This window comes from Rattus norvegicus, chromosome 7, assembly GCF_036323735.1.
Source record: "Rattus norvegicus strain BN/NHsdMcwi chromosome 7, GRCr8, whole genome shotgun sequence".
Lineage (NCBI taxonomy): Eukaryota > Metazoa > Chordata > Mammalia > Rodentia > Muridae > Rattus > Rattus norvegicus.
In genome coordinates, this window is record NC_086025.1 from 30,218,649 (window position 1) to 30,362,827 (window position 144,179).

The 144,179-nt window shown below is 44.2% G+C and overlaps 2 protein-coding genes and 1 pseudogene across 13 annotated transcripts; 2 read left to right on the forward strand and 1 right to left on the reverse strand.

Annotated features, from left to right (window-relative positions):
* The first annotated feature begins 20,128 nt into the window (after positions 1 to 20,128).
* On the forward strand, positions 20,129 to 20,457 carry LOC103692824 (NADH dehydrogenase [ubiquinone] 1 beta subcomplex subunit 2, mitochondrial pseudogene; annotated as a pseudogene).
* A 12,036-nt stretch (positions 20,458 to 32,493) lies between these two features.
* Usp44 (ubiquitin specific peptidase 44) lies at positions 32,494 to 82,537 on the forward strand. Of its 10 annotated transcripts, XM_063263444.1 has the most exons (10): positions 32,522 to 32,638; positions 39,515 to 39,607; positions 44,222 to 44,282; positions 63,539 to 63,612; positions 65,106 to 66,558; positions 69,748 to 69,943; positions 71,749 to 71,857; positions 76,943 to 77,148; positions 78,055 to 78,265; positions 78,618 to 82,537. In XM_063263444.1, the coding sequence occupies exons 4-9, from the start codon at positions 63,584 to 63,586 to the stop codon at positions 78,255 to 78,257; spliced, it is 2,196 nt and encodes a 731-aa protein (XP_063119514.1). In that variant the 5' UTR covers positions 32,522 to 32,638; positions 39,515 to 39,607; positions 44,222 to 44,282; positions 63,539 to 63,583; the 3' UTR covers positions 78,258 to 78,265; positions 78,618 to 82,537. The 10 variants fall into 10 exon arrangements, 9 of the variants coding, with proteins under 9 accessions (XP_038934982.1, XP_038934989.1, XP_063119515.1 ...); XM_039079063.2 differs by lacking the exon at positions 78,618 to 82,537 and having other exon boundaries at positions 32,523 to 32,638; positions 65,049 to 66,558; positions 78,055 to 78,315; XM_039079055.2 differs by lacking the exon at positions 78,618 to 82,537 and having other exon boundaries at positions 32,523 to 32,638; positions 78,055 to 78,315.
* On the reverse strand, positions 80,785 to 108,829 carry Metap2 (methionyl aminopeptidase 2). Of its 3 annotated transcripts, none has more exons than NM_022539.2 (11): positions 108,524 to 108,800; positions 106,569 to 106,676; positions 100,153 to 100,218; positions 99,649 to 99,751; positions 91,845 to 92,006; positions 90,464 to 90,645; positions 89,354 to 89,448; positions 85,290 to 85,386; positions 82,951 to 83,054; positions 82,361 to 82,476; positions 80,785 to 81,812 (listed from the first exon to the last, which is right to left on the reverse strand). In NM_022539.2, the coding sequence occupies exons 1-11, from the start codon at positions 108,672 to 108,674 to the stop codon at positions 81,560 to 81,562; spliced, it is 1,437 nt and encodes a 478-aa protein (NP_071984.2). In that variant the 5' UTR covers positions 108,675 to 108,800; the 3' UTR covers positions 80,785 to 81,559. The 3 variants fall into 3 exon arrangements, with proteins under 3 accessions (NP_071984.2, XP_038935781.1, XP_038935782.1); XM_039079853.2 differs by having other exon boundaries at positions 81,127 to 81,812; positions 106,569 to 106,673; positions 108,524 to 108,829; XM_039079854.2 differs by lacking the exon at positions 106,569 to 106,676 and having other exon boundaries at positions 81,127 to 81,812; positions 108,524 to 108,815.
* Positions 108,830 to 144,179: the final 35,350 nt, after the last annotated feature.

The following is a 144,179-nucleotide window of genomic DNA, read 5'->3' on the forward strand; positions in this document are numbered from 1 at the left end:
GGTGCCAGCTATCGGAAGGCGGGCGAGAGTGCGAAGGCTGCATGGAGTTGGTTTTGTGCTAAATTGAGTCATCAAGTCATAATTATATCATCTTCTCCATTCAGCTCTGCAACACAGAACCAAGAAGACAGGGGCGCTTAATGGAGCCATTCCTAAGAACAAGATTAGAGCTCCGAGCCACCTGCAAATGTATGGCTTGTTAATGCAGCAGCACTAGATGCTGGCGCTGCGCCCTACCTTGAGACTGCCCGGTTTCCCACATTAATTTATGAACACTAGGAAGTTGACTATGGGCTCAAAGTGCCCCCACGTGCACTTTCTCCCAGGCGAAGCGAAACCACCTGGTTTTGGGTCTAGCCTTTTTCACAAATCTGCTACAGTACAAACACCTCACAGGACATATGTGGCCCTGTAGTATTCTCAGTGTAAAGGGTTTCCCAGATAAAAAGCAAACACTTTAAGGTTGAGACCTCATTAGCATCTGCAAAGGGCTGTGAAAAGCCTCTCATCTCTTACTCCTGCCAAGAAAATTTTGTTTTGCTGAACATTGGCACTGTTCCTGTGTTGTCATGGTGGGTATTATTGTCACAGCTGTCTCAGGCGGCTCTGCCTTGAATATCTTTAGAAAATAGCACACTAATAAGGGACATGACATCCGCCACACCAAAAGAACTTTCTCAAAGGCAACAGCAGCAGCTACTACAGCAAATTTCCAAATAGGTAGGCCAAGAATCTCTCTTCATCTTTAGAATTATAGAGCCAAAGCTGGAATTAGGTAAATAAATAAGTAATCAAGAAGTAAACATTCATATATATATATATGTATATATATATATATATCAGAGGTAAGTACATTAAACGGTGAACACAGGTGCCTTCAACTAAAAAGAGAAAAAAATGACAGGATATTTTGAAGTTTTTTTAAAAATGATTTCTTTTTTAATTGTTTTTTTTCTTTTATTGGCTATTTTTTTATTTACATTTCAAATATTATCCCTTCCTGGTTTCCCCTCCAGAAACCCAGTATCTTCCCCTGCTTCTATGAGGATGCTCCCTGAGCCACCCAGTCACCCACTCACTCTCTCCCACCTCCCTGCCTTGACATTCTTCTACAGTGGGGCATCCAGTCTTGACAGGACCAAGGGCTTCTCCTCCAACTCATGCCCATCAAGGCCATCCTCTGCTACATAAGCGGCTGGAGCCATATGTCCATCGTTGTGAACTCTTGGGATGGTGGTTTAGTGCCCAGTAGTGCACATCTTTAATCCCAGCACCAGGGAGGCATAAAACAGTCTGTGAGTTCAAGGCCATCTTGCTCTACAAAGCAAGTTCCAATTTAGCCATGGATTCATCATTCATCGTGAAACCCTGTCTTTAAAAAAGGGTGGGGGGGGTTGGGGATTTAGCTCAGTGGTACAGCGCTTGCCTAGGAAGCGCAAGGCCCTGGGTTCGGTCCCCAGCTCCGGAAAAAAAGAACCAAAAAAAAAAAAAGGGTGGGAGGTTGGGGGAGGGGACTGGAGAGATGGCTCAGTGGTTAAGAGTACTGACTGCTCTTCCAGAGGACCCTAGTTCAATTCCCAGCAACCACATGGAGTTCAAAACTCCAGTTCCAGGGAATTGGAAATCTGGCACACATACATACAGATAAAACACCAATGCACACAAAATAAAAACAAGTAATGAAATAAAAATAAGTAAATACATAAATAAATAACAAAAAATGTCTACTGATCCTGGGTGGGGGAGTTTTCTATACAAAGCTCTCTTCTAAATTGACAAAACTTGTCCCCACTATGCTGTAGCCTGTGTGAAAGGCTACATGTCCTTTGGTTCTTCTACTGGTCAGAACTTAGTGGCTTAGCCACCTACATGGGGATGATTGCTACTACCTAACCAGGTCCATTAACTTCCAGACAAAACCTTGACTGGTCCAAGGATACATAACCCAAGGATACATTGATACATAGATGCATGGATACATGGATACATAGATACATAGATACATGGATACATTAATACATAGATACATAGATGCATGGATAAATGGATACATGGATACATAGATGCATGTTTAAATTGATGTATATTTAAATAGATGGTTATTTAAATGCATGCATGTTTAAATATATGCATATATGTATACATACACATATGCACCTACACATAAGCATGCATGTAAATGTATACACACATATATGCATACTACACATATAAGTACATCCATATATACATATACATATATACATATGCACATATACATACACACACATAAATCTCCTCCAAAGAGTCCCTTTTCCTTATACCAAGCTATCCTACTCTGCTCCTGGGGTAATCCTAAATTATTTTAAGCAATTCTTGTCTATTACAGAGCATTCATCTGTGACAACTGAAGTGGGGAGGAGGGATTCTAGCAGGCAGTTGAAGATGCTGCGGACCATCCCACACTGCACAAGCAGCTGCAACAGAAAGGGACCAGCAACATCAAAGTTGAAGCCCTATGCAAAGCAAGGCCTCTTAGGTTTTCTCACACATACCCTCCTTTGACCTCAGAAACTTCCACACAACCACAAGTGTATAGCCATAGAAAACTGGCACACAAATCAAACATTTGCACCTAGAACGAATTATAAATCATTATAAATTTATTTTTAGAGCAATTCTTTGGTATTCATAATTTTACCACTCGTTAAAGAGTGAAAAAAGCAAATTTACATCCTAATGAAACTGCTGTGCTTTGTTGTTTTTATGGAAAGAATTATATCTTAGCTTATTATCTGCTACGGCAGGCAGGACAGAGAGCACCTGAATTGCTTTCAGAATTGACTGAAAGTTGTAGGTAATTTAATTTTTTTCCTTTGTGGTTATGGTGTAAGTGTGGGTTTGTGTGTCACGGCAAGAGAGTGTGTGAAAGTCAGAAGACAGCTCTAAGGAGTTGGTTCTCTCCCTCCACCTTCCGCAACTTCTAAGGATCCACCTTGGACAGCCATGCTTCACAGCAAGGATTTTTACCTGCTAGCTTAGAAGAGGAATTTTTAAAATTCAAACATTCAAACACCATAAGATCCAGTTTATACTAATTTGATACTTGCATGATGAGGAAGGATGGTATAAAAACACCAAATCTTGGGGCTGGAGAGATGGCTCAGCGGTTACGAGCATTGGCTGCTCTTCCAAGAGGTCCTGAGTGCAGTTTCCAGCAACCACATGGTAGCTCACAACCATCTGTAACGGGATCAGATGCCCTCTTCTGGTGTCCGAAGACAGCTACAGTGCACTCATATACATAATATAAATAAATCTTAAAAACAAAACAAACTACCCAATCTTCATTCTATTATGTTCCCGAGAGCAGAAAACTCTACGAAGAGTCAAACCACTGTAAAATATCACAAGGACTTCAATTGTGACTTGGTATTTATTTGCTACTGTTGGACAAATGTCTTCAATGTTCCAGGGTTGACTGAAATTTAGGTTGTATTAATATAATCCTATCTTTGGAAAGAAAACTTTACTGATGGGGGAGGAGTGCTTTCTCAATGGCATTCTCTTCTTGTCTTGTGCCACACTAGGGCACGGCCTAACCAGTCTTCGTGCATCCTGCATCTGTGTGGTAAGCCAGTGTGAGGGATGCACACAGCTGTCTTTGATGACAATGGACCAGTCTTCCTTTTAATGTCACTTTGAGTTGTGTGTTTCAAGAATCGCATCGAGATTTACTCTAATTGGTAGCCACTGTGCCAGAGACGGTATTCAGAACTGAGAATAAAACTGGAAAAATAGAACCAATGTACGGTTTTCATTCTGAAGGAGCATCCTTCGATAAATAATTATGGTATAAGCTCTGTGTGTGTGAGTGTGTGTGTGTGTGTGTGTGAGTGTGTGTGTGTGTGAGTGTGTGTGAGTGTATGTGTGAGTGAGTGTGTGTGTGAGTGTGTGTGTGTGAGAGTATGTGTGAGTGTGTGTATGTGTGTGTACGTGTGTGAGTGTGTGTGAGTGTATGTGTGAGTAGTGTGTATGTATGTGTGTGTGAGTGTGTGTGTGAGTGTGTGAGTGTATGTGTGAGTGTGTGTGTGAGTGTGTGTGTGTGTGAGAGTATGTGTGAGTGTGTGTATGTGTGTGTGTGTGAGTGTGTGTGAGTGTATGTGTGAGTAGTGTGTATGTATGTGTGTGTGAGTGTGTGTGTGAGTGTGTGAGTGTATGTGTGAGTGTGTGTGTGAGTGTGTGTGTGAGTGTGTGAGTGTATGTGTGAGTGTGTGTATGTGTGTGTACATGTGTGAGTGTGTGTGTGAGTGTATGTGTGAGTGAGTGTGTATGTATGAGTGTGTGAGTGTGTGTGAGTATGTGTGTGAGTGAGTGTGTGTGAGTGTGTGTGTATGTGTGAGTGTGTGTATGTGTGTGTACGTGTGTGAGTGTGTGTGTGAGTGTATGTGTGAGTGTGTATGTATGTGTGTGTGTGAGTGTATGTGTGAGTGAGTGTGTGTGAGTGTGTGTGTGAGTGTGTGTGTGAGTGTGTGAGTGTATGTGTGAGTGAGTGTGTGTGTGAGTGTGTGAGTGTATGTGTGAGTGTGTGTATGTGTGTGTGTGAGTGTGTGTGTGTGTGAGTGTATGTGTGAGTGAGTGTGTATGTATGTGTGTGTGAGTGTGTGTGAGTGTGTGTGCATGTGCATGTGAGAGAGAGAGAGAGAGAGAGAGAGAGAGAGAGAGAGAGAGAGAGGAGCCAGATGTGGTGGTGCACACCTTTAATACCAGCACTGAGGAGGAGCCAGGGGTAGGCAGTTTTCTGTGAGCTCAGGGTCAATTTAGTCCACAGAGGAAGTTCTGGCTATGGGGGCTGTATACTGAGACCTGAGATGACACAATAGTTTAAAAACACTTGTAGCTCTTGCAGAAGACCCAACTTCAATTCCTAGCACCCATATGGTAGCTCACAGCCATCTACAACTCCTTCCAGAGGATCTGATACACTCCTCTAACTTCTATCTTCTGAGTTCCCCATATCCCGGAAAATAAGTCTATTTCCTGTATCTGGTTCCTTAAGGCAGAAAAATCAAGAAACTCATTCCCCGGTACTCGGTGTGTATCCTTATGCACAGGTGTTTAATTTTATTTGATTATTTGAATTTAAGTGTTGATCTAAAGGATCGTTTTAACTAGATCGGTAATGTGTTGGTTTGTTTTTGGGGGGTTATTATTGTTGGGTTTTGAGGTATTGCTGTTGTTTTTCCAATGCTGGGGAATCAAAGCCAAGGCCTCCCACAAGTAAAACAATTAGTCTGACACCGAGCTACTCACATTCTCATCAGCATATTGATGGATCCATAGATACATAGATGAATATACTCATATATACACATTTAAATCGATGGATATTTAAATAGATGCTTATTTAAATATACATGTTTAAATACATGCATACGTACATATATACACATATGCACATAACACATATGCTCATATGTACGTGTATACATGCATATATATTGTGGAATGCACAATTCCATTAGCATTCTGTCCTATTTTCTAGCCGACTCCCGCTCTGTCCAGGATACGATTGAGCGTGAGCGTGTGCCATACTCTCAAATGAAGTTTTGAATGGTTTCATAAAGAGAACGGACACAATTTAAACTGAGAATCCCAATTCCCAACAAGAAGACAAAACCCAGGCATAAAGGGGAAAAGGAAAGAGGAAGGAGGAGACTTCTGAAGCCTGGGCAGGCAGTCGGAGAGAATAATGTCTGTTCTCTTCATGACTGAAACACTGAACCTGCACCTGAGAATCAGAGGCAAACTAAAAACAGATCCACTGATGGCCTGCCAAACCACCGATCGTCTGCTCGTAGACTCATCTCCACGGTTCACACACACCCATAGAGCATAGCTTCTGCTCACTGGATTCGTCCACCACATTACCCTCAGTATGCCTTGAAGTCAAGGTGGCCCCTCTCAGTAGGCCCTCTTAAGGGGCCCTGTTGGCCAGATTTCCTTAACTCCAGTTATTTCCCTGTGACCTGTCTTTCCAGTATTTCTGAGATACATCTTGAACTAAATCCTCCCAGGAGCGAGGGGTTTGGGGATGCTTTTTGTTTGGTTGGGTTTAGGGATTGGGGCTTGGGGTGTGTGCTATTGTTGTTTTCTTTTGAAAGATTTAAATGGAAAATTTTGTCATACAGGGTCCTACCTCTACCTGTCTGGATAATGGAAACTGTGCCTGGTTCTGACATTCATAGCTTCTAAAAATTTAGTCCTAAAGTTTTAACAGTTGGCACATTTCCAAGCTGAAAGCTATTTTTAGGGTTAGCTAGATGTCTCTGCAGGTAAAGACATTTACTATCAAGAGTAATGACACTCATTCAATCTCTAGGCCAACATAGTAGGTCCTCTGTCCTCCCTACACCATGGCACATGTCCCCATACATACATATATATATATATATATATATATATATATATATATATATATATATATACACATATACATATATATACATACATACGTATGTATACAAACATGCACACACAAATGAGTTTAATTATAGTTTTTAAAACTTATCAAAACAAAAGCTATTTTTAAAGTTGTTAAAGGCACTTTAAGAATTAGGTTCCCATCAGATGGTGGCAGCACATGTCTTTAATCCCTGCATTCTGGAAGGAGAGGCGGGCAGATCTCTGAGTTCGAGGCCAGCCTGGGGTACAAAGTGAATTCCAGGAAAGTCAGGGCTACACAGAGGAAACCCTGTACTGAAAACAAAACAAAAGAAACAAAAGAGTTGGGCTAGTGAATGACTCACTGGTTAACGTGATTGCCTAAAAACAGTGAGGACCAGGGCTCAGATCCTTACAACCCACATAAATGCTGGACAGGGATGGTGGCCGGCCTATAATTCCAGCCTCAGAAGCAGAGAGGAGGGATAACCTGAGCAAACTGGATGATGAAACTAGTCATATCAGTGAGTTCTGGGATTGACTGAGAGACCCGGCCTCAGTGGAAAAGGTTGGGCTTCCAAATGCACAGGCATTCACAAGCATGCAAGTATGTACACACATGCACGCACGCACGTGCACACACACACACACACACACACACACACACAAATGAATTTTAAAAACAGTCTAGGGATGTAGCTCGGTTGGTTGAGTGTGTGTGTGGAATGCACAAATCCCAACGTTTGATTCCCCAGCACCACAGAAACTGCCTGGTGTCAGGTGCCTGATAATCCCAGCGCCTGAGAGGTGGAGGAGGCAGGAGAGTCCAAAGTCAAAGGTCATCCTTGGGAAGCTGGAAGCCAAGGTGGGATGTTGGGTTACATGAGACCCTTTCTCAAAAAGGGAAAAAGGAAGACCGTTATTCCAATGACTTGGATCATGATTTATATAAATATAATTTAAGTGAACTTAAGCAAAGGAGCAAATCCCTTGCCTATCTGGAGTTCCCGTTCAGGGGCCGGATCAACATTAGAACTTTCCATTTTCTCCATGTCTCCACTCTTTCCGTGTGTTAGTTTTCTCTTGAAACAAAATGGACTCAGGTGCCGGAGAGATGGCTCTGTGGTTAAGAAGACTTGTTGCAGGGGTTGGGGATTTAGCTCAGTGGTAGAGCACTTGCCTAGCAAGCGCAAGGCCCTGGGTTCGGTCCCCAGCTCCGAAAAAAAAAAAAAGAAAAAGACTTGTTGCTTTTATAGATGACGTGAGCTCAGTTCCCAGCTCCCAAATCAGGAGACTCACAATTCATTATAACTCCAACTCCCTTTTGGTCTCCTATGGCACTGCACTCACGTGCACAATAAAATAATTTTTTGAAAGGGGGGCAGGTCTAGGGAGACAGCTCAGTGGTTTTGAGCACTTTCCTTCTTGCAGAGGACCTGGGTTCAAGTCACAATCCACACACACATGCAACTCCCAACCATCTGTAACTTCAGTTCCAGGACATCAGATATTCTCTTCTTACCCCGTTGCACACGTGTGGTACATACGCATGTGTATAGGCAAAGCACTTGTAAGATTAAATTACTAAATCTAATAAAATTTTTTAAAGAGTAGCTTTAAAAAACAATGGACTTTGTGTAACTGGGGGAGAATAGCAACTGTTGTTGCTCCATGTGGTGCCTGATTGTGGCAGCTTCTGCAGAAGGACTCCTACACGATCACAATGTATCAGGTTAGTCTTTGATGAATCCTGTTGGTACCAATGAACCACACTTGAACCAGCCTGTGTCTAAACAAGGAAGTTCCCCACCTGTCCATGCTTGGCTCATATGCTATTACCATTATGGAGTAATTGGTGCCTGGAAATTGGAGCCATGGAAACTTGGAATAGGGGGTGTAAAAGGGGGTGTCGGCAAAGACAACAGAAGGCACCCCCCCGTGATAGTGAAGTAGATAAATAGGTCATTCACAGCGCCCTCAGAAGTATTGAGGCGTGCATTGAAGGAACCTATGACAATCAGTACTCTTCCAACTTAAGAGAACTGAGAAGGGAGGGGAAACAGTGACAGTTTGCCCTGGAACCAGTGACCTTGCATCATGGGAATTCATGTTTTAGTGAGTCTTACAGCTCGCCTGTCCCAGAGGTCAACTCTTCTATTTTTGTGGTTACCTCAGATAGCATGCTTGGCCGCGAGACATTCCGACTACATCTTCTGTAAGACAGGATGGTTGGTCCCTAATATGGCATGAAGCTCTCTCTAAACCACTTTGAAAATCCTGGGAAGGCCGAGGTTACAGCATATGCTCCAGTGAGCCTGTTAGGATTACTCATGGTGACTCTAGGTTATGTTTGGAACTCTTTCTGTAGCGAATAAACAGATGGCCAGCAGTAGCTAAAATTGAAAGTAGTTTGAAAAATGCCGAGGATAAATTCCTTTAATTCTCTCTCTACTTAGGGATCCTTCAGAAATGACTAGGCAATGTGCATTGGGAAGCTTGTTCCTTCTGGAACAAATTAAGCTCAGGGAGAACAGATGAGCTCTCAGGAATCCAAAGCAACGTGAAAACAGAATTACTCGTTCTATATCCCCAACACAGAATTCTTGAGGCATAATTAATTGAGGATGATTGCCTCAGAAATAGTCTAAGCCAAACTCTACCAATAAAGTATTTTTTATTAGCTTCCTAATACCTCATGTTATTCACAGGAAACCCACAGGAATAGGCATGCTGTGTCTTAGGAAAGGTCCCATTTAGGAGTATGCTTGAGACAGAAACAGCAAGGTGGTGGGAAAATCAAGCGCCGGGATTCTGAGTCACAGAAACTATGCCAGTAGGATTTCCCGAAGGCCAGTGCAGCTGTGGGGATGCAGCTGTGAGCGGAAGGGAATGCTGGAGGAGATGGGGCTGGGGGTAGCCACATCACCCAGCTGAGCGCAGTATGAGCAAACAGGGAGACAAGCATAAGGATTCAGGGGGAAGCCGTGGAGTTACAGAGCTAAGGATGAGGAAAAGGATAAGAACAAAAGCAATTTCAGCCAAACCAGTCCAACTAGCTCCAGAAATGAGTTTGACCAACATAAGGCTACATATACAGGAAGATACTGAATAGCAGCAGAACAAAGCAGACCCCACTCGTAGCAACATAGTTTCTGTTTTGTGGAAACAATCTTGTCTAATACACTTTACAGATGGGGTTGGGGTTGGGGGTGCATCCCAGAGAGCATGTATCAATTATGCCTCTTGTTCGTTAACAAATGACTCCAGAATGCACTGGCTTATATAAGTGGTTCCCTCACAGGTCTGTAATCGGGCAAGACTTGGCAAGGATGACTTTGACACCACTCCACATGGCAGCGGCTGGGATGATGCAGTCCTGACTTAAGGTTTTTCTTTCCAAAATGGCCTTACCCATCCAGGCAAGTTGGGGCTAGTGTCAGTTGGAAGATTAGCTAGGGCCACTAGCCAAGGATTTAGATCTTCTACACATGGCCTCTACATGTGGCTAGGCTGGGCTTGTGGAGAGGCCATGTGGAGGACAACTGTTCACAGCGTGGCAGTCCAGAGGTAGACATGTTACATCGCATCTGGTTTCCCCCCAGGGTGCTAATGGGGCTTACGCCTGGAACCAAAACACTGGCACGTCTTCTGCTTTCTATTGGTTAAAGTAGGTCCCAAGGCCACCAGGTTTGACAGAAAGACCGAGACAGAGAAATACAGAGACAGACACACAGAGTAACAGAGAGACATCCTGTTGACCACAGAGAAGGAGTGATACATTAACTCCCTGCTACAATGGAGCGGGGTAGATTTTATTCTGTTGTGACTTTGAAATATAGAGGGAAAGGGAAACAAAACATAAAATAAGCAAAACTAGAAAAAAATAATGACCCTATGGCTAAAGGGAAGATCATTTTCAAATTTTGGCTACACAAGGGAACCTAAGAATCTTGTAGACCAGGCAAAGGAGAGCAGTAATAGCAACAAGAAAAGACACAAAAACACAAAAATGTTTTTTAAAACTAAAATTAGATAGCCCAGAGAAGGGAGTGAGAGAAAATGAACTCAAAAGGATCCTCAGAGCCTGCACTGTTTATGAACCTGGGCCACCAATGCCATACTTCGAAAATAGGAAGAAAAGAAAAATGTCTGTTGAAGTTTGCCATGTAAGGGGTAGGCTGAAAGAATTTGCTGGTATACAGAGAGAAAGCGAAAAATAGAAATATTGTTCTAAAAAGACGTCAGAGAAGCTGTAGACAAATACATACGTAATGCATGCAATACATACATAAACAAACAAATAAAATGTTAGTAAATTAAATAAATAAGTCTAATCTAGAGGAAAGTGTCCCCTGCTGGGGCAGAAAAGGAGGTCTCCTTGGTCCCCCTTCCTGGGGAACTGCTGCGTCCCCAGGAATGCTCTACAATGCCAGAGGTCTGTGCTTGCACCACTGGGCATCCTTTATGTCTCTGACCTTGTCAGTGTCCGTCCCATCCTCTGAGGGTGAGGGGTATGTCATGATCTGCCCATCTCAGAGCCTGGACCTTGCTTTCCACAGAATGTATGCAACAACGAACTCTCCTAAATCTCCTCGTCCATGACAGCTGGATGCAGAGCAGGAAATTACATAACTGTACGGGTATTTGGTTCTGTGCCAGATGCTATTATCATATTAGGAGATAGCATGATCAAGAAAATATAATATACTAAAAAGTCCACGTGTATGTCTGTCTGTAGTAGGTTTGTTATATATATATATGTGTGTGTGTGTGTGTGTGTGTGTGTGTGTATATATATATATATATATGTATATATATATATATAAATCTCAGTTATAATCTCAGTTTTATAGTCTGTGAAAGACCTCTTTAGGTCAATACAATACTGCAGTGACACAAAGCCAGCAGGATATCTAGTGTAAAGCTCAGTATTTAGCATTTCTATTAGAACCCTTTATCCTGGTTAGCAGGCACTTTCCATCAACATTGCATAGACACACACACACACACACACACACACACACACACACACACACATCAATGTAAGCAGTGTGAGTAAAATCAGCTCACATGATTGTTTTTTCTAGTATGGAAGCGAGGTTCTCATTTAGTGTTAAGATCTACCAGCCAGGCACGGTGGCGCAGCTGGAAATGGCAGTGTAAGCCTTTAGTCTCAGCACTCGGAGCAAAGACGGGGATCTACGTGAGTTCAAGGCCAGGTCTACGAGTTAGTTCCGGGACAGCCAGGGCTACACAGAGAAACCGTGTCACAAACAAAAACAAACAAAGATTTTTGATGGCATTCCATTTGCCAAGGGAATAGATTAAACTGCCAAGCCTGAGTTTTCCCTCTATAAACCAGGAAACAAAGTTCCTTAAATTACCGAGTAACCTTGAGTGAGACCTTAGGGAAGCAAATGGAAAATAGCATTCCTTTATGTTCTAAAAAGTGACTTAATGCCTATACTGTAAAGACACAACCTCAAAATCCCAACTTTTCAAAGCCGGCTTGATGGGATCTGGGTGCTTTATAAATATCAGGGAAGGGACTGAAAATACACATAAGCAATTCTAAAACCCAAGAGACCAAACCCAAGAATAAGGTGGGTGAGTCGGCACCACCCAGATTCCTCTTCAGTGAAGGACTTCCTTCCCCCAGCTGTTCAGAGAGCTGCCCTTGGTTCCACTCAGTCATCCTTAGCTATCACACAATCCCTTTCAGGATTACTTCAGAACTAGTCAGCAGCCTTGCCCAAGGTCACACTCTTCCCGGGTGACGCCTATCCCATGATGCAATGGCTATATTGTGGGAATGGACGTCAGCCAAGGCCAATTTAGGACAACATGTTGAGCTCTAGTACTGTGAGAATGAACGCCCTGTGGGCTTCATGGAGACTGTAGCTGGAGTGCATCACTGCTGAATTTATCCCTCGGTTTCCTTTCCCATCTTTCTACAGATTTTGATCCCAAGGCACTCCATCATAAACACCCCGCATACTAAGCTCTGTCTACGAGCGCACCACCAGTACCAGGTCAATGACAACTCAGTACATCATTCTATTTTGTTTCTTTGAGACAGAGTTCCTCTATGTAGCCCACACTGGCCATGAATTAGGAGAAAGTTCTGATCCCCTTAATTTAGCTTCTGAGTGCTGGGTTTATAGGTATGGGTCACCACAGCTTCTCGGTCATCATTACTCACAACAAATATATCACACCATTAATAATTTGCCACTAACTATAAGACACTGACTGTCCAACAAGTTACATTGTTCCTAATCTTAACCTGTATATCTGTCTGTAGATTAACAGGAAAAAAAGCCATGGCATACTTTTTTTTTCTTTTCTTTTTTTTTGGAGCTGGGGACGGAACCCAGAGCCTTGCACTTGCTAGGCAAGCACTCTACCACTGAGCTAAATCCCCAATCCTGCATACTTTTTTAAAATATGGTTTCTGCCTGGCGTAGTGGCTCACGCCTTCAGCCCTAGTACTCAGGAGGCAAAGGCAGGCAGATCTCTGTGAGTTCAAAGCCAGCCTGGTCTACAGAGTAAGGTTCAAGACAGCCAGGGATATTATACAAAGAAACCCTGTCTCAAAACAAACTAATTAAGTAATAAACGGGTCTTTAAAAATGGTGGTGTTTCGGGGTTGGGGATTTAGCTCAGTGGTAGAGCGCTTGCCTAGTTTTTTGAGCTGGGAGTTAAAGAATGAGAGGATTGACCTAAGGGGAGTGGGCATCATATCGAGTGTGATCAGATTGCATTTGTATGGAATTCCAAAATAATTAATAAAAACATTATGTTGGGGGGAGGGGAAAATTCCGTACAGGCCCGTCGCAAACTTCATTTGCTATTAGTTTCTTGGTCAAGGACAGTGCTGCATAAGGCACCATGATAGCAGCAAGGGCATTCTATGGTCCAGAGATGGTCATTTAGGCTGAAGCACTGCACACAAAGAAAACCCATAATCAGAGTGTCTATTCCAATACAAGCAAATGGCCTTTCATATGGATGAAGTCCAGTATAATCACCCTGACCCCATGTGCTAGGCTGGTCGCCCTGAATCGGTTCTTATTCAGGACTCTGTGTTGTTCTCGGCCAATAGCAGACTGAGCGCTAGGCAGTGTCTATAGCAGGTCTGCCTTGGTGAATGGAAGTCCCACTACTGAACCTGGCCATAACCGCCTATGCTGCCTTGGCCTCCGTGTTCACGAAAACTCTAGCATGTGACATGAGTAGCTGGAGAATGGGGCTGGTTGACGGGTGCCTGATCGTCCTGTCCAGGGGATTATTAAAATCCTCTTCTGCTGAGGTCACCCTAACATTCGGGTGTGCCAGTCACCTTCACATTCTTCCTGCATTCCATGACGTTTTGTCCAAAGAAGCCTTTTCCTGGACCACCGTATCACAATTCTTTTTCCAACTGTGCTCCTTCCCTGACTACCTAGGAAAAGCACTGGCCACAGCCCGTGAGTTAACATGCAATCAAATGTCAGACATTTCCCATGCTAAGCAAAACCAACAATCTGGCCTACAGTTTGACATCCTATCCACTGGGAAGATGTCCCTCCATTGCTGCCCCTTAGGGCTATGCTAGCAGGAGGTTACAGTGTTGAACTGCCCATGTTTGGACGATGTCTGTCCATCCATTATATAGAAGTATCTGTCAAGGAAACCCAGCTGCTTCTTTCTCTGTTGCCTAATCCCAGAGGATTCATATGAGACTATGGGTGGTCAAAGGTGAAAAATGGCAGCTGATCCATTTTAACAACTGAGTACTATGTTACTGTATTTTTCTACCATAATATACTTTTCTGTTGTAATAGATTTTTAGCTTATCTGAATTTAAAAAAAAAAAACACACTCTTGAACACACACACACACACACACACACACACACACACACCCCTAAGAGATTTCTACAAAAACTAGACAACAGAAATTTTATTTGTTTCTGCATTGTTTGTGCTTCTGAGTGAGACAGGCTCTGACTGTGTAATCTGGAACTCATGGTTTAGACCAGGCTGGCCTCAAACTCATCAAAATTCACCTGCCTCTGCCTTCTGAGTGCTGGGATTAAAGTTGTACACCACCATACCCAGAGACAGCAGAAATTTTAAAATAAAAGTTCTAGGATCCAATTCATGACTCAGTCAGTAAAGCTCTTTTCATGCAAGTGTGAGTACCTGAGTTCAGATCTCCAACAACCATAAAAAAGGCCAGGGGGGAGAGAGAGAGAGAGAGAGAGAGAGAGAGAGAGAGAGAGAGAGAGAATATGAATCTCCAGAGATCAATGGCCAGCCATTCTAGACAATTAGTGAGCAAGAGATCCTCTCTCAAAAACTCAGGCAAGGGGGCTGGAGAGATAGCTCAGCAGTCAAGGCTGCTCTTCCAGTCACGAGTTCAATCCCCAGTAACGACATGGTGGCTCACCACTATCTATAATGTGATCTAAATGCCCGCAGATGTACATGCAGGTACAGCACTCATATTCATTAAATAATAAATAAATAAATAAATCTCTAAAAACAAAACAACAACTAAGGTTGCTAAGGATAAAGACACCTTACATTGACCTTTGGCCTCCACACCTGTACACATATACACAAACATGAACACACACAGACTCTAAGCACATACATACATACACAAAGAAGTAGAAATGAATTAATTTAAAACAAAAATATGGGGCTGGAGAGATGGCTCAGTGGTTAAGAGCACTGACTGCTCTTCCAGAGGTCTTGAGTTCAAATCCCAGCAACCACATGGTGGCTCACAACCATCTGTAACGAGATCCGATGCCCTCTTCTGGTGTGTCTGAAGACAGTGACAGTGTACCGTCATATATAAAATGAATAAATAAAATCTTTAAAAAATAAAAATAAAACAAAAATATGTCTCTTATTAGCTGCGGCAAGTGCGTCTCATTTCCCTAAAACAAAGATATTTGGAGAAGCAGACGTGTGGTGGTGTGTGCCGGTAACCCTAGCATGTGGACAACTGAGGCAGTAGACCAGCCTGACTTAGCAGGCAGCAGGACTCCGCCTCTGTTAACAGAGAGATTAGGGGGGAGGCAATGGTATCAAAGGACCATTCTGACACCTGTTACAGATTTTTCTTGACCGTTCAGAAAAGAAGCCACGTTAGCCGGTTTTATACCAACTTGACACGAGCTAGAGACATTTGGGGAGAAATAAACTCAATTGAGAAAATGCACCCCAAAAGTCTGACAGAGAAGCAAGTTTTTAGTACATTTTCTTGATTAATGTTTGATATTCTGAGGTACCAGCATGGGTGGTGCTGGCCCTGGTCTGGTGTCCTGAGTGCTGTAGGATGGGCCTACTGAGCAATCCCTGGAGCACAAGCCAGTAAGCAGCACCCCTCCCTGGCCTCTGCATCAGCTCCCGCCTCTAGGTTCCTGCCCTGTGTGAGTTCCTGCCCTGACTACCTTCAGTGATGGATTGTGATGTGACACTTGTGTGAGTTCAATAAACTGTTTCCTCCACAACTTGATTTTGTTCGTGGTGTTTTATCACAGCAATAGAAACCCTAACAAGGGTTTGGGGATTTAGCTCAGTGGTAGAACACTTGCCCAGCAAGCACAAGGCCCTGGGTTCAGTCCCCAGGTCCGAAAAAAAGAAAAAAGAAAAAAAAGAAAAAAGAAACCCTAACAAAAGCTAATATAACCCAGATTACAAAATAGATTATAGAATATAATTATATAACAGAAGATAATATAATTCAGATTATAAAACAGATAATATGATTCAATAATATGATTCAGATTATAAGACAAAAGCTAATACAATTTGAGGTGTGTGTGTGTGTGTGTGTGTGTGTGTGTGTGTGTGTGTGTGTGTTGTCAGCTTGTACAACAAGCACTAACACCTGAACTTAGTAAAGGAACAATTTTCTCTCTTCAGCCTTGAGGTGGCCTAGTCATTATTATCAGCAAATAAGTTCTGGACGTTCAACTACTGGGATAGAATCCAACTTATTTAAAATTATTCTGTGGGACTGGAGAGATGGCTCAGTGGTTAAGAGCACTGGCTGCTCTTCCAAGAGGACCTGGGTTCAATTCCCAGCAACCGCATGGCAGCTCACAACTGTCTGTAACTTCTGTTCCAGAGGATCCGACACCCTTATACAGGCATGCATGCAGTCAAAACACCAATGTACATAAAATAAAATTAAATAAATTACAAAAAGAAATTAAATTAAATTATTCTGTTAGCTGCCAGTACTAGGTAAACGTCACAATTTACCTAGTAAATCACTTACCTGGTTAGTAAATTTTACTATTTTTTTTAATCACATGAGATGGTCCAATCTTATAAATAACTGTTTAAGAGCCAGGCATGGTGGTACATGCCTATAAACACTCAGGAAGCTGACGGCATTGTGAGTTTAAGGCCAGCTTGGGCTCATGAAATTTTTTTATCTTAGAAAAAAAAAGGTGTACTTTAAATCCAACGGAAGTCCTATTCTCTTTAAAATTAGTTGACAAGTTGCAGGTTAGTTTTGGTTAAGCCTTCCTACAGCTTCCGGAAGTCTGTTCTTATTACTTCCGTTTAAGAACATGTCCTTCCTAACTGTACCAGACAAGTAGTCTTTTTTTTTTTTTTAAGATTTACTTTATTTATATGAGTACACTGTCTCTGTCTTCAGACACACCAGAAGAGGGCATCGGATCCCATTACAGATGGTTGTGAGCCACCATGTGGCTGCTGGGAATTGAACTCAGGACCTCTGGAAGAGCAGTCAGTGCTCTTAACCACTGAGCCATCTCACCAGCCCCAGACAAGCTGTACTTTAGTCTGAGGGACCTAAGAACTTCAGCTTTCAGCTTTCAGCTTAGCACAGTTGTGCCAACAGCTCGTTCCACGGATCTCCTTTTTATTTCCTACTTTCCATTATTAAATTTCCGGTCTTGCATATGTGTCTCCAGATGGTTTTGCTTTTCTTTGTCCATTGCCTGGTTGGATCTTTGGACTGGTCCTTCACCCAGTTTACTAAGAGGCGGGATCTCTTGATGAACCTGACACCCACTGCTTTGTGGAGGTTTGGTCTGTGGCTGTTTACTGCAATGCTAAATTCTATACCTTAAGGTCTAGGCCTACGAGCAACTTCTCATGTTTACAAGCCACACCTCAGATATCCCTCCTCTTTTTCCAAGTTGTGTTCCTCAATTTAAAACTTTGGTTAAATGAAATTGGCTACGGCCAATGGCTGGAGGGATTGGAGGTGGGTGGGTTTGGTTGTGGTGGGAGAGACCAGAAGGAGGAGGAATGGAGAGAGAGAGAGGAGGAAGCCGCCATGAGGGGAGAGGAAACATGAGCACCTGAGTTCGATTCCCATGACCCACATGGTGAAAGGAGAGAACTGACCCATATATGTCCTCAAACCTGCTCTAACCAAGTGCAATAACAGAAGCATACCTACACACACGCTCGCTCGCGCACGTGCACACACACACACACACACACACAAATAAATTAATATGAAAAGCATAGGGGTTGGGGATTTAGCTCAGTGGTAGAGCGCTTGCCTAGCAAGCGCAAGGCCCTGGGTTCGGTCCCCAGCTCCGAAAAAAAGAAAAGAAAAAAAAAAGAAAAAGCATAATGTATTCTACAATTTATCCCTCTATTGTTCAACTAGTGAGCACTTTTTTTTGTTTCCATTTGAGGACTATCATAAAGAATTCTCTTACGAACACTGTTAAATATGTACTAGGAGCTGGAGAGATGGCTCAGTGGTTAAGAGCACATACTACTCTTCCAGAGGTCCTGAGTTCAAGATGTCCTGCATCTCCAGTAAGTGGCTCACAAGCACCTTTAACTCCTGCTCTGGGTAATTACACATTCTGGCTTGTGCGAGCCCTTGCACTCATGTACATAAGTGTACATTCACACACTCACACACTCACACACACACATGCATACACACATATATATGCACACGTGTGCACACACATGGGGCAATGGACCATGCCAGGAAACTTGGTAAGGTTGAGAGGGTTGGAACCCCTGAAAGCTCAGAGAGGAGGGTAGGAGCTTCACCTGCTTCCGACCAGGTCCCTGTCACGTGACCACACTCCCTACCTAGGAACATAACCTATGGTCACGTAGATCAGAATAGAGCTCTCCATGCTAATAAGGTATCTAGACGGACCCTGAGGGTTTAGCTAATAAGATTCCCTTTCCCAGACATTCCTCCCTGCAAACGGTGTTTAATCTCGGGTCCACCCTGAGGAGGCGGTATGCACCCATTTTCCACAATGAACAATCAAAGCACAGTTTGGAACCAAAAACTGTCTCTCTCATCGAGAACCGCCATGTGGAGCATGAAGAAGGCCTTCATCTACAGATCTTTACTGTCTAAATCTCCCACAGACCCTCTGTGCTCCCAAACAATTGGCACTAAACTGAGGACAGTCAATGATGAGCTAAACCGCAGTTTTCCCCCACCCACCCCCCTCCCACACACCCTCCTGGGGCTCATCCTCAGCCTGTGGGCCTCCTCCGTTCTCTGGCTGTTCAGGAATCTGAGAGCCCCTTGCCCGGGCTCCTCGTTGCAGGCCAGTGGACCCCTGACCCTCCGTTCCTGGCCCCCTGCTCAGTTTCCAGCAGTGACTGGGTGCTTCGGAGTCAAGGAACCCCGGCTTCAGCCTCCCACATCTTAGGCTACATTGTCCCACCACGGTTCCCTGGAGCTCAATTGGGGAAGCAGTCTCTACGTTTAAACTGCCCAGAGGCGTTCCCCCGACCCCAGCGTCGGAACCACGCTCACACACATACACAATTTAGACAAATAAAAGTAAATTGATTGCCTCTGGCTGAAACATTTTTAAACCAACCAAAATAATCTAAGCAAACAGTATATTGCTAGTGTGGAATCCGTGTGGCCTGGGGAGGTGCTTATCTTTAACTTGAGAATAAAAAATTCTATCCAACATGGTTGTTGCTTTTTTCACTGCCCACAGACGTGCACAGGAGACACTGGCCTCTATTTTCGGCAACCCCTGATTCTGGGGCTTTCTTGGGTTTACAAAGCTGGTGGTTTCAAGAGGATTCAAATCTATGTAGCCTAATTAGAAACGAGGTGGTGTACCCTTCGTCCCATGTTTTATCATCCACACACACTCCTGCAGTCATGAACTTGCACCTTTTATTCTAGAGAGCGGAAAATGTTATCCTTTGGAGGTCCTTCCTCTGGACCAGCACGTGATTGTGGTATTTACCAACCCTTCCATTCTTTCCGGGGCTCTTAGGTCTTCTTGTAGTGTTTTCTGAGAAAATATGGTCGGTAAGTTTCTCTTTTATGCCCCAGGATGTCTGTGTCTTGTGTTATGGATCATTTCTTACCATTGAGGTATTGTCCCACACTAGCTGCAAAATAAATAAATAAATAAATAAATAAATAAATAAATAAATAAATAGTAAGTTCTGGCTTTTGCAATTTTGAGTTATCAATCTTCGTGAGGCTGATTTTTGTCTGTGGTATGGGTTTGGATTCAATCGTTTCCCCGATAGAAGATACAGTTTTTCTGGCTTCATTTATTAAATAGAGAAGAAATGCTTTAGCTATTTTTTCCCCTTTTCCTTAATGCAAGTATCGGAATCCTCTGGACCTTGATTCGATTATTTCCAGTCCATAAAGAAAGAAAATAGGACGCATCAGGGGTGGGGACTGTTCTCCCTCTAGGATGTCTGCACTGACCTGCCTGGCACCTTTCGGTCGCGGGTCGTGTAGGAGGCCGCCTGCTCCCGGGCTGCCACGCGCGGGCAGCTAGAGACCATGGAGTCCGCCATGCTGGCGGTGGTGTACACATTCAGCCCCGGTACAAGGAGTTTCCCCAGCTTACCCGGTGCCAGGGGGATCCAGGGCGAGTTCTTAATCTTGCTCTTGCATTCTGGATTCTTTGGAGATTTTGGCATGACTCGGATGCTGTGCCGGGTCCCTTTTCATATCCAGATCCGTCACAGTGGACAGATGAAGAATCGGGGATCCCTCCTGATGATGACTGAAACTCTAAACTCCTCTCTGCACAAGAGCAAGGTGAGACAGTTCAAGAAATCACAGACCTCATTAAAGGTAAATTAAAGTGGCTTGCCAAAAATAAAATTTAAGAAGAAAGAAGGAAAGAAAGAAAGAAAGAAAGAAAGAAAGAGAGGAAGAAAGGAAGAAAGAAAATAGGAGCTGGCAAGATTGCTCAGTGGTTAAGGACACTGACTACTCTTCCACAAGTCCTGAGTTCAAATCCCAGCAACCACACAGTGGCTCACAACCATCTGTAATGGAATCTGATGCCCTCTTCTGGTGTAGTCTGAACACAGCTACAGTGTACTCATATACATAAAATAATTCCTTTAAAAGTGAGAAAATGTTATATATGCAAATATGCAAAAAATAATGGGGACCTACATGACTGCATATATCAGCAGGCTCACTTACACAGGGTTCTCTTAGGAGGGTCACCTGAGTCCAGAGGTCCTAAACTATAATGGGCGACATAGAAAACCTGATAAAAATTATGCTGATCTTCACCACTCTAACAAATTCAATAAGTATTTGGGAAGCATGTTATTTTATAACGTGTATTTCATGCCTTAAAGTTACGCTTCCTCAGGGGCTGGAGAGCTGGCTCAGCAGTTAAGAGCACTGACTGCTCTTCCAGAGGTCCTGAGTTCTAATTCCCAGCAACCACATGGTGGCTCACAACCCTCTGGAATGAGATCTGATGCCCTCTGCTGGTGTACTTGTATACATAAAATAAATAAATACTTTTTTTTTTAAAGTTACGATTCCTTTTTTTCTTTTAAGATTTATTTATTTTTATGTATACACTATAGTTGTCTTCAGACACACCAGAAGAGGGCATCAAGTCCCATTACAGATGGTTGTGAGCCACCATGTGGTTGCTGGGAATTGAACTCAGGACCTCTGGAAGAGCAGTCAGTGCTCTTAACCTCTGAGTCATCTCTCCAGCCCAAAGTTATGCTTTCTTAATTCTATAGCTGTTTGGTTGTTTTCATGGTTTTCCTTTGTTGTTGCTGGTTTTTGTTTGTTTGTTTGTTTTCATTTTTTAATAAATTTAGCTTTGAGCTTTGTGTTCCCAAGGCCTTTGGCAGAGTGGGGGCTGCAGGTGAACCTTGGGATTCCACCCCACTCTAGCGGCATCTTCCCACTAGACTTTCTTCTGCAGCTCCTCTGTGCTGGCTATCTCATTTGAAGAATTCAACACCAAGCCCACATGTATCTGGTTTATAGTTCTTCCACTCTGCGAACAGACTCCATGAGGAGGCAGCCTGATCTTCAGCCTTTGCTGCGTCTCCTCTGATAGTCTAGCCCCGCCTTCTTCAGGCTCAGCAACCCTAAGATTTTGTCTTCCTTCCTTGATGTCTTGCTTTCATATCCCTCACCATCCTTGCTCCTCTGAAGGAATTGGTTGATAGTTTGAATCGTAAAACCGTCCAGCTGCAGTTAAATTATCATGTTTCGTATCCGTTGGGTTTGCTCTTGGAAACTTTGCCTTGCTAAGTAGCCCCTCACAGCTAGCTATAATAATATAAAATAAAATGTTTATTACTACTGACATGGATTTCCTTAAAATAACTAAATGCTTCTATATTTCTCTTAAATAGGCAAAAACTAATTTTATTTAGCCAGATGTGGTGTCACGTGCTTTTCATCCCAACACTTGGCAGGCAGAGATAGGTAGGTCCCCAAGTTCAAGACCAGCCTGGTCTACAAAAGTGAGTTTCAGGACAGTTGGGGCTGAGAGTGAGACCTTGTCTCAAAACACAAACCAACCATCCAAACAGTAGCTGGGTAACTTACAGAAGGGAACGGACGTCATGTACGTTGCTTGTTATTTATTTACAGACAACACCAAGCACATTAACAAACACAAAGACATTCTTGAGAAGAAATAGTTGCACATACAACCAATTATACTCAAGAGCTTTATGCTTTTATTCTGAAGCGCGAAGGTAGAAGTAGCTACTTCGTTTTAAGTGGAGTTAACAAAAATTCTATTCCATCATTTGTTCATAGCTCCTTGTATGTATATGGGACAGCATCTTCCCTTGAGAAACTTTCCCTGGTATTCCCCCACTCATAATTGCAAAGTCTTTTTAAATTGAATTCCTTAGAGGATTTTTATTTTCTCTTTAAAGAGTTACAGCTAGTGATCCCCCAACATAAATCATACCTCCTTTCTCTGTTTCCCAGGTAGTACTTGTGAGCCCCGCCCACCAGCAGTCAGGGTACTCAAGAGCCCTGGTTCAAGGCAGTTCCACCCCAATGCCTGCTCCTCCTGTGTTCCCGGTGGCTGCCAATCACCTCTTTGAAAAGCACCATGCCTTGCTGAGTGTGCATTTTTTCCATTAAAATGTGACCCTGCTTCCAGGCTGGTATCCGTGCTCTGAATTCAACTGACCCTTTGGCAAAATTCACACCCACATATTTTGGACATTCTTCTCGCCTAAAACTGCACCCAGGGCGTCTGTTCTGTTCAAAGGATTAATGAGGGGAAAAAAAATGTGCGCGCAAGTCAGAAATCAGTCTAGCCACCACAACCCCGACGCTGGGGCAAACCACCCAACAGATGAGCAGAGTGCCAGCCAAAGTAGGTCATGAGAGCTGTTTTAGGAGGGAAACCAAAGCGGGGAGGTGGACAGAAGCAAACCTTGGAAGCATCTTCTTTCTTTTGTATTTCTTCTCCATTTGATAACTTCCTATGGTTTCCAATACAGTGTGGGACGTAATGGGGTCAGAAGTGTTTGTTTTTGTTTACTTTGTGATGCTGCCGATTGAGCCCGGAGCCTGGAATCCCAGCACTCAGTGGGTAGAGGGAAGAGATGAAGCAAAGTCGGACGTCAGTTTGGTCCAATGGCGGCTTCCGCTTCAGGCTGGGGCTGCAGACGGAGACTCTGTTTAAGTAAAACAAGAAACTGGAATAAATAGGAGGAAACTGAGACTTAAGGCTCTACATAAATCTTCAGTTTTCATTTGGAGAGAGAGTGAGAGTTGAAACAATAATTGAAAATGCCTCACCTATGCCAGCCGGGGTGGCACAGGCCTTTAATCCCAGCACTCGGGAGGCAGAGGCAGGTGGATCTCTGAGTTAGAGGCCAGCCTGGTCTACAGAGCGAGTTTCTGGACAGCCAGGGCTACAAAGAGAAACGCTGTCTTGGAAAAACACACACACACACACACACACACACACACACACACACACACACACAAAGGAAGCAAGGAAGGAAAGAGGGAGGACGTAGGGGAAGGGAAGAGGGGAGGGGAAGGAAAATGTCTTATGTAGCTCTGCTCAAGGACATGCGTATATAGAGTCCCTGCTTCATCAGTAAATATATGTCTCTATGCCTCGGCTGTTTTCCAAGGCTGTTTGTCAGCCAGGCTAGAAGGAGCCAACACCTTCAAACTGCTATAGTAGGACCTTTGACCAGCGCAGTGAGAGCCCTGGCCGTCCCTGTAACTGTGGCTGTGACGAGTTCCTTCTCAGTATTGAATGCTTGGAGCAACCGCTGTGATTGCCTCTGAGTAAACTTTTTCCTTTTTTTAAGATTTATTTATTTATTATATATAAGTACACTGTAGCTGTCCTCAGACACACCAGAAGAGGGCATCAGATTCCACTGCAGATAGTTGTGAGCCATCATGTGGTTGCTGGGAATTGAACTCAGGACCTCTGGAAGAGCATTCAGTGCCCTTAACCATTGAATCATCTCTCCAGCCCCTTAGTATCCTTTCTGTCTGCTCATCCCCTGCCTTTAGACAGGTAAGAAAAAAGCCTACAAACTAAAAGTTACTGGGGATGTAGTTCAGTTGAAGGGTATTTGTTTAATGTGTGTGAATCCCTACATCCTCACCTGGCACTAGGAAACAAAAATTATTATTATTAGTAGTAGTAGTATTGTTATCATTATCATTATTATTACAACGACGACGATGATAATGGTAGTGGTGGTGGTGGCGGTGACAAGGTTGGGCGTGTTGACACACAACTGTAACACCAGCACTTCAAAAATAAAGGGAGGGAAATCAAGGCCAACCTCCACCACACCAGATAAGTGAGTGTGAGGCCACCCTAAGCTCCATGACCCCATATCAAAAGAAAAGGGGAAGAGGGCAAAGGTGACGGCAAAACTGTATCATTCTGAGTTCCCACACCCTTATCCTGAGAATAAACTACTGAAATCCTGACAGAACTTTATAAGAAGGAATTTTCAACTATGTGTCACTGCATCACTGCTGCAAAGGCAGAGTGACAGTAAGGCTCTAAAAGAGCAAACATTAATCCTGTGAAGTGGCTTTCTGCTTGTGACCCAGCAGGACTCTGGTGCTACTAGTCTATTGTGACTCTAATCTCAGAGGGGGGGGGGGAGGAAACAGGTGCCCACATCAAATCCTCTTCAAGGATTGTCTCTTCCTTAGGACTCAGAATCTAGCGGCAAACGTTTCGAGCAGTTTTCAGGGCAACTGGAATAAACAGCTCTAAATGCTTGCTCTTCGTGAGCAGGCAGACTTGCCGCTGGTAGATCCTGTACGCCCCCTTGTGGCCAAATGCTCTAACGAAGTAAATTTCACAGAAAAAGTTCCAAGATAAAAAACCCAGTTCATGAAATCCCAGCATTCAAAAGGTAGAACAGGATCGAGATCAAGGACTTTGTCAACTACATAAAACTCCAGGCCAGCTTGGGGTCCGCAAGACTCTATCTCAGTGTTTCAATATAAGACAGACACTGCATTCTCCCAAGACCATTTGCTCGTGTGTGTGTGTGTGTGTGTGTGTGTGTGTGTGTGTGATTTTTCTTTTAAAAATATTCATTTGTTTGTTTACTGGGGGGTGGGGCATATCCATACCATGGAGCAAGTCAGTCAATATAATTTGTGGGAGCTGGTTCACTTCCGCCAGGTAGACCCTGAGAATCGAACTCAGGTCATCAGGTTTGGAGGCAAGCACCTTTACCGGCCGAGCCATCTCCTCCATCAGCTTTCCCTGCCTTTTTTTTTTTCTTTTTTTTGGAGCTGGGGACCGAACCCAGGGCCTTGCGCTTGCTAGGCAAGCGCTCTCCACTGAGCTAAATCCCCAACCCCATTTCCCTGCCTTTTTGATGAGTAATTAGAAATCACCTTGACATCCAAAACAATAGTCTCAGCTCATCTTCAGGTAAGTTTACCTACAACCGTAATCAACAACGTCTTTCGTACTGGACGACCAGGCAGCCCTCCATTTCAGATTCGTAGTTACGGGAATCTAAACTAATCCAGCTTTTATACTCCTAAGAGGCTAATTCCCAGATGGATTTCTTCCACCAGCAGCTGGCCTTGAAGTATTTTGTGAAGTTGTCATCTTTCATTAAGCCATTCACACCCGCTAACCCCTGAACTGCACCCGAATGCCAGCCTCGTAACCAGTTCCATTATGAGTACCACATGAGCTGTTATTCCCCAGCAACTGTAAGCCCTTCACTGAACAAGGCCTTGGGTTCTTGACTGTCAAAGCCACAGCTGGGAGCTCAGTTCTCAGGGGGTGTTTTGGTACAGCTGGAAAGACAAGAAATATAGTGCTCACCCAAGACCACAAACGACTGTCGGCACGCACACGCTGGGAAATTCCCATCTAACGTGTCCCCTGGCTTGTTTTCTGCATTTCATTCTTAGTAGCACTGAGAATTGAACCTACTATTTCATATATACTTAAGAACGATATCTTTAGTTCCTTTGCTGTTATCTTTCTTCTTTTTCTTTCTCCCCCCCCCCCGAAGGTATATTTTGTTTGAAGATTTTTCTTTTGTTTTGAGGGTGTTTGTTTTTGTTGTTTTTGAGGGAAGGTTTTACCCATACATATCCCAGACTGGCCTCGAACTCTCAACCCCCCTACTTTGGTCTTCCTGGTCTTGGAATTCCAGGCATGTACCATCATGCCCCACTGCTATCTATTATTTCTGTAAAAGGCAAGGTTTCCCAATATTGCCCAGGCTCTCTCCAAGTTTCTGGGATAAAATGGTTCCGTCTCGTGTGTAGCTGAGGTCGTAGGTATCATTGTGCTTGCCTGTTTCCAGATAACTTTCAACCCACGATTTAAACCTCCCGAGTTTATATTATATCTTAAAAATAATTCTCTTTAGGGGGCTGGAAAGATGGATCATTGATTAAGAGCACTGGCTGCTTTTCCAGAGGTCCTAAATTTAATTCCCAGTAACCACATGGTGGCTCGTAACCATCTGTAATGAGATCTGATGGCCTCTTCTGTCATGCAGAAACACATGCAATAGAGCAGACATATACATAAATAAATATATCACTTCTTAAAGGAAATAATTCTGGCAGAAGGCAGCACTCCTTCAATCCTAGCACTTGGGAGGCACAGGCAGGCAGATCTCTGAGTTAGAGGCCAGCCTGGTCTACAAAGAGTTCTAGGACAGCCAGGGCTGCACAGAGAAACCTTGTCTCATAAACAAGACAAAACAAAAATCTCTTTGAAGATTTTGATCACCTAGCATCTTCCAGAGATTGAGAGAATAGTGTTCCTTAAGAGAAACATTCTGCTTATTAACCTATTACCACTTTAAACTGTAGGTACAGCACGAGTTCTGACAGAGCAGAGTTTCTACCGGAAGGTCACCCCCAACTACAGACGCTTGGTCACTGTAAAGGAAGCCGAGATCCACAGAGGTGGGATCTCCGTGTTAAACTTGGTAGCAAGGCAGAAGAGGCATTTTGGGGAAACAGGCGCAGGGATACAAGAATAAATGCCAGGGGCTAGAGAGATGGCTCAGCGGTTAAGAGCACTGACTTCGCTTCCACAGGTCCCAAGTTCAAGTCACCAGCACCCACATTAGGCGGCTCAAAACTTCTGACCCCAACTCCAGGGGATCTGATGCATCCGGCCTCCTCAAGTCAACATACCCACATGCAAGCACACACATAACTAAAAATAATAATAGAAAGTAGCCTTAAAAAACAAAAAAAAGGACTGACCACCAGGCTATGAAAGAAAGGCAGGCAGAATATTACACAACACACCTGAACCAAATGTCCCGAATGTCCCGGCCTGCTTGCTCCCAGCTAGTTACTGCTGGGTCTTAAGACCTCTGAAAGAGAGGCTAGTAGATCATCCTTCCTACCCCAAAAGTGAGAAGAAGGTCCCTCTTAAGAGGGAGAGTAATCAGGATCAAATCCAGAAAACACGATCCAGTCCTAGGCAGCAAGACGGTCCCTGTGCAGAGACCACATACGGACCTCACGGTTGCTTCTGCTACTACTATTGCTGCTGTGGATTTGGGAAAGCTAAAAGCATAGAACGGGAGCAGCAGAGTCAATGGGGTCAGAGAGACTGAATCTTCTCATGCTATCCCTTTGTTACCAGCATACGCACATGCAAGCACACTGCCTTACATACAGAAGGTGCTAAAGAAACAAACTTTGAAAATGAGTTAAAAACAAAGGTCAGTGTTTCTGAGAGTACTGTTGTATGTGCTCAGCCCAGGGAGTGGCACTATTAGAAGGCATGGCCCTATTAAAGTGGATGTGGCCCTGTTGGAGCCCCTGTGTCAGTGCGGGTGTGGGCTTTAAGACCCTCATCCTAGCTGCCTGGAAGTCAGTATTATTCTAGCAGCCTTCAGATGAAGATGTAGAACTCTCAGCTCCTCCTGCACCATGCCTGCCTGGACGCTGCCACGTTCCCGTCTTGATGATGATGGACTGAACCTCTGAACCTGGAAGCCAGCCCCCCAATTAAATGTTGTCTTTATAAGACTTGCCTTGGTCATGGTGTCTGTTCACAGCAGTAAAACCCTAACTGAGACAACCATGTTTGGCTTTTTTTCTTCCTGTCCCCAAATGTCTACGCTAGGTGACCTCTCTTCTCCTGAATTTTCCAAGGACTAGGGTCCCACTTGTGACTCCAAAATCTTTACTGGTGATTATAACCACTGTTGGACAGTTTCCCTGAATAGCCCAGGAGTATGCAGACTTACTGTATCCCAAACAGAATTTATTAATGTGTTCTTCCAGATGGGATCTTTCAGAATTTATAAGTTCTTATATCAGTTACAAGGGGAAAACAAAAAAACAAGACAAACAAGCAAACAACCGAGGGCATGCATACAACCCCAGCCTGTAAGAGGAGAGAAGTTCTGAAGTATTACATTGGAGGAAGCCTAGTAGGACCAGCAAGATGGCTCAGCAAGAAAGGGCACAAGTCTGATGACCTGAGTTTGATGACCAGCACCCACATAGAAAAAGGAGGACTCCTGCACACTGTCCTTTAACCCCCAGGTTCCTACCATGGCACAAGTGCATACACACACACACACACACACACACACACACACACAGAGAGAGAGAGAGAGACACACACACACACACAGACACATGCAGACACACACAGAGACAGAGACAGAGACAGAGAGACAGATACACACAGACATACACATAGAGAGAAACACAGAGAGACAGAAAGAGACAAAGACATACAGAGAGAGAGAGAATAACTCAGGGATGGAATAGAACGAAAGAGTGAGGGTGTTAACTCTTTAGGGTATGGTACTCGCTAAGATGAGAAAACAGGGAAAGAGGGAAATGTTTGTGGGGAAAGAGAGACGAGAAATAGTCAGCTCTGGGTGCATTGGTTTGAGCCTTGAGGTACTGGTGAAGCTATGAAACGTTCTCCACAGTTTCATAGGCTCAGAAAAGCAATGCATTCCGAGGTGGTTTGAATATGCTTGCCCATGGGAAGTGGCACTATTAGGAGGTGTAGCCTTACTGGAGGAAATGTGTCCCTCTGTAGGCAGGCTTTGAGATCTCCTAGTGCTCAATCTCTTCCAGTGTGGAAGAGAGCCTCCTCCTGGCTGCCTGCTGAAACTTGGGCAACGACAAGAAGAACAAAGAGAAAACTGACTGAAGCTGACGAGTTAGATTTGAAGTCAATGTACCGATGCTAACGGAAGCAGGCAAGCAGGTATACGAGTTCTCTCAAGGACACAGAGAGCGAAGAGGAACAGACTGAGCAGAGGACAGAAATGCAGGAAGAAACTAAGAACTTTAACCCCCATCGTTCTTGATCACTTTCCTTTCAGCCACACACAGCGGCTGGTGCACCAAGGCGTGGTGACACGCCAGGTGGTGCATGCCTTTGATCCCAGCACTCAGGAGACAGAGGCAGGCAGATCTCTGAGTTCAAGGCCAGCCTGAGCTACAGAGCGAGTTCCAAGACAGCCAGGGGTATGCAGAGAAACCTTATCTTGAAATGAAAAATAAAAAATAAAAAAACAGAAACAAGAACAATAGTTACTCCTCTTCTTTCTGTATCTGTGATTCAACAGGTTACTCCCTCCCTAGAAAAGTTCGAGACATTTCTGCGATATCTGACGCCTGTGGCTGTCCACCATTACACCAGTTTCATGTGCTACTTAGCACCACATGGTTAGGTGAAACTGAGCAAGGGCCTTTTCTTACCTTAATTACTTTATACAGTTACCTACGGCCAGTGGTGACTACACTGGCTGTCGCAATAGGACACTCAGAGGCTAATTCTCCCTCAGTGCTCCTCTTCCCAGATAACGAGCCCACTCTCGGGCTCATGTTCTTGGAGAACCTGCAGAATTCACCAAGTTCTATGTTTGATAATTTATTAAAACCAAAACCTGGGGGCTGGAGAGATGGCTCAGCAGTTAAGAGCACTGGCTGCTCTTCCAGAGGTCCTGGGTTCAAATCCCAGCAACCACATGGTGGTTCACAGCCATCTGTAATGAGATCCGATGCCCTCTTCTGGTGTGTCTGAAGACAGCTACAGTGTACTTACATATAATAAATCTTATAAAAAACAAACAAACAAACAAAACCGACTCTCTAACTTCCTGTGAGAATTAAAAGATATGTTTAGCCTCAGTTTAGAACTTTAAATGTAACTAGTGTCCGTCTCCCACCCCCACCCCACCCCCCACCCCTACCTTTCTCTCGTTTGGTCGGTTGGTTTGGTTCCCTTGTCCGTTATCTTCCCTTTGCTATGGTTTCTTTGTGCAATGCCGAGAACATTCACCTCCAACACTTGTTTTAGCTAAGAGGAGTCCTTTAGAACCTCAAATCATTCACATTGTTTATTACTGGAAACAAACCTCTGTCTGTCTGTCTGTCTTTCTTTCTTTCTTTCTTTTTTTCTTTCTTTTCAATCTAGTGGATTTGTCTGTACATAGACTACTCTCTGTGCCTTCTCTAGAGAAATGTTAGTTCCAGAAGATTTTATTTTATTTTAGTGTATGTGTGCGTGTGTGCGTGCGTGCGTGAGTGTGTGTGTGTGTGTGTGTGTGTGTGTGTGTGTGTACCCATGTGCTATTGCACTTGTATGGATACTTTGTAGGGCCAGGTTTCTCCTTTTACCTTAACATGGGTTCCGGGACTTGAACTCAGGTTTACCTGCGGACCCATCTGGCTGGCCTGGGTCTCCAGTTTCTTGGGATCACTTTAGCAGTGGGGAATTCTGCTTCAACCGAAGCTTCATCTCCAAAAGCTTTGCTTCATCTCCCTCCTCTGTCCCTGCCTTAGCTTGGAAGCTGACTGTTTCCAAATGAACCCCATAGCCCCAGGTCACTAAACAGTTGGTCTTATTTATCTGTTCTCTCCCTTTCTCCTTTTCCTCCCTCCAATGATTACCCCACCCCCCCACCCCCGCGTAGTTAAACCCATCTGTAACTCCGCGGTTTTCCACCCCTTCACTTCGTTCCCAGAAATAACGTCTCTGTTCCCCAACTTGTTCATAACATAATTACCCGTTTATTCTATTCTAAGTCATGCCGCGTGCCTGGTCTTCATTTTCACGTAACCAGCTTCTGAGTCTGGATCAAATCTTGCACCCCGGACCGTCTCTCAGAAGCCTTTCTGTCTCCCGGATGGCTCACCCTCTAACCCTGCCTCGGCTCATCAGCCCGAGGCTTTTTTACTGACAGGTGAATGAATGCGTTTACACATGCGCAGGAGATTCTCTCTACATTTCCTTACATTGGTTTGTCTGGGGACTAAACCTGGGGCTTTGCAGGCTGTTGTCTCATTACAGCGGTCTACAGGGTGACGGCTTCTTATCCCAGACTCTTCTAGGAACTACCAGGAAGGTCCAGTAGAGGTCGCTGTACTCTCATGTGCAATAGACCTATTGTAGCTCCGTTACCTCTGGAAAGACTCTAAACTTTCCAGACGAAACAGCAGGTTGAAGGACGGCTCCACCTTCCCGATACCACAACACACGGGGCTCCTGGAACTTCCAACGCAGAAGGCAGAGATTGAGAAAATTATGGGAAACTGACAGGGAATCAGTTTATTTCCTGTTGGGAAATCACACTACTAATGCCATGAAGAAGGTGTTAGGTAATTTGTGTACGGAGCAAGAGAAGCAATGGCTACACCCTCTCACCTCAGGTTCCGTTAGACTTGACAGGCGTGAGAAAAGAATTCTCATGAATACAGGATTCCAGGATGACAGATCTGGTGGCGTCCCTAATTTATAGAGAGGGTCCGCCAGTTTCTAAAAGTATTTTTTGGTTTGGGCTAAGACAGAAGGATCAAAGTGTTTAAGAGATGAGGAGAGATTCAAAACAACCGGAGGAATTTTTTTTCTTTAACTGTTTCCTGACATCAAAGAAAAACTCCGGAAGAAGTCTGATTCAGAAGCGCCTCCAAAACCTTCACTGAGGGGAGGCATCTCGGTCAGCTGGAAGCCAATCAGAGAACTGGTGGCTAAGCCCGGGTTTTCAGAGAGAACTGAATGGCGTGACTGAAGGCTAGGAAGGCCCCGGCATTCACTACCAAGCTAAAAGGAACCAAATAAATGATAAGTGTCAGTAGTGGAGGAAGAACGCAGGCCGAAAACAAAAGGAAGGCAAAGGAGGTTGGCCCCAGTCCCCCCAGGCACTGGGGAACAAACAGGGATCCATGACAGAGAAGAGGGGGTAGAACCCCCCGGTGTGATGCACATCTGTTTGAAGCGGGGTGAGCAGATCCTGGAGATGCGAGCATCCCTTCCCCAGGCCAGCCCTGCCCTCCCCTCCCCCACAGCTCTGTGTGAGCTCACAATACTCACCCTTCTGGTGCCAGTGGCTTCATAGGGCCTCCAACAGACCAAAATGGAAAGCTTTGGATGAAGAGAGCCTGCCGTGGTGAGAAGTCAGAGGATTCAGAAAGGCTGGTATGAGGACAGGTAAGCCTGGAAGGGAAGGGCCTGCTTCCGTTCTCCTCAGCATTGACGTTTCAGGCTGCAATATGCACTTCGGACTTCTTTTTTTTTAAGTTTGGAATTTAAGTTTTTTTTTTTTTAAACAAGAGTCTTTGGGTCTGGCATACAGCAATTCCTGACCTTTCCTGAACCAATCAAAAATAAGTCATTTAAAAATACCTAGCCAGAGTTCCATCTACATGAAGAAGGTGTTTGGTATTTGCGTATTTGTATTTTGTAACAAGACGGGCAATGCCTACACCCTCTCACCTTAGGTTCCATTGGAATCGGCGTGCGTGCGTGAGGAAGAGTTCCAGTTTACACTAGGTTTGAAAAAGCAAGTTGGGGGCTGGAGAGATGGCTCAGTGGTTAAGAGTGCTGACTGCTCTCCCAGAGATCCTGAGTTCAAATCCCAGCAACCACGTGGTGGCTCACAACCATCTGTGATGAGATCTGATGCCCTCTTCTGGTGTGTCTGAGGACAGCGACAGTGTACATATATAAATATGATAAATAAGTGAGTCTTTTTAAAAAAGAAAAAGCAAATTGGAGGGGCTGGAGAGAGAGTTCAGCAACTGAGTTTACCGCATTTCCCTGCACCCATGTTGGGCAGCTTAGAACTCCCGCTCCAGGAGATCCAACACTCTCTCTGCTCCCCAAAGTAACCTGCACACAAGAGGCAGACACACATGAACGAAAATTGTTTTAAATCACCCAAAAGGCAACCTGGAATTCTTTTTTTTTAATGTTTTTTTTTAAAGATTTATTTATTTATTTTATGTATGTGAGTACACTGTAGCAGAATTCAGACACACCAAAAGACAGCATTGGATTCCGTGAATGGGGGGTTGGGGATTTGGCTCAGTGGTAGAGCGCTTGCCTAGCAAGCGCAAGGCCCTGGGTTCAGTCCCCAACTCCGGAAAAAAAAAAAAAGAAAGAAAAGAAAAGAAAAGGATTCCGTGAATGGTAATGAGCCACCACGTGGTTGCTGGGAATCGAACTCAGGACCTCTGGAAGAGCAGTCAGTGCTCTTAACCGCTGAGCCATCTCTCCAGCCCCAGCAACCTGGAATTCTTACAGAGAAAGTATTTTAAGGGAACTGGCAGCGCCATCCAGCCTTTAGAGAAGTTTACTATCCACATAGTCACCGAAGTAACTAGCAGGTTTTTTAAATCTAAGGATGCCTAAGTGACACTCGCTTGTAATCACAGCATTTAGGAATCCGAGGCAGGATTTCTTTCGAGGTTAGCCTGGGCAAGTTCCAAGATCATCCTGGGTATGCTGCAAAACTCTGTCTCTGAAAGAGCAGCAGGCGCCATGGACTTCAAAGTCTTCAGAGAGGAAAAAGAGCTCAGCTGGTATTTTCAAGCTGATAGGATCCACTGGGCATGTAAATAAGAAGAAGAAAAAAATCTTGTTTTCAAGAGACTGGTTCTACCTCCCAAAATAGCTCTGTGGCTTCTCGATTGACGTCTTGCCCCATGTGAACCACAGACACCCGATGCCACAGACCTGGCATTCAGCAAATGACAGCAAAAAGCGAGGATTTAAAGTCAGGGATAGCACTTAGTTGAGGAAGTGTTTGTTTAACTCATGCTAAGCCCTGGGTTTGAGCTCCAGCACTCCATCAACAAGGCTTGCAGGGTGGAGGATGGGGGACCGAAAGTTCAGGGTGAGCTGTGTGTGTGTGTTTCAGTTTTTATAATGCTTACCTGCCTTGCACACGGCCCCGGGTTCCGTCCCCAGCACTACACAAACCAGGTATGGTGCCACACCCCACTGCAACCCTAGCACCCGTAGGTGGAGGCAGGAGGATCAGGAGTTGGTCTCGTTTAACAATATTACAAGTTTGAGGCCAACCTGTGCTACCTGAGAGCTCGTCTCAAAAAACAATTCAAGGTTATCCCTTGGCTACATAGCTATTTTAAGGGTCAGCCTGGGATACGTGCAAAAGATAAAATAAGAAAATATAGTCAGATTCCTTGGTGGTAAGTTATTCTCCTCGGATGAAATGAGCCAATGCAAGCCAGACTAGCGTGTACAAAGGCAGGTTTGTTGGGAAGCTGCTCTGTCTTAGTTAGGATCTTATCTGTGAGCAGACAATATGATCAACATGAGTTTTATAAAGGACAGCATTTAATTGGGGCTGGCTTACAGGTTCAGAGGTTCAGTCCATTATCATCAAGGCGGGAGCATGGCAGCATCACAGCATCCAGGCAGGCATGGTGCAGGAGGAGCTGAATTCTACATCTTCACCCGAAGGAACCCAGGAACAGTCTGAGCATCCTGAGGCAGCTAGGAGGAGGGTCTCCAAGCCCAACCCCACAGTGACACACTTCCTCCAACAAGGCCACACCTTCTAATAGTGCCACTCCCTGGGTCAAGCATATGCAAACCATCACATACTCTTAGGCAGGTTCACTGGTCCCAAGAACGAGGCGAGGGAAGTTACCATGAGGTGGAGGCAGGGGAGGGGGAAGAGAAAGAGAAAAAGCATGCACACACCAGGAAAGAGAAAATACAGAGAGAGGGACAGAGAGGGGGAGAGAAAAATGTATAGGGAATTGCATCTGAAGCCCAGCCTCTGGGCTGGAAAGGTCAGCATAAGTGGAATGCCAACCTCAAAACAGGTAGGGCCTGAGGGATGCTGAGAGAACCTGGAGCCCAGGTCCACTTTGGTGTTAAATATGCACCTCAGCTGCTTGTCCCAAGCCTAAAACCCAACACTTGGAAACTTTCATTTCTGTCTGATGCCTGGATAGTCGCTTTCTAGTTGAGTAATTTGAAGAGCTATTGAATCTCTGTTTCCTCATTTGTAAAATTAGAATGTCTTACCTTGTGGGGATTAAGAAATAACAGTTACTCTACAAATGGAGTGTGTGTACACACATGTACTGGTGGATAAAATGTCCCAGCTTCCCTCATACAAGACAGTAAGACAAAAATAATCTACTGTATGAAAAATATCTCAAAATATTGCACAGAGACCATAAATGACTGCCTACTAAGACCATATCAAGAGCTCACCAGTGGCCACACACAACAGAAATGGACGAAGCCCTGCTCCAGATGTGCTGACAATGGTATTAATTATAAGATGCTGCCCAAAGATTAATTTCCATTCACCATTAGGAAATGTTCTCCACAGTGAACTAAAACAGGACTGATTCAGGAAACTGTGTTCCTGTTGTGCCAGGTAAAATGAGTTAGCAAGAGAAAGAAGACAGGCGGGAAGGGCCCAAGGTGTCCATAGCAGCCGACCATGGCTGGATAAGTCTCTTAAGAAGCCTGAAAGTTGTTCACCAAAGGATTACAGAAGGAAACGATACTTTAGAAAACATTCCACTTCCAGGTTAGAGAGATAGATCAAAGGTCCAGAGCTCTGGCTGCTCTTCCAGAGGTCCCGAGTTCAATTCTCAGCAACCACATGGTGTCTCACAACCATCTATACTGGGATCTGATGCCCTCTTCTGGCCTGCAGGTGTACATGCAGATGGAGCACTCATAGAATAAATAAATCTTTTAAAAATCATTTTTAAAAATTCTACTTCAGGGGTTGGGGATTTAGCTCAGTGGTAGAGCGCTTGCCTAGCAAGCACAAGGCCCTGGGTTCGGTCCCCAGCTCCAAAAAAAAAAAAAAGAAAAAAAAATTCTACTTCAAAATGATGCTTTTAAGTATGGGTGTGGCTTGGTGGTAGTATATTTTCTTTGTATATGTTAAGCCCTAGATCAATCCCAAATACCACCTGGAGAGAGAGAAAGAGAGAGAGAGAGAGAGAGAGAGAGAGAGAGAGAGAGAGAGAGAGAGAGAGAATAAATGAATGATTGAATGGCTACGCCAAAGGAAAAAGTCCTCCATTTTGTGTTTGTTTGTTTTGAGATGGGTTTCTCTGTGTGTCCTAGAATGAGCTCCGTAGAGCAGTCTGGCCTCGAACTCAGAGATCTGTCTGCCTTTGCCACCTGGGGAGCGATGGGGATAAGGCAAGTGCCACCACTTGCTTGTCAAAAGATACATTAATATAGTGAGGTTTGTTACCTGTACAAACTTTTAGACGTTTAAATACAGTTACCAGTTTGCCTTTTTTTTTCTGTATGAAAATTTTTTCTAGGTCTCTGTGATCTGGATGAAATAACAGACACACCGTTAGTATATACATTGAATCCCTAATAATAGGTAAGGTTAGCTTGTAGAAGGAAGCAGCCATGTTTGAAAATGATGTCTCACTGAGGAGCAGCAGAAGCATGAGTCAAAGATTTGACAGAATGAGATAGGATACACCCTGCTCCCATGAGAACAGGCAGGAAAGAGGCTACTTAAGAGCAGCATAGAGAGACACAGTGAAACTGTTGAACTTTTATAGAGACAGGCTAGACTCAGGTGAAGACAGAACTAGCCAGAGAACGAGAAGGAGCCAGTTAATTAGGATGTGGTGCCAAGGTTCACATGAGGCCAAGCACAGCATACCAGTCAGCAGCTGAGAGAAGCTGGATTGAATCAGTCAGCTTGGAAGATCGTATGGAAGCTGGAAGCCTCCAGGACCAGGCCTAAGGATGGTTAGAACAGAGAGAAATGCTCTGGGCTCAGCCCTGGCTGTGTATTCACAGTTTGTGTGTGGCTCTCATCTCATTCCTCCACCTGAAGAAATAAAAGTGATGTTTACACTATTTAATATCTCCAAAAGTCAATCTAGAAGCCACCAAGCAGATTTTTGGTGTGGTCTCCCTAAAGTAGATACAGGCAGAAGCCCCTCCCTTGCCTGAGTGTGTATGTGCAGACTTGGTAGGACAAGTGACATAGTCGGAATGTACATGGTGATATCCAGAGTCCAAGGTGCTGGATTCGTGTCCTGGCCTTGCTACTTAGTAGCTCCATGGCCAGTGCATGTCACTACTTCTCTGTGTGTCTTCAGTTTTTCATATCTTAATAGTTTATTGTGAAGATTAAGTGAAAAAGAAGCAATCTGGGCAGTGGAGAGCATGCTTTTAATCTCAGCACTCGGGAAGCAGAGGCAGGTGGATCTCTGTGTTAGAGGCCAGTCTGGTCCACAAAGCAAGTTCCAGGACAGCCAGGGCTACACAGATAAACCCTGTCTCAAAGCAAAACAAAAACAAAAACAAAACAAACAAAAAACTCCCACAAAAATCCAAAAAAAAACAAAAACAAAACAAAAAACAAATACACAAAAAACAAAACAAACAAACAAACACACACACACAAAACCTGGAACAAACAAAACACAAAAAGTGACAAGAAGCAGTTCAGTACAGCTGTTGGTATGTGTAGTAAGTGCTAGAAGATACTAGCTACTGTTCACACATGGTCACCTATGGATGGGGTGAGGGGCTGAATCTTCTATTATAAAAATGTCCTGCTGGGGCTGGAGAGATTGTTCAGTGGTTATGGACTCTTGCCGTTCTTACAGAGGACTGTGACTCAGCTCCCTGTACCCATGCGGCGGAGCACAACCATCCTTATCACCACAACATCTTTTTTTCTGGCCTTTTTGGGCACCCCGTGTATGTGGTGCACTTAAAAACACCAAGCATACCCATAGAATAAAATAACTAAATATTTTTAAAAATGAAAGATAATGTGCTTATCGTAAACTCTAGAAATGAATAAAAACTCTCAAACAAGTAATCCTAAGAGTATGTCTCTCTTGCCCACTTAATTGTTTATGCATGCTTTGATGTGTATAGAGGTCTTACCTGCACACATGTCTGCGTCACAGCCTAGTGGCTGTGGAGGCTGGAAGCAGGAATTAGATCCTGGAAACTGGGGTTACAGACAGTTGCGAGCCAACATGTTGGACCTGGGCACTGAGGTTGGAAAAGCAACCAGTGTTCTTAACCGTGGATCCATCTCTGCAGCCCCCTCGTTGCCCACTTGGATCGAGGCCAAGAGCCTACGGACACGGTTTACATATGATCAAGGCGGTGCCACTTCTCAACGAAGGAAGTCAGCAAAGGATGGGAGGCCATGAAAGCATAAAATGCAGTTTTGAAAGCTATGCGGTGATCCAGGCTGCTAAAAAACATAAGGGCTGACGAAAAGCAAAGAGGGACTAGAAAGCTGGCTCAGTGGCTAAAAGCACCTGCTGCTGCCTCTTCTGCGCTTGACGCTTAGCACATAAAGGAGGTGGCTCACAACTGCCTGCGATTCCAGCTCCACAGCTCCACAGGGCTGACTGCCCTGGCTTTCATGGACACTTTACACACACACACACACACACACACACACACACACACACACACAGAGAGAGAGAGAGAGAGAGAGAAAGAGAGAGAGAGAGAGAATTTCTAAAATTTTAGGAAAAAGAAGAAAAGGTAAGATAAAAGGATTTGGTCTGGGGGGCTGGAGAGATGGCTCAGCGGTTAAGAGCACCGACTGCTCTTCCAGAGGTCATGAGTTCAATTCCCAGCAACCACATGGTGGCTCACAACCATCTGTAATGGGATCCGATGCCCTCTTCTGGTGTGTCTGAAGACAGCTACAGTGTACTTGTATATGATAAATAAATAAATCTTAAAAAAAAAAAAAAAAGGATTTGGTCTGGAGAGATGATGTGGTGGTTTGAATAGGAATGGCCCCCGTAGAGAAGATGTGGTGGTTTGAATAGGAACGGCCCCCGTAGAGATGATGTGGTGGTTTGAATAGGAATGGCCCCCGTAGACTCATGTGTTTGAATGTTTGGCCCATTGCAAGTAGCACTATTAGGAGGTGTGGCCTTGCTAAAGGAAGTGTGTCACTGTAGAGGAGGGATTTGAGGTCTCAGATGCTCAATCCACACCTATTGTGTCACATAGTTTTTTTGGTTTTTTTTGTTTTTTGTTTTTTTCTGCTGCCTGTGGATGGATTAGGATGTAGAACTCTCAGCTCCTTCTCCAGCACCAAGTCCGCCTGCACACTGCCGTGCCTCCAGCCATGATGATAATGGACTGAACCGCTGAACTGTAAGCCAGCCCCCCCCAGTTAAATGTTTTCCTTTATAAGAGTTGCCTTGCTCACGGTGTGTCTTGACAGCCATGAAGCCCTAACTAGGACATACATTGTGGAATTTATGAATACTTGTTGTTCCTGGAGAGGACCCCAGGTCTGGTTCCCAGCACCCACACGATGGTTCACAACCAACTTTTTTTTTTTCTTTTTTCTTTTTTTCAGAGCTGGGGACCGAACCCAGGGCCTTGCGCTTGCTAGGCAAGCGCTCTACCACTGAGCTAAATCCCCAACCCCCACAACCAACTTTTACTCCACTTCTAGGAAATGCGATTTTCTTCTTCTAAGGTCTGCGGGCACCAGGCACAGATGTGGTGCACGTACATATAGTCAAGCAAAATACTCATACACATAAAATAAATAATACTCAGACACATAAAATAAGTCTGAAACATGTTTTGTCTTGCTTTTGTTTTTTGTTTTTTTTTGTTTTTGTTTTTGTTTTTGAGGCAGGGTCTCTACCTAGCCCTAGCTGTCATGGGACTCACTGTGTAGATCAGGCCTCCTGAGTGCTGGGATTAAAGGTGTGTTTCACCATGCCTAGTTCCTCATTTTTGGAGAGAGAGAGAGAGAGAGAGAGAGAGAGAGAGAGAGATTTTAAAAAAGCAAATGACTAGCCTAACAATGGCTTTGAAATAGTTTAGCAGTCATGCTAACACATTTAATCCATTTAGCTCGCTCTAGAATGGTTGGGGCTTTCCCCTGGGTAGTCAGTGGCCTACACGAATATACGATAGTTACTAAGCTGTATCGCAATAACTTCTGCCTTATTATAACAGTAACAATTATTCTGCAAGGCTGTTAACATAATGAGGCATGTGAAGCATGACGAGGCAGAGAGCACTTAGAACTGGAACCAGGTGCTTGCCCACCCAAGAAACCATTAACTGTTTGTGGCGATTTCAATAAAATACCCCCATAAGCTCATACATTTCCATACTTGGTCCTTAGTTAGTGGAACCATTTGGGAAAGATTTGGAGACGTGGCCTTGTTGGAGGTATGTCACTAGAGACAAGCTTTGGAATTTCCAAATACCCAAGAGATTCCCCATGTCCCTCTAGCTGCCTCGTGGTTTGGATCGGAGCTGTGAGCTCTCAGCTGTCCCTTTGCTCTACACCTTTAAAACCAGACATCAAGTTAAATGCTTTCTTTTATGTGTTACCAGCCAGGTCATGCAGTTCTATCACAGCAACAGAGAAGTTACTACGCCAGGCATTGATCCTCTGTCCCTCGCTCGAGTCAACCTGAGGTCTTTTCAGTCCTTGGGCATATTAAGCGTGCCTCTGCCTGATGCTCGAGATAGCAGACATAACCAGATCACTAGACTTCACTGTTGCCTGTAACAATTATGCACCATGTGTCAGTTTTGTTCTCACAGACACCAGCATGAAAACAATATCCCCCTCCTAGTTAGGGTTTCTGTGGCTGAGAGAAAGCCCTATGTCCAAAGCTACTTGGAGAGGAAAGGGTTTATTTTGGCATACACTCTATAGGCCACACTCCATCACTGAGGGAAGTCGGGGGCCGGAACCTGAAACAGGAACTGAAGTGGAAGCCAGAGGAGTACTGCTTACCTGCTTGCTTCTCTTTCTTTCTTTCTTTCTTTCTTTCTTTCTTTCTTTCTTTCTTTCTTTCTTTTTTTTTCCCCGGAGCTGGGGACCGAACCCAGGGCCTTGCGCTTCCTAGTCAAGGGCTCTACCACTGAGCTAAATCCCCAACCCCCACCTGCTTTCCTCTCATGGCTGCCTCCTGCTTTCTTATGTGACTCAGGACCACCTGCCCAGAAATCGCACAGCCTAGTGGGCTAAGCCCACTTCCATATCAATCATTAATCAAGGAAATGCCAGACGGACTTGCCTATACGCCCGTCTTACAGAGGCATTTTCTCGATTGAGTCCCTCTTCCCCAAAGCCAAGACTCTGGCTTGTTTCCAGAGACATAAACCAACCAGCACAGGGCTCTTTATCACCCCGTGTCTCTAGGAACTCACTTTCTATGTAGAGAAGGACACAGGCTTTGTGATTCCTAGGTCTGTGTTTTGTTTCGGTATTATTTGGACAAGCTCTTATTATGTGGGTTTGGCCGCATAATTCTCCCACCTTAAACTCAAAAGTACCAAGATCCAGGCATACGCCAACATCCTTGGCCCCAGGCCTAATTGTGAGTTCTTAACAAGTTATAGTAGCACATGCTACTCTCCAAGAAGAGGATTCTTAAACAGGGAGGGTTGCGGGTTTCAGGCTAGCCAGGGGAAACCCAGTCCAGGGGGTGAAAAGAATCAGGAAGAGAAAAAAAAAAGCTGTGATTGGTTTTTTTGTTCAGTGCGTATTATTTTTGTAAGAAGCCTTAGGAGCCAACTGACTTGGAAAAGATGTGGGGGAACTAAGGAAGCAGGGAGATGTCGCTTAACTAACGGAGAGCTTGCCTAATAGGAATGAAGGCTTGGTTTCAAACTACAGCCATGTCACCAGGACCAGTGTATGTAATGGTAGGGACAGGAGCCAGAGCTCCATCCATGCCAGGCAAGTGCTTGCCAATGGAGCTGTATCCTCAGCTCATGCTTTCTCCTATTTTTTTTTTTAAGATTTATTTATACAAGTACACTGTAACTCTCTTCAGACACACCAGAAGAGGGCATCAGATTCCACTACAGATGGTTGTGAGCCACCATGTGGTTGCTGGGATTTGAACTCAGGACCTCTGGAAGAGCAGTGAGTGCTCTTAACCGCTGAGCCATCTCTCCAGCCCCGCTTTCTTCTATTTTTACTTTCCTTTCGCAGCACTGGAGATTGAATCCAAGGCCTTCCATATGCTAGTCCAGCGATCTACCTTGAACCCACACCTAACTTGAGTTTAGCCTCCAAAGTCATGAATTTAGCTACAAACGCACAGTTGTGGCGCAAGAACATCTGTAAGTTGTGACAGGAGAGAGAGCCTCTCAAAACAGATTTGACACCTTGAAATATGTACTAATTACCTTGGGTTTGGTAGCTCCCTAACAGAAGATAAGCTGCTGATAAAATTCTGTAATCCAATTCTTTTCTAGCTTTATCCCCACAAGCTGGTTTAGTTACCTTTCTATCGCTGTCAAGAGACACCGTGACCAAGGTAACTTATAAAAGAAAGTGTTTAATTGGTGGCTTGCTTACAGTAAGAAGGGGTGAGCCCGTCCTGGCAGGGAGCACGGCAGCAGGCAGGCATGGCTCAGGAGCAACAGCTGAAAATTCACATCAGACCTACAGGCAGGAGGTCGAGAAGGAGGGAAGGAGGGAGGAAGGGGGAGGGACTGGGCAGAGAGAGAGAGAGAGAGAGAGAGAGAGAGAGAGAGAGAGAGTTTTAAAAGGAGAGCCCACCCCCAGTGACACACCTCCTCCAACAAGGCCACACCTCCTCCAAGGCCACACCTCCTCCAACAAGGCCACACCTCTTCATCCTTCCTAAATAGTCAAGCTAAAAACTGTTCAAATCTATGAGGCTAGGGTGGCATTCAAACTACCACACAAGTTCTACTTAGTAATTCCAGCACATTTCTTTTTTCTTATACAGGCAGTCTGGTTTCTACACACTTTTCCACAATTAGACAGACTGAGGTGGGTGGGTGTCTATTTCACAGAGTTGAGGATTGAGCCAAAATCTTCGAAATATGTTAGGCAAGTGCTATACAGACGGGGCACACTCTCAGCCTATAAAGAAACGATTTTTTTTTTTTAGTAATTATTGTTAAAAAAACAAAAATCGTTTCTATGGTATTTGTGAGGTGTACTGTAAAAATTAATGATTAGTCTGGTTTGTTTTCTAGCTTCAGATCTAGTTTCTGGTTTAAAAATACACAAACACACACACATATATATATACATACACATATATAATTACATAATAAATATAATGTGTATATAATATACACACATATATAATTACATAATAAATATAACTTTTATATAATATACATATAAGTTATATGAAATAGATATGAAAACTTCTGAAATATGTAAACTATTCTATAGTTAAAGGCATTATTATAAACACACAACTTTTTATATCCTTGTATTTACACCAAAACAATGTCTTTTTTATGTCTCTGGGATAGCACAAAGTTCTCCCTTCTCTCCATCAGATTTATCAATGAAATGACTGAAGACATTTTGATAGTTAGGTAAAAAGACTTAGGGACAAAACTCTGCTAAAGGGACAAGACCAAATGTTCGTGAAAAACAATATAAGAAAATTTAATGAAAAAAAAAACAACTAAGGACTAATTATTGAATTTTCTAAGACAGATCCCGTGTCTTTATTATTTTCAGGTTTGTCTACTAAGAGCCAAAGTAATAATCTAATATACTCCAGGGCTAATGTTATGCTAATCTAAGTTGACAACCAATAAATCCATGTATTGTTGTATCTGTAGCACTGATTTTGCATGAAATCCAAAACTCCCAATTCCCAATTGTGAACCCTGACATGCCAACAAAGGCCTGAAGGAAATCTTTTGTAGAAATAGTACATTGTCATTATGTACTTACCTCAGAAAATAAAATGTGTATGTAACTAAATCTTACTATTATCACTACAGTGGCTTCAGCATGATCCACTCAGCTTAATTTTAAACCGAAGCCGTCACCTGGTAAATTCTGGTAATTATACTTTTTTGATTTCTTCTATGTGTTCTATAGTACTGTGCAAGTGAACCCAGGGTTGTGTTTCCATGTCTGTGGGAGCCAGTAGACTTGACGGGGGTGGGGGTGGGGGTGGGACCAGTGACATATCTCAAAGGGCTGTATAGCTACTTTTCCTGATTTGGGTGAAATCGAGTTAAAGGCAACCAGGTAAAACAGTACATGGACAGCCCAGTCAGCAAACTGTGACTGTCATCCCAAAGGAAGAATTCATCTGTCAAACGGCAGATAAACTAAATGAAACCAACTACATGATTTAAACAGAGAGAAGGGGAGCGCTTGCTGTAATCCAGGTAGTTCCCTTCTGCCTTGCTGAGTTAAATCTCCCAAGAGCAAGAGTCTGCTCTGTATGCAAATATGAACAAGTTGGTCAGATTCTGTCATCGCATAGCAACCATGATGCCTGGTCTTAAGCGGAAAAGAGAGAGAGAGGGGGGGAAGAAAGAAAGAAAGGAAGGAAGGAAGGAAGAAAGAAAGAAAGAAAGAAAGAAAGAAAGAAAGAAAGAAAGAAAGAAAGAAAAGAAACTAGTAAGAGCCTAAGCAACTAAATCCATTCTGTACTGGGGACAAAGACAAGGGTCAGTCGCAGTACCAGATAGCAACAGTGTAGCACACCTTTAATCGCAGCTCTCGGGAGGCAGAGGCAGGCTGAACTCTGAGTCTAAGGCCACCCTAATCTACAGATGGCATTCCAGCACAGTCAAGACTACCCAGTGTGTGTGAGGGTGGCATTCAGTAGCCCCCGTATTTAGCATTCATTAAATACTATGATTAAAGCACCATGTAGCTGTCTTCATCTAGAATAACATTATCACTCAGTTCTCCCGAATTCTGCCGGTGTCTGTATAAATTGGAAGACAAACGCTAAGTGTTTTGAAAAGGAAAGGGGATCAACTAGCAAACAGCCTATGGCTTTTGAGCTTGTCAAAAAAGGGGCTTATGGTCCGTGACCTTGTTTCAAGGAAATATTTTCAAAGACATAAGGTGAGAAGTCTAGCATCAGGTAGCTAAAAAACAAAACAAAGCAGCAGCAACAACAACAACAAACTGTTAAGGAAACAGAGCAGTAGAATTAGAAGACAGAGGTTTTCAATAGGTTGCCACTATCCTAGATACAGAATCTCTACCATAGAGGCATGGTTTTAAAACTCAGGGAACCGGGGTTGGGGATTTAGCTCAGTGGTAGAGCACTTGCCTAGCAAGCTCAAGGTCCTGGGTTCGGTCCCCAGCTCCAAAAAAAAAAAAAAAAAAAAAAAAAAGGAGAAAAAACAAAACAAAACAAAACAAAAAAACTCAGGGAACATCGTAGTTGCTTCTTCAAAGACTCTCTCTCTCTCTCTCTCTCTGTGTGTGTGTTCTGTGTGTGTGTGTGTGGGTGTGGGTGTGGGTGTTGGGGAATGGAGAGGAAGGGTGGTTTTGATCCAGGGTAGCCCTGGCTGTCCTGGAACTTGCTCTGTAGATCAGGCTGGCCTCAAACGCAGAGATTCACCTGCTTCTGCCTCCCAAGCACTGGGACTAAAGGTGTGCCACTACCCCTGGCAAGGATGTCTTCTTGCTGTGCTTCTAGGTCACAAGAAAGAAAGAAAACAATGTTGCATTAGCGTTTTGGCAACATAAAACGACTTAAATATGTTACAGCTTTCAAGAACTTTCACAGAAGCCTGCACCGTGGTGTACACTTATAATTCCAGCACTAGGAAGGTTGTGCCAAGAAGCTAAAGAGTTGGAAGCCAGCCTGAGCTGCCAGGGCAAGTCCTGTCTCAAAAACAAAACAAAAATGAACTGCACAGAACCCACAGATCAACACTGTGAATCTGCTGGCTCAGTATTATCAATCTCTTTTTGGGTTGAAGTTACAAAGAGGTATAAAGGACATATATAAGGGACTATACAGGAGCCATTCTGCAAACCCAGTCTTCTGAAATAGCCTCTCGGCCTTCTCCTCTCTTCAACACTCATTGCTAATCTTCCCGGCTTGGACTAGTGCTTCTGAAAGAGGAGACTCAAGCAGAAAGATGCCCTGATGAGTCAGCGGATTTATACCAGTCAGGAAATGCGGAGATCTGCCCCTCAGATTGTAGCACATCTACAGGCTTAGCTAAACAAATGATTGCCATATCTACTGCAAGTGGATCGGGATTAGTTCCGATACTGAGGAATACAGTTAGCAACGTGCCAAGTTATCCTTGAACTCTTAGAAAAAAATTGGAAAAGAGGAAAACATTCAATTTAAGCATAGGTCTGAGGACATTTTAAGTGAATTAGTGTTCATATAAGACAAGCTAACTGGGACATGTCTAGAACCCCAGCACCCAGGGAACCGAGTCAGGAAAACTGGCATAGTCTGAAGCTCTACGAGCTATGTAGGGAGTGCCAGGCCAGCCAGGGATACCATAGTAAGACCCTGCCTCAAACAAGTATAGAGACGGGCATTTTTTCCATATCAGTAATAATTTATGGAATATTACAGTCAAATCTCATGTGTTTGGAAGATAATAAAAGTGAAGAGGTGGTGGCATACACCGTTGATGGCAGTGCTGGGAGGCAGAAGCAAGGGGATCTCTGAGTTCAGAGGCCAGCCTGGTCTACAGGATAGCCTGGTCCAGGACAGCCAAGGTTACACAGAGAAACACTGTCTCAAATAAATAAATAATAAATAAACAAATAAATTTAAATAAAAATAAAAGGGGAAAATAGAGGAGGAAAGAGAAAGGGGAGGAGGAAAGGGGAGGAGGAGAAGGAGGAGGAGGAGGAGGGGGGGAGGGGGAGGGGGAGGGGGAGGAGACACTTCCTTTAATGGAAAACTCTGGCCAGCCCTCACTTATTTAAACCTTCCTTTTTACACAGCTAGAATAAGACAATTGCTAAGCAGTGGTACAGTGTTACTCAAGGAATGTTGGTATACAAATTGTCATTATCTTTCAACCTAAGCAGGGACTCTGTGTCTGTACACCTCCCCTCCAAAGGAGGTTTGTGGATAAAAAAGTAAAAGCAGGTATGGTGGTATACACCCTTGTAACCATAGCCTTCAGGAGGCTGGTATAGGAGAACACCAGTTCAAGGACAGGGCGGCCTGAGCTACACCCGGAGACCCTGTCTCAAACCAAAAGGAGAAAATGCTAGACTTGGGAAAGAGATTCCAACTTCAAACATCCCCCCGCCCCCGCCCCCAACTTTGACTGGGTTATCCTTTATTGTTTTGTTGAAGTGCTTACTGTTCAAAGGCTCCATCCACGACTGAACTGGATATCCAGGCCGGCTTATTGAGTGAACACTAGTTTCAGGACCAAAGATAAAAGGAACTTCATACTAAACAGTGAATATCTACTTTGGAAACAAACCTTCTCTCCCTGTGGAAATAGTTACTTTGTTTTGTTTTGTGTCTTGATTTGTTTTGAGACAAAGCCTCACACACGCTAGGCCAGCCCTGAAGTCAGTGTGAAGTAGGTAAGGGTGGAAAAGAGGTGAGTGGATTTCTGCTCTTTGGAGGCCTTCGCTTCTTAAGGGTTAGGATTCTGGGCCTGTGCCGCTATATCCACATGTAAACTGGGGATTGAACATAAGCGCAGGACCTGGCGCTTAGCAGGTAAGTGAAGTACAATCTGAGCCACATCCCAGCCCGGAACACTGCTTTTCGGCTGTTGAATCAGTGGTGGACTATTGATTGCTCCTGAGAGGGCCTTAGCCAGAAAGGAAGGAAGCGTGAGATGATAGAGAAAGGCAGAGTGATCATTCCAGCCTCTATGGCTGAAAAAACAGTTAGACCTCTTTTTCATGCCTGCACTCGAACTGAACTCGTTATCCAACTTGTGACTTCCTTTATATGATAGAGCACCCTTCTATTATTACCCACATTATTGATTGATGACTTTTAAGCTTTTTAAAAAACAAACAACCCCCTCCCCCCCCCAAAAAAAAACCACTAGCCATTCTGCCAAGATATCAATTTCAAACGTCTGTGCAAATTTGGCAAATTTAATTCTACAGTAACCACGATGAGTTCAGCACACCTATACTTTCAGCTTTCAGATCCAATCTTGTGTAATCTCAGCACTCAGGAAGCTAAGGTAGGATGACAGACTAATGATAATATTAAGACCAGACTTTGTCTTTTTTTTTTGTTTTTTCTTTTGTTTTTCGGAGCTGGGGACGGAACCCAGGACCTTGCGCTTGCTAGGCAAGCGCTCTGCTACTGAGCCAAATCCCCAACCCCCAGACTTTGTCTTCATAAAATGTTATGGGCAGAAGCAAAAAAAAAAAAAAAAAAAAAAAAAGGAAATGTTTAAGTCATTCTTTAATAGTAACTTGGTTTCCAAGAGATTGTCTCACAATTACGCATTAACTTTAATCAATTTTGGTCTCAAAATATAATTTTAAAAACCCCTACATTTCCCTTATTCTACTCATTTGAATTTATTTTATTATTTATTCGTGGGGTGTTTTGCTTGTATACATGTCTGTGCAGTATTCTCAGAAGCTAAAAGTGGACATCAGATACCCCGGAACTGGAGTTACAGATAGTTGGGAGCCACCATGTGGGTGCTGGGAATCAAAGCTGGGTTCTCTGCAGGAGCAATGAGTGCTCTAAACCACTGAGCTCTCTCTCCAGTCCCATACTTAGAGCATTCTTAAAGAGAATGCAAATAAATAAATAAATAAATAAATAAATAAATAAATAAAGCAAGCAAGCACACTTTACCAATCGGATGAGTTTATTGCATGAGAATAGAACACTTCAAAAATGAAAGAGCATAACAAAACGGGTAAATCTGGAAGAGAAAGACTTGAGAAAAATCTTGACAACCCGTACAAACCTGGACGCAAGGTTGAAGGATCCTGAAAGACTGGGGGGTGGTGGTGATGGAGATGAGGTACTAAGGGTGGGTGGATGTTAGGAGGGGCTGAACAGGCTAGTTTCACGATTTTTGCATCCATACATACCTAAACCAGGGCTGGGTTTCAGTTTCTGCTACGAATATATTGAAGGTTTGCCTTCAAAAAAAAAAAATACAAACTTCTCTCACAGACCACAAGACACACACCGGAAAAGTTCTTTAGCAGCTTGGGGCGTCACCCAACAAAGGGCTTGACATGCATAAGGTCCTAGATGCCTTCAACCCGCAGCACCAAAAAAAAAAAAAAAAAAAAAAAAAAAAGCCTTTTGAAATAAGTCCACTTTATTTGGCTTGAATCACCTTTACCAACACTTGTTATTCCTCAGTCTTGAAGAAAATTCTAAAACCATTTTTTTTCTTAAATATTTGCCAGAAATTTAAAGACCTTTGGGTCCCAGTTCTTTAAACTCAACGGTAGTGTGAAGCTACACTTTGATCAAACTTTTCAGCTAAACTCTTTGGGGTGTTTTGTTTTGTGGCAGGGCTGGGGGATTGAACCCTGGGTGAGCCCTCAACCACAGAGATACGGGCCCAGCCCCCACTGTAGTGTTTCTTAATCTACTTCCCTCTATCCATCCTTTTATGGAGATAAAGGCTACGGCTATTTCAATTCCTGTCGTAAGTCCTGGCACACAGGTCTATAAACGTTAAAATTAGCAGAGGAGAACATTCTGAAAGGCTAGGACTTACATCCTAAAGTTTAAGAAACTCATTAATTCATCTTCACTCGGAAACTTATTACAAAGGCAGTTTTTCTAGTCTCAAAAGACTAGGTTAAAAGAAAAACCAACACAGAGCATAAAAAGCAAGCTCTAAAGTTCATGAAGCGTGCTTGCTGTGTTTGCTCATACTCCCATGTAGGGTACTAGAGACAAAATCAGTTTGTATTGTACTTCAGGGAGGACTAGTTACTAATTAGGAGTCAGGATTAAGAAATTGCTTACTTTGGGAAAAGGGTAAGTTGTCGTCACTTCTCCTAAGGTGGGCAGTTAGGAGGAAAGAAAATCCTCTCCACGTCACTCTCAAATCCCATCTTATGCACAGCAGCTCTCACTTTTGCTCCGGAGAGGAAATTTAAGAGTATCTGAGGCAGACACTAGGTTATGGGCTGTGGAGTGGTAAACAAACCGGGTGCGAAGTACTAGCTCCCCGAAAAAGTTGCAATGCAAATGGAGAGAAGCAGGCTCAAAACGCGGAACAAAAGCAAGGACAGCATAATAATGTGCTGCTGGGATGGGGGATGGGACCCCGGGACACCCCCCCACCCCCCGCGCGCCTTTTCCAAGGAAAGTGGTTTTCAGGAGGTGAGAGTTTACGCCAGCCGGGAAAGAGCTCGATTGTAAGGATTTGGAAGAGTTGAAACTGGAGTTTCTACTTAGGAGATAAACATCTGCCTGGATTCGAAGGTGGGAAGCACCTAAAGCCTGGGAAGATGATAAAGGGACCAACCTCTTAGTCTAAGGCCAATTCGGGGACTGCTTTTAAGGACATAATAGGTAAGTGTGGGAATCAGTTGATAAAGAAGGGAAGGAGGCATCTTTACAAATGCTATAATGAAAAGCTTAGATTTGATGATAGTGGTTAAAAACAAAAGAGAAGTTAAAAGGCGATCCTGCCAGCGTGCAAACGCGGGTACACTTGAGAGGTCCTGAGCTCCGAAGCACGAACCAGCCTGTTGTAATTGGAAGGAAGAGCAGGAACAGATGGTAGCGGAGGGAATTTGTAACAATAAACATAAAAGTGTTACAAACAATTCTCTGTAATTAACACGATTATCATCGCTTTTCTCTGGCCTCCCTTCCCACTTGGCACCATGCAAATTTGTACTCAGATGCTTGATTTGGTTAAGAGCATCCTACTCCACACTCTCACCTCTGCCTAACGGAGCTTGCGGTTGCCTTGTTCTCTTCCTATTTCACTCACTTCCTTCGTCATTTATTCACACAGCTTTGGGTTCGCAACAGGCTGCGTGAGACTTTTTTTTTTGGAAGGCATTATGCTCTGGAAGGAAACTCCTGTTTCTGAACTCTCCTGTGAGACCATTTGACCTTGTTTTCTGACTGGAACTCTGTATTGCTGATAGCCTCCCCTCTATTTCCCTTTGAGACAGTTTTGTTGTGTTCAGAGATCAAACCCAGGGCTTTCCCTCAGAGCCCTAGTTACCCCAAGATGGTTCTTGATGGTTGACTCGCTAGGTGAAGACACTTGCCCCACCAAGTGTGGCGACCTGAGTTCCATCCGGGGTACCCACATAGTGGTAGAAGAGTGTGTGCTTTGTGTGTGAGGGAAAAATGCCCCGGGGAATTACCGTGTGCTTTGCTGACTTATTCCTTGAAGTCTTTCATTTTTATTTATGTAACTTTATTTCCCGTGTTTGTAATTTTCGTGTATATGGTATTTTTTTCCAAATAGGAATCATTTGCATTTCTATTGTTATTTTGTTACCAACCCAAGAACTCCCAAGAGGTTATTAAATTAACATCTATGCTAGATGTTAATTTGCCATTTCCCTTTGGTTAGACATTTTATTCAAATATTTGTGTGTTCATTTTTCCCCCTCACGCCATACTAGTGAAACTCCCTGGAGTATATTTGTTGGTTTAAAAAAACGGGCAATTTTAGTTTGCCCTAAGTAGTGTCAGATTTAACATTCCATTGATATTAACTTTGCACGTTTATCTGGCTGCTTTAGAGAGAGCATCTTCATTTTTAGTGTCCCCCGGGTTAGCTTTCAGAGCTCAGCAAACATTGGCTTTTTTGTTTGCAAGTGTATAGATGTTTTTGCTTGAATGTATGGTGTACCTGTTTCCAAGGGAAAGCCGAAAGGGCATCAGATCCCCTGGAACTCGAATTAAAAGCGGCTTTGTGGGTGTTGGGAATCGAACCTGGGTTCTCTAGAAGAGCAGCCTACGTTCTTTACCAGTTATAGCTCCAGATAATTGACAAGATTTTTTTTTTTTACCCTGTAGGCCCAATTTTCTAATGCAGATTCCTCTCTATTCTCTCCATTTCTTTCGCACATAAACTTCACGGTCTTACACTGATCATTTTGAGTTACCTTATGCCAAACTGAGGAGTATTTTTCATGTTAAATCACTCCCCGCTGCAGCTGTGCCTGTGAGGAAAAGTACTACAGCTGAGAATTTGAGGAGATTTTTTAACTTAAGCCCGGGTTGCTGCCTGACGATTCGAAGATGTGTGAGTAGCAGAAAATCTGGGAGCTCTGTGTGAGCGCACACCCGTGGAATATTTAGCATCCCACAAGCCTGTGGTTAATACTGGGCTTATTCTTCCTGGCCTCGAAGGCTGCGGCAAGTGGAAAGCCCGCCCTGAGAGAAGTTTTTGTCGGCCACGCAGAGCCATGTGCCGGAGTGGGACACTGGACGGCCAGCACGCTCGCTCCTCTATCCCGGCTCCGCTCACACCGAACAACCAAGGGGCGTGGCCTCTCACATGGGCGTGGCTATGGGCGTGGTCTCGCCTCTGCTGACGTCGTCCCGGACCGTGGCGCCCAGCTGCGGCCGAACTAGGGGGCCCGGGGCGCGCTGTGAGCGCTAAGATGGCTGCTCGGGCTCGTGCGGGTGAGTGGAGGGGGGCGCGCGGCTGCGGCGGTTGGTTGAGCGAGGCTCCCAGTAGGAGCGGACGTCGGACGGGAGCCGGGGGGCGGGAGGCACCTGACGGAGTTTTCCCGCCCGCAGGCAGCCGGGGGGTCCTGCGAGAGAAGAGGGGGCTGTGGACAGACGGAGGGAGCGAGCCAAGGGGCGCGCGGTGGAGAGGCGCCGGCGCCGGCGAATTTAGAATTGGCGCCTCTGGGAAGTCTCGGTGCGTCTTGCGGTCCTGCAGCCCGGAGTCCGCTGGCCACCTCCCGGGTACCGGAGATGCTACAGGTGGACCGGAGCGCGGCCGGAGGCGGGGGTAGGGTGAGGGGGATGGGCGGATGCAGGCCGGGCGCTGCGGGTGCGAGCACCCGGGACATCACACCACATCCCGCCGCCGGACCTCTCTCTGATCGTCGGGAGGTGACACTCGCCTTCCCTGCGTCGGTCCGGTCGCAGTGCGGCCCAGCACCTGCTGCCACCCGCCGATGCTGGGTTGGGTTGTCCGAGTTTGGAATACCAGCTTTCTAAAACCATTCCCCGCTGCTTCGGAGGAGAAGGGACGTGGTTGGGTGATTGGAAAGAGTGGGTCACTGTGAGGAGGGGAAACGGCTGCTCAGAGTTAGATGGGACTCGTCCCTCCTCCAAGAAAAAAGGGAAAGATAGTCATTGTTTCAAGGCGAATATTAAACTGTTGTAAATTCTACCGGTAGCTGGATAATTTCCTTCAGGATAACATTAGTAACTTGCAAAGTTCACTTCCTCAACCCTCCCCACCCTTTTAAACATTAATTCATACATAACACTTAGCAAACAACCGAGCTGTGAAATTAGCATGAAACTACGATCTTCCGTCCCTACTCTTGAATTATTTTTTAATGTTGGGAGTTGCTTGTGGGATCAGAGTAGGTAGGGATGGACAACGCTTTGAGTCGTCAATTTCAGTGAGCGGTTTCTTGAAAACCAGTGTTTGGTGTAAACAAAAGAAAAATAATTGTGTTTGTAATCAGATTCATATCCAAACAGGAATTAAATTCATCTTTGATTTCATAATCTCAATGAGATTATGCTCTTTGCTCCAAAAGAGATGAAACTATTTTTTGGAATGTATAATGCTTCGTCTTTAATTTATCATCTTGGATAATTTGAAAGAGATTTTAAACATTTGGCACATTTGGGTTTTCTCTTCTGGATTCAAATTCCCGAGGTAGTTTTGTTTGTTGTTATTTTGAGATAGTAGCTGACCTGGAACTCAAGAGATTCGTTGCACTCCAGGCCTTATATATACAGTGTATTAGATTTTTTTTCAGTCTAACGCTTATTACTATCCCAAACTGAGTTGAGATATTCTGATATCGAACAGGTAGTTCATTGGGTACAGTACAGAAAGTTTGACTGTTATAGTTACTATGTGTATCGCTCCTGATTTTTTTTTTTTTCCTTTTTTTTTTCCGGAGCTGGGGACCGAACCTAGGGCCTTGCGCTTGCTAGGCAAGTGCTCTATCACTGAGCGAAATCCCCAACCCCCTGATTTCTTTTTCTTTCTTTTATTCCCCCTTCTTTTGTCGCCGCCCCCCCCCCTTTTTTTTTTTTTTTTTTTTTTTTGTGAAAGGGTTTCTCTGCTGACTTGAAACTCCTCTAGGCTGGTCTCAAACTCAGAAATCCACCTATCTCTACTTCCTTAGTGTGCTGGGACTAAAGGCACGGTGGACACAGTCTTGGTTTCTTACAAAATCTAATCTGCTTTTTTGTTGTTTGTTTTTTTTTCTAATTAAAAAAGATTAAAGAGACAATGAAGCCGTATTAACATATATATATATAATAATATGTGTTAAATCAAGGGCTGGGGATCTAGTGTGGCCTTGCTAGGCACACTTGTAATTCTAGCATCAGCAAAGTTGAGGTGGGGCATCATGAGTTTAAAGTCAGCTGAGCCACTGGTGAAATTATGTCTTGAAAAAAAATTGTAGGCTCCTCATGAACACAAGTCAGAGGCAATTGGGTCTCTATGAATTTGAGGCAGTTTGGTCTACATAGTGAGTTCCAGGACAGCCAGGGCTACCCAGAGAAAACTTGTCTCAGAAAAAGAAAAAAAGCATATGGAAGATCTAAATATCCACACATAAAATTGCCCCTTCTCCTTTTACAGGTTTTTCTTTTTACCCTAAAGTCAGTTATGCATACTCTAATAGATTTTTTCCTCCACATACTTCAATCTTAGAGAATATTATGGCATTTTGATTATACCTGATGCTTGCTGATTGGGTCGTTTGAGGGCAGAATCAATCAATCAATTCATCTGTCTGTGCGTCCATCCATCCATCCATCCATCCCGTACCCCTGTCACAGCATCAGATTACCTACTAACTCAGCCCCTAATTCCGATTGCTGAATTTAGTGTTTGAAGGACAGGGGCAAGGGGGAGGGCACTATTTTGCCTTCTTGGTAGCAGAAAAGTGGTGGTTTGAGGTTTCTTTCACTTCCTTAAGTTTAGGCAGAACAAACATGGGCGACAGATTCTAATGCTTCTGTCTGGTGACAGAGATTGAAGAAGAGACTGCTGTATGGGCTCAGACTAATTAAGATAGGAAATGAATCGTGTGTCCAAATCATTCTGAGAAATGGGGAACAGTTTCTCCATGAGGTCAAACTAAATTAGTGACAGATAAACCAGAAAATAGGACGATTGTACAAATACTGGCTTAAACAGCCATTTAAGTGCAACTCTTGACAGCACTTTCAGGTACTGAAAAAAATGTAAAAAATTCATTATCAATGTGATTTTTTTTTCCAATCAATCTCCAAGGGAGGTTTTTTTTTTTTTTTGGTCAAAGGTTGTATCTGTTAGACCACATCATAAAGGTACTAAAGACTAGAGTACTGGTGTTTGTAAAAAAGGATTTCAACTCAATTTATTAGACCCATGGTTGAATGCCAGTGTTTTTCTACACGTTTTCACTATTGTGAATGGAGCTTGCCTTAGGAAGTTGATGTATAAATGTATTGGTGTGACACTGATAACATTGCCCCAAAATTAATTACTTATGAGTAGGAATGGGAGTAAGGGATTCAAGTAGCTAGGAGGCAGAATTTTGCGTCGTTCAAAACAAACAAACAAAAACCCCTTCAGCTAGTTATAAGGGAGGCCCAGGGAAAGGTTAATTCTTTATTGCTTAGTGAGGAGGATCAGGGTAGTCATGGATTCTAGGTTTCTATGGGAAGAAAGAATAACCAGAGCCTTTTGGAGGGAAGGAAGGCAATACATCATGATTGGCACAGAGAGGTGCCGCAGCACACAATAGGAATAATAGGGGCCGGGAGCTGTAGAGAGGCTATTGTGTTCATTTCAGTCAATAATTTGTCCCTTCAAAAATATTGAGCCCCCTCTGTCCACCAAACACTATGCTTTGACCCGGGCATTCTACAAACATCTCTTAAGAAGACAGGCATCTGCAGCAGTCGCATGAAGTAAATAGAAAACTGAAAACTATTTGCAAGTAGCAGGTAGGGTTTTCCTAATTAACTATAAACTCTGGACGATGTTACTTTCATCTGTATCCAAAAGTCGGCAACTGTGCCTTTCGGTTCATAATTCCTAAAGCCTGCCTGCCACTGAAATGGCCATTTCCTCTGAGTTTTCACTGCGGGGGTGGGGGTGGGGGACGGGGACACAACCGGAAGTCTTCCTGCTTGTTACCATCTTTAAAGGATCTGTTGAAGTTGTTACTTAGTAAAAAGAATCACAGGCCTGCAGCCAACCAGGATCGGAGTTCAGGATGATTGACAGGGCGGAAGGATAGACTGACCCAGTGGGAGTGGGAGGAACAATAGACTTCCCACCTTCACACATGCTCTGGCATGCACCATGGTAAGCACGTTCACATGGGCTGTGGCATGTATGTTCACATGTGTGTGTGAACACATAACAAAAAATTTTTACAATACTGTAAATGTACTTAAAATTTTTTCTTTTGTAGCTAGGTGTTGGCAGCATACACCTTTAATCCCAGTACTCTGGAAGCAGAGGCAGGCAGATATCTTGAGTTCGAGGCCAGCCTGGTCTACAGAGTTGTAGAACAGGCAGAACTACACAGAGAACTGTTTGCAAAAACCCAAAAAAATGAATGAAAATTAAAATTACTACCTCTGTCAAAGAAAGATTCAACGTGTCTGCTTTGAGGTTTCTGCCTGAGGGAGGGCTCCACGGTCTTTCTCCCATTGAGTCAGGGTCTCTCAGGCAGCCCAGGCTGTTTCATGACTGGATTTCTGCTTCAGTGTCGAGTGCTGAGAAGAAGAAGTAGATATGAATCTATGCCTGACTTTCAGGATTACTTACTGTAACACAGTTTTATTCTGTTAAAGATACAGTACCTGAAGGTTTTGCGGTGGTGGTATGGTTTTCTGACTCTGGTACCAGGGTTTGAACCCAGATTATTCTGTGGTATATCCCTATCTGTGTCCTTTTTTTTTTAGTTGAAGTAAGAAGTGTATGTCCATATAAAATTTGCATGTGCCTGCTTCGTTTAAGACACTAGTTCACATTCTGGTTATAAAGACTTGGCAGTTTATATATAAAAGGTTTTAACAAAAGATAATGGGAAATATCTAGACCTATGAGAGTAGAAAAGTAAACGCTGTGTTGTAATTAGGATAATATAGTATGTAAAGAACTTTGAAATTTATTTTTTAGTCTTCCAAGACTTTTATAATTATAAACATTATATCCATAACATAATTATATAAACATAAATTCTATATAATTATTTGACAATATGAGCTAAGGAGGAATTAACACAGTGTAATTTAGGGACTATTGACATTTTAATTCCAATAGGTTAATTCTTTTTAGACATATATACTAGCTGTTTCCCTCATTCTGCTACTTTATTGATTTGTGATTTAGTTGCCTATTCTGTGTTCTGGCTTTCCTGATTTTCATTTTGATGTTTTTCAAGGAATCTGAAAACAGGCCAATAGTTGCACTAATTAGAAGATCTCGGTTGTTCTATTTCTAGTATTGACCTTTAACCCTGACCTCATAGACGCTTCCCAAGTTTGTAATCATATTTCACTACACCCTGCTTTCTTTCCAAGTGTCATAAAGAAATTAATATGAGGAGCGGTGAGCTAAAAAGGTCATGGTGAAGATAACTGGAATATTAAAATTGTTTTTTGATTGATTTAGTTTTGTGTCTGAGTGGATTGCCGGCATGTGTGTACATGTGCCATGTGTATGCCTGCTGCCCATGGATGTCAGAATGGGTTGTATTCCCTGGGACTGCAGTTTTGGATGGTGGTGTAGAAAATTGAACACAGGTCCTCTGCAAACGTAATAAGTGCTCTTACCCACAGAGCCATCTCTCCAGCCCCAGACAACTAGGATTTATAATGAAGTGTTTGTGTGTGTGTGTGTGTGTGTGTGTATTTTTAAAGGATGCCTTTTTATTTGTGTGTTGCCTGCATGTATGTATATGTATTATGTATGTGTCTGGTACCCACAGAGGCCAGAAGAGAGCATTGACTCCTCGGGAACTGGGGTTACAGCTGGATCTGCGTTGTGGGTACTAGAAACCAAACCTGGGTCTTCTACGAGAGCAGGAAACTCTTTTTTTTTTTTTTTTTTTTTTTGGTTCTTTTTTTCGGAGCTGGGGATCGAACCCAGGGCCTTGCGCTTCCTAGGTAAGCGCTCTACCACTGAGCTAAATCCCCAGCCCCAGGAAACTCTTAACTGTTGGGTCATCATTCTAGCCCCAGTGAAATATTAGGGTTTGTTTGTGTTGTTTATTTTTGAGACAGGCTTTCTCTGTGTATCCCTAGTTGTCCTGGAACTTACTCTGTAGATCAGGCTGGCCTCGAACTCAGAGATCCGCCTACCTCTGCCTCCCAAGTGCTGGGATTGAAGAAAGGTGTGTGGCACCACCACTGCTTGTAATTAAGTATCTTTATTTCATGTGTATATGTGTGCATATGTGCCAGGAGATTGGATTCTCAGGGGTTGGAGTTACAGGTGGTAGTGAGCTGCCTGACATGGGTGCTGGGAACTAAACCCTGGTCCTCTAGAATAGCAACCAAGGGCCCTAACTGCTAAGCCATCTCCCCAGACCCCTGAAATACTAATTTTTGTAGCTGCTGTACTGGTTAGTGTCAGTGTCCATTTGATTGGATTCGGAATAACCTAGGAGAGACGCAGGCACCATGTGTCTTTGCCAGAATTCTCAGACATTTCACTGTAGAGGTGGGGGTACCCTTTCCCTGCCTCAGCGCTCTCTGCTGTTTGCTTTCTGAACCTCTTTTGCTGCCGTCCCTTCCCACAGTGACTGTCTTTACCTTTAAACTCTGAGCTAGGTTCCTTCCTGAAACTGCTGTTATCACAGTCACAAGAAAAGCAATAGAGAAAGATGGTCCCAAGGGGGGGGGGGCTTGCCATGACTCTCCCCTTTCCTTTCTTCCCTTCCTTCTTCATTTTTTCTCTCTGTTTTTCTAGACTCAGGGTCTCACTCTGTAGTCCTGGAACTCAGAGCCGCATGCCTCTGCCTCCTGAGCGCTGAGATTAATGGCGTGTGCCACCACATCTCCCACCCTCCTTTTCGGTTTCTTTTGAGAATTCTCTCCTCAAGCTCGCTCCATGTTTATTTTTAAATTGTATTGTTTGTTTTGTTTAGTTTTTTTTCTTTGTAAATTCTAGAAACAAATCTTGTATTAGATACATGGCCGGGGAAGATTTTCTCTCTCAGCTGCTGAGCCATCTCTCCCACTTTATGACTAGCACTTTTAAAGAAATGAACTTGAGTAGAAGTTTTCAGGCTATGTTATTCTTACGAGACTCGTTTCTATAACCCATTCCTGAGTGTGTTTGTTACTCATGATCCCTGGTCACTGCAGTGAAGAAATTAAAAATTTATCATCTTTAAACACTGGGAAATAGCCTAAAGCTTTCTATAACATTTGTAAGTACGTGTTTTTAAAGATGCGTATGTGGTTTTAAAAGGCCATCTGACAGCCTCTCAGGTCGTGTTTGACATGTTCTAAAAGTGTATGGGTTGATTGTTCAGACCATCTGAATTCCCTCCCGGCACTTTTCCTCGAGAGCCTCGTCAGTGCTGTTGTCTACACACGGTAATAAGTAGTCAGGGCTGTTGTCTACACACGGTAGGAAGTAGTCAGTGCTGTTGTCTACACACGGTAATAAGTAGTCAGTGCTGTTGTCTACACACGGTAATATTTTACTGGAACCTGGGAGGGATGTCAGTGTTTTCATTCTGTCATGGCCTTTCAAATGCATATGCCAAACTTACATATTTGGTGCTCTGGAGCCAGGCGGAGTTAATGCCTCCTCAGAGGAGTTAAAAAGAAGCGCTTTGAATCCTGGAGAGGAAAATAAGTGTGAAGCAAACTGTGCTGGGCCTTCTTTGGGGGCTCTTGACCTAGCTGTCTGTGAGCTGTGGCTCACCCAGGAGGGTGGACTGGATCTCTGTGGGGAGGAGGGGGGTCACCTTGATCCCTGATTCCTCCTGGTCACCTTGATCCCTGATCCCTCCTGCTCTTGTCCTGTGTGTCCACCGCTTACTGCCTTCTTTTTAGTAGTTGACAGCACAGACAGCGTGTGCTCTAAAAGCTCTCCTGATCTGCAATCCCACCATCTGTTTCACACATCTTTAGGTTTAAAAAAAAAAGTGACCCCTTTTAAAATGCAAATACCCATGGGAGAGGTTAGACCTTGGTATGGCTTTGTTGTTAGACAAGTCGGTAGACTAGACTGGCTTCAAATTCAGAGATCTGCCTGTCTTATCTAGGATTAAAAGTGTGCGCCACCACGACCAGCTTCTTCATAGCATCCCGACATCCATTAATCCCTGATTTGAAAAAAGAAGGAACTCTGAGATGAGTGATCAGCTTGAAGAGAATTATAACTTATAGTATGTTAATTATTCTTTTTTATTTATTTACTTTACATCCCGATTGAAGCTCCCCCTCCCTCCTCTCCTCCCATGTCTACCCTCACACCCCTCCCCCCCACACCACCCTCTCCTGGGTACCAACTGGCACTTCAAAGTCTAGCATCAGAACTAAGTCCATCCTCTCCCACTGAGGCCAGACCAGGCAGCCCAGTTAGGGGAAAGCGACCCAAAGGCAGGCAACAGAGTCAGAGTCAAGCCCTATTCCGACTGTTAGGGGACCCACCCGAAGACCACGTCTGCTACATATGTACAGAGAGCCTAGGTCCAGCCCCGTGCATGCTCTGTGGGTGGTGGTTCAGCCTCTGGGTGCCCCCATGGGCCTAAGTTAGTTGACTCAGTAGGTCTTCTTGTGTCCCTGAACCCTCCGGCTCCTCAAGCCTTCCCCCACTCTTCCACAAGACTTCCCCCACTCTTCCACAAGACTTCCTGGGCCCCACCTAATGTTTGGCTGTGGGTCTCTGTGTGTTTCCATCAGCTGATGGGCGAAGCCTCTTAGATGACAGTTATACGAGGCTCCTGCCTGCAAGCATTATTATTTTTTGTTTGATTCCGCTAGACAAGCCTTCTGCTGATCTATAATCCCAACCACAGTTTTCTTCTAATTCTTGTCTTTTTTTTAAGTGCCTATTAGCAGTTGAGACGCCTATTGCTAGGAGGTGTTCTGTGTGTCACAGATGTAAACATGCCTGTAATCTGACTGACATTCCCACCAGGGTAACTTTAAAATAGAACAGCTCAGGGCTAGAGAAATGGCTCAGTGGTTAAGAGCATTGACTGCTCTTCCAGAGGTCCTGAGTTCAAATCCCAGCAACCACATGGTGGCTCACAACCATCTGTAATGGGATCTGATGCCCTCTTCTGCTATGTCTGAAGACAGCTACAGCGTGCTTATATATAATAAAATAAATAAATATTTAAAAAAAAATAGAACAGCTCTAGTTGGTTGCTTTGTCAGGCAGGAAGTGGTGGACACCCAGGGCAAGAGCAAGAAGAAAGCGAGGGCCCAGTTGGTAACTGCTCATAGAGAGCTACATTGGAAGCCCCAATGATTCGTCTGACCATCTAGGAAGGTCCAACTCCAGGGAATACTGTAAAAAGCCATTTCCTGTGACACCTCTCCTATACTTTAGTATAGCAGAGAAATGACATCTGACCAAGTTTTCATTGAGTAGCTACACTTGATATCACAGACATCATCAAAGTGAAAAATTTAAAAGTACCATTTGCAAGGAAATAGGCATTTCTGCTTGTAATCACAGGAGTAGAGTCTATTACAGAACAGCATCAATCTGAATAAGGAAGTTAATGTGGAACCCAGTAGTTTTTGAGATAAGGTCTCAAAGTATGTAGCCCTGGCTGGACTGGAACTCTTGAGTAGATCAGGCTGGCCTTTAAGCCGATACAGATCTTCCCATCTCTGCCTCCCAAGTGCTGGGATTAAAGGTGAGGGCCACCACATCTAACCTAGAACTCTGTCTTTATGTGTTAAACTATTTTCCTTAGTGGTGTTCACCTGCAATGTCTGTAGTTACTACCCTTGTTTTCAAGAATGTGAAATGTATGGATTAAAAGGTACAGTCTAGCCAGACGGTTATCTAGCCATAGCCCCAAGATAAATACATGCAGGCCTTTTCCCCATTGAGTGTTGTATCAGATATTAACTTGCCCTACCTCTCCAAGCGTGGGCCTAGGATGTAGTCTCGCTGTTAGAGGGCTTGCCTTTTGCACACAAAGCCCCAGGATCATCTGCAGCACATCATAAACCTGGTGCGGTACACACACCTGTAACCGCAGCACTCAGAAGGTGGAGGCGGGAGAATCAGAAACTTGAGGTCGCTTTCAGGTTCTAGTAAAACCGAGGTCAGCCTGAGAGACTGAAGCCCTGCCTCAAAACAGTGTGTTGTTGTTTTCGATAGCGAGCTAGTTGTGGTGGTGCTGAGCTGCACCTGTAAACCCAGCTTTTAGAAGGCTGTGGATCTGAAGAATTGAGAGTTCAAGGCCAACCTGAGCTTAATAGTGAGGTCCTGTTTTAGAAAACCAAACGAAAAGAGAATTTAAAAGCTGAAGTAATTTTTCTTGATTATAGCACTCTCCATCAGTCCTGCAAGGATCTAAATGAAGTTACCATCTGATTTTATTTCCCAGAGACCTAATTCGTAGCTATTTCCTCTGCATTTATAAATTACATTTATTTACTTTGTGTGGTGGCATATGTGTGTCCTGGTTCTCATGGAGAGATCAAGAGGCCAGTGTGTGAGAGTGGAGTCTGCCCTCCCACCATGTGGGTCCCTCGGGATGAAACTTCTTCATACTTGGCAGCAAGCACCTTTCCCCACTGAGCCATCTTGCCAGCCCTCCTCTGTATTAAATGTCTACAGTTTTATTACTTACGTGAGCGCTTGGCCTGCATGTATAAATGTGCACCATGGGCTTGCCTGGTGCCTTCAGAGGCCAGAAGAGGGCATTGGATCTCCTGATCCAGGCGACTGCGAGACACTGTGGGTACAGGGAATTGAACCCGGGTCTTCTGGAAGAGCAGCCAGAGCTCGTGTCTGCACCTTTTACAATTGCATTGTTTGTGTGAGCTTCATTATACATGTGGAGGTCAGGACAGCTCATAGGAGTGGGCGCAGGCTTTTGCTGGTTAAGCACTGTCTGCTCCTTCAAACCTGCTCCACTGTGGCAGCCGTACTGTCTTCGTTTTCAAGCCTCTTTGCCGTCAGTTTGCTCACCTACAGGACTGATCATGTCATTCTCCTCCACAGAATTCTTTGCTGACTTTATATTGCCCATAGACAATTTGGGGAGTGATGCAGACCGAGAATCCTCCAAGACCCAGGTAAACAGGGGTGGTTATAGAAAGGCAGGTGTGCATGTGTGTGTGCGTGCGGTGTGTGTGCGCGTGGTGTGTGTGCGCGTGCGGTGTGTGTGTGTGTGTGTGTGTGTGTGTGTGTGTGTGTGTGCGTGTGCGTGTCTGTGCACTCGCTTCTACATCCCTTTGGCCCTGCTGATTCAACATGAAAAGGGGAGGGCCAGAATAAAGATCTTAAGTGTCTGGTGTAGGCTCTGGTTATTTGAATCTAGAGACAAAATACTGCTGTGTGAAGTAAACTTTGAATTTTTAAAAAAGACTTAATTTTATGTGTAAGGGTATTTACGTGTACGGGTATGGGTAAATGTCTGTGCACCATTTGTGTGCAGTGTCTGTAGAGACCAGAAGCAGATGTTGGATCCTCTGGAAGCCAAGTTACAGGTTGTTAACTGCCATGTTGATGTTGGGAACTGAACCCAGGTCCTGTGGAAGAGCAGCTAGTGCTCTTGACGGCTGTGCCTTCCATCCAGCCCCTTTGTGTGAAGTAAACTTTAATAGCAATGAGTATAGAAGCAGGGAAACCATTCAGAAGCCTCACTGTGATACTCCAGGTGAGAGGTCATCGTGGTTTGGGTCGTTGGTAGAACAGGACGTTGGATTCTAGAGATTATTTCAGAAATGAAGCCAACAGTTTCCTCTGAGCCATCTCCCTCTGATCTGGAGGGTGAGTTCAAGAGTGATGCCAAGGGCGGGAGAGATGGCTCAGTAGGAAGAGCAGGGGCTTGCAGAGATCCGGCTTCAGTTTATGGCGTCCACATGACCGTGTATAACAGTAGTTCCAGGGGAATCCAGCACCCCCTTCTGACCTCCAAGGTCACCAGGCATACCCATGGTACACTTCCATGTGTCCGGACAAAGCACCCATATGCACAGATTAGAGATAAAGTGATCTCAAGAGTTTTTCATCAACACATAAAAGGATATAGGGTCATGGTATATATTAATAATCAATGTCTTACTAGCAACTGTATATACTAGGCTATACCTATTTATAAGTCCAAATATATGCTGTATATATATAGACTTATATATAGTAGGTTTATAAATATATGTGTATATATACATATATTTATACATATATATGTATGAGCATATATATGCCTATATATAAACCTGTGTCGTTACAGTCCTCTGAGCACTCCCAGTGTTATTCCATTTTATTTAAACTGCTCATATTGCTAGCATATACATGGTGTGTGTGTGTGTGTGTGTGTGTGTGTGTGTGTGTGTGTGTGTACTGGGAGAGAAAGACAGGAAAACCAAAGCAAGGAGAGGGAGAACAGCCTCTGGTATTGTGACAGACACTGCAGAAATAAGATTGAGAGGCAGTAAATGTATACTATTAACCTTGGGAAGTCATAGACGGGGAATTGGCTTAGCTCTTCCACTCTTGTTTGGCTTAGTTTTCAGATGCTCCCCGTGTTGTGAAGAGAGGCCCGACTGGATTATGTGTTTTTCAGACAGACTAGATCCCTGCTAACAATGGATAGGTGCAAGCACATTGAGCAGCTGCAGCTTGCTCAAGGACATTCCATCCTCAACCCTCAGAAATGGTTCTGCATGGTCTGCAATACAACGGAGTCCATTTGGGCTTGCCTCAGCTGTTCCCACGTCGCCTGTGGGCAGTATATCCAAGAGCACGCACTGAAGCACTTTGAAGAAAGCAGCCATCCCGTGGCCTTTGAGGTGAATGACATGTATGTTTTTTGTTATCTTTGTAACGATTATGTCCTAAACGATAACACAGCCGGAGATCTGAAGTCACTACGAAGTACACTAAGTGCAATCAAAGGTAAAAGTTACCCTTGTGTGGTTCAGAGTGACTCGGTCTTACAGCCTGTGAATGCGCAGGCCGATTCTTACTCCCTACACGACAGCACCCAGTCTCTGCCTGGAAGTGAAGATCCGATGTGCACTGCCCTCTGGCACAGGAGACGTGCGCTCATGGGAAAAACCTTTCGAACTTGGTTTGAACAGTCACCGATTGGAAGGAAAAGGCAAGAGCAAACTCAGGAGAAAACGGTAGCCAAGAGAGAGGTGAAGAGAAGGCAGCAGGAGTTAGAACAGCAGATGAAAGCTGAGCTGGAATGCACTCCTCCGCGAAAGAGTTTACGCTTACAAGGCCTCTCCGAGGCGGCCACGGTCGAAATCCTTCCGGTGCAGGCACCGCCGCCACCTCCAGCGTCCCCAGCGAAGGAGAAAGCCTTAGCGCTACCTCCCTCGGAAGACGGGAAACTTAAAAGAGTAAGTGACTCCTTAATCAAACGAAGGCCCGCGGTAACTCCTGGTGTAACCGGACTGAGAAATTTAGGAAATACTTGCTATATGAATTCTGTTCTTCAAGTGTTGAGTCATTTACTCATTTTTCGACAATGTTTTTTAAAGCTTGACCTGAACCAATGGCTGGCTGTGGCTGCCAGCGATAAAGCCCGATCCTATAAGCACTCAGCCGTCACGGATGCCGCGACAGCGGCGGCACATCAGCTGAACGAAGGGCAAGAGAAGGAGAAAGGCTTCGCGTGCTCCAGACACCCGGGTTTATCTTCAGGCCTAAGCGGAGGAGCCTCCAAAGGTCGGAACATGGAGCTCATTCAGCCAAGGGAGCCCAGTTCCCCGTACAGTTCTCTCTGCCATGAATTGCACACCCTGTTCCAAGTCATGTGGTCCGGAGAGTGGGCCCTGGTCTCGCCGTTTGCCATGCTTCACTCAGTGTGGAAGCTGATCCCTGCTTTCCGTGGTTACGCCCAGCAAGATGCGCAGGAATTTCTTTGTGAACTTCTGGATAAGATACAGCGAGAACTAGAGACAACCGGAACCAAATTACCAGCTCTCATCCCCACCTCCCAAAGGAGGCTCATTGAGCAAGTTCTGAACGTCGTAAATAACATTTTTCACGGACAACTACTTAGTCAGGTATGGATTTCTTAACTTATTTTACCGTCCTAGGCAGTTCCTAAAGGGCGGCCTACATCTGGGTAGTCTGCATGTATCTAGCGTGTGAAAGTTGGTGGCATTTTTAGGTCAGAATAGATTTATGAACGTGTGAAGAAGACCCAGATTTCTGTCAATCACTGGAAATAGTTGTGTATTCGTGGAAGCAGAGGCTTTTTCAAGGGGAGGGAACTGCATTTTCTAGGTCAGAGTATAGCCATTCTCTGGTTAAGGGTGTAAGGGTGTGTGTGTGTGTGTGTGTGTGTGTCTGTCTGTCTGTCTGTCTGTGCGCATGCGCACACATGGGTAAGCATAATGTTACAGTGCCCTGCATAAAGAGTATCGAGTTGAAATCTGTATTCTAAGAATCTCAATGTTGTGTAAACATCACTTCCCAATTATTCCTTAATCGGTCAGTAAAGCTAGCTGATCAGCCAGTGACTGAAAAGGGAGAGAGTAGGGCTGGACTTCCTTCCAGTGAGGGGAGGGGGTGAGAGGGAGAGAGGAAGTAGGAGAGAGAGCCTTTGGGAAGTAGCCAGATCAGTTTAGAGGATTAAAATAGGGTAATACTGCTTGATTGTTGTGCCCTTAAAGCTGTTAAATAAATATAGTAGTCCAGTCTCAATGATTTGGTAGATAGCTGGGTTAAGAGAGAAACTATGTGCTCTCATTTGAAATGCCACTAGTGAGTGTGTGTGTGTTGGTTACCTGGCGGACATAGTTGCTGTGCTGTGAGAATGGATACAGTACATGAGCAGTTTAAGGCAACATCCCATTAAAAGTATAAGGGTCAAAAATCTTGAACCAGTAAGGGAATTTGAAGGTAAAGAAATGTTTTTTTGTTTTGTTTTTTTTTAGATTAATAATGCCAAATGGTTTTCCTTTGTATCAGTCACTTCTGTAAGTTTTCCTTGTCATGAAAGGACGGGCCACAAACCAGATTCCCTCTGCATAGTGGTCCTCTGACCAGTGGTCTTGGTAAACTGTCCCCAGGCCAAAGCCCCTGCTTTCCCTTAACACCCAGCTTTCCTTTGTGTTTCAGCTGAGGCAGAAGGGGCTGCTGCTTCATGCCTATAATTTTACCACTGTCGTGAGTTTTAGTGTGGTCTTAGGGGACCCTCTGAATGAAGAGTTGTTCCACAACTCTTGACGCAAAGGTTGAGAACCACTGGGCTAGAGTTGCAGAAGGCTGGGTTTGGTTCCCAGAACCCACACCTGGTGGCTCAGAACTGCCTCTAACTCCTGCCATGGGGGCATCTGACACCTCTGCCTGCCCTTCACAGGTCCCTGCACTCACATGCACATACTCCATCCACCATGCAAATGCACACACCTGAAACAAATATGTCTTGGGCTGGAGAGACAGTTCAGCAGCTAAGAGCACTGACTGCTCTTCCAGAGGTCCTGAGTTCAAATCCCAGCAACCACATGGTGGCTCACAACCATCTGTAATGGGATCTGATGCCCTCTTCTGGTGTGTCTGAAGACAGCTACACTGTACTCACATACATACAATAAATAAATCTTTTTAAAACATCATTTAAGAAAATAATCAATCTTAAAAAATTTTTTTAATCCTTCTTTTCAAAACATTTTTATATGTTTATTTCTACCATAATTTATTTAATCATACCTTTTGTAGATTTTGGACTATTTCCAATTTTTTGTTGTGTCATGATAAATTAGTATTTTTCCTGATTTCCATGACACAGTGCTAGAATTACTTTATCCAGAGGGAGGAGCTTAGGGGCTGGGTCGATGGCTCAGGGGTTGAGAGCAGGTACTACACTTGCATAGGACCTGAGTTCAGTTCCTAGCACCATGCCAGGCAGCTTGCAAGGTCTGTAACTCCTGCTCTAGGAGGATCCAATGCCTTGGGCCTTGAAGAGCACCATCACACACACGCATACACCCACACACAAGTACATAGGATTTTAAAAAAGGGCATAGTTTGAGTAGCAATGATAATTTAATTTTCAGAAAGTTATTTCCTCATCTTAGATTTCCAATAGTGTGAGAATGGCCAAGTGGTTTTTTCTTTACTTTATAAATGAGTGAATCTTGAAATGAGTTGTTTTTTAAAAGAATTATCTGTTTTATGTTTATAAGTACACTGTAGCTGTCTTCAGATACACCAGAAGAGGGCATCGGATCTCTTTACAGATGGTTGTGAGCCACCATGTGGTTGCTGGGATTTGAACTCAGGACCTCTGGAAGAGCAGTCAGATCTTAGCCACCGAGTCATGTCTCCAATGAATACGATTTGTTATATAAACATTTGCTTTTCTTTTGGCCGTTGCATCCTGCCATGGAGCCACTACACCTCTTCTCTTTTCCCTAGAAGGCTCTCTTCCTAGAAGTCGTGTGATAGACTTCGAGAAACTTCTCAAAACCTGACTTCCATGCTGAATCTTTGCCTTGTTGCCTGTATGCCTGCACACCAGAATTGGGCATCAAGATCCCACTACAGATGGTTGTGAGCCACCATGTAGGTGCTGGGAATTGAACTCAGGACTCTGGAAGAGCAGAGCAGCCAGCACTCAACAGCCAGGTCATCTCTTGAGCCTTATTTTGTATGTCGTATATCGATTCAGCTTATGATGTCTTCAGCTGTTCCTGTGCTGGGTTGATGGCGTCATAACCCACTCACTAAATTGCCTCTAGTTACTAGAATTCTTGTTTTGTGGTGCGTGTGCGTGCAGGGTTGGGCATCAAAGGACATCTTAGAACTGCCTTCTCTCACTCTACCCTTTGGGTCCCAGGAATCGGACTGAATTGGGTCATCATGAGGTTTAGCAGCCAGTGCCTTCCCCTTGAGTCATCTCACCAGCCCTACCTAAAAGAGATTTATTAATTTAATGTATGTGAGTGAGTACATTGTAGCTGTCTTCAGACACACCAGAAGAGGGCATCAGATCCCATTACAGATGGTTGTGAGCCACCATGCGGGTGTTGGAAGAGCAGTCAGTGCTCTTAACCTCTGAGCCTTTTCTCCAGCCCTACCTAAAAGCTTCTTAAAAGTTGCAGTTGATCGTCCTGACAGATTGTAAAACCTGCTTGTCCGTTTTCTAATAGTTCATTCGCAGAAGAAAAGCTCATTTCACAACGACCTCTAGTGAAAGTTCCTGCTTGGCAGCGAGATTGTGAGCAGAGTTACCTTTTCCTTTGCAGGTTACCTGCCTTGCTTGCAACAACAAATCCAATACTATAGAGCCGTTCTGGGACTTGTCACTGGAATTCCCAGAGAGATACCAATGCAGTGGGAAAGACGCTGCCTCGCAGCCATGTCTGGTCACTGATATGTTGGGCAAGTTTACAGAAACAGAAGCTTTAGAAGGGAAAATCTACGTGTGTGACCATTGTAACTGTGAGTACAGCCTGGCGCTCCGTGCTTTTGTAAGATTAATATTAGGTGGAGACGAGGAACCTTGCAGAAAGCGCTTCAGTAGTAGCTATGAAAACAATTTTCTTTTTAGTTTTGCAAAAGAAGTCAGACATTTCTATTGATAATGATCATTATTGATGATATTAAATTTCTTCTTGTAGTGCCGGACAGATGGCTCAATGGTTCAGGGCACTGGTAATTCTGAGGGAGAGCCAGGACTCCATTCCCAGCACCCATGTGGCAGCTCAAGTCTGTCTTTAACTTGAGCCCCAAGGAGTCTGATGCCTTGCTACCTCAGGCACACATGTGTACAGACATACAGGAAGGCAAAACACTTACCCATACACATAGAATAAAACTGATTTTATTTATTTATTTACTTACTACTTATTTACTTACTTTGGTTTTCCAAGATAGGGTTTCTCTTTGTGGGCCTGGCTATCCTGGAACTCACTCCGTAGACCAGACTAGCCTCAAAGTCAGAAATTCACCTGCCTCTGCCTCCCAAGTGCTGGGATTAAAGGCAGATGCCTGGCTCAATAATCTTTTTTTTTTTTTTTTATAATTTCCATGTCTCAAAAAAAATAATACTAGAGCTTGAGATACTCTTTAAAAAAATAGTGCTAGGAGATTAAACCTCATGTTTCCTGCTTGCTAGGCAGCCGATGAAGAGATGCCATATTGATTATTTTCCAGAACCACTGAGTCCCATTTTGTTCTGAGTGCTGCCATAATTTCACATTATTATATAATGACAGAGCCTGAGATCTACAGGATCTAGGATCTTAGAGAGCGGTGAGCCTTTGTCAGACTTGCTAGGATGAATTTAAAATGTCCCAAATACCTTTATCACTTTGGGATAGATAATATTGTACATGTAGAATATGGTCTCATAGTAATTTGAATTTGTAATGAGGCCAACAAATCCAGGCCTGGAAGAATTGCTTTAACACAGGAAGATGAAGATTTGCAAGTAGAAGCCAAAGATCCGGCACCCTCTGTACCCGTACACCTAGAGTTCAAAAGCAGGAGTAGATGGTCCAGCAGAGACCCCAAGAGACAGTCCCTAGGTAGACATGAGAGAAGCGGGGGAGACAATACCCTGAGTTCTCCTTAAGAGAGCCTGACACTGGAGGGGTGGGGAGAGAACTGGGAAGCATTATCAGGTAAGGCTAAGGATGCAGGATCCTGTGCCCAGTGCTCACCCATGTGCCTGGGAGGGGCTCAGTGAAGGCTAAATGGCTTGACCATGTTTTCAAGAGTTCAGAAAATATATTAATACAGTAATAAAGTAATACAGTAAAAGGAAATGTTAACTTTGTCCTGCTAGCTGGGCTAGTCAAATGTACTTTTAAATATATTCTTGCGTGAGTGTTCTGCCTGTATGTGTAAAAGCACACCGAATGTGTTGTGCCCGCAGAGGCCAGGCGAGGGTGTGGCGTCCCCAGGACCTGTAGTCCCAGACAGTTGTGAGCCCCCATGTGGGTGGGTCCTGGGAACTGAATGTGGATTCCCTGCCAAGCAAGCGGTATTTCTGCTTGACTGCTGAGCCTCGTGCGGCCCCTTGCAGGACTGTTACGTCCCTTACGTTCCCTCCTGTTACCCTGACTGTGCATCCGTTTCTTGTTTTACAAAACGCACCACATTTCCTGAGGTCAAAGCCTGAGCTCACCTCTAGCATGGTGCTCTCTACCTGGAGCCACTGTGGGTGGGTTACGTGAAAGAGTTCACTCGTGGTTTTCCTTGTAATTTTTGAAACTCTTTATTTTATTTTATTTGTATTTTAGCAAAGCGTAGAAAGTTTTCGTCAAAACCAGTTGTACTCACAGAAGCCCAGAAACAGCTCATGATATGCCACCTCCCTCAGGTTCTCAGACTGCACCTCAAGCGATTCAGGTCAGTAGTGTTAGTTCCAGCCGCCTGCCACTTACAGGAGTAATTGGGTCATTCTTTCTGCTTAGGCTGCGTCAGGACTTGGAGTATGCATACGAGGGGTTGAATGTGAGCACTGGGTGCTTGGCATAGGGACAGTCTTTTTAAAGTGTATTTAAAGGTATTGTCTTTAGCTTTGAACAGCAGACATAGTTTATACTCAGTAAGTGAGTTGTTTTGATAACTGTTTTTCATAGCCAGGGCCAGGCTAGCCTAGAACTTGTACCCTAGCATGGCATCAAATTGAGAATCCTCCTGCCTCAGCTTCCTGAGTACCAAGATTCCAGCAACATATCACATATCCCAGCAGTGACTGTGACCTGCTTCATGTGAATTTAATTATATTTATTGTTTAATATTCTGGTATACCTTTTTAAAGATGTAACTTTGTAATGTGTGCATTTTACCCAGTTGCTTTGTGCTTAGAGTATATTGATCAAAGATACAGCAGTTTGGGGGCTAGTGAGGAGGGTTAAAGCACCTGACACCAAGTTCAGTCCACTGGATTCTACTCATGGCTCAGAGAACCCAGCCCCACAAGTTGCCCTCTGACCTTGACTGACACGATAGCATGAACATCTCCCAGAATAAGACACACAAAATAAAATGTAACTTAAAACCATAAAAAAGCCAAATGTAGTGGTACACACCTTTGATCCCAGCACTCAGGAGGCAGACATAGGTGGATCGCTGAGTTCAAGACAAGCCTCCTTTACATAGTGAGTTCCAAGATAGCTAGGGCTACCCAAAGAGACCAAGACTCAACAACAAACATCCCAAGAGTGCAATCAAAGCATTTTTTAAAAATTGGGTTTTTTAAAAATTTTTTATTAATTTTTATCAGACACACCAGAAGAGAGCACCAGCTCTCATTACAGATGGTTGTGAGCCACCATGTGGTTGCTGGGATTTGAACTCAGGACCTCTGGAAGAGTAGCTAGCGTTCTTAACCACTGAGCCATCTCTCGAGCCCCCAAAATTGTCCACTTACGTGTACGTGCCTGTGTATTCACAAATAAGAATGCCACAACGCACATGTGGTAGTTGGAGGACAGCTTCTTAGGGTTGGTTCTCTCCTACCATGTGTCTCATGAGACTGAAGTCTGTCAGGACTGGTGGCAGCCATCCGTTACCCACTGAAGCCATCTTGCTTGGCAGCTCCTAAAGCAGTTTTCCTATTTCCTTATGTATTGAAACTGGGTCTTTCTGTGCACCCCTGGCCATCCTGAACGCTTATGTAGAGCGGGCTAAGATCCTCCTGTCTCTGCCAAGGTTAAAGGTACAGACTACCATGCCAAGAAGAATACATTTCTTTAGTTCAAGTAAGCCATTGCAGAAGTAAAATCGTCCACCCCTTCCCCATAGACACTGTCATCCTTGGCTGTTGACTGACTGACTTGTAGCCGCTAAAGATGCTGTCAGCAGACCTATGAATGCCTTGTAAGGGACACTAGGTTCCTTCCTCAAGATTCCAGGTGTGCACAGCAGGAGCAGTCAGGTAAAGAACTATGTGTAAGTGCTGTCGGATTTGAGGAAGGCGGTGAGCAAGAGCCTGCCTTAGGGTGCTTGGGGCCCTGGGCCTTTATGAATCCTATCTAAAGCATAGATCCTAACAATATAGCACAGGCCGCCACCCCAACACCCAGCAAACCATCTGCAGTGAAGTAGCTTAATTTGCTTACTTCTCTCCTACCAAGCAGAACAGAACCTTAGCAATGACCAGTGTGACAAAGGGTGCATTGCAAGAGCCTCTCCATTCTTCTCGATTTTCTCTTCCCTCCAGTACATTCCGTCAGGGGAGGTCAGTAGGCCATTAATGGGGCAGTGAAAGGGCTCCTTTCCAAGTTTTGGCTACAGGTGAAAAGCTTCTGGTAAAGAGGGGCTTTAGCTCTCTCATCCTCGAGGTCCTCCATATCTATTTAGACTGTGGCTCCCTAGTCCTAGTTAGCTCTGTGGAGCCTCACTTCCATGGCTGGCTGCCCTTTCTTTCGGAGCAAGGCAGATCCCTGCAGTTTTCTGTGCTTCTCAGGCAGAGTAATATTGGCGTGCACGTGTAACTGGATGCCCGCCTTTTGGGGTGGTCCTTGCATCAGCCCTTCATCTGTCAGGGTGCCGACTATCTGCAGCCTCAGTCGCCCATCCTGTTCCACATCCTCTGCTGCTTCAGCTCCCTCTGGGCACCTGTCTTCCCTCCCAGACACCCCTGGCTGCTCTTGGCGGCTCACTCCTGATTCCTGGTTTTAAATGCCACACACATCTCAAGACCCAGTATTGTGCTTCATGCAATTGCCCTTCTTAATCCTCTGATCTCAAGGCCCAGAATGTGTTTCATAGAGCATGCCCACAGCAAATAAAGGGAAGTATATCTGGGAGGACCGTTAAACCAAAGGGCAGCATGAACGAAGGTATGGAGGGAAGACTAAGACCAATTAATTCATTAAGTACCTAGTTGATGAGGAGTGAAAACATGGTGGAGTGATTAACAGTAATAAGGGAGGTGGAGAGTGAGGCTACGTATTGGGCTGGAGAGATGGCTCAGCAGTTAATAGCACTGGCTGTTCTTCCAAAAGACACAGGTTCAATTCCCAGCACCCACATGGCAGCTCACAACTGCTGGAATTCCAGTCCCAGGGATCCGACAGCTCACACAGACATCTACATGCAGGCAAAACACTAATGCACGTGAAATAAAAACTTTTCTTTTTAAGACGAGGCTAGCCTCAGACTTAGAGATTACCACTGCCTCTGCCTCAGCGCTGGGATTAAAGGCATGTACCACCATACCTTCTGTATTAGAAAGCAGTGGGACTCAGCAAATGTATTAGTTGGTAAAGTCCCAAAAAGGACACTAACAATGCCAGTTACCATACTCCTATTAAGAGGCAATGAAAATGAGCCAATTTACAAGATAATTTTAAATTACTGTCTGAATTTTTTTAAACATTTTTTGGCAGTCGGAGGGAAACATATGCTTTAGTGTGCACACCAAGGTCCAAGGACAATTTGCGTGAGGTTGTTCTTTGCGGGGACAGGACGTAAGCCTTCAGATTTGGCAGTAGGTGCTTCCACCTATACTGAGCCATCTTGTCCCTCTTAAAATCCCTTTCTACACAGGCAGTGCAAACACTAAGTTACTTACGATGCCCTGGAATAAACTACCAAGTCACCATGTCTATAGAGAAAAACGTCATAGCAGTGTGAAAAGAGGCATCAAAAAGAAAAAGTACACCAGTACAGAGAATTTAGTTATCAGCTGGGTGTTCCCTTGAGCTCTTCCTTACATCCCCTCAGTTGGCTGGTGGAGCTCACATGATATTTTATCCATTACTACAAAGGGCATCGTAGGATACTGATGACCAGTCGGGATAGAGGAGGCACTGGGAAGGAGAAAACCAACCAAACAGCAGCAGCGACTGCCACCGCCTTTCTTTAGGGTCACTGTTGCTGCGATGAATGAAATACCATGACCAAGAGCAGCTTAGGGAGCAAAGGGCTTATGCTTCACAACACTGTTGGTGACTGAAGAAAAAGTCCGGACAGGAACTCACACAGGGCAGAAACTGAGGCAGGAGCTGGTGCAGAGGCCGTGGAGTGCTGCTTACTGGCCTGCTCCTCAGCTTGCTCTGCCTGCTCCTTACAGACCCCAGGTCCACCTGTCCAGGGGTGACACCGCCCACAGTCAGCTGCCCCATCAGTCGATAATTAAGAAACTGCCTTCCAGCTAGAACCCATGGAGGCTTTTTCTCACTCAAGGTTCACTGCTCTCGGGTGACTTGAGCTTGTATCAGATAGAAATAAGGTAGTCAGCACATAGACCTTTCCCAGGCATGCCCGCTCCTTTGTTTCACGCTACCCAGAAGCCCTCAGGCAAGGGCCTCTAGGGCAATTCTGTGGCAGCTTCATTATGTGGACATTCTGGGACCTCAGGTTCTCCCTTTCCTTGGGCTGACGTCTGAGCATCCTCAGCAGTTTCTGGCTGCTCGAGAGCACACAGAAGGCTCCTCGGCACTTGAGAGAGTCCAAGGAAGGCATGAGAAAGGCAAGACCACTGGCTGGTACTCACGCTGGAGTGGAGCTCTCTGGCCCGGCAAGCGGCATGATCTGCATGGCTCACCTTGACCTCTGCACTGTTTCGCACTGTGTTCTCTTTAAAGCCGAGTACATTGCTCTCAGTATGTCGTTCTGTCTCAACTTCACGCTTAGGACTTGCGTTGCTGCATTTTATCTCTGTAGTACCCCAGCAAGATGAGGCTCACAAGAGCTCTTCGACACTGGCTTTCCTTTCTGTAGCTACACAGTTTATCAGTGATAAAATGCTCCTTGCTGTGCTGAGATCCAGGGAGGGATCACACCGAGGAAGAAAGTGACATTACGGAGCCTTATTTAATTCTTGTCACTTAGACATTCCCTACTTAGTGTAGTTGTGAATTGTTCTTAGATATTAAAAGGAACCCATGTTTTTCTTTCCTCAGACCTACCCTTCAGAGAGAGAGAGAGAATGAGAGAGAGAGGGAGAGAGAGAGAGAGATAGACTATACCTCCCACTTGATGTCCCTTTCATGCCATAGCAAGACAGAGTAGAACTCACAAGGTTAGCATTCATTTTCTAGGTTTCAATTCTGCATTACAGAAGACAGTTGAAGCCTGCTGGAAGCCTCCTGTGTAGTTGCACAAGCCTGTGATACCTCACTGGGGTAGAGGCAGGACATTCAGCAGTTCAAGGTCACCCCTGACTACACGGGACCCGTTGCTACAAAACCATGTAGCAACCAAAAGGGCTTCGACTACAGCACAGTGGTGAAATGCTTGCCTACCAGGTCTAACATTCTCAACACTACATGCATGTATTGTTAAACTCAGGAGGCAGACTTCACTGGGCCCTGTTGCAGAAGAAACACACATCCCTCCTCCATAGCCAGCTCAGCGCTGAGAACACGTGTTATACATGCGTTTTTAGATGACACTCTTGGGAATCTGTTAAAACTGTGTAGACCTAATAGTGGCAAGCTTTCTTGAGGATTCTGAATTGTCTCTTGCTTTTGTTCCTAGATGGTCAGGACGTAATAACCGAGAGAAGATTGGTGTTCATGTTGTCTTTGAGGAAACCTTAAACATGGAGCCCTATTGCTGCAGTGAGACCCTGAACGCTCTCAGACCAGAGTGCTTTATCTATAATTTATCTGCTGTCGTAATCCACCATGGAAAAGGATTTGGCTCAGGACACTACACTGCCTACTGCTACAATTCTGAAGGAGGTAGAGCCAAGAAAGCCGATTTTATCTTGGGTTAGACTTGCAAGCTTCTGTTTAAGTTTTTTTTAGCAGTTTCTAAGTTGCCTACTAAGTCACCTGATCACTCACCCGCCTTCTTTTTAGACAAAGGCAGTCAGTGCTGCTGGAGTTTTGGTGGGTTGGGGTTAAAGAAAATATTTTACAGGTTTGGGTATTTTTTTCTTTTGAAATAGAACCCCGTTTATGTAACTGGCTATTCTAGAATTCAGGCTGGACTTCAAGATGTTCCTGCCTCTGCCTCTGCCTCTGCCTGCGCCCCTCCTGAGGGCTGGGTTTAAAGACATGAGTTTCTCTATAGACTTGGTACTTGATGTATAGATCAGGCTGGCCTTGAACTCAAGACGTACCCCAGCCTCTGCCTCCCAAATATGCCAGCAGGCTCAGCACTGGCTAGTTTCTCTTAAAGTCATACTTGTGGCTCCCTGGTTTGTTAAAGAACAGGGTATTTAATGACCCAGAGATGACATATACTTGTTCAGATTTAACATACGAAGTCACCCTCACTTGTGTTCTCCATGTCCCCTCTACAGCTGCCTTTCTGCTTTCCTCAGCCAAAGCCTTGCTATTCTGAAAAAGACTCTGTTAAAGCTGCTAGGACTGTACACTGTGCTTGATATAGTGAGTAGCAGAAGCAATAACTTAGTGTGTCCACTGGGAAAGAAGGGTGTCAAGTACACGCATCAGATCTGTAACTCCAGACTACTAAGAAGGATAGGCTACTCCGTAAAACAAGTATGGACACTTGGCCACTGCAAAGAAATGACTTGCCCTTGCTTTCCTGCAGGAAACCGTCCACTCCCAGTCAAACAGGCTTTTGTAGTGGACACGTCTGAAACTCCTTTACCACCACTGCTCTCTGCTTGTCTCTAGGGTTCTGGGTACACTGCAACGACTCCAAGCTAAGCATGTGCACTATGGAAGAAGTGCTCAGGGCCCAGGCTTATATCTTATTCTATACCCAGCGAGTGACTGAGAACGGACATTCGAGACTCTTGCCTCCTGAGCTCCTGTCCAACAGCCAGCAGCACCCCAGTGAAGAAACGGACACCTCTTCTAATGAAGTCCTCAGCTGATCCAGACCGTGGGCTCTCGTTATTTGTATATATACTTTTTAAATGGGCTGACCTACGATGCTGGGCTTCATTGTTTTTATTCTGTAATTATGATCAGTGCCTGCTGTTTACACATTGTGTATTTAACTACAAAGTTTTTCTTTTTTTACAGAGACAAACTATAAATATATGTATATCAACTATAGGCCAACTAAAACTTTTTTCAAATATTTGAGTTTTATACTTTTAGTGTTTACCTCAATATTATTACCTCTTATATTTTGATGTCTTAATTGCCTCAAATCATGAATTTGTGCAATCTACTAAAGAAATTCAGGTGGCATCCTTTTATATCTATTGTTACTTATTTATCTTTTGTAGCTGTTTTCTATACAGATTCTAACTACATGGGAAGGAGATGCTCTTCACAAATTGTCTTACTAAGAAAAGAATGCCATTGGTCTAACGACTCCCGTTCTGCGCCTTGGAGAATAGATTGGAAGTGAAATACTACAGTAGTTCTGGTTGTTCCCGAGGCTGCATCCTCCCACAGGGATCAGAACAGATCTAATGCAGATCCTGACCTTTCACTACAAAATGTATTGCTTCCATAACTGTCCTTTATTGAGCACAAATTTAAACTGAAAATGGCAGATTTACAATACTTCAATGAACTTTGAAACTATGGGCAATGAAAAAATAGTTCCAATAAAGCAGTCACAAAATTTTGAACTTAGCAAACCAGTATATTATGATATACAAATGTAGTTTATCTTGAGAGTGAATTTTTATGTTTAATTATTTTAGATCACTTAAGTCCTTGAGTTTTTTTTTTTTTAGTTGAAAGGAATATAGTAGGACAAAATGCATAGAGACAGATGTATAAGGCAGAGAAGACACTGGGTCAAGCATGGTACCTGGGGTATTACATCTAAGATCTCATTTTTCTTTAAGTAACTTGAGCCTGACTCTAGCAAAGATTATGTGACCACTGGGAACTTCTCAGGGCCCTGGCCCCTCTTTAAAAACTCTGCAAGTGACCTAAACTGAGAGATTTCTTCTGCTTTGTACTAAAGAAAGCTTCCCAGGTTTTATGGGAACCCGGCTGCTGCAGTGCAAAGCCACCCCCGCCACCACCCCCCTAACCTGCTCAGAAAGGGGGCTCCACCAGCCTACTGATCCCAAATTCCCTGTCAGCCCCTGGGAGACCTTTTGTCTCCTCTTGCTAAATAAAGTGACAGCTTACTTCTAAGCCAGGCAGAGTTAGCTGTCTTTAGCACAGACTTCTGAAAGGAGTGGCACCTGGGGCAGCTTGTAACAAAACTGCAACAAAAAAGGCGTCAGCGTGCTGGAGCATACGGAGAATACTGGGTCTGAAAATGCCTTAACAGTGTGCTAACAGGATGCACACTGTTACATCAACCGTTAAATGTACCTCATTAAAGATTTATGTGAAAGGTACCGAGTCGAACCTTTGATTTCACGAATGGTTTTTTGAATCGATACATTGTAGCACCTTATTTTTACTGCTGTTTAAAAGAGAGAAAAGCGTGAAACCAGCACACAGCAGACTGTTGTACTTACATGATTTTTGTTGTGAATCTAAAACTGCATTGAAGAAAACAAAACCCAAATGATGAAAAGAAACCTGTTTTCTTATTAAATACCTCAGTTGTACCATGGACATCTATATTCTTAAGTTGTTCTAACCAAAACCAACAGTGTGGATTGTAAAATAATTTACTAAAGGCTCTATTGTTAAACATCACAGGAAGACTTGGTTCCAGGAAGAGATACATCACGAAATGTAACAATGATTTTAGGGGATACATAGCTAGTAAGCAAACAATACATTCCCCTGTGTGTTGGTTTTGGCTTTCCTTTATAAATGCTCCCAACAGTGCTGAGATAAGTTTGGACCTTACAAAGAGGAGACTGCTAAAAAGGTCTTAGAAAACTCTAAAGCTCTTTGGTTAGGGGTCAGTTTTTAACATCCTGGGCTTAGATATCAAGGAACATGAATCCAGAGCCCCAGGAGCCAGCTGGAGAGCCTCATGAATGTGTGTTGAAAACCGATGTCATACTCAAAGGCAGCAGTGTGACTACCAGCGCCATAAAGACCACTCATACCGCCCAAAGTAACCTTTACTTAAAACTATTCACGCAGCACACAATCCAGGTCTGTTAAGTCTGCCTCCTCTTCAGAAACAATGTCAAGCAAAATAAGAATTATATAGCATCCCAGAGGCAATACAGCACCATTGTGCTAAGGCATACACAAATTAAGGCTTTACCCGGGCAAGGAGAAATGATGGAACATTTTTAGCAAACCACAAAGATTTTAAGCAGCTAAATTATTGGGCCCAGTCAAAACAAGTTAAATATGTGTCTTTACATTCAAATTAACAAAGCAAACCTCATTTCCTCAAGTAATCGGATGCTGGGATCTCTAACTTGTTGGAGGCCATGGCTGTGAATGTTGAGTACTTGGCTCACGAAGGATAAAACCCAATCCCAAGATGACTTTTCTAATTAGGACAAGATTCAATATTTTGCTTGTGGCTTTAATGTTGATTTGGTTTTCTAATGTGGAATACATATATGGGTTAAGGGATATTTACTACATCAAGGTTTTCCAGTTGGCACAATGTTTCCTCCCACGATGCTTAAATCAGTACATCTTCCTATGAGAGGTGGGGGAGACATTTTAAATATGCTTCTACAAAACACATTCCTCAACTGCACTCATTCCTGCCTGCTTCATACACATGAAGACCTTGTAGCCACCATGCCTGAAGAGAATCTGCGGTATCTGCTGTATGCACAGTCAGATAACACCATCCACACTCAAGCAGCTTTCTGTTTAGAATTACAATCGTAGACATTAAAATGTGGCTCTCAGATCTGAAAATGTCTTTATTTTTTAGAAAATGGATTCCAGGAAGGTTAAAAAGCAATACCAGAGGGCATAGGTGCAGAACTGGATGTATGTAGTCATTCAAAGCATCCAAGTAAGAATATGGCAATATAAATATCCAAAAAGCATCTCTTAGGTCTTCAAAACAAAACGTTTAAGTAATTCCTAACTAGTGAGCAGTACAGCATTTCCTAGACGGGAGAAACAGTTAACAGTAAAGTCTTGAAAGCCTTTTCCTTGGTTAATTACATGTAGACAGTTTGGCTTTGATCAAACTCCTTTAAACATGGATAACGGCATTACACAGGTCCACTGTTAAAACAGACATGTTGCAAATTACTTGTGGTATAATGTGTTCCAACAAAGCTTAGAAAATAAAGACGTTGAGTTGGCTTTGGACTAAGTTTTAATAGTCATCTCCTCTGCTGACAACTTCTTTACAGGTTGGGCGCAGCAGTATGGTATGTTCAAACTGTGCTGTGTATGATCCTTTAATGTCACAGAGTGGTGGATATGGATCTACAATGCCCAAGTCACACAGGTTCTTCAGAGCCATTAAGTATTTACTTTCTCCCAAGCGATCCAGCCACCTTCGGCAGAAGGCAAGGGTACCAAAGTTTTCATTGATGACATTCAACAAGTGTTTTGTTCTTGGAAGCCTAAAAGGAGAAAAGTGAAGACAGTTGGCGAAAGAGTTAACTAACCAATCTACCCATTATAAAAAATCCATGCTGTATCTGCACCTGGAGTCTGAGCTTGAAGCATGTATTGTTCTTTCACTAACAGTAAGGGGTATGCAATGGCTGGAAGACATGGCTGTGGAGCATGAAGATCACCTTATGTGTGCTAAGTTCCTAGACAGAGAACAAGTTCACAGGGGACGACAACCTGTGAAAGCATGAATCCTACCTATAGTCAACCTCTGTAAAGAGTGAAAAACACAAAGTCAACTGGGATAGGTCACTACCAACAAGAAAAGCATTATGATCCCAAACCTAGGACTGCCAGGAAGTAAGGGCATCATCATCAGAGACTGGGTTTGGACTCCTCTCTCCACCATTTAAGCCAGGGTAAAGATACCGGGGCCATCTGTCTGCTGTGCTACAGACACCGACTAAATCACTGCTCAGACGGCAGACTCGTGACATCACAGACGCGCCGCCTGACAGACAGGCTGGAAGAAGATGCTCATGAGTTAAGTCCTCACCTTATTGGCACGTGTCCCACATCAAAATTTTTCATGTAGTGTGAACATTCCATATCGTCATGAACCACGCCCTTCCCTGTGCTACCAAAGGTCTCAATGGCATACACCTCTCCTTCCTAAAAAAAAAAAAAAAAAAAAAAAAAAAAAAAAAAAAAAAAAAAGAACGAAAACACACACATGAGAACTAATCAATTTCCCATGAAATAAAGCAGCAGTAACATTAAACATACTTCCTGTCTCCTCAGCACCTCTGACCATCAGATAGCCCTAATCAAATACAGACTTTATATAGGTGGATCCTAGTTCATCTATACCCCAATGTTTCCTAAGACACCAGCACTGAGGACATTCTTAATAAATCCCTATGCTCAGTAAATACCACACTGACCCCATTTTCATAAGCACAGCAAACCGAATATGAATTATAAGCTTATTTTGTTCAGTATTCATTTAGATGAGAGTTAGTTTAGAACAAAGTGTCATGGCTTTTCACAGAAGTCTAAGAGATGGACTGGGGTGGAGGGCGGACAGTGACAGTGACACCTTCTAGCACGAACAATGCCCTTGTTAGCAAGGGGTTACTCACATACCTCCATCCTTGTAGCTTCCCCTCCTTTCACAATGGGCACTGTTTTTCCAGCATGAATTCTATATGGCCCAATTGAATGTCCATTTAAGTTACGTATGGGTTTCACTGTCATAATAAAGAAGTAATTATTGTTAAGGATCTCTCAAGGATAAGCATTTAAATTTTACCCTTTGGTACAGACTGAGTGTTTATCCAAAAGAAGACACTAAGAGTGGTGGCACACATTTTTAAATCCCAGTACTTGGGAGGCAGAGGCAGGTGAATCTCAAAAATCAAATCTAGCTAAATCAAAGCTAGCCTAGTCTACCCCTATTGAGTTCTAGGCTACCCAGGGCTACACAGTGAGTCCCTATTCTAGAAAGAAATGAAGGGGAGGCGGGAAGGAAAAGTAGTTTAAGTGTGAAAGAAGGCTGGAGAGGAGGCAACTGTTTTAAGCCCAGCACCCACACCAGGTGGCTCACAACCAGCCCCAGAGGATTCAATGCCTGCCGGCCTCCACACACACCTGTGTTCATTTGCACACACCTACCGTCTCACACGTGTCATTTTCAAATTACCAAAGAGAACATTAAGGGAGGAATGGAAGGAAAAATAGTAAGTGATAGATACCATATGGAAATAAGAACAACCTTAAGGACAAAAACTATGGCTCTAAACCTAAAGATAATGTGAAGGGTGAGGGCACCGTCAAACAAACCTTAGATGTAGATTTTACTATTTCAAATGCTACAAAAACAGACTCTAAACTCAATTTTCTGCAACCAATGAGTAAGTCACACAATAGAACATTACTCAAAAATTGAAACAAAGCAAGACATAGTTTAAAAAGTGGAATGAGCAATAATGAATGTTTAAGACTTCAGAGACAGACATCTTACATGTTTCCATGTGTGCACTGGTGCAAACCTGATGCACAACTGCTACTTAAGAGTATGTGATTGGGGGGTTGGGGATTTAGCTCAGTGGTAGAGCGCTTGCCTAGGAAGCACAAGGTCCTGGGTTCAGTTCCCAGCTCCGAAAAAAAGAACCAAAAAAAAGAGTATGTGATTGGGGGCTGGAGAGATGGCTCAGTGGTTGAGAGCACTGACTGCTCTTCCAGAGGTCCTGAGTTCAAATCCCAGCAACCACATGGTGGCTTGCAACCATCTATAATGAGATCTGATGCCCTCTGAAGATAGCTACAGTATATTTACATACATAAAACCAATAAATCTTTAAGAGAAGCAAATGCCAACACTTTAGCACTCGTGACTCTGGCTCACTAGAGACTGCTGCTGCAACAGGAGCGGGTAGAGGGGACTGGTATGGCATGCTCTCTAAACGTCCTGTTTGGAAGGTGGCCCCAGTGCAGTGAAGTGAGGAGGTAGAACAGTGGCTCCTGCTGTTTTGACAGGTGCGAGTAAGGAGCAAAAATTAAGCCCCGGGCTGGAAAGCTCTCTCAAGAGATGATGTTACCCAACTTCAACTGAAAAGTTAAATTTTATACTTTGTGTATTTCAATGTTAATTATGTTCCACAATATTAAAAGGCTTAGAAAATCTAGCTCTGTAGAATTTGATACTATAGAATATTAGTAAGAAGCCACCTTTCAAGAGCAAAATTACATATCAAGATTTTAAAAAGCTAAAAAATTAACAATGAAATCATGACAAGTTTAGTGGGATAACAAGAGAAAAATATTAGATTTTTTAATAAAACTACTTATCAGCTAAATGTGTATTAAAATTTATACAGCATTACTCTAAGACTTAGCCAAGTTCGATCTCAGTACCACAGGCACCAGGCCAGGGGCAAATACTCAGGAGGCAGAGGCAGCATCAACTGGTCTTCCTCAGCGCTGGGGAAACATTAAGTCTCTGTGACAGGAAAGGTTCTTTTTAACTCTTATTCACTTGGCCTTAATACGACTTGGTTACTTTCTCCATTTTGTTGTGCAAGCACTGTCTTCTTCAGTCTACTCCTCAGTCTCCCCCAACTTTAGGACGTTTAGAACAGCATTAGGGGGAAGGAGGAATGTGGCTAGCAGATGGTCAGACAGACTGGGGTTGAGGACTACAAGGACAGCAAAAGCACCAGAAAGCACCAAGTGACCCCAGGAAAAAACCTCAAACAGCGCAGCTGAAAGAGACTAAAGGGCAGACTAGGAGTTAAATGGCCTCCAAATTCGGAACTTGGTTCAGAAGAAACAAGTAGGAGAATCACCAGTGAGACTCTGGCCCCTCTCATCCTCAGTGTCCCAGAGCGCTGAGGTCAAGTTCAGATGCCATGGGGTCCCAGAGAGCTCCTGCGGTGCCCCTCCACACTCTGCAGCTGACCCAAAGACCTGTGTCAAGGACTTACCTTGGTAGGTCTTCCCATCTATTTCCACTTCATAGGACTCCATAACTTCTTGAATGGCCTCGCCGACATCACAGAGACGGACGTCAATCCCCGCACACTAAAACCAATATAAAAACCAATACATTTAAAGTGTGCACTTAATGCTTTCCAGTAAAGGACAATCAGAAAAGCTAGTCTGCATATACTACATATATAAAATATCATGAAATGGATGTTAAACACAAGATTAGACCCAAATTTTCTTTCCCTGTAAGAAGTTACAGGTGTGGTTTATTAAATGTAAGGAAACAATAAACTATAGTGGGTGGTGACGGTTGGAAAGACGGCTCAGCAGGTAACAGTCTACTCCTACTGCAGAGGAAGCCTTGCTATGAACGAAGAAGCCACATGACACTAACAACTCTACTCCAGTCCAGAGGATGTGATGCCCTCATCCAGCCTCCAAGGGCACTGCACACCTGGGGTGTACTCAATGCAGGAAAAGCCCACCACACACATACAAATACCTGTAAGCATTTATACTCAGGAACACCAGCAATCGCTGCATAGACAAAAAGGCGCTGGTACAATCTGATGTAGTTGCGGGACTCTTGGAGTCTGTCATCCTAAAACCCTGGGGAAATCAATCCTGACCTTATGTAACAATTATGATACTGATTCTCAGTAGCACTGCTCAACCCCAGAGGGATAAACAACGTAAGGCAGACATAGTGATGTATGCCTGGAGTTCTATACACTCAGAAGATGGAAGGAGAAAGAAAGCCTGAGTTAGAGGCAGCCAACGCAACATAATCTGTCTGTCTCTCTCTCTCTCTCACACACACACCACACACACACACACACACACACACACACACACACACACACACACACACACACGCTCTCTCACTCTCTCTCTCCTCCACTCCCCTAATCTCAATCTCAATATCTCTCTCTCTCTCTCTCTCTCTCTCGGAATACAAGGGCAGTTCTGCAAATAGAACATCAATATAAACACATCATGAGAGAACGACATATAATTCAATTGGATATACATTTGGAATAGAATTTTTGATATAAAGACAATTAAGAATAGAAAGGCTACCCTCAAAAGAAAAGCCACAGAAAAAGCCTACAACAAATATGGCTGCCGAAACATTTCCTCTAAGGTAAGAAACAAGCTAAAGGAGGACTCTCGGTTTTATTTAACACATGACTGAATGTTCTATCCAGAACAATTAAGCAAGAAAACAAAATAAACAATTGCAAACAAATAGTAAAGTGAGGAAAAAAAATCTCTCAAGCGGGTTGATAATTGCAGGTGATCTCTAACGATTACACAACAGGGGTTTTTTTTTTGGACCCTCCCAGTGCTGAGACCCTTCACTACCGTTCCTCAGCGTGGTGATCCCCAACCTAGCATTGCTCTCATTGCTACTGTTAGGAAGCATAATGTAAAATCAGATATGTAACCCTGTCAAAGTGTCACTGAACCCCCAAAGGTACCCAAAGTCACAAGCTGAGACCCACTGGCTAGAACCACACCCAGCAGTTCAGAGCCCTGAGCCAAATGCAGGTTAAAGCACAGACTTGGCTCCCAGCACCCAAGGTGGCTAACAACCACATTAATCCAGTTCCAGGGATCTAATCTCTTGTTGGCCTCTGAGGGCACTCACTGTACATATGTGGGACACATACATACATGTGGCAAAATACCCATCCATACCCCAACCCCCAATCTAAAGTGACCCACAATTAAAAAACTCTCACAGCAAACAGACAAAAGCCTCATGAAACTGGATCTGACAGCGATTGCTTACATATCAAAGGCAACAAAAGAAAAAAACCAAAATTGTACTTCATATAACTACAACATTCTGTGTACCAAACAGTATCAACATAATAAAGTCAACCTTAGAAAATATTGGCACATCACATGTAGGATATAGGACTGAGACCCATAATATAAAGAGAACTCTGGAAACTCAGCAATGAAACAACCAAGGAGTTGGTGTGCATATGTCAACAAATGCACATGAGGGTAAACTAACATAGAAAAGAAACAAAACCTAACTACTAGGGGGATAAGGAAGGACGGAAACACAACTGACGCACGAGTTAATACCCTTTCAAAGAGAACACAGGCAACTGCTGTACAGGAATTTAGTGCAGAAACAGGTTTACTGTGGCAAGAGATCACATCCAAAGACCTTGAGGTCTGTGTGATCCAGCTGGAATGCAGACACACCACACACCTTTAATCCTCCTGACTGAACAGACATTCCCTTAGTCCCAAAAAGTGAGGGAAAGTTAGTTTGTAAAAGGAAGCTTCAAAGTGGTATCCAGTTGACAGACAAAGTGATAAATCAATAAAAGATCAGTCAGAATAAGATATGCCCGACTCTCATGAGGAACGGACAGGGAAGCTACTTAAGGGAGGGAAGGAGAGGAAGAGAGCGGGGAGGGAGGGAAGGAGAATGAGGAAGAGAGAGAGGGAGGGAGGGAAAGGGGGGAAGAGAGGGAGAGAGACTGTGTGTGTGTGTGTCAGTTTTCCTGGGACAGGTGTACAGAGAGGTTGAGAGAACAAGCTAGTCACAGATGACGAGAGAATGAGCCAGGTAACATGGAGTTGGAAGATCAAAACACGGCTGGAGTTAGTGTGAGGCCAAGCACAGCATTCAGAGATGCTGGGTAATTGCTCAGCTGGGAGAGGAGTTTGAGCCAGAGCAGCTGAGTTGAACCAGCCAGCCAGAGTTCAGAAAGAGCTAGAAGGGGCGAGCTTATTTAGATGGAAGTCTCAGAAGCTGGAAACATTCTGGGTTTACATTAGATGGTACAAAGGCTAGAAGCTTCCAGGACTAGGGAGACAGTAAACCTCCAAAAATTCCTTTACAAACTGATTTTCTAACTCTAAGTGGATCTTTCATTTTTGGTGGTAGATAAACGGTCAAAAATAGCTAAAGTATAAACTTCAGTGGGAAGCCCTATGGCATCCTTTCTGAGTGGTTAGTAAACTGCACAGAACTTAGTCAAGCTGCAAGTCTTTGGGTCTGCTTAACTTTTATTTGCAACTTTTTAAAAAATAACATTTAACAAAACCAAACCAAACCAAAGGTACTGAATAGGTAACAGGCAAACGCACAATGAATTATTAGCACACGAAAAGCCACTCCTCACACCAGGGGACTGCAAGTCACAATTACAGAGACACTGTCTCACACCTATCAGGATGACTAGACCAAGTGAGTGGTACAGAGCAAGTGTTAGGACTGTCCTGCGCTGCTGGGGGAATGACTAAGTGTGGCAGCTCTCTATGAATACACAAGCAATGCAGGATGGGAGCTTCTATGGAGTATGTATGCACACTAAGACGCAAACTGTGTGAGGGAAAGGCCAGTGCTTCAGGGCCCAGCACAGACACTTGGGAGGGCAGTGAAAATTCTGCAAAACTCACAGAATGTATAACTAGAGTGAACCCTAATGCAGACTGTGGACTTCAATGCTGTGATGTGCCAACGCTTATCAAACGACTCTGAAAAATGCACTTTGTTGGAGATACCGGCAGTAGACATGTTTGTCAACAGAGTTTATATATGGGGAATTTCCCTGTCTTCTGCTCAGTTCTGCTGTGCGCATAAAACTGTTCTAAAAACAAACTAGCAACAAAAAAGGTAACAATAATAAAAATAAACAGCCAATTTCACAGGCAAAAAGAGATTCAAACCCTTATGTAACTACATCTGTTAGAACTGCTGGTACAGGGCTGGAGAGATAGTGCGGTGGTTAAGAGCACTGACTGCTCTTCCAGAGGTCCTGAGTTCAATTCCCAGCAACCATATGGTGGCTCACAACCATCTGTAATGGGATCTGATGCCCTCTTCTGGTGTGTCTGAGGACAGCTACAGTGTACTTATATACATAAAATAAATAAACGCATATTAAAAAAAAAACAAAAACTGCTGGTACAGTATGCTACTATGTTCACCTACGATCCCAAGGCCAATGAATAATATATCACAGACATCAAGACAATCTATGAGGACACTCAAAATTATGTTGCTAAATGGTGCTTATAGTACACATACCTTTATTCCAGTATTGGTGGCATCTTTTACAGCTTTTAATAATATGTCATATTTGGGATTAAAAGTAACAGTAAAAGCACAATCAATTATTCTACCTGAAAGAGAAAAAATTTACCTTTAAGTTTACTTAGCTGTTAAATGATTTATTTCCTTTACAGAACTTCCTACTAACCTTTCTAGTTAAAAGAACTATGGGCTCAAAGGAAGGCAGTATTCCAAATCCCAGAAATTATTCAGAATCAAAAAGGCCAAAAGTAGCAGCTACTCAATGACTCAGAATAAACTTGTACTATGAGTTACTACACACAGCTCAATTCCGCACGTCACAGACAAGCCAATAAACAGAAATGAAAGCAGCAGCATGAGCGGAGGACAGAAATGAAAGCAGCAGCATGAGCGGAGGACAGAAATGAAAGCAGCGGCATGAGCAGAGGACAGAAATGAAAGCAGCGGCATGAGCGGAGGAAACCCACAGCCTCAAAACCCTCCACAGCGTCACGAATCCAGTGCTTAATCTACACTCACTTTCTTGCCTGTTAAGTAAGAGTCTCGAGATACTTTTGATATTAGTTTAGGGGAATTTAGATCAAACAGCTCTACAAATACAATCTTGTCCTTTAAAGTCTCATGTATCCCAGCAGCCTGGCCTCAAATCGCTAGTAGCCTAGGACGACCCTGACTCATGCCCATTTCCTTCCTAAAAGACAGTGCTTCCCTGTGCAGCTCTGGCTGACCTGTAATGTGCTCTGGAGATCAGATAGGCCTTGACCTCACAGTGGACACCACCAAACCTGTACCCCTTTAAAAAAAAGAGAGAGAGAGAGAGCGCCATGGTTTCCCCATGTGGCCTGGCTACTCTAGAATTCTATGTGGATCAGACAGGACTCAAGCTCAGACATCTTTGCCAACTTAGGAAAGTGCTGGGATTAAAGGGACCAAGCCACCATGCCTGGCTTCCAGCTCCTCACCACCAAGTGCAATACTGGACACTGAGCTATATACCTCGCCCTGGTCAAAAATTCTGTATTTGAATATATTGTGTATAAAACAATGTCCTGAATGGGAAAATGTGTACAACATATGAAAACGATGGGACTTCCCCAGACTCACCACTTATATGCGTTCCAAAGTCGATCTTACAGATGTCGTCGTACTGTAAGACTGTCGTGTCACCAGCATTGGGAGTGTAATGTGCAGCACAGTTGTTGAGAGAACACCCAGTGGGAAAGGCCAGGCCTGCATTTAACCCATTCTCCTTTATGAGCTTTCGGGAACAGTCTTCCAACTTCTCACTGAAAGACAGGATTGGTTTGCAGATTCATACCTTACACCTGGACTTTCTGAGAGTGAACAACTAATTGTGCAATGCGGAGCTCACCCTAGAGACAAGGAGATGTCTGCCACCCCAAGCTCGGGGAATCCCTACTCTGAACTTCAGTTACAAACAAATCTCCAAGTTTCAACGTACACCAGATCTGAGCTGCCACAAACTGCACGCCTTGTACACATGTGTACACACACATTTTCACTGTAAGTGCCTGGGTGCGCATGTGCTGCCTGCATGTATGTCTATGTACTAGCTGCATGCCTGGTGCTGAAAGAGGCCAGAAAAAGCATGAGGTCCCCTCTACGGAGTTACGACATGTGTGAGCTGCCAGGTGGCACTGGAAATTTTACCCAGGCCATATCGAAGACAAGCCAGTGCTCTCTTAACCACTGAGCCATTTCTCCAGTCTCATAGTGTGCATTTTAAAAATTATTTAAATAAGAATTATCTTCTCTGCTAATCATTTAATAAGGTAAGAAGAAGAATTTTACTCATTTCCTCACTACATTACATTTTGCGTCTACACAGTTTCTGGGCTGGAGAAATGGCTCAGTGGTTTAGAGCACTGACTGCTCTTCCAAAACTGCTGAGTTCAATTCCCAGCAACCACGTGGTGGCTCACAACCATCTGTAATGAAACCTGATGCCCTCTTCTGGTGTGTCTGACGACAGTGACAGTGTACTCATACACATAAAACAAATAAAATCTTTTAAAAAAGAATTTCTACTTCTTAATATGGATTACTAGTAGTAAATAAATGATTTCCAGAGAGAAAATTAGTCACTACTGTATAGAAGCACATCCAAATAGAAATGTACACCAAACATGGCTTGTGTGCAAATGTATGTGTGCTTCACGGTTCTCCTTGTAAGAGAGCAAAACTGAGGAGATACAGAATCTCTACCTAAGATAAAGATTTTAATAGCAAAAGACTAATAACAGTCAATTTTAACTAGGAAGACAGTCAGGACTAAAATGAACACCTTCCCTGACTCCTTAAAAAGACAGGGTCCACTAAATAGCCCTGGCTGGCAGGAATTCTCCATGTGACCCAGACTGACCTCCAACTCAGAGGCCCACCCTACTGTAGGAGTAAAGTTGTGGCCCACCAAGCCTAGTCCAAACTCCTCTTTTTAATGCTTTGCGGCATGTGCTCCTCTTACCATATTTCTATCATTGTCATCCCAGGCTTGATCCAGCTCATGACGTATTTCCTAACTTGCCGGTGTGCTTCGGCAGCTTCTCGGAAGTCGTTCCAAATCTCCTCACTAGCCTGGTCTAGCGCCTTTTTCTCTTCACTTGTGGTTCTCCAAGCAGCTGTCCGCCTTTGGAATAGGCACAGCATAGTATGAGTCATTTACAAAACTTCACAAGAATAGAGAAATTAAAAAATATGCCAAGCAATGTAAAGCATTTCAAATATTCTCGGTTTTTATATATTTACAAAATTTTTAAATATTCAAAGCCACATGCTTACAATTAATCCACTTACATGGAGCCTGTCTAAGATTTTTACAGGAAACAAAACCCTCATGTTCAGGTTTCATTCCTAACCAGAAGGACTAATAATTTTTTACTAACAAAAAATGGCAAAGAGAACCAGAAATATGAGAATTCAGAAATGAAGCAGGTGTTGTCTGTAGGTGAGGTCTTCCTTGATTGCACGTGAGGAACACCTACATAAGCCATCACAGGAGTCCAGAAACCAACAGTGAAACAGCACCTTCCCATGTCCCCTGGAAACTGCTCCCAGAAACCTCTAACCCTCTATTCTGTGGGCAACAAGACTGCCTGCCCTGGTATCAAATGCTGTTACACTTATGTAGAAACCATACACAAACCCTCCCCAGACTCTTTAAAACTCCTAACACAAGGTAAATGCTGCCTCGGGCTGAAGCTGTATTGTTTTAGAAAGTCTAAACTATTTATAAAATATTGTCTGCACAAGTCAAGTGTGGGGCCCATAACTATGCCTAAAATCCCAGCCCTTAGGAGGCCGAGGCAGAAGATTACCACAAATCTGACACCAGTCAGGGATACTAGGTGAGTTTCAGGTTAGGCCTGAGGTACACGGTAAGATCCCATCTCAAACAAACAAACAAAAAAAAGTCAAAACAAAGTAAAAGAACCAAAAAACCTCCCACACAAAACTAAACATACAAACCCCCCCTAAGTCTGCATCTAGTCAGTGAGATTCATTTTGGGGTGGGTGGGGGGCTGGGGGTCGTCGCTCTCGAAACTCTAGCTTTGTGTAGGTTTTCTGGGCCTTTGCTGCCTCCAGTCAAGGATTCTCCCCTCTTTTGAGGGCCTGTGATCTACCCTGACGACTGGCCTCTTGATTCTCTGAGTCCTCCCACACTGCAGTGCTCTAGGGGTTTGTACGCATGCCCGATCCAAGACTAAGCCACGACTAAGCAGCATGTTTTCAAAAGCATTAACTATTTCAGGATGAATTAGTTTTAGAAATTTGCTATAATCTTCCCTTATTCTTTATTGTTGTCATGACAGGCTATCACTATGTAGCTAGCCCTGGCTATTCTGAAACTCACTGTATAGACCATGCTGGCCTTGAACTCAGATCTACCTCCCTTGCCCCTCAAGTGCTGGGAATAAAGCCATTTTCCACTATACCTAGCTTACTTTCATTCTTTTTTTCTTTTAAATTTTATATTTATGAGTGTTTTGGCTGCATGCATGTTTCTGTACCTCCTGTGTGCCTGGTCTGGTAACCAGAAGCCAAAAAATGGTGTGAGATCCTCTGGAACTGGAGTTACAGACAGCTGTAAGGTGCCATGTGGGCGCTGAGAGTTAAACCTGGGTCCCAGGGAAGAGCCAGAGTGCTTTTGAGCATGAGGCGTCTCTCCCTCTAGTTCTAGACTCTCACACTGCACAGAACGTGTGCACCTCAGTGGCACTAGCTCACTCAAGTGACAAGTTACTCCTTCAAGGACTTACATGTTTCTGTCCCAACTAGTGACTCCCAGACCAGTCTGCAGATAAATCCACCCTGGTGCCGCTTTCTGACTGAGACTGTGCTGCGACCTAGCTATACATATTTGTTTACATACAGTCTACAGCTTACCTGGGTGTGGAGTGTGTGCATGTGTGGGGTCGGAGGTCAACATCAGGCATCTTCCTCTACCTATGGCTCTCTTAGCTTTTGAGACAGGGTTTCTCACTAGAACTGAAGCTTAGAAACTGAGAACGACTACTAGCCCTGGGGATCAGAACATTGGAATTACAGGTGTATGCCACATCTGACTTCTTATGTAGTACTAGGGATCCACACTCAAGCCCTCATGACGTGGGTCTCACTCAAGGGCCTTGCATGTACTAGGAAAGAACATTTCCTGAGCAACGCGGCCAGTCCTCCAGATTCTTTCATCATATAAAACTACTAACACTCCAGGCCAAATACCGCATGGCCCATCACAGGTCACACAACCGCTCTCAAGCATTGGACTTTAGTCAGCACCACCTCAAGGTGCTCTGGCTCCTCATTGCAGTGCCCAGCCTGCTGCTGCTGCCGCCGCCGCCAATCAGCACCCAGGGCCTCAAACTTCCTACGAAGGCCAAAGGAAATGGCCTGCTTGACAAAACAATACTGCACTCGAGCTCGACAGAAACTTCTTAGGCTTATCTTTCTGTTTGGAAACATATGCTATCTACTGGTGTGACCAAATAAAACAGTAAATGAAATCAGGTTTAATTTATCAGAGCAGCATAAGAGTACCTTAAAAACCTTACTAGAGATAATTACAGTATATAATTCATCTTTGACATTTCCTCAATTTCTTCTCCTCATCTCTCACCTGTCAAGTACAGCTATGTCCAGTTTTAACCATGGGGAGTGGGGGTGGGGACCCAGGGACTTATGCATGGAGGGCAGGCATTCCACCAACTGAGCTACATCCACCCTAACAGTGGACATAGTGGGTGGGAAATAAAAGTAAAAATCAAAAGACTAAAGGTGAAAACAAAACAAAAGAACTGGAACAACAAACGAACAAACACAGAGGGGTTACTGGCATAGTCCTGTCATCCCAGCAAAGGCAGAAGAGCTCTGTGAGTTTAAGGCCAGCCTGAATTAAACAGTTCTACCACGGCTTGAACTATACAGTAAGACCCTGCGTCCCAAATAAACAAAGTAAGTAAATAAATATCAAATAAAATAAAAGACCAGGGGCTGGGGATTTAGCTCAGTGGTAGAGCGCTTACCTAGGAAGCGCAAGGCCCTGGGTTCGGTCCCCAGCTCCGAAAAAAAGAACCAAAAAAAATAAATAAATAAAATAAAATAAAATAAAATAAAATACCAAAGATGTCTGAATACCAATTTGAAGAAGTCATATTTTGTTATTGTTGTTTGAAACTCACTCTGTAGACCAGCTGGCCTCGAACTCAAAGATCCACCTGCCTCTGTCCTCTACGTGGTGGGATTAAAACTATGAGTACCACGTGTGGCATTATTTTTGAACCCAGTACATGGAAACTTAAAAGCCAATCATTTGCATTTTAAGGCACTATGTATGTCACAAATGCCTTTAACCTCAAAATAATAAAGTATGAAGGGAAGTAAAATCCCCATCTCTGAGAATCAGTCAAGAGTAAACCACAGTTTACATCTTCAACTAGGAATAATGTATAAGTGAGTCCTGTTGGGTAAGAAGACTCATCTTCTGGGGAAATATTAATGTCAAGGGGATGTTTACTCTGTACTTTGTAATGAAGCTGACTGACAGAACACAAGCACACGGGGTGTTAGGATAACTCAGAGGGAGTGGCTGGAGTACAAGGGTGTGCCTAGGATTCCAAAAGACCCAGACTGCCTGGGAGCTACAAAAAGGAAACATTATCTTAACAAAACCCGCCCAGCATTATGGCACACATTCATTGATAAACACAGGCAGGCGGATTTCTCAGTGAGTTTGAGATCAGTCTGCCCTATTTAGTGAATTATGGAAGGACAAGCTACAGCACAGTGAGGTCCCCAAAGCAACAGACAACAGAGGGGGAGGGAGAAAATAGAGATGCTATGCCCAGCAGGTAAAGCGCTTACTATGGAAGCATCAGACCTGAGCTTGGATCCCCAGCACTGACTGAAAAGCCCAGTGTGGGGATGGACGCGCACCTGCCACCTCAACAGCGAGGTACAGGGCTGGCTGGCAAACTCCAGTCAGTGAGAATGACCCTATCTCCAGAATAAAGCAGAAAGCCAAGGAGGAAGACACCGGACATTGACCTTTGGTCTCCACACATACAAACCTGTTTACATGTGCATATACACATTCAGACAATGAATGGGGAGGGTGGGTGGAATGGGGGTGTCACTAAGTGCTCAGACAGGGTGAGACTGACAAGCCAGCTTGACAACACTTAAGAGGACTTGTAGTGTGATGTGGCCTAAATGATTGATCTGGCCCTAGGTTTGTGTACTCCAAACATAGCCTAAACTCATTTATACCTAATTACAGATTATAGACATAACCAAAGTTTACTAGCGCAAGGGAAAACAGGAGTCTTAAAACTAATTTGTTAATTTGTTAAAGGAGTAAAATGGGGGAAAACAGAAAGGGAAAGGATTCTAAATACACACTATACATTTACATAATATGGGGAGGTCACTGACAGTTTCCTTAGATGCAATCATTAGGAGACTGCATTTATGAGGTGACGCTCCAATCACTAAGTCAGTATCTAGCACTTATCTTTAAACACTCCAGTGACAGAAAAGACTGAGCCCGTTGGGGACTGGGGTTGGACACCATGAAAACATTAGATCCACAGCATAGAGGACAAATGTGGACTGTTTGGTATCACTGGTGAGGGAGACTTTATCACCATACACCAGCAGTGTTCCCAGGTGCTTCTTGTCTGTTTCTCTTCATTACATTTATGTTATGGTGTGTGTGGGTGCATGCATGACATGATACACACATGAAGTTACAGGACAATTTAAGGACTCACTCACTGACCCTTCCCAATCACGGGGCTTGGCACAGGTGCCGTCCTGCTCGCCACCTTGTGGGCACATGTATTCCCAGGTATTTATAATGTGCATACGTATGTAGCAAGAGGAAACACCAAGTGGTTTTTAACTTGCTGACCAATCAACAAAGTATCTATTTTTATCTATTTTCTTCCCTTTATCATTTCCTAAGCAATATATATCACCTATAAAATTAACAGCTGCCACTCAAGACTGCTTATGACATTTAGAAGGAAGCTTATCCAACTTCAGAAATCAAAATCCAATTTTTAAATCCAGTTCCATTCTGGCAAAATACTCATACGTGTAAAAAACAAAAATAAATCTCAAAATAGTTAAAAACCACCAAAGGCAGGCCTTGTATACAGGTCAGTGGTAGACATATGGGATAGCGTTCACTCGGCTCTAATCCCAGCACGCAGGATGCAGGCGCGGGTGGGTTACACAGGGGCTCCAGAGTGAGCATCACCAGGGTAGAGTTACACTGAGACACTGTCTCCCAAGAGGACCAGCCAGATGGCTCAGTGGGGAAAGATGCTTGCCACCGAGCTTCCTGACTGAGTTCAATCACCAGACTAATTCTCAGGAACTGTCCTCTCACTCCCACACCCAGGTACACAGTGCCTGCCTTTCCTCTCCCCACACAAATGCAAAACAAAGCCAACAGCTAGAGGATGCCCAAATCACTAACAGTGTAATTACTGTAAACTGTTGCTCAAGTCTACAATCTCACTCCTGGAAACTATTTCATAATAATAAAATTATCCATAATGATGATGAGATGTACTACCTAGTCACCTAAAATGTTTATTATAAAAGATAACAGTGGCAAAAACATAGGAGACAAATTAAATGCTCATCAATTAGAAGAATGAGAGGGAAAATGATACACTTATAGCACTGAATACTAAAGCCATTCAAAAGAATAACAAGTTATTCTTCTAACTTGGAGGGACTTCCAAGATCTAATACTGAATCAGAATGGGTGGGAAAAAATGCTTAGATTTTTTTTAAATATAAAAATTATATAAAAATATAAAATAAATGAGCAAACACATCCCTCATATAAACAGACACAAAAGTACACATATATGAGCATAGAAAAATACAGAAGGCTACCTGCTAGGTGGTTAACATGGGTCTGGAAGGAAGGGAAAGAAGAGGGAACAAGCAAAATAAAAAAAAAAATAATTAAAAGATTATATTTGAAAATAAGTGTGATCACATCATATGTACTATGAGAGTTTATGTAATCAATGTAAATTACATGTATTTAGGACATTTTAAGGCAGGAACCATAACAGATGAAGTCAAAGAAAAGATGTCTGTATCATAAAATTTTAGAATTTTGTAGATTCCCTAACAGTACTCCTATCTGGGAATGAGGGAGGTGAATTTTTAATAACATTTATTCATTCCAATGTTTATAAGCCAATGGAACAATGCTACAGTAGAAGCTTTCTTAACCAAGTATCCACACGCTGTACAAAGCACTGCGTCCGAGTCTTTAAGGCACACCTTACGAATCCATTACTGGCCTCGGGGCTTTATGTCTGTCACTCGCTGCAGAGCAGTCTAGAAGTGTCCACTTTATGGACGAGGAACTAAAAGTATAGGCATAGGTTCCCTGCCCGTGTCACAAAGCCAACTCAAGTGTCAGAGGTGAGATTCAGATGCAGCTTCCAGGTTCTAGCCATCATGTAATGAATTCTTGGGCTGACCATCTGAAAACCCTTAAAGAACACTTCTAGTATCCCGTGAGTGTGCCCAAACCCGTTGTCATCTGTGTAACTATAGTCACCAACGTACATGCATAAGCACATTAGGAACTGCTTCTGTGAGGCTTCAACAACTACTCTGAAAAGCTTCGATGAAAGGGATCGTCTCTAAAGCGTGCGAGTGGGGCTGGACTGGCTCAGCAGGTGGCACTGCTGCTGCTCTCTGCAGAGGACGTGGTTCGGTTCCCAGCACCCACAGGAGGCTCACCACTATTTGTAATTCCTGCTTCAAGAGATCTAAAGCCCTCTTCTGACTCTCACAGACAGCAGCATGCACGTGGTACATATACATACATGCAGGCAAAACACTCATACACATACAATAAAATAAATACATCTTAGAGAAGTTAAAAATGTTTTCTTGTCAAATTAAGTCCAGGGAAGAACTGTTGGGAGCAAGCAGGATGGTAACGCAGGTAATTACAAAAAGTCCCACCTCTGAAACCCACGTAAAGGTGGAAGGAGAGCTGACTTAAAACTCCACGGGTATGTGCATGCACACACACAAGCACACGCTTTTAACTTAAAAAGGAAGAACAGAGAGCGCTAAGGAGAGGCCTCAGTAACTAAAAGGCTAAGTCAGGTTTGAGGAGCTAAGTTCAGATCCTCAGCACCCAAGGAACAGCAGTGTGTGTGGGGGTGGGCCTCTAAAGCCCAGTGCCGCAGGGTGCAGACAGGCAGGCCCAGAGGATCACAACAGCCAAAAACACAAGCTCTAGGTTCAGGGAGAGACAGATACTTACTCCGCCCCCACACGTGCTCATCAACTATCCATGTTTTCAGGGGAAAATGTCACACCAAGCACACATCCACTCATCACTTTGCTCATCTTCCCAGAAACCCAAAATGAATTAACAGATAAAAGCATCGCGAACATTTTATGAAGGAAAAAAGTGCGATCTAATGCAAATCCATGCTAAAAGACTAAGAGGAAAACAAGTAAGCCAACCTTTGTCTGTAAGACTTTGCTTTTTTTGTTTTTTTTTTTTTTGTTTTTTTTAAACACCCACCTTCACATACTGTTTTGATTAACCAACCTGTTACTGGTCCCAATTATTTTGGGTAAGAAGTCTTCTACTGTATTTTCTTTGCAACAAGTCACAAACTTTTAGTAAAATTGCAAATTTCTGTGAAAGTTAAAGTGGCTTTGGCAGTGAGCTACAGTTGTCAAATCAAACGGGAAGCTTGTTTTACGGTTCTTACCCATCTTGGGTGGGTGGGTATTCACACTCTTGTCCTTTGGGAAATACACCATTAGGATACAGGTCACATATTGGAACTGAGGGAGGGTCTGTTTGAACTCTTGCTGTGAGATACAAATATTCAGTTATACTATCTACAGAAACAATAAAACAACCACATGTGAACAGTACAGTATACAAGTTATTAATTAATAAAACCTTACCATACTCACACCTTAAATTATGGGGCTTCTCATTAAGCATTTCTCCAAAATCTAGTCACTTCAAAGCTAGTCAGCACAGGAATGCTCTCCCTGCTGCCCTCTGCAGAATTACTAAGTATGCAAGGGTAGCCAACCATGCTAACGATCCTGAGGCTAACAGCTAAAGACAATGCCCACGACTGCTAATCCAAGCTCTCGTTTGTCCCTCTGACATGGATCACGATCTAAAGCAAGTTCTAATGTCCTCCTCAAACCCAGGGTACTAGTCACTGCCAACCTAACAAGACTCGTAAGACACTAACGTCCTCTCTTCTTCTTCTTCTTTTTCTTCTTCTTCCCAGCTGCACCATCACCATCACCATCTCCATCTGAGGAAACAATTCAAATGCACTCATTTAAACCACAGAGAAATTAAGTGCCTCCTCACAGCACTGATCATGTTCACTCAATACTCTAAGGTTTTTTTTTCATGTTTCTAGAGTTAAGATTCAGGTGTGACATTAAAAACACTAGCAATTTTTACTTTGAATTACTCTTTAACAACTGCTGAGTAAAATACATATTTTAATTTTTTCTTTCTTTTTGTTTTGTTTGTTTTTCCAGACAGGGCTTCTCTGTGCAGCTCTGCCTGTCCTGGAGCTCACTCTATAGACTGGAATGGCCTGGTCCCAGAGATCCTCTGCCTTCCAAATGCTGGGACTAAAGGCTTGTGCTACAACTGCTGGCTTAATGTCTGTTTTAATAGTTATTGGAGAAAAAGAGCTCTAGGTCAAATCGTATGCAAAAATTAATATGCATATATACATTGTCTAGGTTCACAGGTTTCAATCTCAAAAGGGCTACATAGGGTCATGCCAGAAATCTCAACACTTGGAAGGATGAATTTCAAGCCAGGTTACTGCTTCAAAGAAACAAAACACTCCAACAGTGCTCAGAAATGAGACTTAACTTACAAAACACCCAACTCTGACCACAAATCAGTGCTATGAAATAGGGATATAAGCAAGAGGTCCTCTAGAGTAAGTACACGTTGATGATCTAACCATATGCTCCGCAAGTTATCATTAAACCACCCAGTGATCAGTCATTTTAGAGAGCCATACCTAAGAAACAATGTCAGGTGGCTAGGGGCGGCTCAGCAGTTAAGAGCACTCACTGGCTACTTTTCTGAGGAACTGGGTTCAATTCCCAGCACCTACATGGCAACTCACAACTGTTAACTTTAGTTCCAGAGATCTGTTGCCTGATGCCCTCTTCTAGACTCCGCCCACAGGCACCAGGCACATACATGGTACACAGACATACATTCAAGCAAAACACACCCCCACACACAATTTTTTTTAAAAGTCAAATGACCAGTTTTCTTTTTGAAGCATATCCCTTTAAATCCTGGATTTGTAAGACAGTCATTATTAAAAAGGTTTCCTTACCATTCTACCATCTTCTAATTAGTCACACAAAACTTGCTATCATTGATTTACAATGATACCTTTTTACCTGTGGTTAAGTTCCGCAGTGACAAGAATGTGGAAAATGCAATCTACTAAAAATGTCCTTTTAGTTTATTCCTTTCCTTTATTTAACAGAAGCAGAGTGGAAGGAGAGTTTCTAGTTCATTACATTCAATTATAGGACATTTGTAGGCCCACTACAGAGTATGATAAAAACACTAATATTGGGTAAAGTGCCCAACATAAAAATATTTCACAATACACAACTTTTGATGTCCTTTATAAGACTGGATTCACGGGGTTGGGGATTTATCTCAGTGGTAGAGCGCTTGCCTAGCTAGGCAAGCGCAAGGCCCTGGGTTTGGTCCCCAGCTCTGAAAAAAAGAAAAAAAAAAAAAAAAAAAGACTGGATTCACAAAGCCTCTGTCGTTCCAATAATGGTGTTTGTTAGGTGCCAAGCAATAGGCACAGAGAATAAAGCAAGGCAGGCTGTGCGCTGGGCAATCACCTAATACCTGGTACACAGCTTCAAACACTAACCCAAAGCAAAGACTTCAAGATTCTTCAGCAATATTACAGATAACTAAAAGTCTTCCCAGCTATGTGAACTTGAAGGTTATTAGTTTCTTTCTACAGGGACTTCTTAAGCTTTAAATGGGACAGTAAAACCATCCCCTAATAAAAAGCTCTTTCTTTGATCTTCAATAGCCCCTTAACTCAATGCCCTATGTGTGACTCACAGACACTCTTTAGCTCCTAACAGGATGCCACCAGAGCCAGGATCTGAATACTGATATATGCTTCTGGTTCTAACCATTTTAATAAACTAAAATTTACATTTTTGCATGTCATTTGTCCTTGCTAACAACCCAAGATATTCCTAACAAAGACTACTTCATCATTAATACTATACCCAGCTCAGTGGTTATTTGCTGAATTGACAACAGAAGTCCATGTGTAAAAAAAGCACCCAGGGAGTGCACCTAGTGACCAGAGTACACTTGTTCAGCATGAACTAAGACCAAGTTAAGCACCAAGAAAGTGCAAGCAGGATGAGAAGGTTCAGGACATCCTTAGTTACATAGCAAGTCTGAGGCCAGCCTGGGCTACAGGAGATGCTGTCTCTGAAAAATTATTAATTTAATCCTCACTTTATTTAAAAATGATTAAGGAATACTTAGATGTAGCAGTTAGAAATGTACAAAACCTCTTAAAAAGAAAATCTTGGTGAACTTAAAGACAGAGGTTGAATTTTATGGAGAGTTAAATGCCATTAAAATTAAACTTTGAACTGCAAGCAATGCCATCAGCAGAGTGGAGTGGCGTTATCACAAACAAGAAAATACTTATAAAACACACATCCAGAACACACAAAAACAACAGCTCAGTGGCAATCAAATAGAAGACCAGCACAGGTGCTTCAAAATGCCATGTGCAAAGCAGTAAAGACCAGACAATATGCTCCTCCCATGAACTGCAAAGCACAGTGACTGACACTGCACACTTGGCACAGAGGCTGTAATTCAAGGCTGACATTATCAGTGTCTTACAAGGGAACTGGCAACGGAGAGTACTCATGCTGACTGAATGGTCAGTAGAAGACAATTCCAGTTTCTGTCTCTTTTTCTTTTTGAGACAGGATCTCACTATGTGGGCCTACTGTTCTAGAATTCACCATGTAGAGCAGACTGCATCTACCTCTGCCTCTGCTTCCCTGGTGCTGGGATTAAAGGCGTATGTCAGAACCCCTGACTTGGCGGTTCCTTATGAGGTATAGCACTGTTATCTGAGAGTGGGGTAGCTTGTAAAGGCTGACAGAACACCAAAGGGCCTTTCTACTCCTAGGCATTTATCCAGACAAATGAAAACACATCTGCACAAAGTCGTGTATATAAATGACTGCATTAGCATGCACCTTAATCAAAAAACACAACAGCTGTAATTAGTAAACAGACAGGCAAAATCTGGAATACCACTTAGCAATAAAAAGAAATGCATTAATGATTTCTGAAAAGGAATATGAACAACTGAATGACTGTCAAAACTATTAAGTAGGTGCTAGGCTATGTCCCTCCCATTAGGTAAGAAAGCTTGCTACATAAGCCCAAGAGTTCAAATCCGCAGCATCCATGGAAAAGTCCAGCATAGCTGCCTATGCCCATACCTCAGCACTGTGGGACAGACAGGCAACATGGGTGCTCCAGCAAGCCTAGCTGAAGACGTGGGCTAAAGGTTCAGTGAGAGTCTCAAGAAAATGAGGCCAGAGAGCCAGACACGCACTGTCCTCTGGTCGCCATACTCAGATCTGTGCTGTGGTAAGGTTACACATCTGCACGTTGTTTCTAGACCCACCCATCTGTAAACTTTAAAAGTAAATATTATTTTAAACAACTTGTTTGTTTATGAGCTCAACTTGCAATTTCTTTAACGTTTTTTGGCAGTGATGCCCTCCTATGAGAACATGCCTCTCATAAAGAGTCTCCTTTCTAGAAAGAAGAAGAGAGAACACAAGAAAAAGAACTGCTGCGGTGCCCCAGTTCCTACTCTCCGGGTGTGAATACCCACAGTCTTTAGCCATGCTCAAATGGTGGCCTTGTGTGCTGCCCTGTCAGCCCACAGAAGGAAACAGCATTGAAAGCACTTAATGAAGAGGATGGGAGCCCTCCCAATACACATGGTCTCGGTGAAAAGCAAATACTGAATGAAAGCTGGCGCAGTGCACGTCTGTTATGCTAACATTCAGGAAGCTGGAGCAGGAAGATCCTGAGGTCAAAGCCAGCCTCACCTACACAAGATCTGCCTCAAATATAAGACAAAAATGATTTAATGAGTAACCTCAGGCACATTGCCACATGACCACAGATTAACTTTTCCCACTGGTTCTCAACAATTTCAAGTTCAATGCATCTAACGTCAGATCTATAATCTTCTTCCTTGTATGCAATCAACCTTAATCTCTAAACTCTCCCTGATTTCATTACTTCAATCAGGAACATCCTACCGCCCACACTCAAAACCCTGGGACACACTACCTTCCTGTTCCTCTATGGCTCCTCCATTAACCCTCTCTCCCTTCCATCCCTACTGACAACAGCCAGCTTAAACAGTCATCACCACATGCACAGCCAATTGCTAAGTGGCCTCAGAAATGATCTTGACTTTCTTTCCTGTCTCTCCTCAGGCTCTCTCCAAGAATCCTCTCATTTTCACTGTTGGTTTTCTCTTCTCTCCTCTTCGTCTTGAGATAGGGTCTCACTATGTAGACCAGGCTAGCAACAAGAAGAGATCTGCCTGCCTCTGCCTTCCATGTACTAAGCTCCATGTGGATGTAATTAAGCCTAATGCTTCCAAGGAGAGGAGCATCAAATAGTAGCATGCACAGAGTGCCTTTCCTCCTCTGTATTTTGTCTCTCAACCACACTAACCAGTTTTTATTTAAAAGAAAATTTCTGAAATGTCCATTTTTTCACCCCCCACCCAGGTTTATTCATAAGAGAGGCCAGGCATGGTTGTCTGTGCCTTGGTTATTGCTCTTGTGGAAGCAGAGGCAGGAGTCGTCTCCCTCAACCTTAGTGGGTAGAGGCACTTACTGTCAAGCCTGAGAGCCGGAGTTTGAGCCTAGGGTCTCACATGGTGAGAGAGGACCAACTCCATCCAGCTATAGCCAGGCTCCACACATGCAGCACCAGCACCCATGCACACACACAATAACTAAATGTATTTAAAACCTTCACATCATCTTGATTCTGATTGTCAAAATCAATTAGGAAAGTATTTAACTCAAACTGGGAGAGAACTATCAATCTAAATTCTAGTCTCCTTTTCAGTGTCAATGAGATTCAGGCAACTTAGTAGGTGAAGAACAAGGCTGCACACAGTGAGACACAGCAGCCTATCGTATTACCTACAGTCTGCAGATCCCTTTCTTAGTAAAGCTACAACCTGAAGCAAGACAGAAATCGAGGTCTGCTTAAGGAAGAGGAAATGCTAATGGCTTCTTGAAGGCAGTGAGCCCAGCTTCCCAGAGAAAAAGGAAAAACTAACTATTCAAACAACCGTACCCAGCTGGTACTTGGAAAGCATAGCCTGTAGGCTGGCATCCCGAAGGGAGAACTGCTGCCGGCAGCAGACAGCCCGGAACCCAGAGAACGGGAAAGCCCACTTACTCCTGGGCCAATCCCCTCTTCCTCCACTGCTCTACTGACAGCATCAAGTCCTAGAATTCTAACAATTCCTGTAAAAGCAATCTCACAGTACCCAGATCCACTTAAGGTCAGGAACACGGGAGCACGTGCAGCTAGGCATGATGAAACCCGCTCTGCTACAGACAGGAGGAGGAACAGGCTCTGCATAAGGTGCTTTCTAACTCCCATACTACGCCAGATGCACGAGCCACACCACTTCAGGCCCATCCCATAACCGCTGCGTGTGTGTGTGTGTGTGTGTGTGTGTGTGTGTGTGTGTGTGTGTGTATCTCCTAATTATGGAATGGGCCATAATGTGGCTAATGTGTAGAAATATTAATACTTACATGGTACACACACACACACACACACACACACACACACACACACACAACGGCATCTACTTCAGCTGGTTTTGTGAGATTAAAAAGAGAAGTCATATGAATGTACCCTAGATAGATAGCACACAGTAGCTGTTCAGTACATATTCAAATGAACCGTTTCTAATCTAATATCATACTCACCCAGCACTTGGCCTTCCGCCAAGTACAGATCTAAAAAGTTGAAATCCTGCTATTTAAGCAAGCATTCAACACAGCCAAGGGGTTGCTAATACCTGTTTCCTTTTACCTGTGACATTAATTAAATTCCAATCAAATGGTAGGCAATTAAAAGATGGAAAGGTAAACACTTTCCTTAATTAATGTCACATTTTTCAGGGCTGGAGAGAGAGCACTTGATACTCCTACAGAGGACCAGGGTTTGGTTCTTAGCACCCACACCAGGCAGCTCAAAACTGCCTGTAACTCCAGCTCGAAGAATGCAACACCCCTTTTGTGGACTCGGAAGGTACTAGCAGCAATGTTATGCACTTACGTGCCAGCACTCGCTCAGACACATGAAATGAAAAATAGTTTTAAAAAAAGAAGAATATTGGGGTTGGGGATTTAGCTCAGCGGTAGAGCGCTTGCCTAGCGAGCGCAAGGCCCTGGGTTCGGTCCCCAGCTCCGGGGGAAAAAAAAAAAAAAAGAAGAATATTGCACTTTCTGTCTTGTCTCACCAAGGACCACATTCAGTGCCCACCTTCATCGTCATCATCTTTCTCTTTCTCCTCCAGTGCTTGTCTCTCCAACTGTTTTGCTACTTCGTCCACTGAGGTTCCCGATTCTTTATCAAGTTCTTGTTGCCCTGCTGTTCAAACAAAACAGGACAATTCAAACACAACAAAGAACTTCTCCACACTTGAATATATTTTAATGATCCTGTACAGTTCACAGATCCTTTCACAACTGGCAGCACGGGAAACTAAACAGAAGCATTATTATTTGTTCAAGCGCAGGGAGAAAACTACCATACCAAAGTAGTCCTGTCTACTCAAGTCACCCAGGGGAATCTACTATACATGAGAGGACCTGCAGGATAAACAGAAACATAAGTTGATTCCTATCCTTAAGCAGTTTACCCTTAAAGAAGTTTTAAGAATTACATGACGACAAATATTTTAATTACTACACATATATACAAAACAGGCAAAACAGCTGAAGGCCTTAGGAAGATGAGGATTCATTACACACCAACCAGCTGGACAAAAAAAAAAAAAAATACTAGACAGGGAAAGACAATCCATTACTAAAACTCCATTACTAAAACGCAACTCTGTAACCATCTAAGCCACCTGAAAGTGATCATATCAATCTGTAGGAGCTCTGTACCCACGCTGGCTACTAAAGGAAAATTCCCACCGAGACACAACTTAAAAACATTAGGAATAGGCAAGTGGATCTCTGAGAATTGGAGGCCAGCCCCGACCCCGTCTGTTGGGTAGAAGGGTGGGATTCCAGAACAGCCATGGATGCATAGTGAAACCCTGTCCCAAGGAACTAAAACTGCCAGATACAGTGATGTACACCTTTGATCCCAGCACTCTGGAGGCAGAGACAGGAGACTCTCTGAGTTCAGGATCTTCTAAACCAGTTCCAACCACGGCTACACACAGGAAGCCTTGTCTCAAAACAAACAAACAATCCTATAAGCCAATAGTTTGTTGCTTACCTTCAAGGGCAAACTGCAGAGTTCAGAGTGTACTGAATGCCCACAGAGCCACATAAGAATGCCTCTAGATTAAATTCTGCTCTAGGAAAAGTCTACAAAGATACGACTTTTACTTTCACTCCCATCTCTAACCGCCAAATTTCTCAAGTATGTAGAAAAAGCCCTCTCCACTTTCTCTTAACTCTTTATCCGATGGCCCTTAAGTATGAACAGGTAAAAACAGAGGTGGTTGTGAAACAAAAACTTCTCAAGACAAGACACGTTTCTGGTTAACTTGGTCCAAATGTAAACATGCAGCTGGCTGTCACGGAACTAAGATTATTACCAGCTGGGAAAATTCATTCATAGTTGTAGACTACCCTGTCTGCACTGCATGCCAAGTGGCATCAAAATTCAAGCCTGTGAGCCCTAAAGCTTGACCATGCTGCAAGATTAAGCACCTCAAAATTTGCACCACCATCCGGTGACATAACCTGTAAGGACCCTGACTCATAGACGAAGACCTCTAATCGGCAATCCGAAGCTAAAGCCCTAGTGTAAATGCGGATGATACATAGGGAAGACGCACCGTCCCGGCAATATGCTCCAATACCCCACCCCCAACCCTCGACAAAAATAGGTAGGTCCAGCAACCAGGCCGCAAGTAGGGTCAGAAGGGATTTTGCGGCGGTGTCCAAACCCGCGCTGAGGGTGGTGGAGTGAATCTTGTGCATGTTTCAGGTCCGTGTCACTGTCTGCGTGGGAGCTGGGTTCGCGCTCTGAGACCCTAGGGCTACCATTCGGGAAGCGGAGGCACTCTCATCCCCCACACCCTCCCACCATTTCTGAGCAGCCGCGGCACGGAAAGCCACCCATGCCACTCCGTCAGGCCTGGAGATTTAATAAAGGCCAGAACTCCGGGTTCCCATCCCCGGGAACCCCTGCCGGGCCCGAGCCAAGTCGTTCGGCCATTCCTGGCAGGGACTGCGAAAACACGACTCCTTTACCTGACACAGCCCCTTTGCCCTTCTTCTTCTTCCGTCTTTTCTTCTTGGCGGCTTCCTCGGCCGTGCTGGAGGTTCCCTCTTCCCTGTCGTCTGGATCCAGGTCGCCATTCAGGTGGCCCCCGAAAGACGATGCCTCTTCCACGCCCGCCATGTTGCCCGAGAGGGAAAGAGAGAGAGAAGAAGAGAGAGAGAAAGAGGGAGCGAGAACGAGCGGCGAGGGCCCGCTCCTTCTTCACCCACCTCCACCAGCGACGCCGGAAGCCGCGCTCGATGGTCGGGGCGCAGGGAATGCTGGGACGGCGGAGGACTCTGCAGCACGCGGTCTGAGCGCCCGCCCCTTCGCCTGGCTCAGTGCGCCTGGCTTAGTTAGTCTGTTCCTAAACCCCTTCCTCCCCTGTGCGCTTATTCCGGCTTGGAAAAAGGGTCTTCGCTCCAGAGTGCACCCGAGATGCCACGAATACGAGGAATTTAGTGTCCCCGATTTAAAATAAAATCCTACAGGCAGCGACAAGAGGGGGTTAAATAATGTCTTTATCATACACATTCTTGATGACTCAAAGACCGCGTTAAACTCACTGTCAACAGCTCGCAGAGAAGCTGTTGAGAAGCGTGGGATAATTTTGGAAGCCGGAATTCCGCGTTTCGTGTGCCGCACTCCAAACCTCCGGTGGTTTGAGACAGGATCCTCTTTTGGAGGCAGTTAATACGTTTAATCCCAGCACTCGGCAGAGAAGCAGGAGAATCTCTGTAATTGTGAGGCCAATATGGTCTACAGAGCGACTGTCCAGGATTATATAGAGATTTCCATCTCAAAATAAAAGGATAAGATGTTCTCTCGCGTCTCATTTTGAGACAAGGGTTTTGATGCCAAAACACAACACTCTCCTTAGTTTTCAGTCAGTTCTGTATTTTAAGATGCTTCTGCAGAATACATTTGAATTCTGCCTGTGTCTTCTCCCCTAGTGTTTTATCAGAGAGTCCCATATTCAGATTGCAATATATTTTATTTAGACCATTGCCTAAGTAAGTGGTAAGTGACTATCTGAATGAACCAAGGAGTTCTACTGATTATGGGTTATTTTTTTTTATCCAGTTAGAGAGATCTGTCGTTTTCATTAGTTTTAAACTAGGTACCAAATTTCACTGATGTCAGAATAGCTCTAAGATTCTCCTTGTTAAAGTTTTACTTTATACAGGCCTGACCACCGCTACATAAAATGGGGTCTGGGAGTGTGGGAGACGCCTAGCCTGGCCGTGGGGCACACCTTTACCGAACAACAGGATCTTTAGGTCTGACGGTCTCTAAAGACAGAACAAAGATGGAGCGAAGCTAGGGGTAACAGAAGTGGGAGCTACTGCTGGTATCAACACTGAAGAAATTGTAAGCAAAGGCTCTCATTGGGGAGCAGGGACAAGAGGCTTGAAGACAGAAATAAGTCTGAAGTATAATTAACAGAATATAGTAGTCCTTGACCTTGGAAGGGGTGGGGGAGAAGGTAGGAATGGCACCCAGGTTTCTGGCCAGGGTTCCCGGATGGAGAATGTTACTTCTCGCTGAGATAAGGAATGAAGTAGGAAGAGGAGGCAGTGGATGGGGTGGAATCAAAGATAAAATGCCTGCATCTAAAGTTTGAGATACCCGAGGGGCATGCAGACAAAGATACCCAGTTGTCAGTGAGAAATGCTTACTAGAGATAGGGATGCTAACAACATTGGGCCAAAGTCTGGCAGAAGGCTTGAAAGTTCAGGGACCAGAGTACAAACAAAACCAGGTGGACACTGGTGTTTGCAAGTTTGGGTGGGTTTTTTCCGGGAGTGGGGTGGGGGTGGGGGTGGGGTGGTGGTGGGGTGGGGGTGGGGGGGTGGGGGGATGTTGGAGATTCTGTCAAGGAGATCTCAAAAGAATGGTTAGACAAGAAGATGCTGTAGAACATGATGAATGGAAATAAAGAGATGTAATGTTTCGTGAAGTAAAGTTTAGGTAGGCATATCATCAACTACTTACAGGAAGGGTAGACGGCACAAAAGATACTGTTGGCTTCTGGTCTTAGGAAGCCACTGATGCTTTAACAGAACACTGTTGTGCCAAGATACTAACCAAGGATCTTAAGAAGAAATTGGAGTGCACTAACCTGCTTTGAGGATCAAACCTATTCCTCCAGGGAGTTGTAATCCTCTCCTTAATGTCCCGGAGAGGACTTTTCTTGAAATTAAACATATTTTCCTTGTGGTCTATAATATTTGTCCTATCTTTTCAGGGACTGGGGATTTTTCAAGACAGCCCTAGCTGTCCTGGACCTCTCTCTGTAGACCAATAGCCTCACACTCAAAAGATCTGCCTGCCTCTGCCTCCTGAGTGCTGGGACTAAAGGGGAGCATCATCACCACCAGCTGTTTTCCTCATCTTAATGGCATCTAATGACATCTCAAATTACCTTTTACGCTACAATGTGTTATTAGCTTCTATTTGCAATCGCAAGGTAATCAGCAGTAGAATTCTTCTAATTCAGGATAGTGCCCTCCAATTTTACCTTAATAGCCTTTCTTCTCTCTTAGCAAAGTTGTTCTTGTTAAAGCCTAGTCTTAGTAGTAGAATTTTTCACCTTCCTCATAGTCTCTGTGTAGAGAGCCTCTCTGCTACTAACTAGACACGGGCTAGAGACATCGAGGAAGAGGAAACTTCGAGAGCAGATCAGCCCATAGGAAGGTCTCCAGGGACACTTTCTTGGTTAAATGATTAATGTGGAAGGGCCCAGCCCACTGTAGGCAATGCTACCCCCTTAACCAGGTGGTTCTGGCTGATATAAGAAAGCAAGCTGGGGAGGACATGAACAGCAAGCCAATGAGCCATGCTCTCCCGTTGCTTCTGCTTCAGTTCTTGCCTCTGGGTTCCTGTCTTTGACCTCCTTTGATGTTGGACTCTGATGTGTGAGCCAAATAAACCCTTTCCTTCCCAAGCTGCTTTGGGTCATGGTGTTTCCACCACAGAAGTAGAAAGCAAACTAGCTTTCTATGTGTTGAAAGTGGATTTTGGTGCAAACATTCGTAAGCCCAAGAACTATCCCTGTGGCTAAGCTATCAGGAATGGTAATATCCTTACAGGAGTTTATGGGACTTGTTAAGAGCTACCCAGGACTCAGTATCAAGTGTTCATGAAAGAAAGCAGGATAAAATACTCTGCCTGATGCTTTCTAGCCAGTTTCCCTCTCCCTATACCTGCTCTGTGCCAGTGAGCCCACCTGCCTGGATTTGGCCTATCCTGGAAAAATGCCTTTCAGTCAAAGAGCCGGGGAGACCAAGCATTTCATTCATTTGTTTCCTTTCTGTTGGGCCGAGGTATAAAACAGTTACTACTTTCTTTTGTGCCTTCGGACACCAGCAGAGGACATCACATTGCACACAGCTGGAGTAACTCACAGTTGTGAGCCTCACAATATGGATGCTTGGAACCAGTTCTCTTCAAGGGCAGTATTCACTCTTAACCATCTGACCACTTCATGGGCTCCCACACAGGGACTTTTAAAGGTGCGAGGTGCGCAGACATTTTCGATGACTTGGTTCCTAGCTGTTGATATCTCTAGGCTGGAAGATGCAACCAATTGAGTTCCTCTTAAAAAATATAGTTCACCAGGCCGGAGAGATGGGTCAGCAGTTAAGACCTCTGCCTGTGCTCTTCCAGAGGTCCTGAGTTCAATTCCCAGCACCCACACGGTGGCTCACCACCATCTATAATGGGATCCGATGCCCTCTTCTGAAGACAGCTACAGTATACTCAGATACATTAAATAAATAATATTTTAAAAATATAGAATTCACCTATCATAGTTTTCATGAAACATTTTATTACATATATGTAGTAGAGTGTGTGCATGTGTGTGTGTGTGCGCGTGTGCAGTGCATATGTGGAAATCAGACCATCACTTTCAGGTGTCGGTTCTCTCCTTCCATCACGTGGGTCCCAGAGATGGAACTTGGTTCGTCAGGCTCAATTACAAACTGCTGAGTCATCTTGCTGCCTTCCATTCACCTTCTCAACAACAGAAAACGTTTGTTTCTAATCTGACCTTTGTTTGTTTTGTTTTTGCTGTTGTCGTTTCGTTATTTGTTTGTTATTTGTTTTTGAGACAAGGTACTTCCAACCACCCTGGTGACGCAGAGCCCACTGCAGTGCCCTCCTGAGTGCTAGGATTTCTGACTTGAACAATCACAGCTGCCGTTCTGACGCCTTTTAAAAGTTGTCCTTGGTAGCAGCATCTGGCCATAATCGCCTCTCTGGGACATCCAAGTTCCTCCTGAAGCACCAGTTAACATTCGACTCTGGTGTTCGGATTGTACACTAGCACAGGTTTCTCCCCCCCCCCCCCCTTTTTCTTCTCTTCTCTCCCGCCTCTGCCTCCCTCCCCTTCCGTCTTCCTTAAGACAGGGTCTCACGATGTATTCCCGGTGGGCCCGGAACTCGATATTTAGACCAAGGTGGCCTCAAACACACAGCCACTCACCTGCCTCTTTTTCTTGAGTGCTGGGATTATACTCATGGGCCACCATACTCTACCCTAATTCCTCTTTAATAAAGGGCTTATCTCTTCATCCTGTTAAAGTTTTATGTGTATGAGTGTTTGCGCGCATGTATTTTAATGAGCTCTTATGCCGGGAAGTGGTCGTGAATCCAAAGACCACTCCGTCTCCGATGTAATAGCATTAGGGTCTCTTTATCACACGTTCAGGCTTGGGCTCTCCTCCAACCGAACCCTGATTCGGCAGGACAGGAAGGGAAGGTGGAGCAGCTGCTAACCCTCAGCAGGACAAGTTCTTATAGGAAAACAGGAGCAAGTGTGTGGGCGTTCAGACTGGCAAGCGTCTAATAGAATGACTATAAGCCAACGGGTGAGTGCTCTGAGGCAGACTAATATTTGATTAATTGTTGCTAGGAAGTAACTAAGGAGTAACTTTGGCCAAGGACAAGCCGTAGGAGTCCTTCCTGGTATGTTCAGGTTCTCAGGCTTTTTTTTTTTTCAGATGGCGGTTGATCCCAAGATGGAGTCGGTTTGGCCTCTCAGTGCCACATGTTTAGTACCCTCAGAGGCCAGAAGAGGGCATCAGATCCACTGGAACTATGTTACAGATGATCATAAGCTACTATGTGGATGCTGGGAATTGAGCCCTAGTCCTTTGCAAGAGCAACACGTGCTCTTAAAGGCTGAATCATTTCTCCAGCCCCAGTGGTCTTGAGTGAGGCTCAGAAAGGTCTCTTAATTCTTACCGATAATAATAACTCTTGTCTGTTCTTGTGAAGATTGGGCATATCCTATCTCTGACTCATTCTGTCAAACCTTTCTCTGAACTCTTAGAGATCTGCCTACCTCTGCCTCACAGGCGCCGAGATCAAAAATGTTCGCCACCGTGCCTATCCGACTGGACATGCTTTAGAACGCGCGGCAACTCCTTATTGTAAAGAAGGACTTGGTCCAAAGTGTCAGCAGTGTTAAAACTGTATTGAAGTTCGAGTATTACATTGTCTCCCTGCATCACTTTTACCTCTGCAGCATCAATGTCACATCTGGGGGCCCCAGCATGAAATGACAATAGAGATAAAAGAACAATGGCATCCACTCCAGAACTCTTTATACCTCACTGAAAAGAACACGTCTAAACTTTAAAACCATTGGGCACTTTGAATTATCACCTACAGCCATGATAGTTCATTTTCAGATTTCAAATTTTCCCTTCTTGGGTCCGATGGCAGAATGGAGGAATTTATGGGCACCACACCCTTTTTCTCCCGGCCCAGGTATTTCTTCAATCAGGTAATACCAGTGCTCCATTTCAACAAAGTATTTTTTAAAAAATATTTTCATTTTTAATGCTTTTTATGATGCAATTATTCTATATATCATTCTTATTTTATGTGCATTGATGTTTTACCTGCGTGTATGTTTATAGGAGGGTATGCCCTGGAACTGGAGTTACTGACAGTTGTAAGCTGCCATGTGGGAGTGGGAACTGAACCTTGGTCCTCTGGAAGAGCAGACCGTGCTTATAACCGTTGAGCCATCTTTCCAGCCCCAACAAAGTATAATTTGTATGTGCGCGCGCATGTGTGTGTGTGTGTGTGTGTGTGTGTGTGTGTGTGCTCATGTGTGTGCAAGTACAAATGCTATACATAAGCAGCTTTGAATGTACATGCATGCATGTATAAGAGGGGAGCAGAAGTGTCAATCCTCAAACACCGCCCACCTTTAAAAAATTGTTTATTTTATGTGTATGGGTGTTTTACCTGGGTGCGTGTCTATGTGCTACACGTATGCCTGATTCTCACAGAGGCTGAAGCTGAGATGGTTGTGAGCGACTATGTGGGTGCTAGGATCCGAACCTAAGTTCTTTGGACCTGCAGCCAGAGCTCTCAATCACTGAGCCATCCCTCCAGCCCCACCTGACTTTTTGAGGCAAGGACAGCAGGCTGGGCTGGGTGGCTAACAAGTCCCCAGGACCCTCCTGTTCCCAACCTTCCTAGTTCTGGGGTTATTGAGCAGGCATACATGCATACATGTTCTCTGAGGTTTGAACTCACGTTTTCATGCTTGCGTGACACACATTTTACCAATCTTGTGGCACTCCGCCGACCGGATCCTTCCTTTTAAAGATTTATTTATTTATTATATATAAGTACACTGTAGCTGTCTTCAGATACACCAGAAGAGGGCATCGGATCTCTTTACAGATGGTTGTGAGCCACCATGTGGTTGCTGGGAATTGAACTCATGACCTCTGGAAGAGCAGTCGGGTGCTCTTAACCGCTGAGCCATCTCTCCAGCCCGGATCCTTCCTTTTAAACATACTGTGTTTTCACCTTTAACCAGCGTCTTCCTCTACATCATCGTCACAAACTTTTCTTTTGTTTCAAATAAGACCTAAAGTAGGAAAATGGAAAAAGGAAACCCAGAAAGACCAATTTCGTGTTCCCCATTTTTGTGACAGATGAGTAACACATCTGGAATTTGTTCTTTGGTTTTTGCTCTTATGTTACATTTGGGAGGGCTTGTCACAAAATGCTGGATACCAGGATTTCTCCGATCCTCACTTCTGCAAAATCCACACAAAAGATTCTCCTCTAGAGATGCTGTCAGGACTCTACTCCATGGTTGACTTAAGCATTTTCATTATATTATCCACTCACTGCTCTCTCCATCATTGCTATAGCAAGCTGCCTCAGTTAGAGTTTACTGCTGTGCACAGACACCATGACCAAGGCAACTCTTATAAGGACAACATTTCATTGGGGGGCTGGCTTACAGGTTCAGAGGTTCAGTCCGTTATCATCAAGGCGGGAACATGGCAGCATCCAGGCAGGCATGGCACTGGAGCTGAGAGTTCTACATCTTCATCTGAAGGCTGCTAGGAGAAGACCGACTTCTAGGCAGCTGGGATGAGGGTCTTATAACCTACCCCACAGTAACAGCTTCCTCCAACAAGACCACACCTACTTCAACAGAGCCACACCTTCTAATAGTGCCACTCCCTGGGCCGAGCATATGCAAACCAGCACACAAGCCAACCCTATGCTTCCCTTAGCCAGTCGGCTGTCGACGTTAACTCTGCTTTCTCCATCCCTGTCCTCTTCAACTCTACTCAAGTAGTAGCTTTGTGGGGGAGCCCATAGCAGTAGCAGTTAATCTGCTCTAATCCCCCTGGCAGGAGCACACACCTCTCACCACCACCCCAGTGCTGTAGATTCTCAAATGAAAGGCACACACACACACACACACACACACACACACACACACACACACACCCTTATTTTTAATATTCCCTAAACAGCTCAATGTCTAGGCCACTCCCAAACTTCCACATTGCTAATGCCTCCCCTCCGATACTCCTGAATTATTACTTACTAAAATCTATATTCCATCTTTGTTACCCTAGACCCAATCAGGGCAGGGGCCCCTGGGGCCGCTCTTCTGTGACTCTCACATGGCTGTATCCTTTCTCTCCCGCAGTTCCCAAGTCTGATCCTCCTGCCTCCCCAGGAAATCTTTCTTCCTTGAGTTCCCTTGCCCAGAAAATTTAAAGTTTCATATCTGTCTCCCTGCCCAGCCATTGGCCACCAGCAACTTTATTTGCCAATTAGAGCCAACTGGGGGCAGGAACCCACAGTGTCCTATATGCATACGGGAGAATTCCCGATTAATGTAAGCAATAAACCAAATCCACAGCCAGAGACCCACTTTGATTTAGACTTCTATTGTCTTCCTATCTTAGCATTCCATATCACCCTTCTGACCTCAATTCTTCGGTTGCGTTCTGGTACTGTAAATGATATTTGTGAATCAGGCTGGCCTCAAACCCACAGAGGTCTGCCTGCCCTCTACCCCTCAAGTTCCGGGATCACACATACATCACACATACCACCACATACATTCCTCATTATCTTCACTCTCAAGAGAGGATCAGGTCTTTAAGGATGGCTTTGGATCGTGCAGTTTATCTTGGTTTTCTATCCCCAGATAGATCACACTTGGAGCATAGAATGGGCTTACTAAGGGCTTTTGATTGACAACCATGGGATGTATCAGGCTCAGAGAGATGGATGAAATAATGGACTAGACATTTTACCTTTTCATCCTCTAGATTCTGCAGTTTCTTTATTTGCAAAATGGAAATAAAATCCCTCTGATCTCACAGCACTTTCCCAGTGTTGGGGATCTAGTCCAGAACCTTGACTGTCTCAACCGAGTGTTATTCTAAAAGCCACCCCCTCAACCCTTTCAACATGTCTGCATCACTAACTTTATAAATGAAAGAGGTTTAATTAGCTCACATTTTTGGAGCTCGGAGGCCATGGTTCTGGTATTGGTTTGGTTCTTTGCTATGTCATGCTTGGACTCAAAGCAATGTTGGTTACAAGGGAGTGACATCTCAGCCCAGGAAGAGAAAGAGGCCAGAGAGGGCATCCCTGCTCACTTTACAGCAACCCTCGTGTGAGGTTGCAAGGGATTACATGGTAAGAACCGTTTGATACATCCAGTGACCATCGGGCTCAGCAAGATTTTACCATTTAAAAACCAATATACGGGGGCTGGAAAAGAAGGTCTATGGTTAAGGGAGCTTGCTGCTCTTACAGAGGACCAAGTTTGGTTCCCAGCACCCATGTCCGATGGACCACAACCACCTGTAACTCCAATACATGTGTGTAGATCATTGTATTTTGTTCACATTAACCCTCTCCAACACCCGTTCATTATATTTCTTAGAGCATCAAATTTTCCGGTGGGTGTAATTCCAGTCCCCAGAGCTAAGAAAGCAGAGGGATCATCATCAGAGGCCGAAAGGAGCAGAGATTGGGTGCTTGAAAGCCCTGCAAGTCCGTGGGGTGAATAAGGCACATAGGACCGGCTAGAGAGGCAGATCAGCTTTACTTGGGGTGATCCAAGGCCTATATAATTTCGGAGGATAGGGAGGGGCAGAAACATCCAAGATAGGCAACAGTCATTGGCTGAATGAAGGCTTAGGGTCTGAAGTGCCTCATTAGCATAGGGAAACATTTCGGGAATCTCGGGTGCTAGCTGAACAGGTTCTTATTGGGAGAAGGAAATTCTTTCTCCCTGTAATCTAACTAAGGCTATATGACATTCTTCAGGTAGAGGTGTAGGTGTGTGTGTGTGTGAGTGTGTGTTGGGGTTTGAATTCCCCAGACAAGGTCAGAGAAGAAGCCCTGCCGGTGAAAAGGAGTCTTCCATATTGCGCCAAGCCCCAGAAGGCTATCGATCTGGTCAATGGTAAACCTTAATTAGCAGAGTTTTCCCACAGAGCCGGGACCAGCAGGCCTTCCAGATCATTTCGATGCACATCAGGTTCCAGAGTCATGCCTTGTAATTCCCTCAAGAGGCAGCAGCGTTATGTTTCAAGCCAGAAAACACACGCTCGTGATGGTGGAGATTTTCACGTGTCTACTGCTCTACTGCAAACAAACAACAGATGTTCCATCAACGAACACCGACTAACAGCTGGTTATGAATGACCACAGATATCTCAGGAACTGTTTCTAAGAACCTCTTCTTGGGTTGTTCAATGCTTTGGGTCAGTTGTAAATTAATTACTTACTCTAGCTGACCCGTGTAAAAGACAAAAAAAAAAAAAAAAAAAAAAAAAGGCCTGGTTTTATATTTACAAGCTGTAAGACTAGATTGGGCAAGTTCTAAGGTACTCTCACTTATACCCCACCCATCTGCCCCCTGATACTTGTTTGAGACTCACCCAGGCTGTTTCTGCTCCATCAGTCTGTCCTCGGCGTAGGCTTCTCTCAGCCAGGAGCTCCTGGTCCATCATGTCTGACCGAGACCCCTGATCTCTGTCTTTTCCTCCTCCTCCTCCCACTCCTCCTTCCCCTCCCCCTCCTGGCCCTCCCTCTTCCATGGACACTCTCGAGACTCCTCACTTCCTCTCTCTCCTGCCCAATGACAGGCTCTTTCTAGCCTTTTATTAACCAGTAGCTTTAAACTGGGGAGCAAGGTTTACACAACGAAGATCTGTGTAAATTAGGATGCCCTCATCTGGATGGCAACCAGACCTTGGGGTTTAGAACTTAGCATTTGTATACATCCCAACAGACCAACCCCCACCAGTCAGTGTTTCTAAAAATGCTCTTAGTTAACCAGAAGAAGAGTAGCAAATGTGGGTGCCGATGCAAGTGATGGTGGTGGTGGCGGCAGCTACTGCTGATACTGATGATGGTGATGATGATGATGACGATGATGTTAAGATAACTTTTAGCATACAAAGTACCATCTAGATTTTACATGAATTGTTATATTTAATTCTATTAAATTATATGTTTTATTAGATAAAAATCACTGTATCTATTTTTTTTTATAAGCAGTAACAAGGTTCAGAGAGTTTAAATAACTTGCCCCAAATTAACATCAAAAGTTGTCCTCTGTTCAGGTGTCTACATTCAGAGGTCAGAGTTCTGAGATGGGAACCGGACGTTCATTTTTTTTTTCTTTTTCTTTTTTCTTTTTTTAGGAGCTGGGGACTGAACCCAGGGCCTTGCGCTTGCTAGGCAAGTGCTCTACCACTGAGCTAAATCCCCAGCCCCTCAGACATTCATTTCTAAGACAAGTTTTAGGGATGCTAGATGTTACCATCAAAATTAGAGAGGAGCCAAGTGGAATGGTTCACACCTGTGATCTTGGCACTCATGACACTGTGGCAGAATGACTGTTGTGAGTTCGATGCCAACCTGAGATACAAAGTGAGCACCTCGTCTGAAAAAAAAAAACCCACCATTTTTATTTTTATTTTGCAAGCAATCCCATTCTCCCGATCCCAACTTTTAAGATCACACTGTCCAGCATAGTAAACATGAACTCACACATAGGTAAAGGTACAATTTCAGGTTCTCAGCCACACGAGCCACATCTCCATGCTTGGGAGTCATGTTGGCTAGTGACCACGTTTCAAACAGGGAAGGTTTAAAACCTTTCCACTAACACAAAGTTCTGTACAGATAGTGTGTGTGTGTGTGTGTGTGTGTGTGTGTGTGTGTGTGTGTGTGTGAAAGAGAGTATTTGGGTCTCACTACATAGTCTGGTTGACCTAGAACTTGTTCTGTGCACCAGGCTGGCCTTGAACTCACAGAGGTCTGCGTGCGTTGGTTTCTCAGAATGCTGGGTTAAAGCCATATACCACCACACCAAGCCTGTTGTGTGTTTTCTCTTTGTTTGTTTGTTTGTTTCGAGCATATTTATTAAACAGTCAAGTCCACCATCTAGGAACTAGAGAATTATGCTTAACAATTGCCTCACATACTCTGGCTGTAATGAAAAAGACACAGTTGCCAATGCTGCAGAAATATTGGAAGCTGGACATGATGGCTGACCCTTGCAATCCCAGACTAAGAAAGCTGAGGCAGGTGGGATCTGTGAACTGGAAGCCAGGTGGCGTACTAGATAGGATATCTATGGCTAGAGAGGGAGACTTTGTCTCAACTGCTAATCACCTTAAAGTGGCAAAACTGGAGCCTTCCTACTTCCTGGTAGAAAGAAACTTCTATTAAATTAAATAAAACATTCCCAGTAGAAAGTATTGCCACTTTGAAAAGTGTTCCATTGTTCCTCAAGGCAAGAAACACAGACTTGACAGACTTGAGCTGATTCTTCTTCAAGATAAAACACCCAAGGAGTTTAAATGTCATTTGAAACTATGTTCACGTGAAATCCTGTACACAAATGTTTGTACCATCCTTGTCCAGCATAGCCAATAGGTATAAATAGCTCAGATATTCCTCAGTTGATGAATGAGTTATGAACTAGAGTATAACAAGTGAGGTAGAATAGAAATACATAAAATATTGACAAATGCTAAGTGTTGAACTTCGAAAACACGCTGAGTGAAAGAAACCAGGCACCAAAGAACACACAGTGTACCATCCCACCATGTGAACATTTCTAGAAGAGACAGAATGCGGATTAGAGGTTCCAGGAATGAAGTAAGGTGGAAAGAATTGTTACTAAGAGATAAAGCATTCTTTGGAAGATAATAAAAAATATTCTGAGATTAGATAGTAGTGACAGTTTTGGTGAAAAAACCCTGAACCGTCATCGGGACAAGGTTCTATAGGAAATAGCTAGCAAGGGGTGAAGGTTTCTAGCCTGGTGAGCATCTATTTGCGGGGCTGTTGTGGCCTTTAACATAATTGGTTGGTGCTGGGAGTTAAACCATAAATTTAACTTCCGTTTTTCTCCTGATTGGTGGTTGTTAGAAAGTGAAGTGTCAGGAGCGGGCTTGTAACCTGGGGGTGCAGACTTGTTGGGAAATAACCTGGAAACTGGTGCTAGACACAGGATTTGTTGTATTTGTGGGGTAACCTAGAAACTGGAGCTAGATACCGGCCTGTTTGTTAACTTGAGTTCAACCTTAGGCTAGGTTCTCTAAAATGGAGTCTGAACCCAACAGATCTGGTCACTCAAACCCACAGCAGACCAAAGTACAGATGTCACCACAGCCCAATTTTGTGAACTGTGAGTTTTATTGGGGTTACTTACAGGAATATGGGTGAGGGGTTCCTTAAAGGAGCAGAAATGACTCAATGGCTGTATCGCCAAAGCCCACCTCAACATGGCTGACAGGTCACAAAGCTGGGAACTGAAACACAGTGAGCAGTCTGCAGGCAGCTCAGCAGCTTGGAGAGTGTTCTTTCCAGGCGAGTCTGGTCTAAACCTCTTCCAGGCAGCTGGTCTGAGCGCAGAGTCTTCTTGGCAGCTCTGTTTCTGGAGAGGGACTCTCGGCTCTTATTGCTTTGTCTGTCAGAGAGGGACCTAGAGAATCTGGTCAGTTTTAGGAACTTCCTGAAACTATTTTGAGTTGTTTACCTCCTTGCTTAAGGAGCTTCCCTGCAGAATATTACAATCTGTAGGAAACTATTATATGATAGCAACCTATGAATGGGTGGACAAGGGGACAGTTTAGGTTCGTTTTTGTTTTTTTAGGTTTTTTGTTTTTTTGTTTTGTTGTTGTTGTTGTTGTTGTTTTGGTTTTTTGAGACATAGTTTCTTATGTAGCTTTGGTTGTCCCAGAATACACTTTGTACACCAGACTGGCCTTGAACTCACATCAGTCCACTTGACTCTGCCTTCTAAGTGCTGGGATTAAAAGTGTGTACCACCATGCCTGGCTTTTTTTTTCTTTTTAAATTCTTAGACCTTTTTTCCTTTTTATGGGACATCATGGAAGGTGAAAACTCTCATTTATTGTTTTATTATCCATTTAACATTATTTTTTTCATTGAAAAGCATGTAGGGACCTCAAAGAAAGTTTATAACAAGTTTAAGGAAGAAGATTGCCATGAAAATGTCCCTTTCCATTCTCCTACCTCAGGAAATGTGATTGTTTGATGAGCCTGAAGGCTCGGAAATTCCTCATTGCTCATTCCTGGTGGACATGGGACTCACGGTTAGCTCTCCCCTAGAGTCTTGGCCATGGCTTTGGCAAATACTCTTAGGCTGCACTGCACTATAAGATGTCCGAACCAACTTTCTTACTCTCTCCTTTCTTCTCTGGGAATCAGATTCATGCCAAGAGCTGGCTCTCCATCCTCCTCCCCAGCCCTCCATTTTTGTCTTCTCAAGCATTTTGTCAAGTACATTTCTAATATATGTCTCATTCTATGTTAACATTTGATTCTCCTTAGACCTTGACTCCACACAGGGACTTCCAGGAAACCTGCTGCCCATCAACCAGATACCTGCCCTTCCCCAACAAATGAATTTGACAGTCCCGAGTATCAGGGGGATGAGGGTATGCAAAGCCCCTCATGTACGTTAGATCTTCAATTTTCACTGCAGATCTCTCAGTCTTGTAATGAATCAAATTCTGCAGATGCATTTCCAGTTTCTTTTTTCTTTCTAAAGATTTATTTATTATATATAAATACACTGTATTATATATAAGTACACTGTGGCTGTCTTCAGACACACCAGAAGAGGGCATCAGATCTCATTACAGATGGTTGTGAGCCACCATATGGTTGCTGGGATTTGAACTCAGGACCTCTTGGAAGAGCAATCAGCACTCTTAACCGCTGAGCCATCTCTCCAGCCGCATTTCCAGTTTCAAAAGCTGAGTCATTTGAAGTGCAAATGGCAAGGGCATTTTATGGGTTGTTATTGGGGTTTATTTGATTGGACTTTTGAAACAGGGGCTCACTATGGAGATGAGGCTGGCCTTGAACTCAGAGATTTGCCCGCCTCAGCCTCTCAAGTTGCTGGGATTAAAGGTGTGCACCACCATATCCAGCTGTTATTGGTGTTTATTGAAATCCTGGATAAGAAGGTTAAATACTGGTCATTTGGTTTTCTATAGATGATGTTCTAGAGCGGTGTTCTTTTTCTTTTTTCTTTATTTTTTGTCATTAAATGCCTCTTTATTGCTTTTATTTTTTATTGGTTATTTTATTTATTTACATTTCAAATGTTATCCCCCTTCCTGGTTTCCCTTCTGAAAACCCCTATCCCCTACCCCCTACCCCTGCTTCTATGAAGGTGCTCCACCACTCACCCACCCACTCCATCCTCCCCGCCCTAGCACTGAGGGCATTGAGCCTCCATATGACCAAGGGCCTCCTCTCCCATAGGTGTCTGACAATGCCAACCTCTGCTACATATGCGGATGGAGCCATGGATCCCTCCATGTGTGTACTCTTTGGTTGGTGGTTTAGTCCCTGGGAGCTCTGGGTGTCTGATTGGTTGATATTGTTGTTCTTCCTATGGGGTTGCAAACCCCTTCAGCAGAGCAGTATTCTTCATTTTCTCCTTCTCCTCACCTCCTCCTAACATATGTCCGGCTTCCTCCCTTCTAGCTTTACTCAGCCATACCCAGGAATCGAAGATGGCTCACCCGGGAGAGCAGTACACCCACTGTCTGTCATTCCTTTCTCACTAACATCGACCATCTGTTTTGAAAATACTAAGACCCCGTACTCACCAGGGTCAACGCTGATGTGGAATCCAAGTGAGGTCACTTCCATTTCCCAAGTTCAGGATCTTTTCCCGAGCTATCCTTTTACAGAGTCCTGCATCAGAGCAAGAGGCAGACTGACGGTCACAGGCTCCAAGTCAACCTTTTTAAAGGCATCTGCCTCGATGTAGCCACCTCTGACTTCTCTACCCCGGAAAGATTCTCTTCATGATTCCGAGAAGCCAGGTTTTGTGAGTCATATTCCTGGGAGACCCAGGACCCTTCTGCCCTAGTATCAAATTACTCAGAGCCAAGACCGAAGGTTTGTGTGTCCAAAGGCAAACTTTTGTTCTTAAACTCTGCAAATGTTTCTCAAGAAAAGAGTATGATCTCAGAACCGGAAAGGATGCTGCAAACTCTTAAATAAGCTTACAACATGGATGAGACTCAGGAAATGGAACCTTGGTGTTCAGGCACGATACAGCAGATGGCTGTGCCGTCTGAGAGTGCACAGGAAGTAAGGTGACTTCTCTGGGCCTTGTGGGATTTTATGACCCTTTATCTTAAACCTAACTACCTTAAGAAATGTTAAGAGATCTTGACTTGGAAAAATGCTTACATAAGTGCCAGGTGTGTCTCCGTGCTCCCCTCCCACCGAGAAAGGCTCAGAAGTTAGGGCTGACCCTGCTCATGGGTGTGGGCCGGCTATTGAGGGAAGAGGTATGTACAAGCACAGTAAATGGGACAAGTAAATGGGACAAGCACAGTAAATGGGTCAGACAAAAAGCACGTAAGAACTCAAAAACCCAACATGTAGACACTTAGGAACGCAGTAAAGTGTTCCAGTGACCGAAGGAGACTTATAGACAATCAAATGACAAGCCAATGACCAAATGACAGCTGCTTTTACCATATATGAGGAAGCCCCAGACCTTGGTCGGTGAAGGGCAGGGCTTACTTCCAGGTTAATCCAACCCTCAGAAACCGAGGCGCTGCGGGCCTGACTTCCCCCTAGGGCAAGGCTAGGATGTTATGATCCCATGAATTTGAACCCGAGGCTAACTGTGGTTGGGTTTGGACTTTTTCGCTGCTGGCAAATGGCAGGCTAACTCATACTGCCTCAAACAATCAGTCTTTGTTGGTGTCCTGGGGGCATTTACATGCTGTCCTGCCAGTTCCAGCTAAAGCCGTGGTTAAAATGAAGAGCAGCTAGGATAGGCCAAGGCCTGGAGACGGAACACGTCCACCAAAGGAAGAGCTGTGGCAGCAGAGCCAGGTCAGGCGCAGGACTCAGCCTCCCAGGAACCCTGCTCTCCCTCACTGCCTCTGTACAGCTTCCATAGTCAAGCTCTCACCAAACTAAGAGGAAATGCTCCCTGCCCCCACCGCCCTGAGGCTCACACTTCCTTGCTTAGAAAAAAGGGTTCTTTGCCTCCGGTACTGAGCTCTGTTGGAATCAGGCGACCTTATCACGGTAGTCTGGAAGAGAGTATAATATTTCTCAGCCTGGCTTATTAGCTCAGAAACGGGGAGGGGTCCTTAGTCGCCAGCTCCCCTTGAGCCGTATTCAGAGGAAGGGAAGAAGTTCCATAGTCTTGAGACAGAGGGTGATGTCTGCTTGCAACCGAGGGCTACAATGAGACAAGGAACCATGCTTTCCTGCCAGTTTCAGCTAAAGTTGTGGTTAAAACGAAGAGCAGATAGGATAGGCCAGGGCCTGGAGACAGAACACGTCCACCATTCTAGTGACATGCCTGGCTTTCCTACGCACAAGGCAAACATTCTGGATGGCGATGACGGTGCCCATGTGGGAGAAGCCACGTTTTCCTTTCTCCCCACCTCTTGTTTACTTTCCGTTTCTTCGTATGTGCAATTCAGTGGATTACAGAATGGACTAGAGTTGGTGGGATGAAGAAAGGAAAGGCAGGTTCCTCTTCTAAATTCCCCAAAGCTGCCTGAGGAGGGCCTTTCCAGTTTTCACTACAAGTATAGAATTTTTATGAGAGAAGAGTATTAGAACTGTGGATGGCCTTAGAAATCATCGCGCTTGAACCCCTGTTTTACACATGAGAGAAACAAAGCTCGGGACTGTTGACTTTATTCAAGTTTATTAGCCCTGAACCCCATCTGTTGATTTCTGGTGCAAGCCTTATTTTTGGCTCATGGGACTCTGTCCTCATCTGGGGACAAGGGTAATGAAGACTCTGGTCTACACTGGTTCTGCCTGGAATGTAGGGATTCAGCAAAGACTTACGATATAGCGATTGAACAGCTTCTGGTGGAAGGTTTCATCCGATTTCCATGCGAATGCCCTTGAGGAGAGGTTATTTTAAGGGGGCAGTTATGCATAGTTTACCAAAAATGGGGCGTGGCTTCTTTCCAAATAGCTTTGGTAGACTTGTGGCAGGGTTTACCCAGCCACCGCTGGTAGGTTGTAGGCTTCGAAGGACCTCTTTTGTGTTTAATATGTACTTTTTTTTCTAAAGGTTGGGGTTCTTGATCAGAATTGGAAAGTCTGAAATGGAAGGCAGACCTCAGCGCAGCTTTGATGAGAATGCAAGAAGCCGCAGTTCAAACGTAGGGAGCCTTTTCCCATCTTTATAGGAATGTGCTTTGTGTGAGGCAAATGACACGGCAAGAGTAGGTGCCAGGCCTGTGGCACTCGAGATACATCAGCTGGTCACTGAATCACACAGCCTGTTATGTCCACAGTGTGAAAAAATATATAAACACTTTATCATCTTTCCTCCCCTGCCCTCCCCTCCATCAGTCCCTTCCCCTTCCTTGTCCTTCCCTCTTCCTTCCCTCCTCTTCCCTCCCTTCTCTTCCCCTCCACTCCCCTTTCCTCTTCCCCTCTCCTTCTGTCCCTTCCCCTCCCCTCCCCTCTTCCCCTCCCCCCTCCCCCCCCTCCTCTGTTTCCCATATCTCTTCTCTTCCTGGTAACACATGGGAAATTCAGGATGAGGAGGTCAGTTTATCAGTTCTTGTCAAGTGACTAATACAGGATCATGTACCAAAATGTGCAGCAGAAAGACAGGGAGGAAAGAGGAAGTCAAGGAAATAAAAGGCAGCTAATGACATTATTTCATGGTTTTTTTAAAAAATGTAAGAATGGCATTATTGGAACATTTCATGACATTAACAATCAATAAGGACAAATGTAACCATTAGGAGACTGATGTAGGTGTTTTGGTGAGGGTTTTACTGTTGTGAACAGACACCATGACCAAAGCAACTCCTAGAAGAACAACATTTAATTGGGGCTGCCTCACAGGTTCAGAGGTTCAGTCCATTATCATCAAGGTGGGAACTTGGCAGCATCCAGGCAGGCATGGTGCGGAAGGAGCTGAGAGTTCATCTTCATCTGAAGGCTGCTAGTGCAAGATTCACTTCCAGGCAGCTGGGATGAGGGTCTTAAAACCCATGCCCACAGTGACACACCCACTCCAACAAGGCCACACCCACTCCAACAAGGCCACACCCACTCCAACAAGGCCACACCCACTCCAACAAGGCCACACCCACTCCAACAAGGCCACACCCACTCCAACAAGGCCACACCCACTCCAACAAGGCCACACCCACTCCAACAAGGCCACACCCACTCCAACAAGGCCACACCCACTCCAACAAGGCCACACCCACTCCAACAAGGCCACACCCACTCCAACAAGGCCACACCCACTCCAACAAGGCCACACCCACTCCAACAAGGCCACACCCCCTCATAGTGCTACACCCTGGGCCAAACATATACAAACCATAGCAGTAGGTGTGGTGGATACTTTTTTACTCTGTGCTAGACTGATGCTTTGCATGCCTCACCCACGCTACTCCCAGAAGCCCTGAGAGAGAGGTTTATAATCCTCTCTCTCTCAATGATGAGGAAATTAACAGACCCTAAAGCAGCAGTTCTCAACACCCCCCCCACTGGGGGTCAGATGACCCTTTCACAGGTGTTGCCTAAGACCACTGGAAACACAGATATTTACATTATGACTCATAACCAGCAAAATTATAGTTATAAAGTAGCAGTGACAATAATTCTATGGTTGGGGGGATCACCACAACATGAGGAACTGTATTAAAGGGTGGCATGAGGAAGTCGGAGAGCCACTGCTCACAGTCCTATGTCACGACGGTCAGAGCCAGACGTAAAACCTGGATCTCTGGTCCACCACTCCCGCTGCTTCTGTGTGCATTCTTTGTTCTCTGTTATGAGAATGACTCAGGGTAGATTGCAAGCGCAATGCATGCTAAGTGTTTAGCTTTAAGTTGAAAGTATAAGACAGAAATTAAAAATGTAATCTTTCAAACAAAATTATACTGTTTTTCCATTTTGGCATATTTCCTCAAGCCTTTTCCCCAAACATACATGCACACAGACCCCCATCCACTACTCCCCACACATATGTTGTAAATATGTAACATATTTTATGTATGCTTATAAGACATAAAGTATAGCTGAGCTGAGCAGTGCTAGCACTTACCTTAATACCAGGACTTGGGAGGCAGAAGCAGGTGGATCTTTGAGTTCTAGGCTAGCCTGGTCTACAGAGTGAGTTCTAGGACAATCAGGGTTACACAGAGAAACCCTGTCTCCTGAAAAAACAACAACAACAACAACAACAACAACAACAAAAACCAACGAACCAAGTAACAAAAAGCATAAAATATCTTTTTATATTTTAAAAAGGTATTTTATATATTTTTATTTGTATACGTGAGGTAGTGTGAGCTAACATTCCTCACATGCATGCAGGATCCCGCAGAACAGAAGAGGGCGTTGGATCCCTGAGGCTTGAGTACAGACAGGTGGGTCACCATGTGGATGTTGGGAATCAAACCTGGGTCCTCTCAAAGAGTAGCCAGTGCTCTTAACACCCAAGCTATTTCTCCAGCCCTAAAACCATCTTTTAAATAGCAATTTGGTCTTGCTTTATTTTTTTTCTCTCCATTCAACCATGAGGATTTCCTCCATGTTTTAAAATTCTTCAGAAGCAAAATATTGAATGGCTGTGCAGGTTCCAAAGCATGAATATCTCATGAGGGTTTTAAAACCATTTACATTTCTATCATCCTGAACATAGTTTTGTGTGCATGTGTGTGTGTACATGTGTATGTTTGTGTGTGTATGCATGTTTATGTATGTATGTGTATATATGTATGTGTGTATTTGTATGTATGTGTATGTATATATATATGTGTGTATATGTATGTGTGTATGTTATGTATGTATATGTATGTATGTATATGTATGTATGTATGTGTATGTGTGTATATGTATGTGTGTATTTGTATGTATGTGTATGTGTGTATGTGTGTATATATATGTGTGTGTATATGTATGGTGTATGTGTATGTATGTATGTGTATGTGTGTATATGTATGTGTGTATGTGTATGTATGTATGTGTATGTGTGTGTATGTATGTGTGTATGTGTGTGTATGTATGTATATGTGTGTATATGTATGTGTATTGTGTATGTATGTATATGTGTATGTGTGTGTGTATGTGTGTATGTGTATGTATGTATGTGTATGTGTGTATATGTATGTGTGTATGTGTATGTATGTATGTGTATGTGTGTGTATGTATGTGTGTATGTGTGTGTATGTATGTATATGTGTGTATATGTATGTGTATTGTGTATGTATGTATATGTGTATGTGTGTGTGTATGTATGTGTACATGTATTCTTCTTGAAGTAAGACTGCTAGAAACAGAACTCATTAGAAGATACAGACATTTTTAAAGTTCTAGAAATGCACTGGCATTTGCTTTCCTTACAAATTATGTCTACTAACCCTCCACAACAATGTAAGCCCCACTTCTCATTATTCTTAACACTAAATAAAATCATGCTTATTCATCCTTGCTAAATAGATAGGCAAATATTAGTTTTCCAAGATAATTAGAGAGACTTTTTTTCTCTGGCTGTCCTGGAACTCACTCTGTAGACCAGACTTGTCTCAGAGATCTACCCGCCTCTGCCTCCCAAGTGCTGGGACCAAAGGTGTGCACCACGAGTGCCCAGCGAGTGCCCAGCTTAGAGAAATTCAACTTGTCGGTGGCGATGATGGTGTTGTTTTTAGAGAAATTTAACTTTTAAAAAGCACTTTGTGATCTTTGACATTTTTCTGCTGTGAACTAGGTGTTTCTTAGCTGTGTCCCCACCCCACCCCCCCAGCCCTGGGTTTTGGTGTTTTACCCATGTTAAGACAGTGTTTGTGGCAAATATTTATTTCTCCAGTTTGCTCGCTTAGCACGTGTACGTTACTATGCTCACTTCTGTACAGCTACCAGTGTTTTAAGCAGAGTCTTCCACCATGTCTAAAAGCAATCCATTCTTGGACACGCCTACTCTTTATTCTTTCCGTGTGTGCACACATGTATGTGCAAGTGAATGAGAGGGTCAGAGGTCATTGTTGAGTATCTTGCTAAATTGCTTTCTGCCTTATTCTATTATTATTTTTGAGACAGGGTCTCACTGCATAGCCCTGGCCAACCCAGAACTCTTTGTGTAGACCAGGCAGGATTAGAACTCACCAAGTTCTGCCTGCCTCTCCACCTTGTTTTTGAGACAAGGTCTCTCACAGAACCTGCCGCTCACCAATCCTACCAGACTGGGTGGCCGGCAAGCCCTAGGGATTCGTCTATCTCTCTGTCCACCCCCTACACCCCCAAAGGCTGGTGTTCGAGCTGTGGTGGTTCCAGGTTTATTCCACCATGCCCAGCATTTGGATGGGTGCTAGGGGCTAAACAAGCATTTTCATTCTTGTATAACAAGCTCTTTACTGACTGGCCATCATCCGGGCCCCATTTTTGTTCTCTTGTCTGTATGTCGTAAAGTCACTAGTGAGATTATAGCTTTATTCCTTCCTTGTCAATGGGAATGCTATTCCAGTGCTAGTAACAATAAAGTTTACAAAGTGTCCATTTTGTGTAAGGCACCGTGAAACAGTGGCACAGTTCCATGAGGTGGTGTTTTGTTCTTTTGTTTGGTCTTCATCTTGTTTTAGTGCTGGGAATTGAATGCAATGCCTCCCACACACTAGGAAAGCTCTCTCCCACCAAGCCGCCTGCTGTTTGCATGACACGGAGTCTTAGGAAGTGGGTGAACTTAGCTTAGGGCCATCTGATCCCCTAAACCTGTGCACTGAATCACAATACCCTACTACTTCCCTGGAACCGTTTATTAACCGCACTTTGCCTCCCTTGATGATTTAAATCTCGGTTCACATTGTATCATCTTTACAGAATCGAGTCTTCAATGTGCTTTCATTACCCAGACTATGTAAATGTGAGAGACGTAGTCAAGGTGCCTAACAGATGGGGCACAAATGCCAGCTTAACCAATTCCAGGGACTTTGAGAAATTCACTTGTTTCCCCTGTGCCTCACTTTTCTCATCTGTAAAATGGGTACAACAGCAGGCATTGTCTTAATTCAGTAAATGAATTAATTCAGTAAATTCAGCAAATAGTAACTATTTCTCTCTTGAATTTGCTCAACAAATCTACACTGGCAGTTCTTTCCCCGTTAAAGCAGATTAGCAATTTTTAGCAATTTATTCTATTTTTAAAAAATGATTATTTGGGAATTTCACATAATGTACCCTGATCACCCTTACTTCCCACTCCTCTCATGTCTACCCCACTTTGGGACCTCCCCCCAAAAATCATATATATATATATATAAAAGAGTCCAATTCGAGTTGTCCATATAGTCACTAAGCATGGTCAAGCTCCCAGTGGCCAGCCCCTTAAAGAAAATGAGTCTTTCCCCACCACCTCTATCAGTAGCCACCAATTATAGAGAACTATATTTCAGCATCCTTCTCACAAATTTTAAGAGTTTTCTTCTATAGCTTCCTGCCTGGTTGTTTCTTTTTTTTTTTTTTTTTTTTTTTTTCCGGGTGTGGGCGTGTGGTTGAGGGTAGGGGTTGTCACAGGAGCCTTCTTTGTCCCTCATTCTCAACTGTGAGTCTGCAGTCATCGATAGCACTGCAGAAGAAGCTTCCGTGCCCTTCGCAGTCAGCGGGAACATGTTTGTGGTTCATGGACTTCCACATGACTTCTGGCAACAGCACGGAACACAGATATCTGGTCTCTAGTGTCAGCATGGACCTCAGTATGGTCTTCGGCGGCAGATACCAAAAGGTCCCCAGTAGCAGTCTGGCCCACGGACATCAACCTGACCTCAGGTGGCAGCACTGGCTGCCCACCTCTCCTCCGTCCCCGTGGCGCTTCAGCCCACAGACATCCACCTGGCTTCAGGCAGCAGCACAGACCGCAGACATCCACATGGCCTTCTGTGGTAACTCGGGCCACATGGACTAACTACCCACACGGACCCAGGCATGGCCCCTTGGTGGCAGCACGGGCCAGCAATGTGGCCTCAGATGGCAGTCCAAGCGATGCACGTTGTCATGGCTTCCAGCGGTAGATAGCTCAGGCCTTGGGCGTAGGCATGGTTCAGCCTCTCCCTGTAGAATTCTAATTACTTCATCCCACCATCCTTCCCACTCCTCCATCACAAATAAATTCGTGGCAGTGGCAATCCCCCTATCCGACCACGCCCCAGGGCTCTATGTGCAAATACTCCTTGTCACAAGTCACTGCTCTGGCTCGAGGCCTCTGGTCTCTGAAGCACCGTACCGGACCACCCCTCAGGCTTCAGGTGTTTGTCTTTAGTGCCAATGACCTGCTCCTGGATCTGGTTCTGCAGCATCGACTCCATGTTACCCAGCAGCTCGTGGATGGAGTAGGTATTGGGGCCAACTTGAAGCGCTGGATCCTAGCCCCGATGGCAGCCGAGTTGATCAGGGTGCCCAGCCTTCATCCCAGCAAGCTCTACCTGGCCACCAGGCCAGCACCGTGGCCCCAATCTACTCTTTTAAGTGTGTCTTAGTCAGGGTTTGTATTCCTGAACAAAACGTCATGACCAAGAAGCGAGTTGGGGAGGAAAGGGTTTATTCAGCTTACACCTCCACATTGCTGTTCATCACCAAAGGAAGTCAGGACTGGAACTCAAGCAGGTCAGGAAGCAGGAGCTGATGCAGAGGCCATGGAGGAATGTTACTTACTGGCTTGCTTCCCCTGGCTTGCTCAGCTTGCTTTCTTATAGAACCCAGGACCACCAATCCAGGGACGGCACCACCCACAATGGGCTGGGCCTTTCCCCCTTGATCACTAATTGAGAAAATGCCTTACAGCTGGGTCTCATGGAGGCATTTCCTCAAGGGAGGCTCCTTTCTCTGTGATAACTCCAGCTCTTGTCAAGTTGACACACAAAACCAGTCAGTACTTAAGTGGATTTAGGACCAGTTTTTCCAAGTTTAAAGGTCTCTGAGGTAATTTTAAAGAAAAGAAAATCATAATTGCAGGGGGTGGGGAATATGGGAAGACTCTGTACTTTCTGCTTAATTCTTCTGTAAACTTTATACAGAAGATAAATACCCCGCCCCCATTTTTTTTTTAACTGAAAGAACAAAACAATAAAGCTTCAAGTGAAAACACTCAGGTTCCTTACTGAGTGGCTGTGGGATCTGGTGTCAGTCACTTGGACTCTCTGACCCGGGATATGGCATGTTGTGTAACCATGGCATTATCTCCAGCAGATGCTGATGAAATGCTGGTAGCAGGAGATTGTTCATTAGCGTGCCTTGTGGGAACTAAAGCACGAAGCTTGTTAAAGACTTCAAACATCTGCCATCAGAGGAGGCCTTTTGAAACTAGTGATTTAGAGGAGAAGGAGGAGGAAGAAGAGGAAGAAGAGGAGGAAGAGGAGGAGGAGGAGGAGGAAGAGGAGCAGGAGCAGGAGCAGGAGCAGGAGAATCTAGCTGCTCAAAGCAGCCGGGATAGGAATGAGAGACCAGCAACAGGCCCCACAGTGGAGTCAGTCAAGAAGAGTTGCTTTAACAATGAGGATGGCTAAAGCTGACTGAATTAGCTAAAGAAACATCACTGCTCCCTGACACTGGAGAATTCACAGAGAGAAAAGAAACACTTGCAAGAAGGAATGCAGTTTTAGACAAACAAGAACTTTGGACCTCTTACCACGCTGTATGTCCACACAGAACATTATAGAAATTTTATGAAGAGCTGAGACAACAAAGGAATCCTTTTTAACCCCGGTCTCGGATCCACGGTGGGACAGACTCTGTGGATTTGATCACAGACCAGATTCCGAGATCACAGACATAGTTTCCAACAGGGTCCTGTGGGGTGGGTGGGATGGGCCAAGACAGCTCTGGGCTGTTAGTGGGGGATGCTCAGATTTTCTGGTCGGTTTTGATTTTGCTTTTCTCCTATTTTTCTCTAGAGAGTGGTGGGGGAAAGTACTAGACTGGGTATCACTGACTTTCTTTTTAACTCATGACCAGGAATTCAAATGTGCTATAACAGTTTAAGACTTTGGATGCTGAAATTTGCATGACTCTCAAGCTCCCTGTCATGGGACTGGAGAAACTTAATTTCCCAAGGCTTTAATTTCCTCACGGAAAATTAGGATTCCCTAAAGGTTGTATGTCACTGAGCTGCGAAAATTGGGAAGTGAGATTGCTTGACTAAATAACACAAAAAATGGAGAATGGAAGATGCTAGAGCTCCCTGGCCAGCTAGCCTCGCTGAAGCAGCTTCCGGTTCAGTGAGAGAATCTGACTGAAATAAGATGGGGATGGTTGAAGAAGACACGTGCTGTCCAACTCTGGCCCCCACATGTTCACACATACGTGTACATAGACATTCACATACATACGTGTAGATATGAACCACAAGCAAACATTAGCATGTGTATCTGTGTGCAGCTCTATACGTGTGGAGGGTGTTCATGTGTATGGCAGCCCAACCACAGCCCACAGTGTCATTCCTCAGGTGCTATTTGCCTGATTGTTTTGATGACAGCATCTGCCTTTAGCCTAAAGCTTGTCAAATGAGCTGGGCTAGTGGGTGAGCAAGCCTTGTGGATCTGCTGCCTTTGCCTCCCTGGGGTTAGGATTACAGGTATGCATTACTGCATCTGGCCTTTTAAAAACATGGGCTCTGGAACTAGAACTTACAACCCTTGTGCTTGGGAGACAAGCCGTCATGGCCCCTGGTCCTTTTCTGATGGAATCAGATGTTCAGCCCTTTGCGGATGGAGTCGGCTTCACAGCCCCATTGACTCTACTGGTTAGCAGCTCTCTGTGCTGTGCTTTGACTCTCTCTTCTATTCGGTGGGTTACACACCCTCAGTGCACTCAGTGCCTGCCCACCGCCCTATACTGGCTCTAGCTCGTTACAAGGGTCCTAGGCTGGTTTCACGTGAACTTAGAGGTGATTCTCACTTGCTGGAGACATCAGCCTCTGTCCCTCGATGTAGAGAAAAGAAAGATCACTCACTGCCAATGCCTCGAGAAAAGCAGCTGAAACTTCATCCTTGCTCACATATAGCTGGTGGTCTTTACATGAAAAGATGCTGTGTCCATGATGCCGTAAAGGGCGTTAGAAGGAAAGCAATGTTTTCAAGAGCTAATGGGGAGGTTTGCTGAATGCCGCCGCCCGCTTGGTATTTGATTGACATGGATGGCATTTATACCACACAAAAGCTCCACCTTGTAGAGTTTTGCACAGAAGCTTCTGTATCTTAGTGCTTGGCCCTGCTAGGAAGGAGGGGAAGAACGCTTTCTCCTGGAGACTAAGGGGCCTTACACTTTAGAGGTGCACTTTGCTTTCCTTTAGAACAATCCAAAAGGTCCGTTTGCAGAAAATCAAAGAGAAGTAGACTCATGTCTAGACAACAAACGGAAGTGCCCGGGTCTGGGCTCCAGAAACAGTAATTAGGTTCAGGTTTCTGGGTCGGTTTCTAAATACACATTAAGCTGCCATTCTGCCAGCCTTCTGGGCTTATAAATGGAGTGCTGTGCCCATGTTCCAGAGAGGCGTCTGTAAGTGCCTTGCCTTGGTCACATTGTTCAAAAACTCTACCTGCTCTGTTTTTGTTTGTTTTTGTTTTCTTTGTTTCCTGAAAGGTTGGTCTCCTCAGTCATTGTCCAGGGGACTCAGAGAAGTCATAGCACTATACAATAACAGACTTAAACTTGGCTGCATCTCCAATGCGGTGGAAGGAGACTGTACCTCAATTGTAATCTAGTATTTCTATGCTCCCTGAAACAAGAGGAGAGAGAGAGAGAGAGACAGAGAGAGAGAGAGAGAGAGAGAGAGAGAGACAGAGAAACAGAGAAACAGAGAAACAGAGACAGAGACAGAGAGAAACAGAAAGAGTGACAGAGAGAAACAGAGACAGAGAGTGACAGAGAGACAGAGACAGAGAGAAACAGAGAGACACAGAGAGACAGAGAGACAGAGACAGAGAGTGACAGAGAGACAGAGACAGAGAGAAAAGAGAGACACAGAGAGACAGAGACAAAGACAGAGAGAAACAGAGACAGAGAGTGACAGAGAGACAGAGACAGAGAGAAACAGAGAGACAGAGAGAGACAGAGACAGAGAGAAACAGAGAGAGAGAGAGAGAGAGAGAGCAATTGTAATCTAGTATTTCTATTTTTCAGTCTGCCATCTTGACACTGGTTTCTTCAACAGTGGTATGGCTATTATCTACTCCTGTCCTTTTGTTAATCAACTATGTTTCTTCAATAATTTACTTAGCCCTTTAAAACAAATCAGTTTAGTTTGTTTGTTTTATTTACATATATACGTTCTCTGTCTTTCTGTATGTGTATACGACAGAAGAGAGCATCAGATCCCATTATAGATGGTCATGAGCCACCATATGGTTTCTGGGAATTGAATTTAGGACCTCTGCAACTAGCGTTCTCAACCACTGAACCATCTCTCCAGCACCTTAAAGAACTTTCTTTTTACATTTATTTATTTATTTATTTATTTATTTATTTATAATTTTATGTGCATGTTTGACCTGTAGTTACCACATTCATACAATGCCTGCAGAGAGCCAGAAGAGGGCAATAAAAACCTGGAACTGGAGTTAGAGATGGTTGTTAGCAATCACCTGGGTACTGGAAATCAAAGCTGGGTCCTCTGGAGGAACAGCCAGTTCTCCTAACCACTGAGCCATCCTTATAACCCACTCAGAATCCTTTTCACACATCCCTTTTCAGTATAGCTCTTACCACACTCCAAACCCTCACAGCACAATTGATATGTACCGATGCTGTACCCACTCACCCCTGAGGCACACACACAGAACCCGATTCTCTCAAACAACCACAGAGCCTTGTCAACATCTGCCTGCTCCCCTTCTGGAAATTTCAATGCACCTCAACAGGAAAACACCAGGCCTTCTAATCTGATGTGCCTGTCTGAAGGGACAGTTGTAGACGTTTTTTCCTTCGTGCCGTTTCTGAGACTCACTGGTTCTTAGCCTCTCTGCAGACCCACTTTAATATGCTCAGTCATCTCAAGAGGCCTTCCCACTCCTACCCAGAGTCTTGCTACTTCCCATCCTTCTCAAGTACCGGGATCTACCTAATTCCATCTCTTCATTCTGTCCAAAAAATTTCTAAATGATGGTCTGCAAGAACACCATGGTCTCTATCATGTGTCAGCTCATTCTTGCAAGCCTGACTCCTTGCTTCTCTTCATGGTATGTTGTCAAACAGCTTTACTTGACATGTTTGGGCATGAAGATGAATGTGGGTCTTCACGCATCAGTGTGCTTGCCTGCGTTGGGGGCAAAAAAGAAGGGCTGGGTGAGAAAGCTTGCTCTCGTTGGCTGATTTGGTGGATCTTGAATATATGGCCTTACGCCCTGGCTTCACATGTGGCTATGTAACTTGGGCGCTGCCTTAGTTAGGGCTTTATTGCTGTGAAGAGACACCATGACCAAGGCAACTCTTCTAAAGGCAAACGTTTAATTGGAGCTGGCTTACAGTTTTAGAGGTTCAGTCCATTATCATTGGGATGTGAAGCATGGCAGTGGGCAGGCTGGGGGAGTCAACATCTTCATCAAAAGCAGCCAGGAGGAGAATACTATGTTTCACATTGGGCAGAGCTTGCGCATATATATTACCTCAAGGCCCTTCTCCACAGTGACACACTTCCTCTAACAAGACCACACCTTCCCCAATAAGACCACACCTCCTAATAGAGCCACTCCCCACGTGCTGAGCAGTCAAACACCTGAGTCTATGGGTCTATTCTTCAAACTACCACAGGCACTGTCTTTAGAATGGTGATGATCAGTACTTGACTTGCAAGAATGTTGCTTTTGCCCGTTAGATGATGCCTATTGAATACTTGAACAAGACTGACGCAGTGTTCTACGAGCCTGCCTTCCTGTCTTAGTTTGAAACCTAGAAACTAGCTGATTTTCGATTCACCTCCCTCTTCCTTTATCACCATATGATCAATAACAATTTCAGGTCTCCTAGTGAATTGTAATGAACACAACCAGTGTTTATGGAGTACAAGTTAAACACTGGGCTGGGTGTGTGTATGTGTGTGTGCACATGTGTGTGTGTGTGTGTGTGTGTGTCTGTGTGTGTGTGTGTGTGCATTAAACAGAAAATCCTTACATTACTGTGAGATCTCTTTTTTTTTTTTTTTTTTTGGTTCTTTTTTTCGGAGCTGGGGACCGAACCCAGGGCCTTGCGCTTCCTAGGTAAGTGCTCTACCACTGAGCTAAATCCCCAGCCCCTCTGTGAGATCTCTTTAGCCCCATTTTATAGCTGAAGAATGTAAGGTGTACAGGCCATTAGTGTTTTCCCTCAAGTATTCCGTGTCACTTGGAAGAATTAGGACTCAAACGTAATTCTCATCTCCTGGTTTCTTCTGCCCCGTGAGGTCAGGAGTTAGTTGGTTGTCCTTCCTTTTCTTACAGCCTTTGGCATAACGCCCACCACGCCGAACCACAGGAGATACTTAGTAACTGTTTAAAAATAGAAAGCACTTAGGGAAGGCTTGGCTGAGGCCTGGGCTGAATATCCTTCAAAATCTCGTTCTTTTGATTTAAACATAACTGATTACCTTAGATGCTCTGGATGAGGCCCCAGAGGCCTTAGACATTAGCCAGACCAGACCAAGAAGATAGCCATTTTTTTTTTAGTTCTTTTCTTTTGCACAGAAAAACAGGAGGAGCTAAACAAAAAAGAGAGGGATTGAACAAACAACTGATTTTGCACCATTACAAAGATTAGGATGAGACTGCAGAGTTCTCCCCTCCCCGCTGGGGAACCTCTGGTTTTCTGTCTGGAACTGCTAGTTAAGAGGGCTCATGGGAGAAGGAAACCCAAAGATGAAGTTCCATTATGCCCTGGTAGACGGCTGGTCTCTGACCTAATAGCCTCATGATATTCCCCAGGGCAAAGGAGGCTGAAGAAGGTGAGCTTGGCAGTTGATGCTGACAACTGGGGATTTCCACCCAGCAGAAAAATCAGTCCAGAAAACACTGAATGAAAAAAGCCTTGTGTTTCTTCAGGTCCTTTCCCCCAAGTGTTCACATCCTGTCAGGAAAAGGAGCCCCAAACAGTGGAAGCAAGCCTCAGATTCCTGAACCTTCCTTCTTGTTCAGAAAACCTCTGATCTATCTGTTGAGCACCCAAGGACGTGTGTGGTTCATAACATCTACTTGCTTTATTTTCTGAAGCAGAGTGAACCACACAGAGGCTTGGCTAATAGAGAACACAGCTTCAAGAGGCAAGGGACTTGGAATCGATTCCTAAATATCAGGATCTATGCCAGACCTGACTTAGTTTCTCTTTGCCAGGACAACATTGTTATTATTAGATGGTACGCAGTCACTTTGGTGTCCAGAGACTCTGCCAATACCAGGGCCAGTCTGATCGGACTCCCTGTTAGAATCCACAGATTGCTTTAAGACAGTGGTTCTGTTTAATAATTATGAGTTAGCAACTCCATTGGGATCCAAAGCCCCTTTCACAGGGGTAGCATATCAAATATCCTGCATGTCAGATATTTGCTTAATGATGCATAACAATAGCAAAATTATAGTTGTGGGTATGGCAACAAACGTAATTTCATGGATGGGGTCACCACAACATGAGGAACTGTACTAAAGGGCTGCGGTGTTAGGAAGGGTGAGAGCCACAGGTTTGAAAAGCTGTGGAGCCACAATGTGAGTGCAAGAAGGCAAACCTGTGCGGAGAATGGAGAACATGCATGTGGGAGTCAGGAAGCTTGCATGTTGGTCTACCTGCCACCCACATGCTCTACACGCTCTACGTGCATCCACATGCTCTCCCTCCATCCACATGCTCTCCCTGTATCCACATGCTCTCCCTCCATCCACACGCTCTCCCTCCATCCACATGCTCTCCCTCCATCCACATGCTCTGCCTCCATCCACATGCTCTCCCTCCATCCACATGCTCTCCCTCCATCCACATGCTCTGCCTCCATCCACATGCTCTCCCTCCATCCACATGCTCTCCCTCCATCCACATGCTCTCCCTGTATCCACATGCTCTCCCTCCATCCACATGCTCTCCCTCCATCCACACGCTCTCCCTCCATCCACACGCTCTCCCTCCATCCACATGCTCTCCCTCCATCCACACGCTCTGCCTCCATCCACACGCTCTCCCTCCATCCACATGCTCTCCCTCCATCCACATGCTCTGCCTCCATCCACATGCTCTCCCTCCATCCACATGCTCTCCCTCCATCCACACGCTCTGCCTCCATCCACACGCTCTCCCTCCATCCACATGCTCTCCCTCCATCCACACGCTCTCCCTCCATCCACATGCTCTGCCTCCATCCACATGCTCTGCCTCCATCCACACGCTCTCCCTCCATCCACATGCTCTCCCTCCATCCACATGCTCTCCCTGTATCCACATGCTCTGCCTCCATCCACATGCTCTCCCTGTATCCACATGCTCTCCCTCCATCCACACGCTCTCCCTCCATCCACATGCTCTCCCTCCATCCACATGCTCTGCCTCCATCCACACGCTCTCCCTGTATCCACATGCTCTCCCTCCATCCACATGCTCTGCCTCCATCCACACGCTCTCCCTCCATCCACATGCTCTGCCTCCATCCACATGCTCTCCCTCCATCCACATGCTCTCCCTCCATCCACATGCTCTCCCTCCATCCACACGCTCTCCCTCCATCCTCATGCTCTCCCTCCATCCTCATGCTCTCCCTCCATCCACATGCTCTCCCTCCATCCTCATGCTCTCCCTCCATCCTCATGCTCTCCCTCCATCCACATGCTCTCCCTCCATCCTCATGCTCTCCCTCCATCCTCATGCTCTCCCTCCATCCTCATGCTCTCCCTCCATCCTCATGCTCTCCCTCCATCCACATGCTCTCCCTCCATCCACATGCTCTCCCTCCATCCACACGCTCTCCCTTCATCCACATGCTCTCCCTGCATCCACACGCTCTCCCTGCATCCACACGCTCTCCCTCCATCCATATGCTCTCCCTCCATCCACATGCTCTCCCTGTATCCACATGCTGCTATCATCACAAAGTTTTTTATGTATAAGGACTACATGCCATTCTCCTTAGGAGCTCTTATATTTAATGAGACACAAAAGGATTATTGAATGGAAGAGACATTTTTTTCTTCCTTTTTGATTTTGGTTTTTCTAGACAAGGTTTTCCTGTGTAGCCCTGGCTATTCTGGAACCCACCAGGCTGGCCTCAAACTCAAGAGATCCACCTGTTTTTGCCTCCTGAGTGCCGTGATTCATGTGTATGCCCCTATTCCAAGGTCAATGATGCCATCTTTTAAGTTGCGATCTGATTGGAAAAGAAGTTAGGGAGGGTGGAACATTCATGTATAAAATAAATATGTATGTATGGGCATATGTGTTCAAAGCTTCTCCCTACATAGGCTAACGAATTAACACAGGCTGAATTCTCTGGGTCTCAGTCTAATAGTGCTGTCCATGTGGAGATGCTGTGGCTTTTGAGAGCAGGGGGCCTATATGAGGCAAGGTTTCAGGATGGTACAGGCTGGAGGCTGAAGCCGGAGATTGTGTAAGTGAGTTCCACATCCTCCTTGTTCCTTAAGAACCAGATTAACACTAGCTACAGAATCTCCAATCTCCCTTAACCTTTCTGTTCAGGGGCTTCTCAGGAGCCCCTTCCTGGGCTATCTGTCCTCTATCTTTGTCATCTGCTATCTTGGAGTCTTGTTCTCTTTTCTGTCTCTAAAAGTTCTTAGTTTGAGCCAAATAAAGGATTTACTTGCTTCCTTTCTTCCTTCTTCCCTTTTCTCTCTTCCTTCCTTCCTTCCTTTCCTTGTTTCTTTTCTTCCTTCCCTTTTCTTTCTGCATTTTCTTTCTTTCTTTTTCTTTTTTTAAAGATTTTGTTTATTTTATGTATATGAATACACTGTGTCTTCAGACACACCAGAAGAGGGCATCGGATCCCTGTCACAGATGGTTGTGAGCCACCATGTGGTTGCTGGGAATTGAACTCAGGACCTCTGGAAGAGCAGTCAGTGCTCTTAACCGCTGAGCCATCTCTCCAGCCCAAATGTTCTTTTTTTTCTTTTCTTTTCTTTTTTTCGGAGCTGGGGACCGAACCCAGGACCTTGTGCGTGCTAGGCAAGCGCTCTACCACTGAGCTAAATCCCCAACCCCTCTTTCTTTCTTTCTTTCTTTCTTTCTTTGAGGTAGGGTCTCTCTACCTAATTCAGTAGAACAGAGATCCTCCTGCCTCTGCCTCCTGAATGCTGGAATTAAACTCACAATACCTGGAGCTTCTTTTCTTGATTTTCTTTATTTTATTTTATTAAACATAGCTTGGTCTTTAAATACAATATATTTTAATTATGGTTCTTTTCCTCATTCTCCCTACCTAGTAGGTGTGAGGGATCTAGACAGGCCTCAGCTTGCCTTCTTCATGTTCAGTGAATTGTGTAGGCATTGTCGTCAGCAATAGAGTCTTACCTCCAGATAGTTGAGAGCAGCCTTGGGTTGTTTGGGGTTCCCATGGTACCCCTTTGGCTGACAACTTGATTAGATGTGGCCCATTCCCGTAAACAGAAGCTTCATTGGTGATAAGAGACCTCAAGTTGGGGCTCCACTCTCCCGTTATTTGACAATTTCATTTATATCACCTTCTATTTGGCTTCTTCTACATGCAGACATCTAGCTTGATCAGCACCATCTGCTGACGATTCTCTCTTTTGCCTAGCGTGTTTTTCTGGCTTCTCTATGGAAAATCAGCAGGCGATAGAAATGATAATCCTACCAATCTATGAATATGAGAGAGAGTTCCATCTTCTGATATGTTTTTCAGTTTCTTTCTTCAATATCTTTAACCTTTTCAGTCTATAACTCTTTCAGTTGCTTGGTTAGAGTATCCCGAGATATTTTATGTTTCTTGAGGATACTGTGCAAGTTGCTGTTTCTCTAATTTCCTTCTCAGTCATTTTGTCTTTTGTGTATAGGCAGGCTACTGACTTCTGTGTATTAATTTTGTGCCCTGATACATTATAGAAAGTATTTATCAGCTGTACGAGTTCCCTGTTGGGATTTTTAGGGATACTTATGTATGATACCACATCATCTGCAAATAAACATAGTTTGACTTTTCCCCTTCCTGTTTGTACTCTCGATCTCCTCCAGTTGTCTCATTGCTCTAGTTAAGACTTCAAGGACTGTACTCACTAGGCATGTTGTCTTAGTCAGGGTTACTATTGCTGCCGTTAAATACCATGACCACAGCAACTTGGGAAGGAAAGGTTCTGTTTGTCTTAAGCTTGCACATTACAGTCCATCATCAAAGGAAGTCAGGACAGGAACTAAACAGGGCAGAAACCTGGCAGCAGGAACCGATGCAGAGGCTCTGGAGGGGAGGTATTTACTGACTTGCTCCCTATGGCTTGCTCAGCCTGCATTTTCAGGACTGCCCAGCCCAGGGATGGCCCCACCCATAGTGGGCTGGGTCTTCCCCCATCAATCACTAATTAAGAAAATGCCCTACAGCCCTGCCTACAGACTGATCTCAGTGAGGCATTTTCTCCATGGAGGCTCCCTCTTCCCCAGTGACTCTAGCTTGTGTCAAGTTGACAGAAAACCAGCCAGCAGATATCCGCTGTACTCCTAGTCTCTCTAGCACTTTTGTCACAAAGGAATGCTGCATTTTTTAGCAAGGCCTTTATATGATCATGTGGGTTTCTTGCCTTTCAGTTTGTTTATATGCTACATTTATATGGTGGGGTACATTTATGATTTGTGTATGTTGACCTCTCC

Bases quoted from the DNA above. Each gene is read 5' to 3' on its own strand.
- Usp44 (XM_039079054.2), top strand. From the start codon at position 63,584: ATGCAGACCGAGAATCCTCCAAGACCCAG. The intron at 69,944-71,748 runs GTGAGTACAGCC...TTTGTATTTTAG, and splicing joins CGTGTGTGACCATTGTAACT to CAAAGCGTAGAAAGTTTTCG. The intron at 71,858-76,942 runs GTCAGTAGTGTT...TTTTGTTCCTAG, and splicing joins CTGCACCTCAAGCGATTCAG to ATGGTCAGGACGTAATAACC.
- Metap2 (NM_022539.2), bottom strand. From the start codon at position 108,674: ATGGCGGGCGTGGAAGAGGCATCGTCTTTCGGGGGCCACCTGAATGGC. The intron at 106,677-108,523 runs GTAAAGGAGTCG...TTGTTTGAACAG, and splicing joins GGGCAAAGGGGCTGTGTCAG to CAGGGCAACAAGAACTTGAT. The intron at 82,477-82,950 runs GTATGTGAGTAA...TTTTTTTTTTAG, and splicing joins GGGAAGCTACAAGGATGGAG to GAAGGAGAGGTGTATGCCAT.